Source organism: Paroedura picta, chromosome 18, assembly GCF_049243985.1.
Source record: "Paroedura picta isolate Pp20150507F chromosome 18, Ppicta_v3.0, whole genome shotgun sequence".
Lineage (NCBI taxonomy): Eukaryota > Metazoa > Chordata > Lepidosauria > Squamata > Gekkonidae > Paroedura > Paroedura picta.
Genome location: NC_135386.1, coordinates 4092104 through 4230077, shown reverse-complemented (window position 1 = coordinate 4230077; position 137974 = coordinate 4092104). Strand labels below are relative to the sequence as shown.

The 137974-nt window shown below is 52.4% G+C and overlaps 5 protein-coding genes and 4 long non-coding RNA genes across 15 annotated transcripts in view; 4 read left to right on the top strand and 5 right to left on the bottom strand.

The window, feature by feature from the left end:
* The window catches only part of LOC143827763 (uncharacterized), a 129867-nt gene extending 116842 nt beyond the window's left edge, over positions 1-13025 (top strand). Inside the window, exon 3 of the long non-coding RNA XR_013227405.1 lies at positions 12865-13025. This is a non-coding gene — a long non-coding RNA (uncharacterized LOC143827763). The remainder of the gene's footprint in view (positions 1-12864) is intronic.
* Positions 13026-14518: 1493 nt separating this feature from the next.
* Positions 14519-37714, top strand: TBC1D21 (TBC1 domain family member 21). Of its 2 annotated transcripts, XR_013227404.1 has the most exons (12): positions 14519-14788; positions 15943-16050; positions 22217-22320; positions 22860-22954; positions 24697-24807; positions 25245-25345; positions 26482-26578; positions 27328-27422; positions 28446-28562; positions 29051-29140; positions 35971-36180; positions 36828-37714. XR_013227404.1 is itself a non-coding variant. In XM_077317633.1 (11 exons), the coding sequence occupies exons 1-11, from the start codon at positions 14696-14698 to the stop codon at positions 29949-29951; spliced, it is 1056 nt and encodes a 351-aa protein (XP_077173748.1). In that variant the 5' UTR covers positions 14519-14695; the 3' UTR covers positions 29952-29978. The 2 variants fall into 2 exon arrangements, 1 of the variants encoding a protein (XP_077173748.1); XM_077317633.1 differs by lacking the exons at positions 35971-36180; positions 36828-37714 and adding an exon at positions 29907-29978.
* Positions 37715-46450: 8736 nt separating this feature from the next.
* On the bottom strand, positions 46451-56148 carry LOC143827796 (uncharacterized). The gene is made up of 4 exons (XR_013227409.1): positions 56032-56148; positions 49397-49696; positions 48948-49160; positions 46451-47265 (listed from the first exon to the last, which is right to left on the bottom strand). It is a non-coding gene; the product is annotated as an uncharacterized LOC143827796 (long non-coding RNA).
* A 5045-nt stretch (positions 56149-61193) lies between these two features.
* On the top strand, positions 61194-62508 carry LOC143827877 (uncharacterized). Its single transcript, XR_013227428.1, has 2 exons — positions 61194-61412; positions 62125-62508. It is a non-coding gene; the product is annotated as an uncharacterized LOC143827877 (long non-coding RNA).
* Positions 62509-68999: 6491 nt separating this feature from the next.
* LOC143827764 (uncharacterized) lies at positions 69000-88878 on the bottom strand. Its single transcript, XR_013227406.1, has 3 exons — positions 88696-88878; positions 88498-88586; positions 69000-69155 (listed from the first exon to the last, which is right to left on the bottom strand). It is a non-coding gene; the product is annotated as an uncharacterized LOC143827764 (long non-coding RNA).
* Positions 70704-85802, top strand: LOXL1 (lysyl oxidase like 1). The gene is made up of 7 exons (XM_077317632.1): positions 70704-72293; positions 79629-79737; positions 82053-82190; positions 82770-82926; positions 83430-83525; positions 84510-84625; positions 85595-85802. Exons 1-7 carry the CDS (start codon positions 71099-71101, stop codon positions 85599-85601), a joined length of 1818 nt encoding a protein of 605 aa, XP_077173747.1. The 5' UTR covers positions 70704-71098; the 3' UTR covers positions 85602-85802.
* Positions 88879-91743: 2865 nt separating the features above from the next.
* Positions 91744-95995, bottom strand: LOC143827892 (zona pellucida sperm-binding protein 3-like). Its single transcript, XM_077317888.1, has 9 exons — positions 95579-95995; positions 95191-95309; positions 94621-94724; positions 94078-94255; positions 93857-93977; positions 93271-93362; positions 93044-93189; positions 92382-92498; positions 91744-91944 (listed from the first exon to the last, which is right to left on the bottom strand). Exons 1-9 carry the CDS (start codon positions 95981-95983, stop codon positions 91820-91822), a joined length of 1407 nt encoding a protein of 468 aa, XP_077174003.1. The 5' UTR covers positions 95984-95995; the 3' UTR covers positions 91744-91819.
* Positions 95996-97720: 1725 nt separating this feature from the next.
* LOC143827788 (uncharacterized) lies at positions 97721-114216 on the bottom strand. Of its 4 annotated transcripts, XM_077317687.1 has the most exons (14): positions 113551-113671; positions 107407-111549; positions 105479-106230; positions 104673-104731; positions 103744-103901; positions 102884-103008; positions 102745-102803; positions 102037-102173; positions 101813-101937; positions 101518-101576; positions 101108-101262; positions 100258-100367; positions 99723-99833; positions 97721-99230 (listed from the first exon to the last, which is right to left on the bottom strand). In XM_077317687.1, exons 2-14 carry the CDS (start codon positions 111524-111526, stop codon positions 99186-99188), a joined length of 6015 nt encoding a protein of 2004 aa, XP_077173802.1. In that variant the 5' UTR covers positions 111527-111549; positions 113551-113671; the 3' UTR covers positions 97721-99185. The 4 variants fall into 4 exon arrangements, with proteins under 4 accessions (XP_077173802.1, XP_077173801.1, XP_077173798.1 ...); XM_077317686.1 differs by lacking the exon at positions 113551-113671 and adding an exon at positions 114084-114216 and having other exon boundaries at positions 105479-111549; XM_077317683.1 differs by having other exon boundaries at positions 105479-111549.
* A 257-nt stretch (positions 114217-114473) lies between these two features.
* On the bottom strand, positions 114474-133396 carry C18H15orf39 (chromosome 18 C15orf39 homolog). Of its 3 annotated transcripts, none has more exons than XM_077317645.1 (4): positions 132783-133396; positions 119738-123853; positions 119157-119209; positions 114474-117633 (listed from the first exon to the last, which is right to left on the bottom strand). In XM_077317645.1, the coding sequence occupies exons 2-3, from the start codon at positions 123801-123803 to the stop codon at positions 119172-119174; spliced, it is 4104 nt and encodes a 1367-aa protein (XP_077173760.1). In that variant the 5' UTR covers positions 123804-123853; positions 132783-133396; the 3' UTR covers positions 114474-117633; positions 119157-119171. The 3 variants fall into 3 exon arrangements, with proteins under 3 accessions (XP_077173760.1, XP_077173759.1, XP_077173758.1); XM_077317644.1 differs by having other exon boundaries at positions 119176-119209; XM_077317643.1 differs by lacking the exon at positions 119157-119209.
* Between the last annotated feature and the right edge of the window lie 4578 nt (positions 133397-137974).

Here is a 137974-nt window from a genome sequence, read left to right as displayed (position 1 = left end):
GGGCCAGTCCCTGTTCTTTTAGGGCTGTTCTCTCAGAGCTCTCTCTGTCCATTATGGGGAGAGGAAGGGAAAGGTGTCGGTAAGCTGCTCGGGGACTGCCAGGTCGTGAAAAACAAGGTATAAAAACCCAGTTCTTCTTCTTCTTCTTCTTCTTCTTCTTCTTCTTCTTCTTCTTCTTCTTCTTCTTCTTCTTCTTCTTCTTCTTCTTCTTCTTCTTCTCCTCCTTCTCCTTCTCCTTCTCCTTCTCCTCCTCCTCCTCCTCCTCCTTCTTCTCCTTCTCCTTCTCCTTCTCCTTCTCCTTCTCCTTCTCCTTCTCCTTCTCCTTCTCCTTCTCCTCCTCCTCCTCCTCCTCCTCCTCCTCCTTCTCCTTCTCCTTCTCCTTCTCCTTCTCCTTCTTCTTCTTCTTCTTCTTCCACCACCTCAACCAACAGTGGTCAATCCAAAACTCACAGGTGCTAAGAAACCTTGCTCCTTGAGGAGGGGGTTGGGAGCCGGCCCAGAGGGAAACGAACTTGATTTCGACAGGAAGGTGAAGGCTAAGCGCAGCGTCTTGGCGGCTCGGCCAAGGGAGATGTCCAGAGGGCGAAAGCGGGGAGGGGGGGGGGGAAAGACATTTCTTCGCTCGCTAACCGTTCCGACTCGCGGAAAGAGAGCAGGTCTCACTGCCAAGCTGCATCCGCTGCTCTCGTCCTTTTCCTGGAGGGGAGCAAAAGCCCCTTATTAAAGTGCTTAACTGCGCGTCCCTGGAACAGCGTCACGTGGTTGGAGATATTGGCCACATCTGCTGCCTCGACATGTTCCTGAACGATCGCCAGGATCTATTCACCTGCTAATGGGCTGTGAGACGGAAGAGCAGGCTCCGGCTGCAGCTATCCTGGGATCTTCTTAGAGCGGGCAGCTCCCCCTCCCAGCTGCTGGTGAAACTTGCTAGAGAGGACTGCAGGTCCGGCCGTGCAAGTAGCCCTTTTCCCGGCTGCCCCAGAATAAGACAAGGTTTTATTAAATCCGAAGGCCGGTCGGCTGCCTTAGACCAGCTGTTCACAACCTTTCTCTGGCCATGGCCTTTTGGGGAGCTCTTCTCAGTCCCCGGGGCCCCTGCAGTTGGACTGGCCCCTTTGTGCAATGAGCCGGGCTAAAAAAAGGCCTAAGCTAAGAGTGAGTTAATTGTACTCCTATCCATACCAGCGAGACAGATTTCTAAAACATTCGACCAAGAGATGCATTCATTTTTTTTTTTTTGAATGCATCAGTTCAAGAACACACAAAGGAAAGGACTGCAACGTTTCCTTTCCGTTCCCTTGGCGAAGCTTGGACTTCCTCGCAGTTGATGGAGGCCAGAGACGTTCAGAGGTGGTGGGTCCTTGCCTACCTCCGCCGCTCTCCCATCCAAGTACGAATCGGGGCCGATCATGTGCCGCTCCCCCATTCGGATGAGATCAGAGTAACCTGGGCCTGCCGTGAAACCAAGGGCCCAAATAATAGATCAGGAGTAGTCAAACTGCGGCCCTCCAGATGTCCATGGACTACAATTCCCAGAAGCCCCTGCCAGCATTTGCTGGCAGGGGCTTCTGGGAATTGTGGTCCATGGACATCTGGAGGGCCGCAGTTTGACTACCCCTGTAATAGATACTCATGCCCACTTTCCACCGGCCTGCCTGGTCTATTCTACGCATAATGGATTCGGTTTAAGCACCAGCGTCACAGGGGCAAATTTATTTTCAGCCATAATGCCTACTGGGTAATTTTTGGAGCAGGGGGAAAGCACTCTATCTATTACCCAATGCCCTCTTAGTAAAGCTGGGTTTTCTCAAAGACATTTCTAAAACAGCAAATAGCTTTCCCCAAGGGCCACCTCTGGGATTCAGGGCTCCAACGCCGAGCCATGAACGAGATCAAGTTTTATCAGCCGGTAGCCAGCAAATGAATTTTTACCCATGGAGGGGCGGGGAGGGAAATATCATGTTTCAGAGCCACCTCATTTCCTGCCTCCGCTGTTTCTGAACCACGGCCAAATGCAAATCGATTAACCATTCCCTTTTGCCCGGCCTCCGTGAATCATCTCGGTTTTTATAGAACTGTAACCTGCCCTTGAAAAAGCCATAAAGGGACCCCCCCCAAGAGCACACAATAGCATCCCCGTGTGGAGGAAGGGAAGCACAGGAAACTAAAAAAATAGGATTGGGAAAGGCAGAACGCACACGTAAGCCTGGATAGGGGAAGGTGGTGTTTCATAACCAGGCTTCCACCCTCCTAATATTCCTCCCTCTGCGCATTATAAAAACAAGAATCTTTGTGTGTGTGATATCGCCTGGAGCAGGGGTAGTCAACCTGTGGTCCTCCAGATGCCCATGGACTACAATTCCCATGAGCCCCTGCCAGCAAACACTGGCAGGGGCTCATGGGACGTAGTCCATGGACATCTGGAGGACCACAGGTTGACTACCCCTGGCCTGGAGCACTTTCCTAACTATGCCAGCATGCAGGTTTCATGAGAATCCCCCCCACCCCTTCCAAATTGAATTTAATCATTTACACTCCCTTGATCCGGTTCCGATCGGGTTGCCAACCTCCAGGGGGAGGCAGAAGACGTGGCCTGTCAGACGAGTGTATGCAGCATAGAAGATGTAAAACGCTGACCGACCGTCAGGCGACCTCAGTGTTGATCAAACCTCTATAACTTGGTGGTTATGCCCCTGAGGAAATCAACGTGAAAATGTGTTTTATAACCGGTCCTCGTTTTTCAGTGTTTTTCAACCTCCAGGTGGCAGCTGGAGATTTCTGCCCCCGTATCACTTGAAATCGAGCCGACAACGAATAACCAGTGTCATCTCCTTCGATGGGCCGGTCTCCCTCCCTGGAGGTTGGCAACCCCAGAGAAGGCCACAGAGGAACGCCCAGCCTTCCAAAAGCACGGACTACACTTTTGCTGCCCGTATTTCTGTGCTCTGGGGAGTTTTAGCCGGAAGGGAACTTTCCTGATGACGATATCGGCATTGTTCTAACATTAACCTCCGTGGCCAAGGAAGGAACAAGATGGAGGGAGGCGTCATGAGTATGTCCTGCTCAAAACCACCAGCAGCAGCAGCTGCATTCTGCCAGCCTGTTTAATAACCAGGCCCCATTTCCAGCTCCCTCCAGCTTGGGGGCCAGGGGAGAGAGAGATCTGCCAAGCTGTGTCTGCAGTAGCCACGGCTCAGGCTGGAGCGGTGCGGAAGAGGGGGGGGGACTCTCCGGGGCTCCCCCCTTGGCTGGCGAGCTCTACACGGTGCCAGCTTCTCCTCCGGCAGACTTAATTCATTTAACAACGTATTGATTGCCCGCCCGCCACCCAGCAGCTCTCCGGAATTAGCCGGAGCCTTCAACGAAGACATAGATGGAAGGAGGCACTTTTGAAATTAAAAAAACAAACAAAAAAATAAATAAAATAAAAAGCTCGGAGGGGAGACATCCGTCCGTCGCTCTGCCTTTGCGACGATCAAAGAAAGATGCTCTGGGGGGAATCGGGTTAAGGGGCCGGCCTCCAGGGGAGACCTGGAGATCTTGAAGGGTCACATCGGACAGTTCTCCTGGAGAAAGCAGTGACTTAGGCAGGTGGAGTCTAGGGCAGGGGTAGTCAACCTGTGGTCCTCCAGATGCCCATGGACTACAATTCCCATGAGCCCCTGCCAGCCGGCAGGGGCTCATGGGAATTGTAGTCCATGGACATCCTGATTTCATTGTTATTTAGACACACCGTGGGAGCGTATGTTCCGTAGAGTTAGATGTTAGAATGAGAATAGAAGAACATCAGGCCCCTGTGTGAGACGGGATGCTGGACTAGATGGAACACTGGTTGATCCAGCAGGGCTCTCCTGATGTTCTCATGAAGGCCTCTATGTCCTGTGGGTTGGCCCTCCAGAAGAACTGGTTGGCCACCGTGTAGACGGGATGCTGGACTAGATAGACCACTGCACTGATCCAGCAGGGCTCTCCTGATGTTCTCATGAAGGCCTCGGCCTCTCTGCCCTGTTGTTGGTCCTCCAGAAGAACTGGCTGGCCCCTGTGTGAGGCAGGAGGCTGGACTGGATGGACTTGACCAATCAGGCAGTGCTCTAATGATGTTCTTATGGGGACGGTGGCTTCTGCTGCTCCGTATTTCTTGTTGGAAGTAGGAACCAATTTATGTCATTCCTGTCAACACACCATGTGAATACTTCCGCGATGCTTCCATTTTCTCTGGTGCTCCCAGACTCCTAAAACCATAATATTTGGTTATAGGAATGTCCCATTTGCCAGTTCTACCCACTCAGCCTCCTTGGAGTCCCTGCGAGCAAGGCGAATGGGAAACAATATAAACAATATTTTCTTTAAAAGCCCTCCTCGATGTTAGAGGTAAGTAAAGGGAAAGTTCTGCAGGCAATCCCGGTTTGTGTGTTCTTTTAATGGCCGTCCCGTACTTCCATGCATTTCAATTGATTTCGGCGCTGTTCAATGAGGTCTAAAGCACTTGGAACAGAATCAGTGAAACTGTGCTCAGGAAGGGTTGAATGGCTCTGGAGGAGCCGGTCATGTTTACTAATGAGGCCGTAATGCACACATGCGTCAGATTCTTTCTGTGCGCCGGGAGTCTGCCACCCGCCTTAATCTCGCTCTGCCCAGGAATACAAGATATCACATTGTAATTGATTAAACGACGGTTTCCCTTCAAGTCAAGGCAAGGCGAGCTCTCCCCCGGACTCTGTTGAAACGTCACCGCTGAGTTTCCAGGGGCAGAGATGGGGAGGAGTAAACAAAGCGGGGGAATGAAGGGGGCGTCGAATCTCCAAGGCTGGATGGAGACGAACCCCGTTTCGGTTAGGCCAAAAAAAATTAGGATCTTGCCACGAGTGAGAATGCAAACTTAAGTGTGCTCACGAGCGAATAGATCCAGCTGGATTTGGTAGGGCTTATCCTTAAGTAAACAAGCTGATTTGAACGACCGAGAATGGAGTTGCATGCCCAGTCCTGTGGCTTTGAACATCTACATGTGGATGAAGTGCTCATAAGCCACAACCAACAGTGGCGATGGTCTTCCAAGGTCTAGGGAGAAGCCATGGCCTTCCCCTGCAGAGCCTTCCTTGGTGGTCTTCCATCCAACTACTTAGCTTCTGCTTAGCTTCTCCCAGCAAGGGGCTTTCAAGGACAAGGGAGAAGCAGAGGTGGTGGGCCATTTTCCTCTACAGAGCCTTCCTTGGTGGTCTCCCAGCCCAGTTCTAGCCCTATTTAGCTTCTCCCAGCAAGGGGCTTTCAAGGACAAGGGAGAAGCAGAGGTGGTTGGCCATGGCTTTCCTCTGCAGAGACTTCTTTGGGGGTCTTTCTTCCCAGTACTGACTATGTTTAGATTTTGAAATCTGAGGTCAGCTATACCCTGCTGCTTTCTCTCTTTCTTGAAATTAAGAAGCTGAAATTGGCTTTCCTGTCATGTCAGGGCTAAGGGGAAAGAGGGTTTCGGTTACAATTGCTTTGCAATCTGGATGATCATTGAAGGAGCTGCAAAAATGAGGGCAAAATCCTTCTCCCATGTGGAACAAGAACCAGAAATGTTGTTCTTATTTCCATGTTACCATACACCCAAATACATTCTGGTTCCCTAACGTGATCCCTGATTGCCTACAGCCTGTAACGAGCCCAAAAAACCCTCCCCTGCGGCATCAAAAGGAAAATAACGTGGGAAAGTTTGAAGTCTCAAGGTTGTTTTAAGAACGTTTTAGCCAGACCAAAACTTTTTCTCTTCACATTAAAAAAAAATACCGATGCCTGAGTCCTATTGGTGATTCATTCCAGCTTTGCTTAAATGTATTATTTATTGCATGGATTTCTGTATCTCCAAAAGGTTCTGAGGCAGTGAAGAAACATAAATAATTGCAAACAATGAGATACCATCAAATCAGGTGATAATAAGTTAGAGCATTGCAAAAAAAAAATGTTTTTTTTACTGTGGCAAGGATGAATACGTTTCAGGGCAGCATTCTGGGAATGGAAACAGAATAAAACAGTAAAAACAAAATGCAGGCTGCATACGCATCACAAATGAAATATGGGGAAAAAATCATAAACCTTGATCTGGGACCCTGGCTCAGGGGCAGAGCCTCTGCTTGGCAGGCAGAAGGTCCCAGGTTCAATCCCCGGCATCTCCAGTTAAAGGACCAGGCAGGAGGGGATGGGAAAAGCCTTGATCTGGGACCCTGGCTCAGGGGCAGAGCTTCTGCTTGGCAGGCAGAAGGTCCCAGGTTCAATCCCCGGCATCCCCAGTTAAAGGACCAGGCAGGAGGGGATGGGGAAGGCCTTGATCTGGGACCCTGGCTCAGGGGCAGAGCCTCTGCTTGGCAGGCAGGAGGTCCCAGGTTCAATCCCCGGCATCTCCAGTTAAAGGACCAGGCAGGAGGGGATGGGAAAAGCCTTGATCTGGGACCCTGGCTCAGGGGCAGAGCCTCTGCTTGGCAGGCAGAAGGTCCCAGGTTCAATCCCCGGCATCCCCAGTTAAAGGACCAGGCAGGAGGGGATGGGGAAGGCCTTGATCTGGGGCCCTGGCTCAGGGGCAGAGCCTCTGCTTGGCAGGTGGAAAGTCCCAGGTTCAATCCCCAGCATCCCCAGTTAAAGGACCAGGCAGGAGGGGATGGGGAAGGCCTTGATCTGGGGCCCTGGCTCAGGGGCAAAGCTTATACTAAGCAAGACCCTTTGTCTATCAAGGTTGGTATGGTGCATGCTGTTTCGAAGCTGAGGGTCAGAGTCTCAGGCTAGAATCAAAAGGTCTTTCCCATCATCTGCTACCAGACCCTTTTAGCTGGAGATGCTGGGGATTGAACCTGGGACCTTCTGCATGCCAAGCAAAGGCTCTACCACCAAGCCAGGATCTCGAGTTAAGATCTTGCCCATCAATTATTGCCAGATTCTTTTAGCTGGAGAGCCAGGTATGGAAACGGGGACATTCTGCATGCCAAGCCGAGGCTCTGTCACTGAACCAGAATCAAGATCTTTCCCATTCCTTCTGATCCTTTCAGCTGGAGTTGCTGGGGCTAGAACCTGGGACCTTCTGCCCTGCTAAGTAGATGCCTTCCCACTGAACCACAGCCTCCCCTAGAGCCGTCAAGGGCCCCACCAGGTAGACGGAGAGCATCGCTCAACCTAAAAAGGAATCCTATTTATAGTCAACGAACCATTTCCAGTACATCATTTTGCATCCCTTCCTGGCAGGGGAACATGACTTTGATCGCCACCTCGCCGACCCCGGCAATTACCCAGAAAGAGAGAGTGACTGAGAATTCCTGGCATGGGGAGACGGGAAAGGCACCTTTGGGGATCATTCTGTGCTCCTGATCGGCATCTGGTCGGACGATAATATTCAAGGCGTCAATAAAGGGACGCAGGATTGATCATCTGCCGCCCAGAAAGGGAAAGCAGGGCTGGTCTGCCTGTTCCGTCAAGATGCTCTCCACCTCCCGAAACGTGCCAGCCTCTTTAACCCCAAGAGGAATCAGAACCAGAAGGCCTTTATCAGGGTGCAAGAGGGCCTCCGGAAACCGAAAATCTGAAGGGGAGCTTGAAACGAGGCCTTTTCTGCCTGACCTCAGCAACCTACTTTCTGGACTGTGCGGCGCAGAGATGCTGGCTCTTGCACCAAGCTGGACATTCATAAGGCTGCAAATTCCGCCCCGGAGGCTAATCCGAGAATAACATTGCCGGCGTTCGCACTGTCAGTTCCGACAACTCCCCGGCTGGACAGGCAATTAGAGCAAGCGAGCTGTTCGTGATGGACACGATGGGGCATCCGGTCCTTTCCTGGATTTGACAGGGCCGTTAGGGCTGAAGGGAGCATCCTGATACTGCAGTTCTGGGTAGACCCTGCTTAGCTTCTGAACTTAGTTGAGTTCTAGTCATGGTAACCACAAGGAGCCTCCATCCTGAGATGCTGAAGACCAGAGCTAGGAGGGGAAGGTCTTGAGCTAGATATTCTGTTTCTTGTCTGTCTCTTGGATGCTGAACTAGTGGACCATCTTGTGTTCTTTGAGCTTCCCATAGAAGGGTGTGGGACTTCAGCACCATGGAGAGCTCTTTTCACCTACTCCCAGTTGCCAGCAGGGGTGACTTGCAGACGACATATGGCAAAACTGTATCTGTGGACTACAATTCCCATCAGCCCTGCCACCTTGGCAAGGGCTCATGGGAACCGTGGTCCACGGGCCATCGGTTTGGCCACCCCTGCTCCAAGTGGCCACCGATTCTCAGAGGAGCTGGATCAGAGAGACTGCCACGCCCCTGCCAGGGAAGCCCAACAGAATAACCTCTTTTCTGGACTCTTCCTCGAAGCTCCCTGGATTCCACGCTGCACATAAAAGCCACCTCTTCAAAGATTCAACGTGCCCAATCAGCACCGGGGAAGGTGGGAAAGTTAAAATCCTGGAACAGCCTCGTTTCCGTGTCTGTGGAGACCAAGGACCATTAATCTTTCCTGTTCTCTCTCAAACTCATTGATGCTATCTGGAAACACACTGAAAACGGTGGGCAGGAGACCAGGGGAGGGTGGAGAGCATGATTCAGTGGGACTCAAGCTGTCGAGGACTCTGGATTGTTTATCAGCAGACTCACCTTCCTTGTTAGCCTAAAATCAAGCAAAGTGACCTCTGGAGAAGCACCGGTATTTCTCCAAGCTTTGGTTTTGGTTGTGCAAGTGGCCTATTCTTCAGTGTTTGACAGAGAAACATTGGGGGACATCAGCTGCAAGGGAGCCAAGTGGCAGCCAGAAGGCCTGATCCAAACCCACAGCCAGTAACAGAGATGCTGCAGGAGAGACATGGATTCATAGCCAGGCACCAGTACAATGGCCCCTCAGCCCCCCAGTCCGGAGTGGGCAACAGAGAGCCAGCAGGTGGCCAGCTCACCTCCCCATCACCAGAGCTGCAGGAACAGCGTAGAAGGGAGACTAGGAGGCTGCAGTGCCAGACTGGGAGCACAGCACCAGTTCCATGTCAGCAATGAGGAGGAGTGTTTGCAGGAGCAGGACTGAGGTGGCTGTCAGGTGCTGAATGGGTTGCTAAAAGTAGCCAGCAAGGGAGGGGCTGCCTGGAAGCAATGAGTTAGTTGCTGACCTTGCAGCCTGGGTTTTGAACTGGGGCTATGGTCTTGGGCCTGTTTAAGATCTGTTCTTTGGAGTCTCCCCTTGGACTTGAAGCTGTGAGTTTGGGCTAACTAGTATTTGGACCAGCATTCTGATAAACTCCGATGATTCGTGACTCCCTTTGTCTACATGGAAATAGGACAACAGGGTTGCCAATGCTGGGACCTCATCAGGGTATAATCCCATAGGAAGCACCCTCCTGCAAAGTCTTTTTTCCCTCCAGGGTAATCTCTGTTGTCTGGAAAAGCAGTTGAAATTCCAGGTGATCTCCAGGCCATGCCTGTAGGCTGGTAACCTTAAAAGTGTGTCAGACTACGGTCCATGACTTAAGCTCTCTTGCTCCCTAAAATTATACCCTGCTGAAATTTCTTTGCAGTTCTGTGCCGTTTTGATTGACAATGCATCTTCTAGATTTAAATCCCAAAATGGCGTAGTGGTTTAAGGGCAGCAGACTCTAATCCAGAGAACCGGGCTTGAGTCCCCACTCCTTCACACGCAGCCAGCGGAGTGACCTTGAGCCAGTTCCCTTAAAGCAGTCCTTGCAGAACAGTTCTGATGGGGCTCTCTCCGCCCCACCGACCTCACAGGGTGTCTGTTGTGGGGAGAGGAAAGGAAAAGGGGTTTGCAAGCCACTTTAGGACTCCTTCGGGTAATGAAAAGCAAGCTATAAACCCCATTTCTTCCTCTTCTTCTTTACTAAGAGGGGAAACACCGTTAAAATTCCCTGGGGGGAAATGGCTGCTCTGAAGGGTGGCCCCCTGACCTTTTACCTTGCAAAAACTGCCCAATTGTTCACTCAAGCCAAGAGATCCGGAGAGCTGCTCACAAAAGATCACAGCTGTCGGCTGAGATGTGGTCACCAGCAAACAGGCTCGCCACGAACTCCGGCCACGTTGTGTGGGAGAGGCGTGTGCTGCTGGCTAGGGGTGCCAACCTCCAGGTGGGGCCTGGGGATCCCCCAGAATTACAGCTCACCTCCAGACTGCGGAGATCAGCTCACCGGAGGAAACGGATGCTTTGGAGGGGGGACTCTGTGGCTCCGTACCACTTTCAGGCCCTTGCCCTCCCCAGGCACCCTCCCAAAATCTCCCGGAATTGACCAGACAGTATCTGGCAACCTTCAACCCCCGCCGGTGGCCAGGGATGACATGGCAGCCCTAGCTGGTGGGTAAGGTGTCCAGGCAGCTCCAACATCTGCCTGGCAGACTCATGATGTTTAATATTGTCCCGTCGCCCCCCCCTCCCCGCGACACCCCCCCCCCCCCGATGTCAGTCTGAGGCTGCGTCTGAATAGCCAGTTCTCTGCACCGTTTAAAGTGGAAAGGAAAAGAAGAGTGATGAGGGGACATTATATTTTGTTAACGGGGGAGCATTAAACTTTGATGGGAACATGTTTGCACAGTGCCTTCCGTGCAAAGCCGGGAGGGGGGGGGGCGGTCCCTCCAGCAATTTCCCGTTAATACATCTTCCAGAGAGTAGCCGGGTGTGTAAACTTTAAATAGATGGTTTTTCGGCGGAGAGCTGAGGCTTTCATAGATCTCTTTGATGGAGCCATTTTTTAAAAAAAATGCGCTTGTGGGGGGGCGGGCGGGGGGGGGAGAAGAGGGGCAGAGAGGGACCGCTCCCAACTCTCCATCCATAAAAGATGAACGACGGTGTCAGAGAACCTAAAAGAGTTATTACAGAGATGTCAGCCACGAGGGAGGCCGTGTGGGGGTAGCGGTGAAGAACAGCAGGTTCTAATCTGGTGAGCTGGGCTCGGTGCTCTGCTCCCCCTCCACATGCAGCTAGTCACAGGCCTGATAGTGCTGTTCTCACAGAGCGGTCCCACTCGGAGTTCTCTCAGCCTCCCCTCCCTCACAGGATGCCGTGTTGTGAGGAGAGGGAGGGAAGGCGATTGTGAGCCGCTTTGAGACTCCTTCTGGCAGAGAAAAGCGGGGTATGAAAACCAACTCTTCTTCAATATAGATTCAAGTGGGTAGCCGTGTTGGTCTGAAGGAGCACAATAAAATCAGAGTCCAGTAGCCCCTTTAAGACCAACAAAGATTTATTCAAGGCGTGAGCTTTCTTCATAGTCTGACCAAGAAAGCCCACGCCCTGAATAAATCTTTGTTGGCCTTAAAGGGGCTACTGGACTCTGATTTTATTGGTCTTCTCCAATAGGTAAGGACTGATCTAAAAACTGGATTCTAGGGCTGAATATTATCTCCCCCTCCCTATTTATCTTCTTTTAGAAATGTATCTCTCCCCCTCACCCACCCACCCCCAAAAAAGTGTAATCTTAATTGCCAAAGCCACACGCTTGAGAGTTGTTGGCTTCTCTTGATTGTGGCAGGCGTTTAAATCAGAAACCTCGTCTTCTGTCAACCGCTGTCCGTTCCACTGAACGTCAGCCGTCAAACGCAGCCAGGACATGCAGACGCTGCCAAGTGTTAAATGCCGTTGCGTTTTCACTCCCGAACTACGTTGAGCATCCCCGGCCTGTTGCCAGTGGTTGAAACCAGAGGACCTGTGGTGTGAAGAACAGGCATGAAATGTTCCTGGGAATTCTCCCCTGAGGTTGGAGCATCTGGGGAATATCTGGACCTTGTTTTGGGAAGCCAAGAGAAGCAGGACACGTACTGTGGTATATGGCTATGAAGAAAGCATGATTTGTTAACAGTGGAAAGCTTAAGAAGGACCCAGATGAGTTAGAGCAGGGGTAGTCAAACTGCGGCCCTCCAGATGTCCATGGACTACAATTCCCAGGAGCCCCTGCCAGCGAATGCTGGCAGGGGCCCCTGGGAATTGTAGTCCATGGACATCTGGAGGGCCGCAGTTTGACTACCCCTGAATTAGAGGAAGGGTTCATGTAGCCAAGGGGTCCCTGGAGGTAAAGCCAATCAACTAATGGCCAACATGGGAGGTATAGCAAGCCACAAAATGGCTGCCATGGGATGAAATTCCAATCACAAAATGGCTGCCTTAGGAGGAAAGCCAGTCACAGAATGCCTGCCACATTTTGATTAGCTTTTCCTCCCTGGCAGCTATTTAATAATTAGCTTTACCTCCTGCTGCAGCCATTTTGTGGCTGGCCTTTCTTCCCATGGCCGCCATCTTTTGTGGCCAATCACAAAACGGCTGCTCCTGGGGGCCCATGCTGGCTATCCTGATGTAGGCGGGCAACTATTCTGCCACAGTGGTCAACCTGACACCCTGGATCTTAGAGGCCAACGCCTGTCCTTGCTGCTTGCTCCCGTGTAGCTGAGATGCAGATCCGCTACCTTTCAACCTGAATGTCTCACTTAGCAATCACAGCCCCCAGTGGATCTCTTTGCCATGAATTTCTCGGAACCCCGTTAAAGTCCGTCAAGGTGAGCAGCCATCTCTGCAGCCGACCGAAGTCAGCTGGTGGCAAACGCCGTGTCCCGTTCCCTTCCTCCAGTTAAACTAGCGCCTAGTTTGTCCTTCTTCTCTGCAGCCCAGCTGGCACGATGCCAACAAGCTCAGGCCTCTCCTGCCCTCTCCTGCGTTGCTATTTTTTAATGTACCTTTGCTAGGAAAGTGCATTATTTTGCCATTAAAAATTCATTTTGAAGCGGATCAGTTTCCAGCAGGTAATTAACCGACTTTTCCCTTCTCCATTAACTGTCCCCGGAGTTTGCCAGGCTCTTTGGCTCCTCGTCTCTCCATCTCTCCTCCTTTTCCTCTCCATTTCATTCCCTTTTCAACCCATTTGCAATTTGCTTCAGCTCTTCGGCGGAGGAAAAACCCCGTCTTCTGCAGCCCCTGGACATCTGCACAATCCCTCCGATGAAGCTAGAGGCAGCTTGTCCTCTTTCTGGTTTGGAACCTGCCTTTCCTCCAAAGAGCCAGTGGATGTGATTCTTCCCCTACTTCTTCCTCACAACCCTGCAAGGTAGGTCAGGCTGCCAGCAATTTTTCCTCACTGCCCAGCTGACCAGTGCTGGGTAGGATTGTCCAGTCCTCCCTGACCATCAGAGGAGGATGGAGGGGTAGGGTCGCCAGCTGCGGGCTAGGAAATTTGGAGAAGGAGCCTGGGCAAGACAGAGTCCACAGGGTCCACCCTCCAGGGGAGCTGATCTCTGTCGTCTGGAGAGGAGCTGTGATTCCGGGGGATCCCCAGGTCCCGCCTGGAGGCTGGCAACTCTAGTGCTGGGCAGAACCAGCTGAGGCAGGCAGTCTCCCTAGCCTGGACACCCACTGGAAGCTATTTGTTCCGTTTCTCAGACCTCACAGGGCTGTTGTGAAGATAAAATGGTGGGGGTCATACATGGACCTGCACTCCCTGTATGAAGAAAGATCTGAGTCTGCGTCCCTTCTCAGCTGTTTTTTGGGTGAATTCTTTGTGGAATATGCAAAATCTCCAGTGTGCAGAACTGAGCAGAATATAAAGGGTGTCCTGCAGGGGGCATCAGAGGATAGACCGGAACTTCCTGATGATTTTCAAATTATCTCCTCCAGCATTCTAGTTTGGTTGGAGTGCGCTTCCTCTCTGCTTGCCTCCAGAACAGTTGTTGAGCAGAAAAACAACTGCAGACTACAGTCAACAGTTAGTTAGTCGGTCTCTCTCTCTCTCTCTCTCTTTTTCTATACGTCATTGTTTCTCTTCTGGATAAGCGTTGTTTGCTTCTTTAAGCACCCTGGGGCTCTGCCCTCTCTACATTTTGAAACTCTGCCAGCAGTTCTTGGTTTGAGGGGACCGCGATTGTTCTTAGCAGGATGAAAATAAAAGGGAGGAAACAAGAAGGGGGAAAGCCATATCCCGAACTTCCAGAAGGCAGGCAGGAGACGATTCCAGCAGACGGGAAAGAGAAATCGATATCGTTGGCAACAGGAAGCCCCATCTTCAGAGCTTGTTAGGATTCCCCCCAGCCCTAACCTGCCACACAAGATGACGAACAACAGGTAGAAAGCATTTAACCTTTAATATACTGAATTATGCTACCCTCCCAAGGTGGCAATTTGTCATACCACGTATCCCTCAAAGTCCTTGTTCCTCAAAATGCTCCCTGCTCAGTGAATCTTGATCTTTAAGAGAACGGCATCTTCCTATTACTCAGAGACATTGGCTAATTTCTAGTCGCTGGTCAATCATGATTTTGTCCTGATTTTTGTGGAGGGAAATGACGTTTTTTTCAGACTCTGTTCCCCTTGTGACTTGTCTTTCTCATTGCCCGTTCTCCCAGGGACCTCCAGAACGTATATTTGGGAGCACGTGAACCTACTCTAAGGCAGACCAATGGCCCACCAAGGTCAGGATCATCTCGTCTCTCAGAGGGTAGCAGTCTAGGGTCCACGAAGAGGTCTTTCCCTACTCAAGTGGGCCACCGTTACTGGAATGTTGGCAAGCCGGCCGGCCGCATGTCTTTGTGACCTATTCGGCCCTACAGTTGACTGTCTGTTCTGAAGAGAACCATCCGTCCTGTCTCCATGGAGCTCCTTCCAGGAGAAGGGGAGAAGTGAAGAGAAGCTGAGAAGCGTTTCGGGAGGGTTGGCACCTCTCCGTTTGGATCGAGACTTATTCCAAAGTATACTCCCCCCCCCCCAAAAAAAGAAACAATGATCAGAGTTACCGACAGGGAAAGGCTCGGAAGCCCCACTTCCTCCCAAGAGGAGGTTTCAGGACTCAGAGCCTCCTTCTCCTCTCTCCTGGTAAGTTCCCCATTGTAGGCAGAAGGTCCCACGTTCAAGCCCCGGCATTGCCAGTTAAAATAAAACCAGGTTGGAGTTAATGGGAAAGATCTCGAAGATATCCAAGGCCTTGACTTTGGGTCCCCATTGGAGATGAAGGAGAACTAAATGAACTAAATGACAAAAATGAGATCGGGATGGGAAATTGTGTTGGTTGTCATGGCAAAAGAGCTCTTCTTTTGCCAACTTTCAAAACTGTGCAAAACTTTTTTTGGATTAGGCTCTTACAGGGCAAGCGGCATTTCCAGCTTGTCTCTCCAAGTTTGCTGCTATCATCTATCTATCTATCTATCTATCTATCTATCTATCTATCTATCTATCTATCTATCTATCTATCTATCTATCTATCTATCTATCTATCTATCTATCTATCTATCTATCAACTATCTATCTATCCATCTATCCATCCATCCATCTATCCATTCATCCATCCATCCATCCATCCATCCATCCATCTATCCATCCATCCATCCATCCATCCATCCATCCATCTATCCATCCATCTATCCATCCATCTATCCATCTATCCATCTATCCATCTATCCATCTATCCATCTATCCATCTATCCATCTACCCATCTACCCATCCATCCATCCATCCATCTACCCATCCATCCATCCATCTACCCATCCATCCATCCATCTACCCATCCATCCATCCATCCATCCATTTATTAGATTTTTATACTGCCCTCCCACAGGGCTCAGTGCAGTTTACATACAACATTGTGGGGTATTCCATGGAACAACCTTAGCATGGGACATAGTCAGAAATAACATCAACAATAATCCAACAGTGGTATAAATTAACATAATATCAATGGATTTGATCAACACTAATATAGCAGGAACAAAAACAACTTAGATAAACCCCCAGAGAGGTCAGGCTGGTGTAGGCCATGTAGGAGGTGTCTGAGGGGGGACCTGGAGATGTCATAGGGTTGGTCAATCTCAGGAGCATGCCTGGTGGAGGCGCTCCCTTTTCAGGCCCTGTGGAATTGTGGGAGTCTGGACAGGGCCCTGTTCTCTTCAGGGAGCTCGTTCCACCAGGCGGGGGCCAGGACCAAGAAGTCTCTGGCCCTTGTTTAATGTCAAAACCGTCGCTCCCTCTACAGAAGCTGAAGAAGATGCCCATCGACAAGGCTGAGTGGGAAAGTTATTTTGACGAAAGCGGACATATCCTGAAGTCCCCAGAGTTTGTCTCATCTCAAGTCCTGGAGAGGGTAAGCCGTAAGAACAAAGAAGAGACCCCGTTGGATCACCATGACTAGGTTGGAATGGGACATATACAGAGAGAGTTAGCAAGGAGTCAACATTTTCCAGGCACATGCAGGGGTGGTTTTCTTCAGGCGCTTTAAAAAAATGCTGGGTGTTTCCTAATTTGCAATCGATGCATTTTTAGGTGGAGGGTTTCCAGACAGATGTTTAGCTCCAAATTGTTTCAAGGAGAGCTCACGTGTGGTCTTCCTCTATTCATCTTGATTCCATGTTTTCGGCTCAGCTTAATACAGCCTAAAGTGTGAAGTCCCTTGAATTTGATCCGAGAATTTAGCTTGTCTCACCAAGTGCTATCCCCAAACAGCTTAAAAGAGCTTGGTCTTCTTTCCCCCCACTCTAAATGCGGAAGCCAGTGCTCACAGCATCTTGAATATTGCAACGGCAGATTCCCAGGAGCGAGAAAGCCCTGGGAAAAGGAGTTTTCCAGGGCATCTGAGACCATATTGCAAGTGGTAGATGTCCAGAATAGCATTCCCTATGGGAAGAAGCTGTCACTTATTAGAGGCTGCGAGTCTTCACACCGCAAAAAGGGAATTCTGGGCTTTCCTAAATCCTGCAAGGTTGTTGGCAAGGTCAGACCGACCTGGCTTCATTATGTCTTGCCTAACAACGGATGTCTCAGAGCACCTCACAGATGTGAGAGGGATGTGGCTTTTCTTCCTTCCGTTCGTTTAGCACATCTCCTGCACCAAGGTGAGGTTGCCATGGCAATGGGGAAGTTTTGCAACTTTTAGAAAGAGGCATCTCTCTGAGGCTGCTCTTTTTTGCGGGTGTGGAAATGGACAACAAATAACTTTCCAGCCGTACCTCTTTTGTATTATACTGGGATTTTTTTTTTTTTGAGAAATCGCCAAATTGGGAATCTCTGAACTGACATAGAAATGCCCTGTGATTCTCAGGACAGACATAGAAATTCACTGCGGGTTTTTGGGGTGGAATTGTGGGAATTGTGAGATCGACACTGAACTGTGCTGAGATTCTTGGAGTTGGCGTAGAAATACCCTGGGAGTCTGAAGTCTGACACAGAAATGCACTGGGATTCTTTGGGTTGACATAGTAGAATTCTTGGGGCTGGCACAGAAATAATGCCCTTTAATGCTCGGACAGCGCTTCCACATCCAGCCATCCACACACCCCACCCAAGTACTGTTGCTCAGTTATTTCCTGTTCATAAATTAATTCAAAACAGATTTGCAGGCTCACAACGTCAGCGTATAGGTGACCTTTCCGTCAGACCCCGTGGGACGCGAGATATAACCTTCCAGAAAAGCAGCAGTGGGGAAAGCCATGCTAAGACTGTCTTTTTCATCATCATCATCATCCATCATCATCTCAAAAGCTGAAGAGGCGTGACTCACTCAAACTGCCGTCCATGAATATGTCCCTTGGTGATTCTCCGTCAACTGACTAGCTAAGCCAGGGCTTCTCTGTCCTTTGGAGGATCTCCAGGTGAAAACTGGAGATTTCAAAGCTCTTACAGTCCAGTGCCTCACAGAATCCCGAGAAGGTTTACAAAACTAAAGCAGCTCTCCACAGGAATGCAGTGGAGACAGCAGAAGGCCCATAGTGGTAACTATACGCAGAACAAGGGTGAGTGGGTGGAAAGATACACGTTGGAAGCACAACAATTGGACGGAACCAAACTGGTTGTGACAATTAGTACTTCCGTGGGAGGACACCAAGAAAGACCAAGGGTGCTATGCCGAGGAAGACGATGGCAAGCCACTCTGTTTGCCCCTTCCCTTAGAAACCCTATAGGGCCACCATGAGCTGACGGCCCCGTGACGATACTTTTCCCCCTCCGGGCCTACAACCCACAGTCCTCTGTTCCTAAATGCTTAGGGCTAATCCTGCGTTGAGCAGGGGGTTGGACTAGATGGCCTGTATGGCCCCTTCCAACTCTATGATTCTATGATTCTATGATTCTATGATTCTATGATTCTATGATTCTATGATTCTATGATTCTATAAATGGGGAGAGGCACGTTATCGAAGACGACAGAAGCTCCGGTGTCCTTTCACCTCCATCAAATCCCCCCCCCCAAAAAAACCCACCCGCGTATAATTAAAGCTGAGCAGGCAATCACAGGCCATCAAAGCGTTTTCCCGGGAACAGGAGCAACAAGTTAAGAGGCTGGAAACGGCGCTCTCCAAGTCCCAAAGACAGATGCGGCGGCTCGGATAATCCTCGCAAAAGATGCAGATGCGGAGAACTTGACAGCTTCCCCGGGAAATTACACAGGGGATAAATAGGCTCTGCTGGGGTCGCCGGAACAGCTAAATTTATCGAGGGCAAGACTAACATTTATAACAGCCTGTAGAGCGGAGGGAGGAGGGGGTGGTGGATTTTTTTCACAGCTCACGGCAAAAGTGGCAGGTTTCCCTGGGCCGGGCTGGACTTGAGCAGCTGTTTCCAGCGAAAGTGGGAAAGCGTTTTTCACCGAGCCGAAGAAAATAAATTGAGAGCTCGGTGAAGGCCAGGGAGGGGAAAATCCCCCACTTACTCGGGGGTTAAAGTTAATCAATTTGGCAGTGGAGGCTAGAGAGATTGGGGGATGGCGGAGGAGAGGGCTGTGAACCCACGGCCCACTTAGGGTGAGGCTGTAGGGGGTTTGCGGCAAGAGAATCCGGTCTGTTCTCATTCTAGGACATAGTGACAGTCAGGTGGGGGAAACCCCGGTCCAATATATTTGTGCAACGAAGGGGTCTTTAGAGCAGAATCTTCTGCAGCCATGCTACATTTGGCATCTCTAACTCAAACCTACACCACCACCCCTCCCTGGAACCCAGAAAAGACAGAAAGGGAGAAATCCCCATAAACGTGAATGGCGCCAAATTGATTCAGCTGCATGAAAACTACCCTATGTGTAATTCAGACGAATCGATGATGGGAAAGACCTTTGCCTGAGACTCTGGAAACCTGTTGCCAACCTGAGTAGACCAAGAGTCTGATTTAGTATATCACAGCTTTCGGTGGTCTGTGAGCCCAGCCTAGAGTTGCTGGGCAACTGGTGGGAGGATTTGGGGGAGAAAAAGAAGAAAGCCTTGTCTACTTACAGGAAAGTCTTACCACAGAGTTCCTGGAGATTCCTAGAGCTACTCAGAAATGGGGAAAGGTAGCTCTAGGAAATGCCAAAAGTCTGTAGTCAAGCCAGAAGTTTTCTCCATCACGTTTCCAGAGATTCCCGGAGCTGCAGAGTTTACCTTCGTACCTTCTGTGTTTCCAGTGAAGGGTGGATTGCAAGTTGCTGTCCGATGGCACCAGCGTTCTTGGGGTCAACCTAAAAGTGCCCTGGGATTCTTGGGGCTGACACTGGACCTTGGTTGGATCTTGCTTCTTCTTTTTCTAACATTCTCCACCCTTTTTCTAACACTCTGTCGCTAATGCCCATTTCAGATGAAATTATCTGCCTTTTATCTTCTTCCCTCCCCCCCCCCCAGAACTTTGATTCTCATGCCAGCTCTGAAAGCTTCCCAAACAATGAACTGATTCACAGTTGAGCTGTTTCCTTTCCTTTTTTTCCCCTTTTTCGGAGAAATTAAATTATCATAGATTATCGCTTTTTCCTGCTGTTTGGATCCTTTTCAAGCAATCGGACGGTCTTTATCTCTCTGTTTTCCTGCTTGGAGCTGCTGTTGTTTTATCTTCCACATTTTGCTCCTTTTCTTTCTAAAGCTTTCTCTTTCTTTTTAATCTATAGCAGCAAAGTTCCTTCTCCACCCCCTCCTTTTGAAACTTTGGCTCGCCTGTTGTCCACTTTCTTTCTGTTCAATTTTACAATATTCTGTTATTTTACTTCTCTACCCATATATAGTAAGAGCCTCTTGTGGGGCAGAGTGGTAAGGCAGCAGACATGTAGTCTGAAAGCTCTGCCCATGAGGCTGGGAGTTCGATCCCAGCAGCCGGCTCAAGGGTGACTCAGCCTTCCATCCTTCCGAGGTCGGTAAAATGAGTACCCAGCTTGCTGGGGGGTAAACGGTCATGACTGGGGAAGGCACTGGCAAACCACCCCGTATTGAGTCTGCCATGAAAACGCTGGAGGGTGTCACCCCAAGGGTCAGACATGACCCGGTGCTTGCACAGGGGATACCTTTACCTTTACCTTTTACCCATATATAGTGTCTTATATGGACAAGAGGATGTAGTGATGTCCACAAAAATAAACAGCTTTCAATGGAGAAGCTTATCAGTGGTGGCTAAGGGGATCCTCCACAGTCAGAGAGAGTCAACCTCTGAATCACTGTGTCAGGAGGCAACATCAAGGGGAAATGTCACCCTCTATACCATATTGTCGGCTGTCCAGAGGAATTGGTTGGCCATTTTTATGAGATGGGATGCTGGACTGGATGGACCACTGGTCTGATCCATCAGGGCTGTTCTTATATTATTATCAGAGGAAGACCATGGCCTCTTTGCCCTGTTGTTGGCCCTCTGGAGGAACTGGCTGGCCACTAAATGGACCATTGACCTGATACAGCAGATGGATCATTGATCTAGATCCAGCGGGGCACTTCTGAAGTTCTTATGAAGCTTCTCTGCCATATTATGGGCCTTCCAGAAGACTGGGCCTGCCACTGTGTGAAGCACGAGGCTGGACTAGATGGCCTTCATAAACCAGCATGGTGTGGTGGAGTGGGCAGGGTGACAGACTAAGACCCTGGGCAACCAGCGTTCAAATCCCCACTTCTACCACGGAAGACCGCCGGGTTATCTTGGGCCTGTGACAAACTCTCACGGGTTTGTTGTCAGTAGGATGTGAGGGAAGGGAGAACAATATTCTAAAAGCTGGTCCAAGTCTCTCAACTGGGGAGAAATTCAGTCTATCGATACATAGGCGCAAAAGCATGCCCCTTAACAGCCTTTGGTGGAAAGAGAACGGAATAGAAATGATTTTTTAAAATCAAGTTTGATTTCAGTAACTCGTATGGAAATTCCTTCTAGAAGGGAACAGGCTCTTCTGTGGGCGAAGAAAGCCGAGCACATGGGTTGACTTCCTTTGTCCTTTGCCGGCTCTTTGTTTTCAGAGAGGATGAAATGTCTCAAACCAATGGGGCAGGACCAAAGAAAAGTTACTCCTTTCTAATCCCATTGATTTCAGGGGGTTTAGACAGCCATAACTCCTCTTAGGATGGCCCCGCCGGGTGCCTGTAATTCCTCAGACCGTAATCGCACCACCATTGGTGCGACGACAAAGAGACAGAGAGAACGATCAAACAGCCCGCATTAAATCAAAATCTCCTTAATAACAAGAAAGGTCCCTTCGGCAGTGACGTCGGCATAAAACCGAGGGTAATTCAGATTGCCCTGCCGTTCCCCCCCGATTGAGGAAGAACCGAGAGGAAGAAATCAAATGTCAAATCCTTTTTTCCCCCCTAATTAATTCCTCAGCCTTTTAAGTTCTCAGATCTTGATATGAATTTCTCCAAGTGGTCCTTTAGAAGCTTAATCCGGAAGGAGAACTTTGATCCTCCGCGGAAATTAGATAATGCTCCCCTTGCTTATAACCTTTCCAACTTGTTTGAAAATGCTTTGACAAAGGAGAGAGGAGATTTACCAGTGAACTTGCATTCAAAATCGTCCTTTTCCCTCTCGCTAGGGTCTTTTGCCCACCAATGGGAGTTCACCGGAGATCTAATGCTTTTAACATGTAACCAGCTGCCGGCCACCAGTCACAAACACACATTAGAGACTGTGCAGTGTACAATTAGGCTGTTCTACGCAGAGTGGTAAGACAGCGACATGCTGTCTGAAGCTGTCTGCCCATGAGGCTGGGAGTTCGATCCCAGCAGCCGGCTCAAGGTTGACTCAGCCTTCCATCCTTCCGAGGTCGGTAAAATGAGGACCCAGCTTGCTGCTGGGGGGTAAACGGTAATGATTGGGGAAGGCACTGGCAAACCACCCCGTATTGAGTCTGCCATGAAAACGCTGGAGGGCGTCACCCCAAGGGTCAGACATGACCCGGTGCTTGCACAGGGAATAACTTTACCTTTACGCTAATGTAAAATTTGCCTGTTTATGGCCTGGACTTGTAGCGTACCCAATGAGAAAAGCTCAGCAGGATCAGGAAAACTTCTTTTTGAACCTCACGCCTCTCCGTTGTTCCTTGGCAGGGTCTGGATCCCGCGGTGAGACCGGAAGCCTGGAAGTTCCTCACGGGATACTACGCCTGGCAAACATCTCATGATGAAAGGCTCACCGTTGAAAGCATGCGAAGGTAAAAACCAGCCCGGGCAGACTTGGGTAACTTCTCTCCACCTGCTTTCCCTTTTTCCCTGGCGTGACTCCTTCTGTCCATCTGTTTGTGATCAGGGCCTAGGCTCAGTTGTAGAGGAGCTGCCGTAAAGACAGAAAAATCACCAGTTCTGGTAGCCCCCAGATCTGGTAGCAGGAGATGGGAAAGGTATCTTTCTGAGATGCTGGAGAGCAGAGGTAGTCAACCTGTGGTCCTCCAGATACTTGTGGACTACAATTCCCATGAGCAAAGGCTGACAGGGGCTCATGGGAATTGTAGTCCATGAAAATCTGGAGGACCACAGGTTGACTACCCCTGCTGGAAAGCACCTTCCAGCTAGAGTAGACAAGAGCTCCCTTCATGGATCAATGGTCTATGACCCAGTAGAAGGCAGCTGCATTGGTTAGCAGCTAGGGCCCTGAAACTGGTGATTGTTGTTTTAGAGTTATCTGTCCTGGGGTGTGGGACAACACCACCAATTCTGTTCCATTGGACGCAGTGCTTTCCCTTTCCCCTTGAAGGAAAAGTTATGAGTCCTTGCTCAACATGTGCGACAAGATCCAGCCGTGGCTAGAGACGGAGCACCGGGATTTCATGGACGTCCGCAACTTCATCAGTAAGGAGTTACCTTGAGGAAGGCAAGAAACTCGGGCTGGTGGTGACCATTGTGGGGTGGAGAAAAGGTGCCATTTTTCACCTGTACCACTGGGAAAGACCTTGGCTGAAGATCATGGGTCAGTGGCAGAACCTCTGCTTGGCATACAGGAGGTCCCCAGGTTCAATCCCCGGCATCTCCAGTTGAAAGGACCAGGCAGGAGTGGATGGGGAAGGCCTTGATCTGGGACCCTGGCTCAGGGGCAGAGCCTCTGCTTGACATGCAAAAGGTCCCTGGTTCAATCCCCGGCATCTCCAGTTAAAAGGAGCAGGCAGGAGATGATGGGCAAGACCTCACCAGCAGCCAAAGGAGACAATATTGAGCTTGATAAGCCAAAGATCTGATGGAGAAGAAAGCCACTTCACGAGGATGGTAGATTTCTTCTTTGATACCCAGGAGCCAACCGACTTCAAAATCCAGGTCAAAAACTCCCCACGACTGAAAAAGTTCTAGAAGGAAAGATCAGCCCAGGGGGGAGGTGGAGCAAAGCAGGTAAAATATAGCTGTGAGAAAGTGGAATCCGGGAAACACCTGCGGGCCTCTTTCCTCACAGATGAAAAGAACCATGTCAAGTGATTATTCTGATTATATTCAGATTCTCCATCCCAGCTTCTCCCAGTTGTATAACAAAAGGAATATTAAATGATACAGCAAAATTAATGTTACAAATCAGCGTCAGCCACATAAATCAGCCCCAGCGAGCCGGGAGAAGATTTACGGCTGGAGGTGGGACTCCAACCGGTCCTTCAGAAGAAATACAGTCTCTCGCCAAGCTGCAGATTCCTTAAGCAGGTCACATACCCCGGGAAATGTTTCCCTCCCAGTGTCCTTCCCTCACCCGAGAACAGGTATAAAACGAAATCCATTTCCCGCTTTTATGGGGAAAGGCCCTCCAAGTGGTTCTCTTCAAGGGCAGGCCGGAGGGAGGGGGGGTCTTCCCTCCCCCCAACCGTGTGTCTCCTTGTCGGGTCAATTCTAAAACAGCCCGCTCAGTTTTAAATCACTTGACTGCTTTTTATTTTAGATTTTTTAAAATTTTTATTTTACAGTCTGCCTCGGGGTTTGACAATGGAAAATCTCATCTCCATACGCAGCAATAACTTGTCTCGTCCCCCCCAAAAAAATCCCCCTCCCTCAGCCCCCCCCCCAAAAGTTCTCCAGGTATTTCCTAACCCAGAGCTGGCAACCACCCTCTCAGCTAATATCGAGAGAATGAACACATGAGCATACAACACTGCCTTATACTAAATCAGATCCTTGGACTGTGACTGTCCATACTGCCTATGCAAATTGGCAGCGGCTCTCCAGAGGTCTTCCACGTCACCTCCTGGTTGATATTGGGGGTGTCGGGAATTGAACCCGGGACCTTCTGCATGCCAAACACTTGCTCCGTGGGCCCTCCCTGTGGAAGCAAGCCATTGCTGGTTCTTTTCCTCTCCCCGATGAGATGGCGGTTCTATTGCTGGCTCCTCAAGGAAGGCCTGTTTCTCGTTTTGGCTGCTCCATCCCAGCAAGAGACCTGGTGCATTGTGGGATAGAAGTGGTAGGCTTGGGATGCAAGGTTGGCCAGGATGGCATCTCAGTTCTGGTGTGGGCTGCCCTGGCTGCCCCACAGAGGACTTGGAGACTCCATCTCAGTGGTCTGGTTTCCGTGGTGTGACCTTCACGTGGCTGATCCTTCACCACCTCTCACGCCCTTGCAGAGTCCGATGTGCAAAGGCTGTACATCAAAGACGCACAGGGCAACGCCATAGTGGACAAGAGTCAACTGGAGAAGATCCTTCTGCTTAACTACGTCTGCAACGTGGAGGCTGGTAAGAAAAGGGATGAAGGGCCCTGGAATTCTCCTCGTACAAATAGCTCCATGGACTTCGGGGCTCCAAATTATTTGTCTCCACTTTCAGAAGTGGAATTGGTACCTTAGCGCGGTTTTTGAGCCTGTGGAAAACCTTGGAATTCTGACACGGTGTGGTAGGCGCAACTACAAAATGGCTGCCTCTGGAGGTGGAGTCAACCACAAAATGGCTTCCACTGGAGGTGGAGTCAACCACAAAATGGCTGCCACTGGAGGTGGAGTCAACCACAAAATGGCTGTTGCCAGCAGTGGAACCATACATAATTCAGAAGTTCAAATACAGGCAAGGAGGCATGAAATTAGGCTGGTCAAGTGCTCCTCCTTGCCTACAATTTTTTGAAAATGGCGGGCATCAGGCTCCCTGGCATCGATTCATCTGTTTGGTTCTTTCCCCAGAATATCAGCAGGGCTTCCACGAGATGCTTCTGATCTTCAGGCTGCTTGTGGAAAAGGAGCATGAGATCTATTGGCTGTTCCAGTTCTTCCTCCAGAAAACAGTAGGCTTCTTCCTTGGCCACTGCCAGTATGAGGGAGTTGGCACTTGGGGCTGGACTTGGGTCATCCAGTGGCAAACCCTCTTGTCTAGAACATAAGAGAAGCCATGTTAGATATGGCCAATAGCCCATCCAAGCCAACAGACGGTGTCACACAGTGGCCAAAACCCAGGGGCCATCAGCAGGGTCAGAACTCCCCACTCCAAGCACCAAGAAGATAGAGCATCCATAGCCCCGAGATAAGAACATGTTGAATCAGGGCAACCTGTGGGCACCTTTGTAATTCCGTTCCAGCCTGGTGAATGCAGCTGCAAAATGGCTCCCACGGAAGGCAGAGCCAGCTACAAAATGGCTCCCACGGAAGGCAGAGCCAGATACAAAATGGCTCCCACAAAATGGCAGCCACAGAAGTCAGAGCCAGACAAAGCAACCCAGTTCCTGCAATTTTCCGTTGGGCACACAATGGAGATCCTCGATCTGTATCAATAGCTGGTCCCACAGTAATGTTTTCTTTTTATCACCAAAGACCCACCTGAGACACTGTCCACTGACAGCCCTACCTGGCCCACCCCCCTTGGCAGGTACCAGAAAAATGTTCAGTGGACAACCTCATTGGAGGGCCCTGCCCTATAAGTTTGTAAGGACTTGCTTGGGGCAGTTTAGGAGGAGAGCCATAAAACAACACATGCCCATAATCCTCTTTGGCTCAGTTCCCTAGGAAATCGTAGATTTGACCCCCGCATCTCTAGCCAGAGGTGGGGATGAGCCATCTGCAGATGTCCAGACTTTCTCGCCCCCTATGCTGGCCCAGAACAGTCCCTTGGAGCTGTGAGGTCCAGGAGATTCTTGGCTACTTTCCGTCCTGGGCAAGCGAAGGTAGCCCATCTGGACTTAGCCAAACACTTGGCAGGGGAGATTGACACAGCCACTCTGGCAGAATCCAGGCCGCCTGCAAAACAGTCTCGGTTTGCAGATACCCGTGGCTATCTCAGAGAGGATCATTTCCAATGTTTTAAGAGGAGGACGCGGCCAAGCAAAGCCATCTGGCCTCTCGGTGTCCTGTCAAACGTCTTCCCAGTTTTGGATTCTTGTTTTATGGGATTGGGCGTTAATTAATTTTGGGGGGGGGGGGTTTGCAGGAGAAGAGCTGCATCATGAACATTGGGGTGGAGAAGAACCTGTCCATGCTGAGATCCCTGGTGGCTTTCATGGACCCCGCCTTTGCCAAAAACCTGGGTAAGCAGCTCTGGCTGGCCGGTCTTTGGAAGAATTCTATCATGTTTTGTTCCCCTCCCAAGCTTTTTTGCAGGGCTAGAAAAATGCGCCCTGACCTGGATGGGCCAGGCTGGCTTGATCTCAGCAGACCTCAAGAAGCTAAGTAGGGTTGGTCCTGGTTACTGCTTGGAGGGGAGACCCCCAGGGAAGTCCTGGGTGGCTACACAGAGGCAGGCCATGGCCAACCACTTCTAATGGTCCTTTGCTTCGACCTGGATGGCTCAGGTTGGTCCAATCTCATCCAACCTCAGGGACGGCCCTGGTTAGTATTTGGAAGAGGGACCTCCAAGGGAGTCCAGGACCTGATGGAGAGGCAGTTCATGGCCAACTACCTCTGAATGACTTCTTAATAGCACTGAGACCCTGGCTCAGGGGCACAGTCTCTGTTTTGCATGCAGAAGGTCCTAGGTTCAATCCCCAGCATCTCCACTTAAAAGGACCAGGCAGGAGGGGATGGAAGAGACCTTGATCTGGGACCCTGGCTCAAGGGCAGAGCCTCCGCTTGGCCTGCGGGAGGTCCCAGGTTCAATCCCCGGCATTTCCAGTGGAAAGGACCAAACAGTGGGTGATGAGGAAGCCTTTTGCCTGAGACCCTGGAGAACTGCTGCCAACCTGGGTAGACCATACCTCATCAGACCAGGGTTTGACCCAGCCTCCCATGTGCTGCAACAGGATCATGGAAGCTTCACCTGGGCTTTCCTTCCTTCTAGAAAAGGGCAGAGTGATCCAGGCCTTGTTCCCCTGGTTCTGTCTCTTCTTCCAGCGGGTTTTCAAGTCCTTCGACGATGTCTGGAGACTCTGGGAGGTGAGTCCTTCTTGCTGTTTGGTGGGTCCTTCATGACCCTCCAGGAGATAGATAGCTGACTAAGGGCCCCCTTCCTTTCATACTGGTAGTTCAGGGGCAATTCCTGTGAGCACCATGGCACCTGCCCAAGTGTCTCCTGGCATCCCCCTGCATCCTTGCCCTTCCCTGCCATCTGTGCCAATCAACAGGGGTGCAGTGCTAAGCAGTTACAGTCCTAGAATTTCGACCGGGGAGGAAGGAAAAAAGAAGGATGGATTGGAGAAAAGCTGAACCTCCTACCTCTCTGCCTAACCTACCTCACAAGGTTGTTGTGGAGGTCGAATGGAGGAGAGGAGACTGATGCAAGCCACTTCGGGGTACAAATGAATCAACTCACTCACTAAATATTCAAGAGAAAATGTTTCATAACGCAGTCACAGAAACTGGTCACCGAGTCACAGAATCATAGCATTGGAAGGGGCCATACAGGCCTGGACGCCAGACTGGACTAGTGGCCTCTTTGAGATGTGATTGACCCAAGTCACCGGATCGTGACCTCATGGCTTTTGCACAGGCCTTTTCAGTCCGATCTCAAACACCCAGCTTGGGTTGCAGCCGCTGCAGGAATTCTGACCCACCACAACTAAACGGTTTGCTTCATGCTCTCCTCTTCTGTCCTGGGCCCTGGCGGCTTTTATTATTTCAATTAATATTTGCCCGGCGTCTCCCAGCAGTCGCTCTTCCCGCTGATGTGGCGTCCGCACGCCAGCCGTTTGGCTTTAATTACGCAGCGGAGAGGGGAGAGGGCAAATCGCCATCTGGAAGTCCTCAGCTGCCTCCCAAGCCAGCCCTGCAAAGAATTCCGTCTAATTCCATACCGAGACTCACATGCCATCCCTAAACATGTTGTGGGATTGAAAGTGGCCACTTCTGAGCTGGGAAAGACCTGGAGATTTGGGGGTGGGGACATCTGGGGAGGGTGAGGTTTGGGGAGGGACCTCTGCAGGGCTCCCTTGATGACTACCTGTGTCTCCCTCCTCCCAGGTGTTTCTCACTGGCATGCCCTGCCGAAACTTCCAGGTGATCGTTGCCTACACCATGCTCCAGATGGTGAGAGACCAGACCCTCCGTGAAGACATGAGCAGAGAAGACATTTTAATGGTGAGCAGGGGGGCTCAGATATTCGAGCACCTGGAGATCTCCTCCTTTTGCAATGGATCTCTGGACAACCGAGATCAGTTCCCCGGGAGAAAAGGGCTGCCGTGGAGGGTAGACAGTGGAGTCTGTTGCATTATATTTGTTCATTTGTTTATTTATTATATTTCTATACTCCAAATTAAACTTCATTGTTCTTGATGGTCCCACTGGCCTAAAACCAACATGCTGACCCACCCTTCTACTTGTTAGGCAGATTTCAACGTGTCCTTTGGCAGGGAACCATTCCGTTCCCATTCCTGCCCTTGTTTGCTAGTTTTCTTGAGGAATCATCCTCAACCGAATCAGTCCCTGAATGCAAAGCGCACGACTTTTTGACCACGCCCATGGGCACCTGAGGATATTTTTGCTCCAGGCACGATTCTCTGATTTGCCAACCCACCGTGTCCCCAGCTCAGAGGGGACTGCTGAGATTCCCTTTCCTCCCTCTCCAGCTCTGCAATAACCTTGTCGACCTAGATGCCAACGAGCTGATCTCCAAGGCCTGCAACACCTACGAGCTCCTCATGCAACGTCAAGACAAGGTAAGCCTCATCCTTGTGGCCTTCTGAGCCGCTTGCTTCGGGCTGCAGGGGGAAGTGTGAATATTTGAGAAGGAAACATCCTTACAGCCCTTAGAAGCGGATCATTACCATGTTCAGTGCTCCAACAGTCCAACTCCATCCCCCTCCCTTTTACTCATCATCCCACAGCCCCAGGTTCTTCACCTCCTTTTGTAGCCTTTGAGCTGACTCCAGGTTGGAAGGGACATATTTCGTAACTTGTAATAAGAACATAGGAGAAGCCATGTTGGATCAGGCCAATGGCCCCTCCAGTCCTGCACTCCGTGTCACACAGTGGCCAAAACCCAGAAGCCATCAGGAGGTCCACCTGGGGGGCCAGAACGCCAGGAGCCCTCCCACTGTTGCCCCCCCCCAGCACCAAGAACAGATGGATGAATGGTGTTAAGAGAAGCGACGTCTAATCTGGAGAACCGGGTTTGATTTCCCACTCCTCCACATGCAGCCAGCTAGGGTAACTTTGGGCCAGTCACAGATCTCTCTGAGCTATTCTCTTGTAGCAGTTCTCTCAGAGCTCTCTCCACCCCACCTCCCTCCCAGGTGTTTGTAAGCTGCTTGGGGACTCCTTTGAGTAGTGAAAAGCAGGGTATAAATAAACAAACTCTTCTTCTTCACCCTACGGATGGTCCATATCCACCCCACCCTACAAAAGCCCCATATCAGCTCTGTCACAAAGAGGAGAGACAATGTTTTTTGCATAGTGGTATCCACCGTCCTCCTCTCTCTCCAGGTCCCACAAGAGCTGCAGGAGTTCTTCCACCGGACGGAACAATAAAGAGGCTACATTTTCGGGAAAACCTTTCCAGCCTCTCAGTGTGTGATGCCGAACAGAAAAGGGCTGGGAATGGCTTCTACCCCCACCGCCAGACCCCGTTTCTGTGGTTCCATGGGGAAGAGATAAATCAAAGGCATCCCTTCTCCTTTTTGCCAAGAGGGCTGAGCTAGGGGGAGATTTGGGGGAGGCACATTTCATTCTCTACCCCAAAAACCATAAACTGCTTCCCCTGGCCACCAGAAACCTGTACATTCAAAAGCATCAAAGATTCTCCAAAGCAACAGCGAATTTTGCACTGAGCACCGGGGTCTGAGAATTTCTCCGCCCCCTCCCGTGCCTTTGATCCGTTGGCTTCCTTTCTCCTTTTTCGCAGTGGCCAAACTATTATGGGTGCAGAACTCTAGAAGCCCTCCCACTGCAGCCCCCCAACCACCAAGAAAGCAGAGCTTTGCTGTCCTACATAGGAGAACATAAGAAAAAATCATGCTGGGTCAGCCCAAGGACTCAACCAGTTGGGTAAAAGACATGGAAAGAAAAGAAGCCAATGATTGTGCATTGACCCATGTGTACAATTACAGGTGTAAACTGCAACACCCGCAGAAATCCTGGTGCAACCTGTAGGAAAGGGAGCTTGGCTTTGCAGAGGGAAGCCCAGAAAGCTGGCCCAGATTGGGAAAGAAAGGGTTACAGGTGGTGGGTGTGGCCACCTGACAGCCGGAGGGGAGGAGCCAATCAAAGGCAGCATGATCCTCACCTGGCATCACCAATTAAAGGGCTCAGCAACAGATTAAAGGGCTCAGCAGCTGCCGGCCGAAACAGGCAACTTTGAGCAATTGGCCTGACTCAGTAGGAGGCAGCTCTGTGTGTTCCTACGCAATTAAAAGGAACAGGAGAAGAGAGGTTGCAGCTGAGAGCGAAAGGGAGCCAGCTGTGGTGAGGCCATGCCCTTGTTAACCAAGCTTGAGACAGCCGCTGTTTGGCAGATGTGGTTTTCTCCGCAAGAAGGTAAAGACTGGCGTATCTTTGAAGAGTTTCCTTCTCTTGAAAGGGGTGGAAGCCAGGTGTCTCGATAGAGACGGGGCCTATGGAGGCCATGGCCCTTTGGAAATGTGTCGCGCCCCCTCCAAATTCCTTGCTGCTTTTAATATATGTGTCTTGCCCTTTACACTGTGGAGATACAAGGAGAAATGTGCAAGCAGTGCTTGTTGGGGTTGCCTGTGAAAGGGTGCCACAAGGGGGGGCTCTGGAGCTTAGCCAGTTAACCCCTTCTTGATCAAACTCACTCCCTTGTGCTCTGCTTTGTCTAAGGGCTTTTTGCTTTTCTCGTGTTTGCCCCCCCCCCTTGATACATGCAAAGATTAATGAAGTGAAATTCCTTGCTGGTGGGGCAGTCTCCTCTGTTTGCACTAGGACATTTACTCAGGGTGGCAGAAGGGGAAAAAACAAATGCCCGATTTCACCCCTGCCCGGTCTGAACCATGAATTTCATCACCCACCCCCTGATTGAATTGGCCTGTGTTGTGCTGCTGAGCATGTGCAGAGTGCCTTCTGCTTACCAGTGAATACTCCGCACGGTGACCTTCTCTTCAGCCAGCCCCAGCATCTGGCATAAGGTGTTCTTTGTCCAATATGTGGCATTGAATGCCTCGGGGAATTGGGTAACTAGTTAATTCAATTCAAACACCTTTCATGGGCTAATATAATCGTAATAACCGTAATAAAAGCCAAAAATGTTCCCCACAGAGATGATAAATAGTCTGTATCAGGCTTTCTCAAACGGCGTTTTGTAAAACACGGGGGGTTTCTTTACTGCCCTGGAAGGGCTTTCCCGAATGGGAGGGAGTTATTTATTCATTTTCAGATTTATAGTCCAGATCCAGAGTTAATTAAATTTTTAGATTCAAAAAAATTGTCTCGGACATTTGTCAGGTGATCCGACCGTATGCCCGCCCAACCCCTCCCAAAATGGCCAATGATGGCCCAGGAGGGGGTGGGAAGGGGAGGGGCCCCAGGTGGGCGTGTCCACAGCTCTGCTTCCCAGCCATCTTCTGCATGATGGCGCCAGTTCTGGGGTTGCTCAAAGCCTGAGGAATGTTTCAGGGGTTTGTCAGTGATTTTAAAAAAACTTGAGAATCGCTGGTATACGTAGACCCGGGATGGTCAAACTCTAGTTCTCTAGATATCCATGGACTACAATCACCATGAGCCCCTGCCACCATGCTTGGTGTGCAGAAGGTCCCGGGTTCAGTCCCTGGCAGGGGCTCACGGTCCTTGTCATCCATCTGGAGAGCCACAGTGTGGCCATTCCTATAGACAACACGGGCTTTGAGGGATTGATGGAGTATATGGCTGCTTTGGAGGGGGACTCTGTGGCCTTGGACCTTGCTCATAGGGAGGCCAACCTCCAGGTGGGACCTGGAGATCCCCTGGAATTCCAGCTCCTCTCCAGACTACAAAGATCAGCTCCCCTGGAGAAAAGGGCTGATTTGGAAGGGGAAATGACATCGAAAAGTCAACACTCCTTGGCTTCCCTTCCCAGCGGGCAAATTGAACTCTTGTCAAGCGCTTGGGAATGTTTCAGGCCCCACCTGGAGGTTGGCACCCTCGCTTGTTCCCTACCATGCTTCTCTGTAAGACGAGCTGGACTTCCCAGCGTGAGACATCTCCGGCTTGTGCTCGGCCTCTTGTTTCACGGAAATCTCCAACCCAAGATTGTTTTGTGCAATGCACCCCCACGTTCGTTTAAGGGGGAAGGGGGGACCGGGAGAGGCTGGGAGGACCCCCTGCCCGACTCGTCCTTCTCTCCTGACCCCTCTTCCCTCCCTCGGCCAAGGTGCAGGCGGCCGATTCCACAGGCGGCTTGACTACTTAGGCCCCAAATAAGCAAATGCGGAGGGAAGAAAATTGCAAACGTAACCGAGCGAGGCGGCCCAGCGGAGTGGAACGTGTTGAAGGTGACCTTGACAGAGTCGGGAGAACTGGGGTTGGACACTCATCAGAGGAGACAGGTGGGTGGGAAGGGGGGGCATCGATTAAACTGTGCCCCCCCTCCCAGGAGCGGAAGTAGCTGGGCACTTGTTGGGGCCGGCCATCCGTGGCCGGCATTGATTGTAAGCCGCGTTGGAAGAACTGTGCATTTAGTTCTCAAGGCTGCCAACTCCTGGCCGGGAGGTAGAGCCTGAGCAGAACAGAATTTTTTTTTTTGAGCGGGGGGGAAGCCGGGCCAGAACTCCAGAAGCCCACTGCCCCACAGCCTGTGGCTCACGGCCACTGATATACGTTCGCTCCGTACATTTCTCCATTCTCTTCTTGAAGCTGTCTGCTCTAGTGGCTGCCATCGTTTCTTGCAGCAGGGAGTTCCGCAGATCTTTGCCAGGGACTCTTGTCTTCTCATAATGTCACCAAAATATGAGTCATTTTAGCTTCCGGGGAGAGTTCCGTCCCAATTTGCTCTTGAGGCCACCATTTTGCCCTTTGGCTGCTCCGTGGGATCCGTAGATCTCTCCTCCAACCCCGTATCCCAAATGTGTCTCTTTTGTGGGGGACATGCAAAAGATCCGAGGGACGGGCAAAGCCGAAAAAGCCAAATTCTATTTGAAACAAGCCACATTCCTCTCCTCCCTTCTTAATTTCCGTCCGCTCCCAGACCAATTGTTCCTGGAGGGATGTCCCAAGCTGGTTCCATCATTTTTCTGCAAGTCGTATTTTGCTGAGGCGCCGAACCCTCAGAAACGCCCTAAATCACCGCGAGGTTAAAGACAGGAGAGGCTCTGAGAGGGTTCAGGAATTCATTCCTTCCCTTTCAGGTTGGCAGGTGGAGCATAAAATCTGCCGATCTCGTATGCAGAGCCCTTAATAAGCAGGAGAAGCACCCGGTGGATATTAATGTGGAGCTACAGCTCTCTTTTCCCCGATGAACTGGAATTTATGATTTCAGACATTTTTGCTGATGCAGGACGATCCCCCTGCCGAGGCAGGGAGTGGGGCAGGGATGCCAGCCTCCAGGCGGCCCCTGGAGATCTCCTAGAGTGACAGCTCATCTCCAGGCTGTCTGGGGCAGGGGCGTTCTGTCGATGTTTGGGGTGGGGGAGAGACTGTTTCTGAGATGGGGAAAAACGAATGATGTTTTGATGTCATTTTGCAGGTCACGCCAAGCTGAGTCCCTTTGTATTAATTCCATTTCCTTCCCACGGAGCTTTTTAACAATATGAGGTTCCTCTCCCCCGCCCCCCTCCCCAGCTCTCAAAAGTTGCAAGAGAAATCAAACCCTGGACGTGAATCCTGAGAAGAAAATTGAAATACATACAGGGATGAGGCTGTGGGGGGAAACCGAGGAACACAATTATTTACCCTGACTGAAAATCCGATCTCTGGAAATTTATTTGGGGGGGGGCATAAAAGTGACAGGCGTTATCATCCCCCCCCTCCTGCCACTGCCAAAATGGATTTCTGTCTGTCTTTCTCGCCCCACACGGACATTGTCCCTCATTCTTGCACAGGAAAGACTTTGAGGTGACCTCAAAACATGCCGTAAATAAAGACAGCGTCATTTTCCAGCAGAAAGATGACACAGATAATTTCAATAACAACGCTGGATTGAGGTCGGTTTTGGATTAGAAGGAGACCTGTTTTTTTTACACCCCGCTTTTCACTAACCGAAGGAGTCCCAAAGCCGCTTACGAACCCCTTTCCCTTCCTCTCAACGACCCTGTGAGGTAGGCTCAGCTGACTGTGCGTAACTGGCTTAAAGTCAACCAGCGACGTTCACAGAAAGCCAGGTGGGTGTCAAGCCGGAGCTGGAGATTTGATCTCCCAGATATTACTCCCGGCAATCTAACTACAGCGCCACATGGGTTTTAATAAAAGACATGATTTATCCACCTTAAACATCAGGGGAAGCCTCCACAATGTGGTTGCATCTGCCCCTGACAGCCCCCGGATGCGTTAAAAAGCATCTCCTTTTGAAGTCAAAAAGATCTGGATTTGGAAATTTTGTGCAAAGAGGGAGCTGCGTTCTATATTATTATCATCATTTTAACCTTAGCAGCTGATGAATCAGGGGCAGGCAAATTACAGGGTGAGCCTTGGTTGAATGTGAAGCCAGACAACTGCTTAAGGAATAGACACCAGATCCATCCTCAAATAATTTCCTTAACGAAGCATAGCGATATTTCAGAGGAAGAGACCCTTTTGAGCTGAAGAAGGCGAGGGAGGTGAAGGATGGATGCCTTCCGGAGCAGTTTCTCGGCCTTTATTTAAAGCACCTGCGAGGATATGTATGTATTGTTGGCGGAGTTTAAACGTGCAAAGGAGCCTTCTGCCTGCCAAGCAGAGGCTCTGCCCCAGAGCCAGGGTCCCAGATCAAGGCCTCTCCCATCCCCTCCTGCCTGGTCCTTTAACTGGAGATGCCAGGGATTGAACCGGGGACCTTCTGCCTGCCAAGCAGAGGCTCTGCCCCTGAGCCAGGGTCCCAGATCAAGGCCTTCCCCATCCCCTCCTGCCTGGTCCTTTAACTAGAGATGCCGGGGATTGAACCTGGGACCTTCTGCCTGCCAAGCAGGTGCTCTACCACTAAGCCACCCTTGATGGCAATACAGACTGCACCTTCCTAAGGGCCAACATACTAACACCTGGATGGATGGAGCCTAGATAACCCTTGGAGAATAGCCGGAGGTTGATTTATCATAGCTGTTCACATTCTAAGGGACTTCTTCAGAGCTCCCAAAGAAGCCCACGTCACAAAAAGCTCCACCTCATCCACAAGTCCTTCTTCTTACACGTCTTTAAAGGAGGGGGGAAATAATAAGGCATGCTATTTCTCATAATGGTCTTCATTTCTTTGAAGCCCGCGTCGACTCTTTCGTGGATGGGAGTTTCGACCTGCCGACGGAGCTACCTGCCGTCGAGTATCTCTGACCGTTTCCCTTCAGAGAATAACAGGGAGGCGAGATTTCCACTTTGTTGCCTTGATCCCGGCTGGAGGTTATTTCTTTATTCTCTCTCTCTCTCCTTTTTGCAGAAGACTTGATGGAATCTTCACAGCCCCGTGTTCTAAAGTGCGGAAAGGGACGTAAAAAGGACAGAGGGTTTTCCACTTAAAAAACGCTCCTCTCCGGCTTTGTCTTGAAGGGCCGCTCTTCTCGAGGCGAGGCCCTTCCGCCCTCGTCCCTGCCGCAGCTTCGGAGTGCTTAATGGGACTGCAAGAAGCCAGGGCCGCTTTTTGGGGAAGGTAAAAATAATTTTCGGCACTTCTGTTGCACACGAGTGTGTTCCAAGCCCTCAAATCAGAAGATCGCAATGTGCTACCTTTCCACCGTGGTTGTCCCCTTCCTCCTAGGGAGGCGGGGAATTGTCCCCTGCTCCGCATTATCTATTAGCTTCACAACAACCCTGCAAGGTGGGTGAGGCTGAGAGCAGCTAGCCCAGGGTCCCCCGTGGTAGAGTACCGGTTTGAGTGTGAGACTCCCGGGTCTCTACCGAACCTGTTTGCCGTGCCCCAGCGTTGGCTCCACGTGGAGCGTCACTCGAAGAGGGTTCCGAAATTTCCGCTTATGCAAAAGAAGGGCGGCCGGACACATTGCGAGGGAGGGGCTTAGCTTGTTTTGAGTGAGCCGGCTTGACCCCCACCTGGCTTTCCACGAAAAAGCTGCAGGGTAGGTTGTGTTGGGCGAAGATAATCCCAAGATCTTCTGACCATCCTGTCCCTGGAGTTGTGACCAAGAGATGGAGGAAACTTCGCTCTGAGATCTTGTCTTCCTCCTCCATGTTTAGGAGATGGGGAGGGTCTCAGGTGTTGTGGCCAGCTTGTCTCTGGGCTGTGGCCACGAGAGAGGCAAGTGTCTTTGCTCCTGCAATGTCCTCCTCCTCCACTTCCAGGAAACCACCGTTCCCATATGTGATGAAAAAGGATTTTCGAAAGACCGTCTCCAAGTAATGTGCCAGACAGGGGCCCAGTTCTCCCCTGCGCGATCGATGCCTCTCTGTGTTTTTTTTTTTGCTATCTGCTTCCTTTCCCCATCTCAGGCCCGCTTGCTTCCTGCAGAGAGGCATTTCGGAGATATGCCGTTCCCCCGGGAGACTTGATAAATCCTTTACAAGTGTTAAAATTGCTTCCCTAAACAACCTGCTCCTGTGCCGGCGTGTAAGGGGCTGGCAGAGAGAACTGTGGGGAGGAAAAGAACACAGTTCTCTGTGAAGAAAACAAATGGGTCTGGGTACCCCACAGGGCCAGAGAAAACCCCAAAATACAATCTGCCAAGGAAGGAGGTGCAATGCACACAGCCCCGGATAGTTCTTTCGCAGAACTTGATTCTTTTAATTGGGGATGCCAGAGATTGGTCCTGAAATCTTCTGCTTGAGCTAGGCCCTCAAATCTTCCCACCCCCTCCTGCCTGGTCGTTTAACTGGAGACAGTGGGGATTGAACCGGGGACCTCCTGCGTCCCAGGCAGATGCTCTGCCGCTGAGCCAGGGCCCCACCTCCTCTCTCTGAGCAGATGGCTTTTCTCCCGAGAGGAAGATTCTTTTGCATTCTCAAACAGTGCCGAGAAGATTCTCTCCGGGTTCCTTTCTACCCGTTTCCCCGTTTCTCTGCCTTCTTTCCCTCTGGCCTTCTGTTCCTTCCTTGAAGAACTATTTGGTTGTTTGTGCCAGAAAATATGTATTTTGGAGCCCGTATTTAACTTTAGGCTTAGAGATGACATTTCCAAAATGTTTGCCTGAATGAATACTTCTGCCAGCCACTGTTCCCTGGGGTTCAGCAGATGTGTGGGTGGGTATATTTGTGCAGAAGGGAAACAGGGAAAGGGTTGCCATCTCTGGGTTGGGAAAGACCTGGAGATTTGGAGGGTGGAGACTGGAAACGGCAGGGTTTGGGGGATTGGATTAAATGTACAAAAAATAATGATATGGAAATGCAGATGTTTCACCACACTTCCCAGGTAAGGGGAAATGCTGTTCCAACAACATACAAAGGTGATCTGACTCCCATGGGAGCAAGAGAAAGAAATTTTATGTACAAAAGTAGAAGCACACCTTACATGACACATTCCATGTTGGTGCATTCAAATTTATCGTGCACAGATTAAATTCCGAAAGGTTAACTTACTGCAGATCCAAGCCCAGGTAAGAAAGCAAGGACCAAAGAAGCAAAGTATTTAATCAATGAGATTCCCTCAACTCTTTTCTTTCCAGAACCCCTGGCAGGCAGTTACAATATCCCACAAGCTACCTTGAGAGCCATCTGGGTGTAGTGTTTAAGAGCAGTGCCCTCTAATCTGGGGAACTGCGTTTGATTCCCCACTCCTCTGCCACACGCAGTCAGCTGGGTGACCTTGGGCCAGTCACAGTTCTCTCAGAGCTCTCTTCACCTCACCTACCTCACAGGGTGGCTGTTGCGGGGAGAGGAAAGGAAGGTGATGGTAAGCCCTCTTGGAGAGTCCTTCGGGTAGAGAAAAGCAGAGTACAAAACACTAGCTCTCCTTCTTTTGCTAATTCTTGCCTGGAAGGTCCTGCAGGGTCGTTGTAGATCTGCTGCCTCTCGATGGCACTTTCCGCGGTCACCAGAGGGCAAAAGGGGGCTGTGCTCTCTCCTTTCGGGTATCTCCTTGGCTTTTGCCCACCTGTTGTGAAGAAATCGCAAGAGATGACAAAGGAGAGAGAGAGAGAGAGAAAGAAGATTGAGTATTCAGGAAAGGAAGGAAGTGCCCGCGTGAAATAACAGGTTGGTATTAAAATATTCATCAGATGGAAATCCGAATTGGAAATGAAAGCGGGTGGGTTTTCTGGAGCTGCCAGAACGGGAGGAGAGGACAGGGGGAAGACCAAGACCGAGCCCTTCCTTCCGGGGGAGAAGTCTACATCCCTGCGGTGTAGCGTCCACCTCCTTGGCGTGTCAGCAGGGTAAATAAGCCAAAGAGAGGCACACGCTGTATTTTAGGAGAAAGGAGATAAAAGGATGTATTTATGGAACGACACTCTGTGATGGTCAGCGGACGCGTCTGCGCTACGTGGCTACCTAAGGAGAAGAGGCTGGGAGCTTCTGAGGAGGAGCAGAATATTGCAATCTAGGGACAGAGAAGAAAGGACACTTAACAGGAGAGAAAGGTCCTGAACTCTCTGGCCTGTCTAACAGTCTTCTTGCTGCCCCCTTCAGGGTCTTCTTCTCATCTTTGTACGCCAGACATGATCTATTCCCACAAGGAGTACATTCCCTTGTACGGAGGCAGCGACCCAGGGAATCGGTTGTGTTGGGGAAAGGCCAATTGAGCCATGAGTTTCATGCTGGCTGATCTGCCAGCCAGCCTTGACCTGGGTAGCCCAGGCTAGCCCGTCCGGTCAGATCTCAGAAGCTTTAGCAGGCTGGGCCCTTGCTAGTATTTGCATGGGACGCCTCAAAGGATGTCCAGGGTTGCTATGCAGAGGCAAGCAAGGGCAAACGGCCTCTGGATGTCTTGTGCCTTGAACAGCCTACAGGGTGACTTGACTTGGCCACAGGGGGGGCTCTGAATCTAAGGGTTCCAAACGTCGGGGTCGAACAAAGAGCTTCCCGTTTGCTCCTGGGAGGGAAGCTTGGCCTTGGCAGAATGGTTTCATCCACAACTGTGCTGATTATTTCCTCTCTTTCCGCATTAGCGAGACGGCAGATCCCCAGGGGGCGAGACAAGAGCAGACGTCGACGAGGGGTGCCTTCCGCCCTCCTTGCAAGAGTTGGCGGTGAGTCAGATTACTCAGCCAACCTCCTTCCACAACGTGGCCTTGAGGTGCTTGCACGTTTAGGGGGAGGCTAAAGCACCCTGTTTTTGAAATCCTCTCATTTAGCCAAAGTCATGGCCCGGAGCAATTGACAAGGGCAACTTCCGCCCCATTGGCGGAAGCGGGCGGAAGTGGTTGCTAATGCCGAGCGGAAGGAGGGCAGGAGGCGAATGGGTATTTGTGTTTGCTTTCCCCCATTTGTTATTGTTGCTCTTTGACTTCAAAATGGCCATCTGTTTGAACTGGAAACACTTCTGAAATTCTCTCCCTCGGATGTTCCCGTCTTTCCTGAGCGGAACTGATGCACGAAGAACCTTCCGCTGTCTTGTTTCTATACGGGGTTAGGCCAAAAAGCAGGCTCTTCTCTTCTCTTCTCTTCTCTTCTCTTCTCTTCTCTCCTCTCCTCTCCTCTCCTCTCCTCTCCTCTCCTCTCCTCTCCTCTCCTCTCCTCTCCTCTCCTCTCCTCTCCTCTCCTCTCCTCTCCTCTCCTCTCCTCTCTCCCTCCCTCTTCCAAAACATACTTAAAAACTAAATCCCCCTCCCCTTTTGTATAAGCGATCCAAGTAACAGGGGCACAGAAGGTTACTTGTGTCGTTCCAACTTTCTCAAGTTTCGGGACACTCTTCTTAGATGTGTGGAAAGAAATGGTTTGCTATCTTTGTAAGCGAAAAATATGAAAGGAGAGACTTTGAAAGCGATGCTCTTTAATCTGTTGGAGATCTTTCATGTTTTATTGATTCTAGATCACTGCTGTTTTTATGGGGGTCTTTTTTGGCTGATTCGTGATAGTATTAATGCGATTGTTTTAATGAGATCCGAGTAGACATTTCCCCCCCCCCTCTTTGAGTAAAGTTTTAGATCTCCCTTAGTCATCTGGTTGTTCTTGACTGGGAAAGATAGCTATACATTTTCTAAATTTACCATCCCCTCCTGCCTGGTCCTTTTAACTGGAGATGCCGGGGATTGAACCTGGGACCTTCTGCCTGCCAAGCAGAGGCTCTGCCCCTTAGCCAGGGTCCCAGATCAAGGCCTTCCCCATCCCCTCCTGCCTGGTCCTTTAACTGGAGATGCCGGGGATTGAACCTGGGACCTTCTGCAGGCCAAGCAGAGGCTCTGCCCCTGAGCCAGGGTCCCAGATCAAGGCCTTTCCCATCCCCTCGTGCCTGGTCCTTTAACTGGAGATGCCGGGGATTGAACCTGGGACCTTCTGCCTGCCAAGCAGACGCTCTACCCCTGAGCCATGCTGTGAACACACGCAGTTGCCTTATACCAAGTCAGTCCATCGGTTCCCCAAGGTCAGTATTGTCTGCTCAGACATGCAGCTGCCCTCTGGGGTTTCACGTGGGGCAACCATCCCCACCCCCGGCTGCCTGGTCCTTTTTAACCAGCCATGCCAGTGACTGGACTTGGGGGCCTTCTGCATGCCAAGCAGAGGCTCTGCCCCTGGTTTGGAGTAAGCAGTAGTCAATGCGCATTCTCCCATGGCCCCATGACTCTGCCCACTCCACTGAAATTCCCCTCCTTTGCAGGGCTGAGCTACCAGTTCATTCCCAAGCCCTACCGAAGCTGCTTCATTTTTCTCCACTCTGAGCATGAACCTTTCACCTGCGACTGCCAAATGTGCTTTCTGGCAAAGTTTTATCCGTTCCCCCATTAATAATTCTTGTCATACCCCTCCACGGCCAAGGCTACCTTCTTAAAGCAGAGTGAGAGGTCGGATTGGGTGCTCCTTCCCCGTGAAAAATTGCCACCCGGAGACCTGGCGCTTAATTATTCTCCCTCCGGTTTCCGTCAAGAGACGGTTACTCGGGAAGCCTGCTGGAGTTTTGAAAAAACTTGGTCCATTTTGGTTTCAGCATCTGCCCTCGGTTATGGCTGTTACGTCTCCGTCAGGACGCCAGTTCTGTTCCGGATATCCACAAAGAGACGTCCCCTTCTCTTCATCCGTTGCAGAGATGAACTTTTTGCAACACGAAAAGAAGGAAGGTTCACCATGGAGAATCAACAGAAAAACAAGGAACCTTTCCAAGGCAATAATGTATATATTGAATGCCAATTCAATTTCTTTTACATGCGCGAAGGAACAACCATTACGGTTTCTAGATAATTTCCGTTTTCAGTGACTTCTCCAGTGGTTGAGTCCTCCAAATTCGATTAGTTGTACAATAGTGGAATAATCCTACCATCTTTCCTTAGACAATCAATAGGCCATTGGCTCAAAGGTCCTGGAGAATGTTAGTCAAAGACCCTTCTTGGACTAACATTCCCCAATACCTTTGCGCCAGTGGCCTATGGATATTCCAACAGTTATAAAGCCATCACCTTTTTGGCAACCTTAGCGCTGCTGGGTGGGCCGCGCACAGCCGATTCGGGGACGCTACCCAGCGATAATCTGAGCGCTTCCTGTTTGCATGTTGATGCCTCCTTAGACAATGAAGGCCCAGCCTGGAAGGAGTTCTCCAAGCCCCGATTGTCAGAACCAGAAGGTTGCCGTTCGGCCCTGTGGCCTTGCCCCAAGCACTCCTTCCTGGGCCGCTCCGAATTTTTCACAAACCTTTTCGTCAGGCTGTGAATATTTCCCCCCGGAGTTTGGAGACAGGCGAAGAGGAAAGGGGCGGCAGGCGGACGGCAAGCAAGATGCTGTTAATTCGAGGCAGGCTCATGTTTTATGCAACGGCCCGGGTTTCTGTTTTCTCCCAGAGTGGGGAATGGGGGGGACGAAGTAAACAAGCAAATAGTTTGGAGGTGGGGGGGGGGGAGAGTTGAGAAGAGGGGCTCTTAATCCGACTGATTACCCGCCGGTGTTTTTCCCAAAGCGGTGGGGCCTACGCTGGCACCCCCCCTGCCATGCCCCCGTCTCTAACATGCCTGCTCATTCCTAATCAGGCAGATTACTGTCGAGTGCAAATTTAAAAGTCACTCCTCCCGAATCGGCGGTGGCGGCACCCGCTGAGGCAGGTGGCGGAGGCAGGCAGAGGTTTCGGAGCACCGGTTGCCGTAGCGACGAGGCGCCAGGCAAGGCGATTCTCTTGCCAACCAGGTAGTCGTTTTGCTAGCCGAGAGGAGGAGAGGGGGACAGGGGAAATCTGCAGACAAAGGTGATTGGTTGGAAAGGCGGCCTTGGAGGCAGATTTGCCGATTCTGGGTTGGGGAAGACCTGGAGATTTGGGGGTGGAGATGGGAGTTGGCGGGATGTGGGGAAGGGAGGGACCCCACCAAAGCAAGCACCAAGGCAGGGTGCCGAGGGATGGAAAACAGGGCGAGCCAGCCAGGATGAGGTGCGTGATGAATAACACGGCAGAGTTGGACGGCACAATGAGAGAGCAAGGAAATGGAAACAGTCCAGGACGTTGCATGAGCTGGATTTCACAGTTGGAGAGTGGAGAAAACACAAACTGTGGGATGAATGCAATAAACAATGCTGGATAAAAGCAGGGAGGGAAATAGATCAGGGGCAGAGCCTCTGCTTGGCCTGCAGAGGGTCCCAGGTTCAATCCCCGGCATCTCCAGTTAAAGGAACAGGCAGGGGGGGGATGGGAGAGACCTTGATCTGGGACCCTGACTCAATGGTAGAACACACTGAAGGTCCCAGTTTCAATCCCCGGCATCTCCAGTTGAAGGACCAGGCAGGAGGGGATGGGGAAGGCCTTGATCTGGGACCCTGGCTCAGGGGCAGAGCCTCTGCTTGGCAGGCAGAAGGTCCCAGGTTCAATCCCTGGCATCTCCAGCTAAAGGACCAGGCAGGAGGGGGTGGGGAAGGCCTTGATCTGGGACCCTGACTCAGGGGCAGAGCCTCTGCTTGGCAGGCAGAAGGTCCCAGGTTCAACCCTTGGCATCTCCAGTTAGAAGACCTGGGAAGGGATGGGAGAGACCAAGACCCAGGACAGCCACTGGCAATCTCCGTAGACAACACTGATCTCCATAGATTGAATCAGGATGGGGCAGTTTCATAAACGGTCTAATGCTGCATAGGCAATTAATATCAGAGCATCTACGTTGCATTGAAAGTACGCTACCTAGCAGAATTCCTTATTCCTCTTCCTCTATTTCTTTTATTTAAATAGCACCCTCCGTTTTCTACATTCTTCAAAAAGATACACGTGTGGGATCCTTCCTGGACCAGTGGCCATATTGATGTGAGTATCCCTAAACACACCTTGTGAATTTATGGCTGCAATTTATTTATTAGAGGGAGGTATATTATAGTGGCTGTTAGCTACAAGGTATAGAGCAGGGGTGGCCAAACTGGGTCTCCATGTGTTCATGGACTACAGCTCCCATGAGCCCCTACCAATTGGCCATGCTGGCAGGGGCTCATGGGAATTGTAGTCCATGGACACCTGGAGAGCCACAGTGTGACCATAGAGGGAACTTTCATCCTCCTTACCTGTACATTCCTTTCTCTTGATAAGGGTCTCTCTTATTTTTATTCATTCCATGTGTATTTTGCTCCCTCTAGTGGCTAGTTAAATATTACACTAGTTTATGTCCAGTATGTCTCTCTGTTGGTTTGAACTACATGTTTATATTCCGGGCATACACCAGTGTAATATCAAATCAGCCACAAGACACATGTGGAACAGGGGAACCCCTTCCCCTGAATAAACTGGAACTCACAAATGCTGAAAATGAGAATGCATAAAAGCTCAATGCCTCAGAATAAAAAAAGGGGGGTGCTTTTGGCTGCACTTGAAAAGTGGAATCTCCCCATTGTTTGTTGATTTGGATATAGTCAGTTCTTCACGCTCTGTCCACCATATTGTATCCCATTTGAATTTCTCTTCCTTCCAGCAGGGGGCAGCAGTGTAAAGCAGGAAGACCTAGGAGACATCAGTGGATTTCTCAGATTGAACTGGAGCCCAAGGATTTCTGCCTCTGCACTCGTTCCCATGTACAGGCGATCGATGAAAGAAATAATTTACTATGTTATGTCCAGTTTTATTGTGTCATATTTTTATAAGTACAGTTTATTGTTGTACACTGCCCAGCACCTACTTGCAGGGAGGTGCGGACTACACATTAAAAATATTTAACATGGTGATTCCTTTTTCTAAATTAAAGACTGATTACGGGGAGAGCACCTGGACTCCAAGGAGACCATGTCGGGTTTATGGAGGGGAAATAGAGGTTGTGCTACTTCTGGGAAAGGGAAGCCCACTGCAGGTGGAGCTGAATGGTGCAGTCCCCCTCGGAGGAAACTCTTTGCCACGTCCATCTTTGCACACATACAGTTCAGACACCATGGCCTGCCTGAAAGACTGGGGCCCGAAGGGATGGGGTGAAGAGGGGAGCATGCTTCCTCCCCAGTAGAGGATATGTTGCTCTTGGCTCCCTAGTGCTGGACTGGGCATGCAAAGCTTCTAATTAGCAAGGGTCATTGCAGTGATGAGAGTTTCTCTTCCCCCCTCCCCACCCCACCCCTCAAAACTTAACAATTACCAGAAAAATACCTTCCAGTCATTGAAGTTACTGTGTGAGCTTACAAAGTTTCTAAAACAAAGAATTTCTGGTCACTAATTAGCCAGGGGTTATTTGAGGTCATTGGGGTTACTATAGGTCATTTTTCGAAATTTTCAATTAACCTGGGGTTACTTGAGGTCATTGGGGTTACTATAGGTCATTTTTCGAAATTTTCAATTAGCCAGGGGTTACTTGAGGTCATTGGGGTTACTATAGGTCATTTTTCAAAATTTTCAATTAACCTGGGGTTACTTGAGGTCATTGGGGTTACTATAGGTCATTTTTCAAAATTTTCAATTAACCTGGGGTTACCTGAGGTCATTGGGGTTACTATAGGTCATTTTTCAAAATTTTCAAGTAGCCAGGGGTTACCTGAGGTCATTGGGGTTACTATAGGTCATTTTTCGAAATTTTCAATTAACCTGGGGTTACTTGAGGTCATTGGGGTTACTATAGCTCATTTTTCAAAATTTTCAATTAACCTGGGGTTACCTGAGGTCATTGGGGTTACTATAGGTCATTTTTCAAAATTTTCAAGTAGCCAGGGGTTACTTGAGGTCATTGGGGTTACTATAGGTCATTTTTCAAAAATTTCAATTAACCTGGGGTTACCTGAGGTCATTGGGGTTACTATAGGTCATTTTTCGAATTTTCAAATAGCCAGGGGTTACTTGAGGTCGTGGGGGTTACTATAGGTCATTTTTCAAAATTTTCAATTAACCTGGGGTTACTTGAGGTCGTTGGGGTTACTATAGGTCATTTTTCGAAATTTCCAATTAACCTGGGGTTACTTGAGGTCATTGGGGTTACTATAGGTCATTTTTCAAAATTTTCAATTAGCCAGGGGTTACTTGAGGTCATTGGGGTTACTATAGGTCATTTTTCAAAATTTTCAATTAACCAGGGGTTACTTGAGGTCGTTGGGGTTACTATAGGTCATTTTTCAAAATTTTCAATTAACCTGGGGTTACTTGAGGTCGTTGGGGTTACTATAGGTCATTTTTCAAAATTTTCAATTAACCTGGGGTTACTTGAGGTCGTTGGGGTTACTATAGGTCATTTTTCGAAATTTCCAATTAGCTAGGGGTTACTTGAGGTCGTTGGGGTTACTATAGGTCATTTTTCAAAATTTTCAATTAGCCAGGGGTTACTTGAGGTCGTTGGGGTTACTATAGGTCATTTCCCAAAATTTCCAATTAGGCAGGGGTTACCTGAGGTTACTGGGTTTAATAAACCTTCCAAATTCCTTGTTAGTGTCTGGAGGATCTGTTCTTTCTGTTACTATAATATAGATAATATATATTCCCATTTAGTAATGGGTTACCTCAGCACCTGTGGGCTTAATGCTACCTGAGAAGTTTCATATTTGTACAGTTGAAGCACTTTCTCTTGAGGTCCCTGGACAAATAGCATCTAAGTTCTCTAATGCATAGAGGGGTCACTTGGCTCTCTAGGAGAAATCAGTTCCCCTGGAAGAAAGTGCTAGTTACCTCTGGTCTCAGCCCCACCTGCCCCTCCTGCCCCCAAATGCCCAGAACTTTCCCAACCCAGAGCTCGCCAGGCACTCCTGCAATGCAAGTTTTTGAAGCTGCACTTAGCTGCACTTAGCTGACCATTGTGATGCAGCAGCAGAGGTCGGGCTGCCCCACCCTGGATGTCCTTTGTGGATTCTACCCATGCAAAGTTGTGGGAGATAATGGATGGTTTGCCTTTCCATCTCCAGCGTGAGGCCTTCCCCTGTAATCCAGAATGCCCCCCAGGTGCACAGCAGCATCCATCCATGCATAGAAACAGAGATATAAAAACTACAGTCCAGGAAAGACACTTTTATTCAGAGGGTCTCAGGGGGGCAGCTGTGCCTCTCTTCAGGAGAATAACAACACTGAAGTCCAGCAGACCCTTAAAGACCAAATGCTGGGGAATTGTGGTGTTCCATCAAGGTGCTCCGGAACTTGACTTGTAAACTTATGATGGATGCAAAACGCACCGATTTCCAGCAGGCGGGCCCAAGGGCCTGAGCACTACCAACCAACTTCTGCTCCTACGCTGGATTGCTGTTCGCTGAGTAAAATCCAGAATTTTAATCACTGGATATGGAGAACCTAAGAACAGAAGGGAAAACATGTTAGGTCAGCCTAATAGCCCATCCCCTCTGTGTCACACAGTGGCCAAAACCCAGGGGCCATCAGGAGGCCCACCAGCAGAGCCCACTCTCCAGAAGTCCTCCCACTGTTGCCCCCCAAGCATCAAAAATACAGAAGGTCACTTCCCCGGTCATAAGAGATTCTACATTGGATTGGGCCAATGGCCCTTCCAGTCGCACACTATGTCACAGAGTGGCCAAAAGCCAGGGCCAACAGGAGGTCCGCCAGTGGGGCCAGGACTCCAGAAGCCCTCCCACTGTTGCCCCCCAAGAACAAAAACATTTCTGCCCCACACAGACATTCCGTCTATACCTTGTGGCTAAGAGCCATGGATAAATAAATAAATAAATAAAAGTGTCTTTCCTGGACACTTCTACTCTGTATGTTCATCCAGTCCCCAATTCGGGGTAGGAGAGCCAGCGTGGTGCAGTGGTTCAGAGCGATGGCCTCTAATCTGGAGAAGCGGGTTTGATTCCCCACTCCTCCTCTGCCATGTGCAGTCAGCTGGGTGACCTTGGGCCAGGGCCAGTTCTCTCAGAGCTCTCTCAGCCACACATGCCTCACAGGGTGTCTGTTTTGGGGACAGGGAGGGAGGCCTTTGAGAGGGCTGAAGACAGCAAAAAGAGGGATACAGAGAGCCCAGCTCCTCTTCTTACTCACCCACCCTTAAAATCCCCAGGTCCTTCCAAATCCAGAGCTGGGCACCCTATTCTCCAGGTTCAAAGCAGAGAGCTTTTAGGCTGGCCAGAAAACTGAAACCGCCCTTGATTCTGTCTCACAAACAGAAACAAGGACAACCAGCCGACTCCCGCTTTCCCCCCATTCCCTGCCGATAAACAAACAGTCAAATTGGGTTTGTTTTGGACGGCAAAGGAACCCAGTTGACCGGGATGGCGTATTCTGTTTAATTAGCTTTTTTCGCAGTCAATCAGACGCAGTAGAGCGAAGCCAAAGTTTTGAAGAGACTGTCCAAAATAACACGCATCGTGTGTCAAGGAAACATGACGCTGGGGGGAAGGAAAGATGATGTCCAACTGACCAAAAAATCCCTCTCCCTTTTCAGCCTTCCCCGGCCTCCCAGGGTTCCTTGCAGAGGGCAACCCCCAAAAGAGAGGGGAGGGGGGTAATTTTCTGCCACTCTCTCCTGGGGACACAGACCAGTTCGCCCAGAGTAGGGGTGGCCACACTGGGGCTCTCGATATGTCCACAGACGACCGTGAGCTCAAGGGAATTCCAGTTGGTGGACCTCTGGAGAGCCACAGTGTGCCCCCTCCTGCCCTAGAGAAACAGGTTGCTTGGGAGGGTGAGCTCTAGGGTATTTTACTCTACGGAAGTCCTGCCCTTCTCCAGAACCTGCCCTCTCCAGGCTCCGCCCCCAAAATCTCCAGGGATTTCCCAATCTGGAGCTGGCAACCTTGTTCATCGGGCATTAAGGCACAGGGCATTACCCATGGCGAGGTGGTTAGAGAGCTGGTCCAACCACCAGATTAAAAATCTATAAACATTGAATTAACACCCGCCCATTCTGGAAACCCTTCAAAGGGCCTTCCAGAAACCCCAGAGTTTCTCAAAAAAAAAAAAAAAAGCCAGCTCTAGAGAGAGAGATGCCCAAGGCCTACGTGCTTTTCCAGCCAACTCACAGCAGCAGCTGTCTGCCTCTCCTTTCGTGGCCTTTTCTGGAATCCGTGGCCTTTTCTGGAATCGAGGCGGCTGTCTCTCCACGCAGAGATGCCCCTCAGCTGCAGGGATTGCTTCTCCCAAGTCCTGACGGGTTCTCAGCTGCAGCGGTTCTCCAGTCATTGAGGGGCCTTGGCATCCCTTTGGCCACAGGCTCCGATTTCTCCAAGTCACACCTGTGAGACACAAAGATTCCCCAGATGCATTTGTTTATTTTTATTAATTTATATGCTGCTTTGAGAGTCGGCAGTGGTGCAGTGGTTAAGGAGCGGCAGACGCTAATCTGGAGAGCCACGATGGACTCCCTGCTCCTCCACATGCAGCCAGCGGGGGTGGGCCTTTTGCTGGTTGCAGTTCTCTTAGGGCTCCTCCAGCAGAGCAGTTCTCTTAGGGCTCTCTCAGCCTCACCTACCTAACCGGGCAACTGTTGCGGGGAGACGAAGGGGAGGGTGTTTGCGCTTGAGTTCTGACTTCCCACGAAAGAGCCCAGCCACTTTTCCCACCACCTTGAGTGTTTCTGAGTCAGTCCGTTTGATTCTGGCTTCCCTGGCTCCGGCGTGCCCCCGCTGACCCCGGAGCGGTCCTGGGACTTGGCTGCAGTCTGTGATCTCCGGGTGTCACGGTCTGCAACGCATCAGCCGGGCCTGTAGTTCAGCAAAGGTGACGAGGCCGGCGCTGTTCGGCTTTAATCTGGACCAGCGCCTCGGGTCGCCTGAAAAGGAAGATTACACGGTTCGCCGTGGGATTAAGCGGCAGCCGCCGAATTGTGAAGGAAGGAAGCCGATAAGCGGGCGCTAATTCTGCCGGTAATAACAGGGGAAGGGGGGGGGGGGACGGACTGATGACAGGAGGATAAAAGGCTCTCTCGCCCGGGGAGTCCTGCCACGAAAGCCCCACCAGACAGACTTTGGCCTTTCCTCCAAACAAGCAATCAGGAGAGCGTCTCAGACTGGGTGCCTTCCAAAAACAGTTTTTTTTCTCCTTCTGTCTGGCTGACTAGTTCCCCTGGAGAAAATGGCTGCTGGGGGTGGGGGGGGGAGAGGGAGATCTAGGTCAGGGGTAGTCAACCTGTGGTCCTCCAGATGCCAATGGACTACAATTCCCATGAGCCCCTGCCTGTGTCTGTTGGCAGGGGCTCCTGGGAATTGTAGTCCATGAACATCTGGAGGACCAGTACCATGCAACCAATTCTCCACTCCGGGTACGAAGACAAAAGATTCCTTTTGTTCACTCTGTATTTATGTACACACACACACACACACACACACACACACACACACACACAATGTGTCAACGCCAGTCACTTTTTGCAGAATGATTCCGCACAGGCGATCACAGATGCAAAGGAAGGTTTGCCGTGGGGAGTTTTGCGAGACGCAGAACGGAAAACAAACGCCTGGCCCTGTCATTCCCTAAGAAAGACACACAAACACACACACACAAAACTACTTTGTCCTCCCTGCACTGTCGAGGAGTTGTCTCCTGCACTTCCCTTGCTTCCTGTGCATTTATCGCATCTTTCCAGCTCTCTTTAGTGGGGGAGCCGTCAACCGAGGGCCCCCAAAAATAAAAAGACAAGAGCACTCCGGAAGAAAAAAAGAGGGGGGGAAGAGGACAACATTTGCATATGCTAATTTCCAGCCAGAGATGCAAATCTGCATATAATTACTATAATTGAAAGAGAAACACAACTCCCCAGAGCCCTGCCTTTGTCTCGTCTCCAGGTGCTAACCGGTAACCGGAAGCTCCCAGTGGCTTCTCTCTCCCTTGGGACGGATCTCTCCAGATTAGAAGCTGCCGCTCTCAACCACGCCCCCTGGTGTTCCTTGGGGGAACTGCCACTGAAATCCTAAGAGGAGGTCTCCCACCCAAATACTAGCCAGGATCCTCCTTGCTTAGCTTTCCAGATCTGGATTGGGTTTGCCTGGGCAATCCAGGCCAAGGCAACCAGGACAAGCAGACCCCCCTTTGTCTCCCAGGGGAAATCATCTCAGTGGCCTGGATATTTTTTGTCCTTCTGGGGGACTGCCCAGGTCCCACCCATGGGTGGGCACCCTCCCTGCCTGCACGTCCAAGATTGATGCTCCGGCCTTATCTACAACCCGCCCCGGCCACCGAGCGCAAGAAACCGTGCCAATCCGGAGCAGCCCAGAACGGGGCTGGAGAGAGCGTCTCCCTGGAGAAGTATCTAGCCGTGCACAGCCTGTTTCCCTATAAATAAGCTACTTTGCAAAAAGGGGTGGGGGGGGATGCATTGCCGACCAATTTAAAAAACATATAATTATCCACTTTGCCTTGCTAATGCAGTGCGTCTCTTCCACTTTGGGTAAGCGAGGCCGACAGGAGACGGGGGGCGGGCAAGGGATGCCCAGGAACGGGGATGCGGCAGCAGAGCTGGCAGTTTTGACCTCCAGAGTGCCGTGGGGAGGGGGATCGAAGGTGGGGGGTGTTCCTGAAAAGGGGGAGCTGCAGGGAGCTCAGCAGCCCAGCTCCTTCTGGGGGATGTCGGACGCCTGTCTTTGATGCGGATTGACAGTGGCTGCGGAAGCCGCTCTCCCCCAAAAGCACCAATTGGCTCTGACGCCAGCAGGCCCTCGCCTCATTTTGTCCCAAGGCCGCCATCTAGTGGCCCACCTTGGAAGTGAAGCCCATCTCAGAAGTCAAGGCCAGGTTCTTCTGCAGGGAGAACCTGAATTAATTCAGCAGATCAGAACAGTGTGGTGGTGGGGGGTGTGTGTGTGAATGCACCAGGGCTAAATAGGGACATGGGATTCCTGTCTCACGACAGATGCTGGGTTTCTGCCTTCCGGCATTTCCACTCTAAGCAACCGGATGACAGCATGCCCAGTACTTGCGCTAGACGTCGTGGTTAAGAGCAGAGGCCTCTAATCTGGAGAGCCAGGTTTGATTCCCCGCTCCTCCTCCACATGCAGCCAGCCGGGTGACCTTGGGCCGGGCACAGCTCTTGTAGAGCTGTTCTCACAGAGCAGTTCTCTCAGAGCTCTCTCGACCCCACCTACCTCCCAAGGTGTCTGCTTGTGGGGAGAGGAAGGGGAGGCAATTGTAAGCTGCACTGAGACGCCTTCAGGTAGCAAACAGCAGGGCATAAAACCAACTCTGCTTCTTTTACTAACGTCCTTTGCTTCACCCCTCCCATCTTATGACTCTGAGATAAAAGGACTCTGTTTCTGCTCTACTCAGGTCTGATGAAAGGAGTTTCTCCGAGGTTTAAACCCCGTTGCTCTCTACGGTGCTAGGGCATGGAATAGATTTGAGAATGGATCTACCTACATGGAGCAGGATGTTGGACAGGATGGCCCTTGAGGTTCCTTCCAAATTTCGGGGCCTCTCGACCTGCAAGGGGGCTAACCCACTTCCAGGTGGGGCCTGGAGGCTTCCCAGAACAGGCAAGCACCAGGCTACAAAGATTGGCTCCCCTGGGGACAAAATGGCTGCTTTGAAGGGTAGACTCTTGCTGGCAGGGGCTCATGGGGATTGTAGTCCATGAACATCTGGAGTGCGACAGTTTGGCCGTCCCTGCTCTATGGCCTTATAACCCGCCAAGGTCCCAAATCTCCACCCTCCAAATCTCTTTCCCAAACCAGATCTAATCATTTAGTGCAACCCCTTTCCCCTGAAGGGGGAGCCGGATGCCCAAAATTTGGGTTGCTTCCCCCGTGCCATTGCCACCCTGGGTGCCCCATTGCCACCCGGACTGCATTGCTCTCCCGCTGAACGCGCTGGCATTCTGGTGCCTAATTAATCTCCATTCAGCCCTGGAGCTTATAAAAGATTCAGCGGCATTGCATGTTAACCATTCATCTATAAATAAGTTATTTCCTAGGCTCGGCGTGGAGCCCAAACAGGCCTGGAACCGTATGTTCCTGAAGCCCTGTTGTCTTTTCCCGCGAACGCTCGTGCCCCCCCCTTCTTCCTTTAATGCATATATTACCAGTAAACATCCTGATGACGACAGGAGTCAAACACTCTGGTCATGCGCTAATGTGTGCACCCATCATGCGCTGGTGCGCGCAGCGCTAATACGGACAGCCCTGCCCAAGCCTACATCCACAGCTGCCTTATGTCTAAGTAGACCCATTGGTCTATCTTGTCCAGTGTCGCCTACTCCGCAGGGGGATTGTTCTGTACAGTGCGCTCGTGATTGCTTTCATCCATGCGTGGAGTAATTTTCATGGGACAAGCAGCACATGCACAACTGAGCACTGGATGGCCCAGGTTACTTGATGCTGCTGGATTGCGGAAGCTAAGCAGGGTCAGCCCTGGTTGGAATTTGGATGGGAGACCTCTGAGGAAGTCCCGGAGGACTATGCAAAAAATTGGATGGACAGGATGGCCCAGGCGAGCCCATCTCAGTAAACAGTGGAAGCTGAGCAGGCACACGTTGGATAATGCACTTTCGCTGGATTCTGTTTCTAAAGGGCATTACCCAGCATGTGTGGAGAATCTGGGCTCGGATTGGCTCTGATTAGTACTTGGTTTAAATAGATAGGACTTGAGAAGGAAGGGAAATTATTAAGGGGAAGAGCAGCTGGAAGGAAGGAAGGGAAGGGAAGGGACGGGAAGGAAGGGGAAGGAAGGGAAGCAAGGAGAATAGGACTCAGGCCTAAGGGAAGGAAGGAAGGAAGGAGAAGGAAGGGAAAGAAGGAGAATAGGACTCAGGGCTAAGGGAAGGAAGGAAGGAAGGAAGGAAGGAAGGAAGGAAGGAAGATGGGTCAGTGGGCGGATGGATGAATAGATGGAAGAAAGGCCACCTTCCTGGGCTGAAATGGGTGCTCCGAGGCTGGTGCTCCTCATAAAACATAGATCACAGCCCCACTTTTTGTCCCCGACCCCATCCATAATGAATGTGGTCCTATCCTGAGCAACAGCCCGTCATCTCCACTTGCACAGCCCAGCAACAAACGTTCGGGTGGGGGGGGGGGAAGGCACTCCCAGCCGCCTCCCAGAGATCACGCAACGCCGTTTTTAAAAGCTTAACACGGGCCTCCGCGGTCCCTTAGTAACAAGCCATCCCTCCCGCCTGCCCTCGCTCTGTCTCTCCCTCTCTCTGGCCCGACGACGCTTCTCGGTTTTGGTTTGTTGTTCTTGCTCTGCTGCTGTGAAGCGTCCCAGACTCTTTAAAAATGGATCAGCCGCTCTACAGGCCTCTTGAAATATTAATGGCGATTCTTCCTGCTGAACGGGGAGGGGAGGGCAGGGGAAGAGGGGAGGGGAGGGGAGGGGAGGGGAAGAGGGGAGGGGAGGGGAGGGGAGCGCAGGGTCTGCCTGGAATGCTGGCCGCCGTTACGTTCCTGATTCGTCGCTTTTTCGAAAATGAATTATTCAGGCCCGTTTAGACCCGCGCACAATAGGTGCGTCCATCAAGGCCGACTCCACTCCCGGAGAAGGAAGATGACCCGTGCTCGTTTGCCCATGCAAATCCGTTTCAATTATGCAAGCAAAGGCTCTCCCCCCCCCTCCCCTTGCCTAAAAACAGAGGAGCAAAATTACACCTGATCTCCCGTTTTGTGATCCTCGTTCCCCAGTGGTTTGACGGGACTTAACCTCTGGGGTTGTCGTCAGAAGGAAAAGGGCCCGGCAGAGGGACACGAAACTTGTTAGACAATTTGCCTCTTCAACAGGGACTTTGTCTGGAGGGGGGGGGTATTCCCTCAATGCCCAAAACTGCCACCATTCTAGCTGCATTTACTCCCAGGAGGAGGAGATTCATAGACACTTGGATCTTTTTCGTCTTGCACCAGGAGGGGTACAAACATTTCGGTGGTAGCAATTTGCGGCACAATTTAAAAAAACACGTGGGGAAGATTAAAATAGCTCAGGAGTTCCCAATGGGGTGTGGCCAGGTTCACCTTCTGTCCAGCAAGGCCTCTTGATTAGTTGTTCAAATTATTTTTTAAAAACACTGCTTCGGAAGCAGCTGCCACCACAGCATAAGGATCTGCCTGTGTAACCAAAGTTAAGCGGTGGCAGCCATTTGGGGCTGACTCCGCCTCCTCCAGCAGCCATTTTGTGGCTGGCTCCACCTCCTCCAGCAGCCATTTTGTGGCTGGCTCCGCCACCTCTGGCAGTCCTCACCCATTTGTCTGGTCTTTACACCACACTGACTCTCACAAGGACAGAACCTATGCAGGCGCACACAGCAGTGGCTGTGTCCACACTGAGACAAATACACACAGGAGGGAAGCGGGACCAGTCCGTGAGGCCACAAGCATTGACCAATCGGTGCTGTTCCCCCTCCATTCCCACTGGTACATTTACCCAGGCGTCATCCAGCTTATACCTTTCCCATCTCCCACCCTGTGGTGGGCGTGGTGGAGGTCACCTTTGTGGTGGAGGTCATGGGTGATCCCACCATTTGAAGTCAAGAAGCAGGGCGGGGGATTGCTCCGCGTTAACCTCGTTGTCCACGGAAACACTGGTTCCCCTCCCGGCCCAGCGGAGAGCCCGAGGATCCGATTGCTGCCTTCGTTAGCAATTTGTCCAAGCTCAGGGAAGACAGAGACTCCAGGGACGGAGAACGCCAAACCGCTTTGGAGTCAAAGCTCACGGCTGGCACTCCCCGAGCAAATCGATCGGCCGCACTGCCCGTCAAAAGAAATCCTGAAGCACCCAGAGGAATCTGTACCGACAAGCCGGTGGATGATTGGGTCCAGGGAGAACTTCTACGAGCAAAGTTCCCTGTGGGAGCTCTCCCCCGAGGAAGCCCTCAGTAATCGATGTCAAATTTGACACCCTGCTCCAAAACGCACAAGACGAGCCAAAGAGGACTCAGGGGTGCAAACTCTCCCAAACGGGTTCAAGATAACAGCTGCCAGCTCAGGAGAGGGAAGTCTGCACTGGAGGATAATCAGGCAACGAGGGAGCTCAAATGGAGGAAAATCAATAGTAACGAGGCAAAGAAAAGTACGACGCTCAGAAATATATCCGAGTGAGCCCAGCACTGAGATAGATGCGGTTGGACCATGACCTGGACCATGACATTGTGGGACATCAGGAGGCTGGTCACTGATTCCCAGCTTGACCTACCTGTCAGGGTTGTTGCGAGGCTGACGTCTGCCACCTGAAACCCCTCAGAAGAAGGGCCGTCTGCGGACCAAGCAGGTAAACCGACGATCCGGGAAAAACGCCAGGTCTTCTAAACCTACAAGGATGGCGAAAATTGGAAATTACCATCACTGCCCATTTTGGGAGGTGGCTGGTCAGCCTGCACAAAGAAAGGTAGAGATTGTGGTTTGTTTTTTTTTAATTAGAAAATCTTTTTCTTTATTTATTTTAGGTAATCTCCCCCTGCATCCTGATTGGCTCCATGAGAGACTTCCTGCTCCTTTGAACGCAACTTCCTCCCTACCTGCCTATAGAAGAACAGTTAATCAGTCTGTTAGATCTCTCTCTCTCTCTCTCTCTCTCTCCTCTGTTTCTTTACGAAGTTGTTTCTCTTCTCAGTAAAGCTATTGATTCTCTCAGCAGCTTCATGCTTGGTACCTCCTTTACAGTATTTAAACAACAGGGAGGAGGGTATAAGGGAGGCGACCTGATGCTGGAAGAGGATGGAAAAGAAGCCCTGGTAAAGCTCTGGTCTCTTTCTCCCGCCTCCCCAAAAAAATCCGCTGGAGTCCTGCCTACTAGCTGGGGAGGAGTGCAGCTCAGTAGAGCTTCTGCTTGGCATGTAGAAGGCCCCAAGTTCAAGTCCTGGCCATTGGGAGGCGTTACAAGGATATGCTAAAAAAATGATTCCGTATATCTACTGATCTACTTCTGAAGCCGTCTCAGTTATAAGAAGAAGAAGAAGAAGGCTTTGAATCTGGTGAGCCGGGTTTGATTTCCCGCTCCTCCACATGCAGCCAGCTGGCCGACCTTGGCCTAGTCGCAGTCCTGCTAGAGCTGTTGTCGCAGAGCAGTTCTCTCAGAGCTCTCTCGGGTTCATCTCCCTCACGGGGCGTCTGTTGTGGGGAGAGGAAGGGAAGGCAATTGGAAGCCGCTTGGAGGCTCCTTCGGGCAGCGTAAAGCAGGGTATAAAACCAACTCTCCTTCTTCTGGATCTAAGAGAGAGGAGGGAACATTGGAAAACAGGAATTCCTTTCCGCACAATGACAAAACCGAGACGATTCTGAGACGGGAACGTTTGCGATGCCCATTTTAAAACAGAGTGTTATGTGTTATGACTAAGATCATCCTGCACGGAACTCCAAGGCATTCTGGCCATGACTTCCGCCAATCTTTCCGGGCCCTGGCTCAGACGGAAGGCAGTTTTGGCTTACGGCACTCGCCCGGTCCGGCTGCATCCCCCCCCCTTCATTATTGCTCTCCCAGTGCTTTCTCTGCTGCATTAACCTGATAAAGCGGAGGAGCAGAAGAGATAAAATGTGACAGCATCTAAATAGCTTTGTTCTGGCGCTTGGTGTGCTCATTAGACCAGGGTATGGATTTCTCCCCCGTCACGCGGGGTATGTCTCTTTCCACCGACAGCCGCTAACTCTTGATGAATCCAGAGCTTCCTTTTTTATTAGCCTGAAGTTTAGACAAACACGCCCGGCTGGGGACAGAGGGGGGCAGTCCGGCGGCTTCCCAAATGAGCTCAAAACGGTGGCCAAACTTGCAGATCTATTCTGTCATCAGGAGACAACTCAGCGGGTGACCCCCAAGGCCCTTCTGATGTTCTTAGGAAGGCCTCGGCTTCTCTGCCCTGTTGTTGGCCTTCCAGAGGAAGAACTGGTTGTCCCCTGTGTGAGGCAGGAGGCTGGACTCGATGGACCCCTGGTCTGACCCAGCAGGGCTCTCCTGATGTTCTTAGGAAGGCCTCTGCCTCTCTGCCCTGTTGCTGGCCCTCCAGAGGAAGAACTGGTTGTCCCCTGTGTGAGGCAGGAGGCTGGACTAGATGGACCCCTGGTCTGACCCAGTTGGGCTCTTCTGATGTTCTTAGGAAGGCCTCTGCCTCTCTGCCCTGTTGCTGGTCCTCCAGAGGAAGAATTGGTTGTCCCCTGTGTGAGGCAGGAGGCTGGACTAGATGGACCCCTGGTCTGACCCAGTTGGGCTCTTCTGATGTTCTTAGGAAGGCCTCTGCCTCTCTGCCCTGTTGCTGGTCCTCCAGAGGAAGAATTGGTTGTCCCCTGTGTGAGGCAGGAGGCTGGACTAGAGGGACCCCTGGTCTGACCCAGCAGGGCTCTTCTGAGGTTCTTAGGAAGGCCTCGGCCTCTCTGCCCTTTTCCTGGCCCTCCGTTGCCTCCATTTTGATGGGCTTCCCCGCAGCCAACCCCAGTTCCAAAAGGCGCCGTACGAAAGCTTCCCGGCGCAATTTCCCTCCGAGAGCCGGCGGCTTTTGCCGAGAAGTTTTGCACGCAAAGCGAGGGGGTAAATCAGGTACTATGTTAATTATAAGGCTCCCTGGAAGCAGTCGGGAGGGGGGGGGCATGAGAGGTGCACCAGGGGAGTGGGAAATCGATGCTAATCGCTAAATGGGATGGAAAGGCATTGACACGGACGGGGAGGACATATTACCTGAGCTGGAAAACATCAATAAGGGAGAGAGAGGGAACGGCTCAGCGGGGTCTCTCGGAGATTAGCCAGTGACAGGATTGAGTTCATTAGACGCCCCACTCTGCCTGCCCCCCCTCCCTCCTCCCCGCCGCACGGAAATGTCAGAGAATCTCTGCCACTCATTACTTGGAGTTGTGTTTGCGAGGAGGGCAGCTCAGTAGGGCTTCCCAAAAATAAATAAATTCACAACGGAGGCTCCCCTGCAGGGTTCTCGGTTTTACAACGCAGGATCCGGCGGGAAATAGAACTGGATGCTAATTTGTATGGCGATATTTGGATGATTTCCTTTCTAAATCGGTTTCCAGAGGTGTACGAGGACAGGCCTTCAAGATCACTCAGAGAGGCTCCTCTGCTTCAGTCGGGAAAGTCCACGTAACGAAAACAGAGAATAAAAATTGTTGACGTGGTGGTGAATTTGGGACCTTTCTGCCTATGTGGTGGTCCTGTCCAGACAGAGCCAAATTTTGGAGATCGGTATTTACAGGGCTTGTTAAAATCACCCGGGAACAAGTAAAACCTAGCGCCGAATTAGCCCTGCTCAACGTATCTAAACAAAAACTCCCAAAACAAACAAACAAAAACAAAGCTTGATTCATTCCTTTTTTAGTCGCTGCTAGATTGCTTATGAACCAACGCTGGAAGAACTATTGCCATCTCCTCAGACGGATGAGGTGCAAAAATAGGAAATATACAGACACTTGAGACCCTTGCAAATAAAATTCAGATTAATTCAGGGGTGGAAAAAGAAAGGTGACTCTGGAATAGTTTTGTAAAGCGCTGAAATTTCGGGGAACACGTTTCACTTAAGAATGTCCTTTTGTCAGACGAAGGTCTTGGGGTTTTTTGTTCTGTTTGGTATGGCATTAAGGCGATGTATCTAATATTGCTTAGAACTAGATTCAGTCATTTTGCAGACGGTCCCAGGTTCGAGTTGTGACATCTCCAGCTCAAAGGACCAAGCAAGAGGGGATGCAAAAGGCCTCCACCTTGGTCACTTGTAGAGTCACTGCTACTGTGCCCTTAATGGACCAAGGCCCTGATTCATGATGAGGAGCTTCATGTATGTTCATCTACCCCTCTGACACACCTTCCCTCAACCTATTTGTTTCCTTTTTTTGAAATAGCCACATTTCTTCACGTACGGAGACAGGGAGCTCCAGGGCATGTTTGGACTTCAGAGAGCCAGGTGTGCATACCTGAAGCCCTCCTTCCTTAGTTCTGCTGTACAAAGCCTAGCCAACCAGAGAAATCCATAACACTTCGCTGGTCTTAAAAGGTGCCCCTGGTCTCAAAATTTGTTCCACCAGGAACTTTGTGCTTCCAACAGAGGGCAGTCGTGCGCAGGCTAAAAGAAGAAATTGCAAATTAGGGCTGCAGTCCCTGGGTGGGAAATACCTGTAGATTTTTAGGGAGGGCAGGGCTTTGGTGGGTTATAGTACTACAGATTTAATAGAGCCTAAAAGCAAGAGAGCTAAGCTCAAATCCAGGGGCACCTTTAAGACCAACCGAATTTAATTCTGGGTGGAAGCGTCCGTGTGCATGCACGCTCCTCCAGAAGGAGTCTCCAAGCGTCTTCCCTTCCTCTCCCCGCAACAGACACCCTGTGAGGCAGGTGGGGCGGAGAGAGCCCTGACAGGACTGCTCGGACAGAACAGCACTATCAGGACTGTGACTAGCCCAAGGTCACCCACAGCTGGCTGCACGCGGCAGAGCGGGGAATCAAACCCGGCTCGCCAGATTGGAAGCCGCAGAACATGGAAGCATGATGTTGTACCCGAGGAAGTGTGCATGCCCACACAACCTCATCCCTCGAAGAAATCTTTGTTGGTCTTAAAGGTGCCTCTGGAGGCCGGGAACCCCATGAGCTGGAAAAAGCCTTCCAAGAGTGTTCCAAATATCGGGGCCCTTTCTTCCCTGTAAACCCCCGAGATTACAGAAAAATCATGCAGCGAGCAGCGGTATAATTCTCCGGGGCTCTCCAGTTTCTTGATGATCCCTGGAAGGACTGAAAAATTAAAGGGAAAAAAAAACCTGATTGAATCACAAAGTTGTATGCTAACTCATGCGCACAGGCAGGTGTACAGGCCCAAGAAATGATCCACCTGCGTTTCATAACGAGAGAAAAAAACCCTGGAGGTATTTTCCCCAAGTGCACCATGGGAGATTATGCCGGGATCAAATAGCCGATGCCGTTCACTGCCAATCGCTGATGAATTAAAAATAATTTGCCGGCATTTCTCTCCTTCCTCTCCATCAGAAGCCATCCCCTGCTGGAGTAACTTGGTTCGCCTTGCGTGTCTCGGGGTAATTTAAAAGAACAAACTGGGGTGAGCAATTAGAGAAGACGTTATCAAATTCCTAGCCGGTGGGGTTTCTGGGAGGGGGTTGCCAACCTCCAGACAAGAATTTGGCGTTCATCCAAAATTACAACTGATCTCAAGATTACAGAGGTCGGTTCCCCTGGAGAAACCAGTCGCAGTGGGGAGGAACTGAATCTCTGCTGAGTAGATTTGCCACCCCCAGCCGGCTGGGAGATCTCCAGGTCCCACCTGGAGGTTGGCAACTCTCCTCTGACAGAAACTTCCGGAACCATGTCTGAATTCCAACTGCCTCAGCTTTGCGAAGGGAGAGCAGAAAGCCCCGACGAGGTGGGGAGGAGAGAAAGGAGGGGGCGGTGAGGGACCATGACTTTGACCACGTGCCGGGGGAGCATGGTGCGGCGGCGCCACCTGTGGTGGGGTCTGGCGTGGCAGTTCAGACAACTGCTCCCTTTCCCGCTGTTCGGGAGGAAAGCACACCAAGGCCTCGGATTGGACGCCTCGAGGACAAAGGCGGACCTAGAGGGGCGCCAGGCACTGGGGCGCCACCTGTAGGTCAGTAGCAGGAAGACAGGTTGGGCAGGGAAGGGGTGAGGAACAAACCAGAGGGCTGGTTACAGCAATTCTTCATACGGGTTTCAAAGCAAGAGATGTTCAGAGATGGTTGTCCATGGCCTGCCTCTGTATAGGAACCCTTGGCTTCCTTGGAGGTCTCCCATCCAAAAAACAACCAGGACTGATCCTACTTAGCTTCCCATGACTGATGAGCTTGGACCACCTTGGTCAAGGCAAGAGTTGTTCAAAGGGAGTTGGCCATAGCCTGTTTCCTTGGAGGCCTCTTGTCCAAATCCAAAGCAGCATGATCCTGCTTAGCTTCAGAGATCTGGTGAGATCACCCATGGATGGGCCATATGGGTCAGGCCCAGAGATGAGTAGAGGTAGCTTATTGTCTAGCCCCAGCAAGCAACCCTGGACTTCCTTGGTGGCCTTCCAGATAAGACCACTGGATGGTGGTCCTTAATGCTGGGCAGTATCCTAGCGATTCCAGGCATGGGATGTGAACTTTTCGTATGTTCCTTTCTCTTCCAGCAGTCTAGGGCTACCAGTCCCTCCCAGAATTACATCCAGTCTTGAGTTGACCAGGGCAAAATGTCCCATGATGGGGAGAGAAGTTGAATGAATAAAAATGAGCAGAGTATTTAGGAGCTGGGAATTTATGAGGTTCTCTCGCCCTCACTCTTCCTTTTGCCCTCTGCCCTCCCTCCAGATTTTGCCATGCGGAATCCTTACAATGCTGGGGACGGAGAGATTGTAGAGACAAGCCAGCTTCTTCCACCACCACCACCACAAATGGTGAGCCCATTCCTCCAAGCAGCCCCGTCAACGCACACATGACCTTCTCAACCCAGTCCAGGCACCGAGAGACTACCAAGACAGATCACTCCGAATGGCCACTGGGCTTGTCTCCAAACTCACTCTGCAAAGCTATGAGGTAGTCCAGGATGTGCTAGACGATACCACCAAGGAAGGACCTCCTGTATTATCTACTGTGCCAAACTACGTCCGGGCATGCTGCCAGGAGAGAAAGAGTGCCTCGGTCCACTGCCTGTACACATCACCTGGCCACAGCTCAATAAATAGCATTGTTGTTTTTGTGTGTTGTTGTGTTGTTGTGCTGGCTTAGCTACAATCCAGAGGAAACCCTCCCAGGGATCTTACAAACATCTCAGACTGCACTCTCCAGAAGCGTCCTGCAGGTCCATTTCTTCTCTCTGCTCCCTTCTCCAACTCTATGGTTCTGTGATTCTAAATGTCCCTGAATTTTTCATAATTGGCTTTGGGTGGTACATAACCAGGGCCATTTCGCACGGGGATCTTTGTTGCAAATTGTTTGCGGAATGAAAAATCGCCATTTAAAATAGTGGAATTCGTCGTTTTGCACACCTGGCTTTGTAGTGGAATCAGTTGCGTTTTTTAGCGTTTCCCACAGGCTTCCGGTCTCGGCAGAAATCGCTAGAAAGGAAGCGCTATTGCCAAGCTCGTCCCGCCCCTGGCCGTCAAGCAGCCAATGGGCAGCCGTTAGCATGCTCCCAAACAGCCGCTTTCCCTTTAAGAAAGGTTTTTTAAAAAAAAAACAGACCCATAGCAACGAATCTGTGTAGATTCGTTGCTACGGAGAGACCCATCCAGCTGCCTAATGTGAGCTGTCGTTTGATTGTATGATCGTTTGCACACTGCCTCGAGTGATAAAAAAAAATTCCCCCCCCCCTTCTCACGGGCTCGATTTTGGGCTGAATTTATGTGTAAAAAATAAAGGGACTTTATTTCAGCAAACGGGCTTTTAAGTGGTTTGTGCTTAGTGACTAAAGGTGAAGGACTGAAGCCAGGGAAGCCTCTAAACAGAAAGAGGCTCGCCGGTGCGTTTATCCCCGCTCGCTCCGAGAAAAAAAAATGGCGATCGCTTAGCCGGAAGTTTGGAGGAGAGAGCCAGGGGGAGGGACTTTGAAGAACCAGCAACAATGGTAACTCACAGGTCTTTAGCGCTAGTGTTGCAGATTGGTTGCAGGAGTGTATCGCTATCCGGAGGGTGAATCCACTTTTCTGGATTCCCCTGAAAGCGCTAAAACGAAGCGCTTATTGCTGATCGGTTTCAGGAGTGTTGCAGATTGTCTACGACGTCGTGGGTAATGCCAAATTAGTAGCGTTTTCAATTAGCAACCATTGTGCTATTTTTAAGCCGTGGGAAATGGCCCCCAGATTTCACCCTGTGTTTTCTGTCATTCATGTTCCCTTAACAGTGCTGCATACTGTTTTAAGGGAGGATGGAAAGTCCTGTTTGAGCCACTTTATGGTGACCTCTTAGGGTTTTCAAGGAAAGAGACATTCAGAGGGGGTTGGCCATTGTCTCCGTGGTCTCCCATCCAAGTCCTAACCAGGGCTGAGCCCACTTAGTTGCTGACATCCGACAAGATCACGCTAGCCTGGACCACCCCACACAAAACACCCAAACAGTGAAAACTGAACCTGAAGTCCAAGGCACTCCTCTACCAATGCTGAGTGGTGAAATCAAATTTTGTCAGCCTTGAAGCTGCCACCGGAATCCTGCTCATTTTTCCTGGACTCGCACAGCTAGCCCTTTGTAACGATTTTGCGTTGGGGGGGGGGGTTTCCCAGGACTCAGGGCAACACGATCATTATTGCAACACAAATTGAGTCCAATGGCACCTTAGAGACCAAGCAAGATTTATTCAAATCAATCTTGGTGGGTCGTTAAGGTGCGATTGGACTCAATTTTTTTGTTGTGCTGCTTCAGAGTAACACAGCTGCCCACTTGGCCCTACAGTAATTATTAGGAATTGTTTTTTTTTTCTCATCATTATCTTGCTATCTTACACACACACACACACACACACACACCCTGCGCATGGGGGCAGAACCACTTTACGAGCGATCGCTCTCCACCTCGTCCCAATTTTTATTTGCAATAAAGCCCATGGCTCCGTGGCAGATTTATCCCTTCCCACCCTCAGATGAAGATTAATGAACATTTCCGAGGGAGGAACATCAAAATTTGGAGGGGGGGCGGGGGAGAGAAGAAATGGCCTTATGCAAAATCAAAACTCTGATTCCAGGAGTCAATTTTAAACTGCAGGGTGGATTATCTATTATTATCGATTTTTTTTTTAAAAGAAACGAAATGGAACGTTCATACACTTGCGTTTTTTTTTTTTCTTAAGCGAACGACGGAAAGCTTGATTTGCATGCAGCGGAAGAACAACAAGCATTTTCTTAAGCGGGGGAAAGTGTTCAACCATGACGCCCGCGTCTTTGGGGGCTGTGCTCGCCCCATCTGTAATCATTAGCAATCTCGTGTATTGCTAGTCAAGTCGAGAGACGGCGGGGGGGGGGGAGGGAAGAACAGGGGTCCCGACATCCTTGTTTCAATTCATTACCCGGTTTAATTGCATTTTATAAAAGGTTGCTGTAGAAAGGGAAAGCCATTAAGGGAAGCGTGCCAAGGGATGCCTCTCTGCCCCCATCTCTGCTTACGGTAACGTTCACCTCCCCTAGAATTCATTTGGTTTCTCGTCCCCCGGGGGAGACCTTGGTAAGACCCAGCAAGCAGGCAGACGGGGGATGCCAGAGACGGGTCAACATCGTAACGGAGACAGCGTGCTCCTCCTGCACCGTAACCCCAACCCCGGCGCTGAAGTCATCAAATATTGGTATAACTTATCATTGTAATAGCATCTCCAGAGTACACGGTGTTTCAGTATACATATTATCTCATTCAGAACCAGCCCCTCGGGCGAGGATCAAAAAACCCACACAAAAGGGCCAGAGAGAGACAGGAGGGATTTGTTCTACATAGCCAAGAGCGGACACAGGTTTGCAGGGAGGGGGAAAATCGGAAATCTAGGGAGGAAAATGTTGGCGTGAACAACTTTGTGGGCCTGGACATGGGGGAGGAGGGTGCTACAACACTCTTGTGTCCAGGTGTTATCTCCTTGAATAGGATGCATCTCTTGGTCTTAACCTGGGAACTGCCCTCTGATCCTTCCTCTCCCTTTGTCCTCTCCTTCTCTACACATGGCCTTTCAAGGGGACACATCTCTCTGCAGAGACAATGCAGTCATATTCCCTCTACTATATGAACCAAATATCCCAATAGGAGGGTGACTTCCACCCCCCATAGAAGCAACAGCCATAGCAGAGGTGGCCAAAATTGAGGCACTCCAAATGTGCTCGGACTACACTTCCCATGAGCCCCTGACAGCATGATTCATGGGATTTGTAGTCCATCGACATCTGGCTAACCACAGTTCGGCCACCCTTGAACGATAGGTTTGCAGTTCTTCATGGAAGAATAAGTCTTGAACCTAGATCTCTCCATTCTTAGTATTACACATTAACCACTTACGCTGCATTGCTATGGAATTTTGCTGCCCTCTTGGTTCAGCTCCAAAATCTCCAATTTTTTGTTCTTGTTCCTACTTCTCCTTTGTGCAAACCAAACCCATTTTCGGAACGTTTTTCCATTCCCTCGGGCCGAATTTTTACCTCCCCTTAGACGAACACCGTGATTCACATCGAATTTCGCCGAGGCTGCCTCTAAACGACCTCTCAAGGACACACCGCAGAGGGAAACAGAGGGCAAACTGCCCATCCCACAAAAAGGGACCACGACAACACACAGAACCAAAAAAGAAAAGAGAAGGCATAGTCACATCTCCCTGAGCGGGGGCATCCGATATCCTGGGTACAGAGACATTCGGCGACTCAGAACGCAATACAGATCCGGGCAAGCTTTAAGCCGAAATTACAAAACAGAGGAATGTTTATTTACGGAAGTCATTGCTGAATACTCTTCTTTTTTGTTTGTTTTGTTTTCTGTTGGGAACTGGGCCCAAACCCCTCGACTCCCCTAAAACGGGCCGGACTTGCCTCCCGAGTGACAGCCGAACGAGCCAGAGGTATCATTACGTCGGGTCAGATGCCTGACGATATATCGGCGGCAGTGCCCACTGGGTTCAAGCCAGCCACCCTGCACGGATCCAAAAAGACCTATTGTTTCCCCTCGAAGTAAACAACCGATAATAAATACCTTGCCAGGAGCCTGGTTGAAAGGTAATCATTTTATCATCCCCCTGACAGGCACAGAGATTGCTCGCTTCCGTGCTATTTCAACAAAAGGAACGATGGATATAATTAATCTATGTTTTGGGGTGTTTTTAGAGCCCTTAACCAAGTTATCCTTCCCCCTATCTGTGCGGAAAGCCAGCTATTGGAGACGGGAGAGACGCCGTAAGGGCTCATCTTCCTATGCCGTCAACTCAAATCTACCCTGCAAGGCAGGGTTCCCCACCAGGGGTCTGTGGACCCCCGAGAGTCCACAGGAAATCTGGAGGGGCCCATGATCTTTCCTCTCTAGATTGTGGCTTAAGCCGCCTCCTGTTTCTCTTCCCCAGGTACTGATGTCACTTCCTGAGACACGGCACACCTGGGGGAGGCGTGGCAGGGAAGTGTGACCTGCTGGCATCACATCTGGGGCTCCTCGAAGCCTGAAAAATTATTTCAGGCGCTCCTCTGTGCCCTTCTTGCTGAACTCAACAGGATCAGAAGAGGGTCCCTGTTCTGGAAGGCACCAAAGTGAGACCTTCAATCCACAAAGCAAACGGTCTTACTGCTAGAGCTGCAACCCACAGGGGTCTAGCTGGAGGGGGGCTTCCCAAAAGTGCCGAGGACCCTCCCCAAGAGAGCCAGCTCGGAGTCGTGGCGGAGAGTGGCAGCTTCTTGTCTGGAGTGCCGGGTTCGAGTCCCCACTCCTCCTCCACGTGCAGGCAGCTGGGCGACCACGGGTCTGGCCTCTGTGAGACATAAGAGTTTGGGCCTGTATGGGCTGCAGGACTGACCCAATTTGGCTTCTTTGGGGGCCTTCAGATAGCCTGAGAGATGGACCGCCCCAGCAATTGCTCAAGGTGAACTGTGCTAGCAGAGAGCTGGTTTAGAGAGGACGGGCGGATTGGAGAGGGGAGGTTTCCGCCTTCTCTCCGAAGGGACTGCCGGCCTCTCTCCGTCCCGTCCCTGGCGGAAACTCCAGTCCCCCCCAGAGGCAAGCTTGACTTCCCGGGGAACCGCCTCCTTTCCCCCCTCTCTGGAATGAATTCTTCTTGCCAGTGAAATTAGGTCAACAAACTGCCCGGTTTTTTTTTTCTTTTTTTTTTGGTTGTTGTTCCTTGGGAGCAATCCACTTCCCCACCCACACACCCCTCTCCCCCGCCTGCCCGCCCGCCCCCCAGCCGGCTTGCTTGGCAGACAAGCTTCCCGCCCCCACCCTAACCCAACCACAGCATCCTCCAGAGAGGCAACAGTAACCCTCCTTCCCGGGTCAAACAGAGCCCATCTCTTATATCCCTGATGGCTGGACCCTGGAGGAGTCAGGGGAGGGGTGCCAGCCTCCAGGTGGGACCTGGGGATCTCTCAGCCCCACCTCCCTCACAAGGGCGCCTGTTGTGGGGAGAGGAAGGGAAGGCGATTGTAAACCGCTTTGAGACTCCTTCAGGGAGTGAAAAGCAGGGTAGAAAAAGGAACTCTTCTTCTTTATTCTAGACCTGCAGAAGATGACGCAGACAGAAAAATATGGAGAAAGCACAGCGGGACTGTGCACGTGAGCTAACCCTCTAGCGTCAAATGGACAGCTTTTGAGGGATTCAAAGCCATGACGGAGAAGGATGCCAACCTCCAGGTGCAGCCTGGAGACCCTCCGGAATTCCAGCTCCTCTCCAGGCTGCAGAGATCAGTTCCCCGGGAGGAAAGGGGGACTCTGTGGCCTTGGCCCCCACTGAGGTTTCCGAGTCCCAGCAACCCTAAACCCAAATGTTTATTTGACTCCCCTGAGGAGGGGCCGGATCGGCTGCATCTCATCTCGGGCAGGGAGAAGAGGATCTGGGGGCAAAGTGAAAGACCGGGATAGAGCCAGGCTGAGCTGGGGCTTAAGGAGACCGGCTGGAGCCCATGAGTTTATGCAAGATTTTCTTTCTGGCAAGCGCGGCCTGGTTGTGACATCAGCTCTGGTATTTCCAGTCCCTGAGGGGAAGAAGGGGGGCGAAGAGAAAAAGAAACGGGGAAAGAGCCCACCGGCGGCCCCAGTTCTGCAGGGTCCTAGCTGTTGGCTTGCTAGGCGGAAAGATCCCAGCCCCACACCAAGCCCCCCGCCCTCCCCCCGGGTGCAGGGATATCGGCGGGCCGACCAGGCCTGCTTTGGCTCCGGACTCTGTCCTCCCTGCCAGACCTGGCCGGCTTCCCCAGCATGAGAACAGAAAGCGGGAAGCCAGTGGCAGAGGAGAAAGCAGCTAAAATGCAGTCAGGGTTCACAGACCGGGGGGGGGGGGCTACGACAGCCAGCGTGGTGTCCTGGCGACGAGGAAGACCTTGGAAGACTCTTCCTCTCCCCACAACAGGCACCCTGCGAGGAAGGTGGGGCTGGGGGAGCTCTGAGAGAACGGCTCCGTTAAGGCAGCTCTAAAAGGACTGGGACTGGCCCAAGGTCACCCAGCTGGCTGCCTGTGGAGGAGGCGGAGGGAATCAAACGCAGGTGCGCTCAACCCCGATACCACGCTTGAAAAACTGTACTTGCCTGCATCCCTGATCCCGCGGAACGTTCCTTCCTGACAGAAGCCCGAGGACCTGTACAACTTCGCAATGGGGATGTGCCTCCAAAAGGTCCCGCTTTACTCTAAACACAGGAAGCTGTGGGCACCTTCCTGTTTTTGTTCGTTTTTATCCCTGTTTTCTCCCCTGTCAGGACGAAAAGCAGTTTTTAGAACATTGTTCTCCTTCAAAAAAAAAACACACAACCCTGCGAGGTAGGCCAAGCTGAGCGTTTGTGCTCCCATGGTAGAAGAAGGGATTTCGAACCCGGGAAACTCTACCCACTCCGCCACAATGGCTGGATGTGACCGACTTTCCAGAGGTCTGGATTTAGGGTCCCCATTGATGAAGCCGAGGAACTTCTCCGATGCAAAGGCACACAGAGCTTTCCGGAAAGATTCCTCACATTCTCCCCGGGCCAGAACAGAATACTAATTGCTATTGAACTCGCACACAACCCCCTCCCCTCCTCTGCCCCGATGCCTGATTCCCCCACTTTTCACAGTCCCCCAAGGCACAAGCCCTGAATTCCATTCGACACGCAGCACACCTGGTTGCAATATCCTTCCCCCACGCGGAGCATCTCAAGTAGCGTCAAAGCAATGTGCATACCAAGCAGGCCTCGTTCGACACCGGCACGAAACCGAGAATCGGAGTCTCTCGTGTTGCAAAAGAGCACCTTCTGGACCCGGGGGCCGTCATTCTGGTCACGAAATCTTCGCCCAGTGGCGTCTTCCCAACACTCCAGAATATTTCGGCCAGTCCAGGAGATCTTGCCCTCTCTGCCACGTTGGCACCTTAAACCAAATCAGAACACCGGCCCCTGAACCCCAAGCCCCCTTTTCACACATTACAGAGTATACAGGTTGAGTCTGGGGGCCCTGTCCTGTGACAAATGTAAGATATAACTTGAGTGAGTCCTCTTCCATTCCTGCCCACGAGGTCCTGTATTAGGATCATGGCCATAGAGAGAGGACTTTAGCCTTTGTTTCCAAACCATTTCCCCCAACCTGAAACGGTTTCAGGCCCTGTACAGAGCAGATGACACTGCCCTGAAAGGAAGCTTAAACCCAGCCCTTGGGGCTATGCCTGGGGAAAGAGGGGGAGTCAAGACAGACGGTGGACTTGGCATGGCTCACAAGATTAAAAATGCAAAGGAGGGACGGAGCACCACCGGCGTAGAGTAGCATCTGGGAGTCAGAGTGGGCAGGTCGTTGTGAATTCCCTGCATTCTGCAGGGGGTTGGACTAGATGACCCTGGAGGGCCCTTCCCACTCTGTGCTTCTATGAATCCATAATATTTGAGGAATCTATAACATTTGAGGAAACCCAGGAAATGTGTCCATTTGCCCAACCAGCCCGATACACTTGAATAAACCTTAGCTAGTCATCAGACAAACTTCAGACAAACCCGGCAACTCACTTATATCTAAGCATCAGTGGAATTCAGCTGACCTTCCAACCAGAAGGTTTAACAATGCTCAGAATAGCAGAATGCTGAAGTAATTTTGTAAAAAATAAAAAAAAAGAATCACCCGTGTTTTATTATCCATGAGCGGGAACGGATTCCTCGGAAAGAATCCGCCCTGCGCTCTCTTCCTGGCTGGGAACCCTGACATGCTCCAAACGAGATGGTTTTTAGGACCCTGAGCAGCAGACGCGCACCAAACAGCCCCGAAACTTCCCAACTTTTTTTTTTTTTACAGCCTGTTGCTTATTCATTCAGATCAGGAGCAAAGCCCTGTCCAGCCAACAGGGAACGAGCAAGCGGGATCGACCGACATCCCTGTGCGGGAGAGGCAGCGATGTGAAGGAAAAAGCGAGGGCACCAGACTTTGGAGACCCCTTTGAGCACCGAAGAGACACTTTCCTTGCAATCTGCTCTCCCTCGCCCGCTCACCATGAAGCTTGTGGGACTCCCCTGCAGCGCAAAACGAGCCAGGAATGGACAGAGTTGAGATTCGTTCCCCAAAGGAAGAAGGGGAGAGAGAGGGACTGAGAACCACTCCTCTAGGACACCCAGGCTACCGGGCTGCCCTTTCTGCTCCCACGTCCGTCCGCCCAGCTCAACCACTTGGATCGTGGCCACAATGACATCTCCGGGCTTTTGGGACCTGTGGGCTTTGACGGGCTGCGGGCTCTTCCTGCTCGTCCACGGGCAGCAGCAACCCCAGGGAGACAGCGGGCGCTGGAGGCAAATGATCCAGTGGGAGAACAACGGCAGGGTGTACAGCCTCCTGAACACGGGCTCGGAGTACGTGCCCGCCAGCCACGTGCGGGCAGACAGCAATGCCCGCGTCCTGCTGGCAGACACCGCGCCCAGCCAAGGGAGACGGTCCCAAGGGAACACCAGGCGGCAGGCCCCCAGTCTGCCCGTCAGGGCCAGTTCGGAAACCATCCGGGGCCACACGCGGCATCCGTTCGGCTTTGGGCAAGTCCCGGACAACTGGAGGGACGGACCCACCGGGGACAGTAACGCCAACTCCCAGCGTCCCCGGTCCCCCACGGTTTGGCAGCAACACGTCGGGGCCGCTTCCTCCTCTTCGGCCTTTGCCTCCTACGGACAGGCCTATCCCCAGGCCTCGTACCCCCAGCCCCCTTACGTCAACCAGTACGAGAGCTACGAAGCCCAGGTGCCCCGGGGGTACGACGAGAGCTACACCTACTACCGGAGCGCGGGAGCCGGCGGGAGCGCGGTGGCTTCCGCCGCGGCCAGTGCGGGAGTCGTGTACCCGTTCCAGCCCCGGGTGAGGTACGAGGAGCATGCCGAAGACCAGAATCCTTACAGGGCCCAGGGCTACTACCCCGTCCAGGACAGATCCTACGGGCCGGTACCCCAACAGCTTCAGCCCTCCGACGGCCTGGACCGAAGATACTCCCACAGTCTCTATCACGACACTGGAACGAGCTATGACCAAAATGTCCCGCAGGACCCCTATTCCGCCGTCCAGAACCAACCGGCGGGGGGACAAGGGGTCCCTGCGGCGGACAACTTGCATATCAACTCGGCGTCCCCCGTGGGCACCGGCGCTCGATACGGGAACGAGCCGTGGACGGGGCAATACTCCCCTTTCGGAGAAGCACCAGCCGAACCGTACGTTCCTCCGCGCAACGTGGAGCCTCAGCCACCTTTCCGGCCCTTGGACCCCCATGGAGTCCCCCGGGCTGAGCCTTACCTCCCGATCAGGAATTCTGAACCGCCCCAGCTGATCCCGGACAGCCAAGGTGTTAACCAAGGACGGGTCAGTGTGGGCAGCATCTACAGGCCCAATCAGAATGGACGGGGTGAGTGACTGGCGGCTTGGTGGGCAGGTCGTTGGGGAGGGGCGCCGCAGTGCATGCTGGGACTGTTGCCTGGCTTCCGTCCCTACAGGAGGAGGGATCGGGGTCGGGAACCCCCCCGGAGAGCGCGGTGGCCGCTGAAACACGGAATATTCGTCGCCGCGCAAATGTTCAGGAGCGAAACCCGTTTCGTCAGCTCCCTGAAATCTTATTCTCTGTTCAGAGATTACACGTGACGTCCTAGAGCAAACTTTAGAGAGGAACAAGGTTTTGTTCAGGTTGTAAGCTTTCGTGCCCACAACACGCTTTGTCAGAGGCTGAAATGGAAATCACCAGTCTGTGCATATAATCAGGGAGTCAGTCGTGGATTGGCACGCAGCGTAATGAAGTTGTTGACCAGATCCATGGGGCTTTCAGGAATAACAAACTAGATTCATAAGGTCACCTTTTCTTTGGGTCCAGCGCAGGGGGACAGAAACGTAGTAAAGGGAATGAAAATGTCAAAACCCGTGTTATCTGGTAAACGTCTTCATAATCCGTGTGGTCTGGTGATTTTCATTTCATTGGCTTCCCCCTCCCCTCCTGCCTGGTCCTTTCAACTGGAGATGCCGGGGATTGAACCTGGGACCTTCTGCCTGCCAAGTGGAGGCTCTGCCCCTGAGCCAGGGTCCCAGATCAAGGCCTCTCCCATCCCCTCCTGCCTGGTCCTTTAACTGGAGATGCCGGGGATTGAACCTGGGACCTTCTGCCTGCCAAGTGGAGGCTCTGCCCCTGAGCCAGGGTCCCAGATCAAGGCCTCTCCCATCCCCTCCTGCCTGGTCCTTTAACTGGAGATGCCGGGGATTGAACCTGGGACCTTCTGCCTGCCAAGTGGAGGCTCTGCCCCTGAGCCAGGGTCCCAGATCAAGGCCTTCCCCATCCCCTCCTGCCTGGTCCTTTAACTGGAGATGCCGGGGATTGAACCTGGGACCTTCTGCCTGCCAAGCAGAGGCTCTGCCCCTGAGCCAGGGTCCCAGATCAAGGCCTTCCCCATCCCCTCCTGCCTGGTCCTTTAACTGGAGATGCCGGGGATTGAACCTGGGACCTCCTGCCTGCCAAGCAGAGGCTCTGCCCCTGAGCCAGGGTCCCAACTTTATTGATACGTTGACATCCGCATTCCTTGACATTCAACACACACAACTGCACACGAGACCGAAAGTCGACATTTCCCCCGGTCCCCAGTTCTGTTTTTCAAGCGTGCACATGTCGGCTAATTCTTACCCCCCCCCTCCCAAAATGCCAGAACCACATCTGGCCAGGATCCGGATTGCTCTCCCTCTTTCCTGTCTCTTTTGACAAGCAGCTGGTAGGAATTGTGGGAAATTCCACAGGTCCCGGGGAAATACCAAGGCCTCAGTTTGCCCTTGAGATCCGACCCCATCCGAGTTCCAAACAAGCAAGAGGGGAGATGGGGCGACAACATGAGTTTAACCTCCTTCTGGCATCTCCAGGGTCCCTGGAGGTCAAAGGGCGTGTGGATTTTCTGGTCCGCTTTAGCCGACATGGGCCAGCTTTCTAAAGACAAAACGACCCTCGACTTTGCGTTTTCCTCCCTGTTTTCCGCTTGTCTCCGTCGGGCAGGAAGGAAGCGTTTTCAAGTTGCAGAAGAAGGGAACCAGCTGCTGCTTGACGCCATGCAAATAAAACTGAAAAGCCTGCGTCAGGGCACAGAGCTTGGGGTCGGCCCCCCGGACAGCTGCTTAAGTATTTCGGAATTGGCAGAGAAAGACATTGGCGGAGAAAGGTCCCCTTCCCCAGCGGGGCAGAGAGAAACAAATCAGGATCGCTTAGAGTGTACCAGGCTGAAAATCTGACAAACCTGGCTCCTTTTCATACGACTTAACGCAGAGGAAGCAAATGAGGCAACTTTTCAAGGCAGGGAATTTCATTTGCTTGTATGTTGAGTCATGGAAGGAAGCTAAAAAGAGCCCTGCTGGGTCAGACCAGGGATGCCTCCAGTCCAGCATCCTGCCTCACAAACTGGCCAACCTGGAGGGCCAACAACAGGGTACAGAAGCTGAGGCCTTCCTAAGAACATCAGGAGAGCCCTGCTGGATCCATCCAGCCCAGCATCCTGCCTCACCCAGGGGCCAGCCAGCTCCTCAGGAGAGCCAACAATAGGGCAGAGGGGCTGTCTATCAGAGTCCAGCTGGAGAAAACAGATATTTTGTAGATTCTGTGACATTGCATTCAGTCCTTGTCCACCCCAGACTCTGTCCCCGAATCTCCAGAGGTTCCCCAGCCTGGAGGTGGCAACCCTACCTTCTCACCAGTTCCCCCGGGGGTATCTAACAACCCTAATTTATTCAGACCTTTCTTAACACAGAAGTTCAGAAACTGCCCATTTGCACTAAAATCCGAACCCTCTTTTCTCCTCCGTGGCTACAGCCAATCTAAAAAGGACCCTCAACCGACCCCAAAACCGGAGGGAAAGCAATCATTTCCGATCCTCCGCTAGGCCTCCCCACCAGCTTTTCTTTTCCTAAAATCCCAGTTCCCTTTACCCCGATCGACCTTCCCGTCAGTGCATTCTTCCAGCACGCCTTGGAAGGAAGGGTTAATCCCTCTTGGCATGCATGTGTTCTTCGTACATCGAATTACATCCAGGGCTGTGAATTTTCTGCCAGCTCGATCGTGCTTGACACAGCGCTGGGCTTAGGAGAGAACGTGGTCGGGGGGACGGTTTTTCATTGGCTAAAAAACGCAGTTCGGTTGACCGCAAAGCAAAAAAAAAAAAATCCAGAGGTTGAAAATGTACTGGCAGGGCTGTTTATGAGCTCAGGAACCAAAGGGAGACTTGGGCAGCTTTTTCGTTCCTTCCCCGGCCGGAGCGGTTCGGTTGTGGGAGAGGGGGGGGGAGAGAAAGAGAGAGGAAAGGCAGCCTCAAAACCCCCTCCCGCTATCCTGAAGCTCCGTGGCGGAGCCGTTTGCCCGCTGTGCTTATCCAACCTCGCAGGGTTGTTGTGGGGAGTTAAGCTGGGAACGAGGAGAATTAAGTACGCCGGCAGGAGATCCGTGGAGCAAATAGAATGCTAGAAAGGAATGGATTGTATATTTATGTCCTAAGAGAGTACGACAATTCATAGCGTTATGGTCCCGCCGATTACGAAATCACCTCTTCCTCTTGTTCTTCTCAGCTTGTGTAGGCTAGACTTGACTTGAACCTCTTAAGCAGTCTGCTGGACCCCTGAGCTCTGGCAAAAGCGTATCTAGCAGGTCATCTCTTGCAAAGTTTATCTGGGGGCTATGATTGGCAATGTCACCACCACCATCCGGATAACTGACGTCCTGGATGAAAACTGCACCCTTTACTTTGGATCTGATCCTTTTCATTCCAAGGCAGAATCGTCCAGTCAGACCTGCGAGGTTTGGCAAGAGGTGACCTGCTCGATCCGCCTTTGCAAGAACTGACCTGTGGGCAAAATCCTAGTTAGCAGAGAGACATATCTGAGCCCTTCAAGCATTTCAAAGGGAAAGAGTGCTCTTGAAAAGCTTTACAGGCCTCTTGCGTCTCAGAGTGGCTGACAAATGCCTTCCCTGCCTCTCCCTGTGAGGCAGGTGAGGCTGAGAGAGCTCTGAGAGAACTGTGACTGGCCCAAGGTCACCCGGCGGGCCTAATGTCCCTCAAAGCATCTGCCAATCCCCTTCCCGTCCTCTCCCCACAATAGACACCCTGTGGGGTAGGTGAGGCTGAGAGAGCTCTGAGAGAACTGTGACTGGCTCAAGGTCACCCAGCCTGGCTTCATGTGGCGATGTGTGGAATCGAAGCTGGCTCTCCAGATTAGAGACCGCCGTTCTTCCGCACAACGCCAAGCTGGCCCTCCACCCCGTTTCTCAGGCTCCTCCCACAAACCTCCAGATATTTCCAAACCCGGAGCTGGCAACCCAAAAGCAGCGTCCTGCTCCGAGCGAGCTCTCCCCAGTTCCCTCTGCCCCCACATGCGTCCGATTAAATTCATTTCCCTCGTATTTCCGTCTATGTACAATGGTCACTTAGCAACTGCTCAACTGAGTGTATTTATCTTGGATTCCCACCGAGAGGGTGATTCACAGTGTGGGCGTTGGGGTGACTCCCCACCCCCCAACCCCCCTCCTCCCATTTACAAAATACTTCACATCCTAAACACCGAACCTTCCGGCCTCCGGGATCCTCTCCCTCCTCCCCGCATCCGAGGAAGGTGCCGAATTGGAGTCCCGGGAGGGAGGTCCCCCCAAAATCTAGCCTGAGCGTACCCCGCCTCAAAAATTCCTGGACCGTTTTCACAGGAGGAGGAAGAGGCGGGGAGGGGGGGCAGGAAGTGGTCTGCTGGCCGGCTGCCCATCTGAGTAATCCACGGCTGGCTTATCGGAAATCCCCTGTGCTGCTTCAATTACCGAAAACCCTGTTCCGCCTATAAACAAAGTTTGCGGAGGCCAGAAAGCAGAATCTGTGGTCCAGCCTCGTCTGACTGTGCAGGCCCTCGAACGCTTTCAAACGGAGTAACCAGAAAAGAATAGCTGAGGGTTTCTTTATATCCTGCTTTTCACTACCCAAAGCAGCTTACAAACCCCTTTCCTCTCCCCACAAGAGACACCCCCTGGGAGGCAGGCGCGGTGAGAGGGCTCTGTGAGAACGGCTCTAACAGGACTATGACTGGCTCAAGGTCGCCCAGCAAGCCTCGTGTTGCTCCTCATAGTGGCTGGCATTCGCCGGCCGTTCCTCGTCCTGCAACAGGCGCCCTGTGAAGTCGGTCAGGCTGAGAGAGCTCTGAGAGAACTGGCACTGGCCCAAGGTCACCCAGCCAACTGCATGTGGAGGAGGAATGGGGAATCAAGCCTTGTTTTCCAGATCAGAGGCTCTGCCCCTGAGCCAGGGTCCCAGATCAAGGCCTTCCCCATCCCCTCCTGCCTGGTCCTTGAACTGGAGAGGCCGGGGATTGAACCTGGGACCTTCTGCCTGCCAAGCAGAGGCTCTGCCCCTGAGCCAGGGTCCCAGATCAAGACCTTTCCCATCCCCTCCTGCCTGGTCCTTTAACTGGAGATGCCGGGGATTGAACCTGGGACCTCCTGCCTGCCAAGCAGAGGCTCTGCCCCTGAGCCAGGGTCCCAGATCAAGGCCTCTCCCATCCCTTCCTGCCTGGTCCTTTAACTGGAGATGCCGGGGATTGAACCTGGGACCTTCTGCCTGCCAAGCAGAGGCTCTGCCCCTGAGCCAGGGTCCCAAATCAAGGCCTCTCCCATCCCCTCCTGCCTGGTCCTTTAACTGCAGATACCGGGGATTGAACCTGGGACCTTCTGCACACCAAGCAGAGGCTCTGCCCCTGATCCACAGCCTTTCCCATCCACCGCCTGTTGCTCATCCTGACCAACCTGCTGTGACAGAACAAGGTTCAAATCACGCCCGGAGGTGATCCACACCGGGGAACATTTGTTTTGTTTTAACAAATCATGACCAGCCCCCCCCCCCCTCTTTCTTATACTCCGCATGAAATCACGAAGACCCGTGTCCCATAAAACCCCCATGCCCCATTCGGGGAGCCCCTGGTGAGGGGGGGGCTCCCTTTTATTTCTTGAAGGGAAACGGCTCCCTTAAAGAAACGGCTGCCAGCCTTCCCTTTCCCCGAGAAATCCCCAGCGGATTACATCACCACAAATGACCCGGCGCGGGAGTCAGGAAACGGAGAGCCAGAGAGGTGACGTGATTTTCTCCAGGGAGAACTGCTCCAGATAGAAGAAGACATTGTTCTTTTCTGTCCTTGGAAGCAGAAACTGGGGGACTGGGGGGGGGGAGGGCCCTCCAGTGAAAGGTGCAAAAGGCCGGCTCAGTCAAGGGGGGGTACATATATTTTTTTTTGGGGGGGGGTGACACTGTGGCCTGTCTGCGTGGTTTGCATCTGCAGCCTGAAACTGCACGCCTGGGAATTCCTCAGAGCTGAGCCGCCCTCCCCGGCCTGCCTTTCAGGAGCGTAGGCCGGCGGATCGGGCCCAAGGGCCCCTTGAGCTCGGCTTTCCTTGCAAGGGGTCAAGAGCCGAACTGGGCCGTGGCTTGCCAACTTCCAGGCAGGGCCTGGGGGTCTCCCCGAAGGATGAGATTATTTCCCCCAGAGGACACAAATGGCCAGTGATGAGCCTGGAAGGGGTGGGAAGAAGTGGGCATAGACACAGAGGTTCTTCCCAATTCTATTCTGCATGATAGCACCGCTCCTGGGATTCCTCCAAGCCTGAAACTCATTTCAGAGGATTCTCAACGGTAAAAAAAAATTAAGAATGCCTGGCCTGGGGTCTTAGAAAAGAGTTTGTATATCCAGATCCCCCCCCCGCCCTTATTTCTGAAGCAACAGGGCAATCCTGGGCTGGCAGGTTAGTGTATTTTGAGTAAAAGATTTCATGGGATCGGAGGAAGCATGCATGCACCCGAAAGCACATACCTTGAATGAAAGTGGGTTGGTTTTGTTCTGTGCATGCACACGGGCGCTTATTAAACCCGGAATTAACCTCTGTTGGTCTTCAAGGTGCCCCTGGGATCACGAGCCATGTCTTGATGGAATTGGTTTCCTTTGCCCCCTCTGCTGGCGCATCTCTCCGTTGCGGGGGGCACGTAAAATACTGCCTTGTATTACGGTAGCCAGCACCCAATCGGGAAATTCCCGAAGGTTTGTGGGTAGGAGGACAAAGTTTGCAGGGGGTAGGGGTCCCGGCAGGCTTGTGATACCACAGCATTCCTTCTCCGAGGGAACCGATCGTCCGGAAATCAAGTGTTAATTCCAGAAGAACTTCAGGCCCCACTTGGAGGTTAAACCTAGAAAAAACTGGCGCAGGCGGAAAATATTTTTTCCTCCTTTTCTTTGGATTGAACCAGCCTGGAGTCCGGATTCACAGGCCGTTTTCATGCCAATGTTTTCATCAGTGGCTCACAAGCAAACGCTTAACACATAGTCCCAAATTTCTGTTTCCTAAAGGATTCTCCGATGTGCGTTTCTTAGCTCTGTTTGCTACGTTTCCAAACATCAAAGCAGCCCTGGCTCTCGCAGTCAACAACAGGAGGAAACGCTCTATGCCAATTTCTGGGGACAGAATAAGCAGAAATTTACCACTGATGAAAATCTTGGTTTGAAAAAGGCTGGAGAATCCAGACTCTGTTCTGGCTCCTTCTGAATAAAGAAAGAAAAAATATTTGGGACCTACGTCATTTATTTGTCTAGGTTTGGCTTCATGCAATAGGCAGGGCCCACCTGTTTCCAGCACTCACCTGGAGGTTGGCGACCCTTGATGCTGTCTCCCCTTAAAACACAGTCACCCTCCGCTCTTTTTTCTCTCCAGGTCTCCCAGACCTCGTGCCCGATCCAAACTACGTCCAGGCTTCAACTTATGTCCAGAGAGCTCACCTCTACTCCCTCCGCTGTGCAGCTGAGGAAAAATGCCTTGCAAGGTAGGACGGTCTCCCGTTTTGTGCATCCCAGCTCACGCACAAGAACCACACACACACACACAATATATGACAGTCCAAAGATGGCAAAACACCAGCCTCAAGAATGTTTGCAAGCCAGCTCAAGTCTCCGCTGTTTACTCTTCCCTTCCCAGCAAGTAGCTTTTGGCATCCCAGTAGGGTTTAAATACGCAAATAAGGTGCACAGCACCAGCCGCTTAAAGAATATGACAAATTTATTGAGAAAGGAAACTTCGTAAAGAAGAGAGGAGATCAGTCGTAATAATGGGTGAATGCTATTCTCCACCGGGAGGGTGGCAACCCTCCTCTCTACAAACCCCTCGTTCACTGACCCTATATTTTGTTCCCCTCTACCGACGTTTGGCAAAATGAGATGGATTAGCTGGCGGCTTATTATGGCCGTTTTAAGGCCAATGGCCTCCGGAAGGACCAGAGCCACTGTGTTATTAATGTATCTTGCTTCTTGGCATTCTGTGCCCCAGCCACAAGGCCAACCGCAAAAGACAGGGAACGGTATTTGGATGGGCGATGAGGCCCTAGACAGGTACTTCTTCCCATAAGATTAAACAAATGTATTTGGTATGTTTTGCGGGCTTGGGAGGGAGGGAGGGAGGGAGGAAGGAAGGAAGGAAGGAAGGAGGGAGGGAGGGAGGGAGGGAAGGAAGGAAGGAAGGAAGGAAGGAAGGAAGGAAGGAAGGAAGGAAGGAAGGAAGGAAGGAAGGAGAATAGGAGGGCTAAGGGAAGGAAGGAAGGAAGGAAGGAAGGAAGGAAGGAAGGAAGGAAGGAAGGAAGGAAGGGATACTTTCACCTGGAGATAAGAAGAGCCACTTGGGATGCGGACTCTGACACACTGTCCTTTGGTCCATCTAGTCCAGCATCCTGCCTCACCTGTGGACATCCCACAAACATAGAGGCCAAGGCCTTCCCCTGATGCCGTCTTTCCGGTTGTCCTCGGTGTGAGGCAGGGCCCAGGGCCAGATGGACCCCTGGTCTGATCCAGCAGGGCTCTCCTGATGTTTCTGTGTTCTTCAAGGGAGCCCTGGGATAGTAATAACACCGGAAACGGAGGGACCAGGCTGTGGGGAGGGGAGGGGGGGAAGGCAATTGGGCAATCCCAGCAAGGGACTGCTTTCTTTCTGCCTCGACGAGCAGGGAAAGCAAAATAAACACAACCCCGTCCACCAGAAAACATCTCAGGGCAAGCAGCCGGCAGTTTCACAACAGAAGTTCAGTTTCCCGCAAATTATTTTCTTTCGAAACTCCCGAGGACAGACCCGAAAGCTCAGGCCACAGGAAAAGAGAAGTGGGGGAGGGTGGAGGGCAGAATCCAGCCACAGCAAAGACGCAAACAGAGGGATAATTTGTAGGGATCAGCGGTCATCGTCATCCCCCCCCCCCCCAAGATGCCTTTTTAGCAGCGGACGAAGTAATGCGTCTCATGGCAACACTGTAACTTCCAAGACGCATCCCTTAAGCATATGTTCAGGGCAGTTCCAGCTCGGTTCTTTTGGGGTCCTGTCATCCTGAAAGCCTTGTGTGTCCCCCAGCTCCATCCCCCCCCCCCAATTGCCCTCTTTTGAAATGCACACAGCCATGCACAGAGATTTTACTTCAGTCCTCGAAAGGTTTACAGAAAGGAGTCCATCTGGTGATTGTGAATTCTGTTTGTCACAATATAGGCTCAGGGTGTTTCTTGGCTTCTCTGTGTAGTACAGGCTTTCAGGCAACCTTCTTGGCTGTAAAAAGGGTTTTGTTGTTTATGGTTTGGGGATATTTAGGGATGTGTGGATCTGGAATGGACCTCTGAAGAAGATCCATTGGGATCCAAACTAATCAGGCTGTTTTCTTAGAGGTCATTTGGTTTTCTGGGCATGTTTGGTGTCACTGGTAGCGTTCTCGTCGATTTTGCTACTGAGATTTGAATGCCTTGTTTCTGATCGACCTTTAGCACTGTGGAATCAAATGTGCATTTTGTGGGTTTTTTGTGATCAGTGTTTCTAGATTCTTCAACCTTTTTGGTTCCTTTCTTAACAGCGCTGCATATAGTAAACAGTCAATAATTATGCATGGGTGTCTTATGTAAAAAAAAAAGAAAACTTTACCGGAAGTTTATCTGTACATTTGCTCCCATTGTGGTTATATTTTGTTTGTTTTGTAAGAAAAATTCTTTCTGCTTGGAGTCATTAATTTTAAAAAATATATATTGTACCCCTTTTTACAAGATTTGTGAGCATTCGCACCCAGCACCAGTGCATTTCCGCAATTCTCGCTATGTCCGCTCTCGCTATGTCTTCCAGCACTGCCTACACCCCCGAAGCTACTGACTACGACGTCCGAGTGCTTCTCCGCTTTCCCCAGCGCGTGAAGAACCAGGGCACGGCGGACTTCCTGCCCAACCGGGCTCGGCATACGTGGGAGTGGCACAGCTGCCATCAGTGAGTGAGAAACCTCTCAATGGCAGGGGTAGCAACTGGAGAAAAGCCAACGATCAGCCAGGTTTTCCAAAAGTGGGTGGGACTTCTGCCTAGCCAGGGGTTCCGATTGGCTCTGCACATTTTTTAAAGCCAACTGAGAAATCGAGCCTTATGTATCATCAAACCACCGGTCCAAAAAACAATTCCACTTCTAGGCAGCCTTCTTAGCAATCCCACCCATCAGAAGAGAAGCCCTGCTGGACCAGGCCAATGGCCCATCCAGTCTAACATTCATTCTCACACAGTGGCCAGAACCCAGGGGTCCTCAGGAGGTCCACCAGTGGAGCCAGAAAAACAGAAGCCCTCCCATTGTTGCCCCCTGCCCCAGACAAATGCTCCTTCTACATCTTATGACTAACAGCCATTGATAGACCTCTGCTCCAGATGTTTCTCCAATCCCCTCTTGATGCTACCTAGATTTGTAGCCTGTGCAGTGAATCCCATGTGCTCAGGGCTCTTTGGCCTCACAGCACCTGCAAGTGCGGCCCGGCCATCCTCCTGCATCCCTCACGGTCCCTCCTCTCTCCCCCCCCCCTTCAGGCATTATCACAGCATGGATGAATTCAGCCACTACGACCTGCTGGATGCAGCCACGGGCAAGAAGGTGGCGGAAGGCCACAAGGCCAGCTTCTGCCTGGAGGACACCACCTGCGACTTCGGAAACCTCAAGCGCTACGCCTGCACGTCACACACACAGGTAGGAGCGGTCAGGGAAGCTGGGTGGGGGGGAGAACAGTCGACCTATCTCAAAGCCAACAGAAACCTCTTCCCTCGGCACCAGGTGAATTTCCCCAGGTAGGGATGCCAGCCGCCAGGTGGGAGAGACAAAATGCCTGGGCCACAATGGAGGTGAAAAATGGGGGAATCCGCAAGAGGCAAAATAGTGAAAAATATTTAATGTTCTCTTTTTCCAAAAAACTGAAGAGTCAGAAATAAAGATCAGGGTTTTCAGTTTCTTCTCTTTCTGGTTTGATAACCAAAGGCGGATCGTGGCTCTGAAGAAAATTCTTTTTTCATTATCCGAGGATACCTTGTCTGACTGCTTAGTGGCACCCCCTGTCAAGCGGTGCCCAGGGCCCTTCCCATGCCTGCTGCACCCGAGATACGCCACTGCATTCCTGCTACCCAACATCCCTTGAAACAGAGAGCCTGCAGCTCTCCCTGCCCATACCGATGACCGTGTGTTTCCTTTCTGTCTAGGGTCTGAGTCCCGGTTGCTACGACACATATAATGCGGACATAGACTGCCAGTGGATCGATATCACAGACGTGCAGCCGGGAAATTATATCTTGAAGGTCAGTCGCTCTTTTGACCCCATTTCTTGGTATTCCAGGAGTAAAGAATGTGAGGGATTTAAGCAGAATCAATGCCTGCTTAACCATCAAGCATAGATGTTATCTGCACGCTGATATCTCCACCTTTCCCTGTGGCTCACATGAGTTGTTATGGTTGCCAACTCTGGGTCTGGGAAATTCCTGGAGACTTGGGGGGTGGAGCCTGAGGAGGGTGGGGATTGGGGATGGAAGAGGCCTCAGCAGGATACAATGCCCTAGAGCAGGGGTAGTCAAACTGCGGCCCTCCAGATGTCCATGGACTACAATTCCCAGGAGCCCCCTGCCAGCATTTGCTGGCAGGGGGCTCCTGGGAATTGTAGTCCATGGACATCTGGAGGGCCGCAGTTTGACTACCCCTGCCCTAGAGTCTACCCTCCAGAGCAGCCCCCTCCTCCAGGGGAATGGATCCCGGCTGTAATTCCAGAAGTTTTCTTTATTTATTTATTTATTTCTTTTATCCCCACCTGTCTCCTCAGTGGAGACCCAAAGTGGCCTACATTGCTCTCCTCTGTTTTGTCCTTACAACAACCTTGTGAGGGAGGTCAGGCTGAGAGAGCGTGACTGGAACCCCAGCAAGGTACCATGGCAAAGTGGGGGTTCGAGCCTGGGTCTCCCAGAGCCGTCCAGCACTCAAATCACTACACCACCCCAGCTCCTCCCAAGACCCAGGGATTCTCCAGGGCCTGTCTGGAGGCTGGCAACCCATGGTAGAGCAGGATGAGGACCTGAGAGCCACCTGATCAAGGCTACTGGGTGACCTCCATGGCGAAGTAGAGTTTCGAGTGTTGGACTTCCCGGCCTAGTCTGACCCACAGCCTAGCGACAGGTGTTCACACCAAACCCAACAGGTTGCCTTCCACCCCCTACAAAAGACCATTGTTTGCTGCTAATCGTGGGCTTCCCATCTCCGGATCGAAGGCCGACTCATGGTGCTTGCTCCCCCAGGTCCAGGTGAACCCCAAATACATCGTGATGGAGTCGGACTTCACCAACAACGTGGTGAGGTGCAACGTACACTACACCGGGCGCTACGTGGCCACGACCAACTGCAAAATCGCCCAGTAAGTCTGTGCGCAAAGGTTGTTGTTCACACACAACTGAGCCTTCCCACTTCCTGCCCTGAGACACGTGCAGAGGGTAAAGCCTCCTAGTCGCAGGTGCTAGCTGGGATCCGAAGCCATCTGCTTTCATCTCCCGGAGCGTCCCTCCCTCCTTCCCACTCCAGCCTTGCATGTTTTCGCTTTCCGGCGCTGACCAGAGCCGGCCTGTTAGCACTTAACCACATCTACCGGGCGGCCAGCATAAACATAGCCCTTCCCAGAACTGCCCGGCTGCTAGGCTTGTTGATTTTGAGCAAGGAACTGAGAAGGGGGAAAGGAAGAGGAAAGGGAGGGCCGCTCGGCCCCCAAAATCAGAGGTGGATCACGGCTCCTTTTAAACATCCGTCGTTTGAAAAAATGTTGGGGGTGGGGGATGGAATGCAAAAGGCACAATTGCCCAAAGATCAGATTCGGGAATATTCTGATCCTTGGCCAGCTCTGAGTTAGGAAATACCTGGAAATTTGGGAGGGAAGCAGGGTTGGGGGTGGGGCGGGAACTCAAAGGAGTAAACTGCTGTGTTCTCCTGGGCTGTTGATTACTGTGGCCTGGAGAGGAGTTGAAATTTTGGGGGGAAGGGGGGTCTCCAGTCACCACCTGGAGGTTGGCAAGCTTATATTTTGGGGGAGCCGTGCTCCACGCAGATTTCCTAGGACCGATATGACCCTTCCAGGCAGAGATACCAGTTCTGATTCTGCCAAAGCTTTGGAAAAGACGGACAAGCGGGATTGATAGAAAACTGCATCCCCCTAAAAGCAAACCTTTCCAAAATCTTCGGCAGCCAAACCTGAATCTGGCTTAAGGAAGAAAACTCTTCCTGACCAGGCCTGCTTCTGATGCTCAGTTCACACTGGAATTTGAATTTGGTACCACCGTGCAAGAAGGTAACAATATATTATGGATAATAATATTATTCTTGATTTCTTTTGCAGGTCTTGATTTTGGCTAGGGCGATACGAGGACAACCAGCCCCGCCCACCCACCCGCATCCCCCAGATCCCAAATTCTTTCAAGCTGACCGGATACGAAGAGGAATAATTTCCCAACATCTCACCTCAACAGGAGATGAAAGCCTCACTGGAGAACACAAGCTGAATACGAGTTGTCACTTTAAATACTTTTATAAATACTTTGTCTTTAGTTTCCGTTTCCTTCTCAAGGGCAGGCTGGGTGGTGGAGGGACAAGACCAGAGTATAATAGTTACCTCTTGTATTAGCAGGGTCTACAAAGCTTCACCTCCACAAAGCCATCTGTGGCTCTAGTAGCCCCAGAGACCTCCACCACGCAGACCAAAAAATCCACACATTGGGACCACTCAGACCGAGAAACCTCCTCGGACTTGTGGGGAAATCTGAACACTTACAGCCGGACAACAATAAGAAGAAACGGCAAACTTTTTGCAAATGCAGATTTTGCAATTCTCACGACTCTCAAATACGTGGATGCTGAGATCTCAGGCACCCGTTTCTTGGTTGCCAAGGCAACCCCAACCAATGCCATTGTCTCATCCTCTCCTGGGAAAGGAGGATGCTCTCTTTTGAGTGGAGCTGGGGAGAAGAGAAAGAGCAAAGATCATGGAAGTGACAGGGCAGAGGAACGCCAGCGATATGGCTTTGGGGAGCAGTGTCAACTAAAGAAAAGGGAGAGGGAGAGACAGTCCAGCGGGAGAAAGGGGGGATTAGCTTCTTCACAAGTCCCTGATAGCCTCAGCGGAGAATCATGCTATGGAGTACATCCTCCAAAGCAGCAATTTTCTCCAGCTCTGGAGCCTGGAGACGAGTCGTAATTCCAGGAGAATCTCCAGGCCCAGACTGGAGATTCCCTGAGCCCTGCCATCAATTGCTTTCCCCGTTTCATCGCAGCAAGGAGTCCGTGGCTGCCGGGTGGCCTGCCAGGGTGCCCTTGATTAACCCGCCGTGGAGACTGCGTTTTACAGGCCCCTTCTTCTGCTCTGCAAACGCCCTGGCGGGAGAAAGCAGTCCCTCCCAGCCTGGCCAGGCCCGGCCCGGCTCCCAAGATCAGGCGGTAATCCGGCCGCCTTGAGCACAGCCAAGTTCCCAAGCTCTGGAGCCTGAAAAAAAAAAAACGGGTCAGAGACAGCCTGGAACGAGCAGAATGTGGGGGCCAAGTCAGCGGTTTCCCCTCGGAGTTAACTCTTCTGTCACCAGGAGCAAAGGGACTTCAGAAGAGAGAGGAAGAAGAGCTGGGGTGTTGGACTCCATTTTTCACTGCCCAAAGCAGTCCCAAAATGGCTCACAATCGTCTTCCCTTCCTCTCCCCACAGCGGACATCCTGCAAGATAGGTGAGGCTGGGTGAGCTCTGAGAGAACTGTGACTGGCCCGAGTTCACCCTGCAGGCCTGAGGTTTCCAAAAGCGGCTCACAATCGCCTTCCTTTCCTCTCCCCACAACAGACACCATTCGACATAGGTGATGCTGAGTGAGCTCTGAAAGAACCGTGACTGGCCCAAGTTCACCCCGCAGGCAGCTCAGAATCACCTTTCTTTCCTCTCCCCACAATAGACCCGCTGTGAGGCAGGTGGGGATGAGGGAGCTCTGAGAGAACTGGGACTTTATGGTATCATTCCCTATTGGTCCCTCTCCTCCTAAAACCGTGTCCGCAAATCTCCAGAAATTTCTCAACCTGGAGCGAGCAACCCTAAGCAACTGAAAATGCAGTGGTACACTGCCCCCAGACATGGAGGCTCTGCTTCCCTATTCCAGCTGATAAGAACATCTAACTTCCGCTTAAACATCTAACCCCCTTTTAAAACCATCTGAGACAATGACCAGTTGCAACCTCTTGTGGCCATGACTTCCACCAGCTTGCAGCAAAATTTGCAAATTTATCTGCTATTTATTTGCAAATTTATCTGCTATATCTACTGCCCATCACATTTGCTGGATGTCCACAAGTTCTAGTATTATGAACGTGGTGGGGGGGGGCGGCATTTGCTCCCTGCGATTAGAGCCGTTCTGTTTATTTTATGCACAAATATAATTCCACCGTAAGGGGGACGTGAAGAAGTGACACCCGGCGGGAGCTGAGCAGAAACAGGCCGTAACTCTGCTAACTGAACTGGACGCGTTTCTCTGAATCATTTTTACACCACTCTGCGGTGGAAATTCTCGAGGGGATGCGCCCATGAAAATACACACAATCGCTGCTGGGGAAAACCGCCGGAACCAATCAAAGGCCACGGGAATTAATAAACCGCCCGACAAGCAAAAGCAAAATCCATAAACCGAACACGGCCGATAAAATCAACCAGGCTAAATGGGTTAACAAATCTAGTTTCTTCCGACGTGAGGCCGGGAATTTCCAAAAACGTGGGTTTCGTTTCAGCGACATTTCAGTGGGCCTGACAGTCTGTAGCCTAGACTAGGATGGCCAAGCTGCAGCTCTCCAGCTGCCCATGGACTACAATTACCATGAGCCCCTGCCGGCATGGGCTCATGGTAATTGTAGTCCACGGGCAGCTGGAGAGCTACAGCTTGGCCACCCCTGGATACGATGATCCCATGCAGCCAATGACATAATGCTTGCCCTCGTCCCAATAATTAAGGAAGTGAAACTTTGAAGGGCGAAAGGATTAACCCGCCTCAGGAAAGGAATAGGGTACGGGGCAATGTATCCAAAACAGTCAATTGTTTATTTCATTTGGTATTCTCACAACAGCCCTTTGAGGTGGGCCAGGCTGAGAGAATGTGGCTAGCTCAAGGTCACCTGGCGAGCTTCCGCAGCACAAGTTAGGATTCAAACCCAGGTCTCCGGCGCTTTAACCACGGCGCCGTGCCGGCTCTATAAAGCTTTTTTAAAAGTGGACTGACTCACCCCAGTGCTGAAACCTTCTCTGAGTAACACCGTCTCAAATGGAGCAGGCCAAATACGAAAGGACCCCAGGTGGACTGCGTCAGAAGGACCTATAAGGAGCAGAGAAAGGGGAAATTCAGGGAGGAATGAGCAGTTTACTAATCTTCATTTTAAAACAAATAAATAAAGGAAACTACAATGCCCTTGATGCAGCAGTACCTTTAAAAATGGATTAAGGATACCTGGGATTCCATTGCCATAGAAGGGACAGAAAATCTGTGCTAAGCTGCCTACAATGTGCTGCCTGTTAACACCACTACCCGTCAAACTTTTTTTAGAAAGTAGGTGGGGCCAGTGGAGCTTTTACCCAGCAAGGCTTCTGATTGGCCGTTGGAAATATGATTGGCAGCAGAGATTTTTTGTTTATCCTGCTTTGGCGGCAGTGGCCACCACCGTACAAGGATCTTGACTGTGTGGCTGAAAGTAAGCAGCAGGGGCCATTTTGCAGCTGGCTCCACCTCCTAGGGCAGCCATTTTGTGACTCCACCTCTCACCCTGAGTCAGAATTCCAGCGGGGACCTCCGACCTTACTAGTTTTCCCTGGACTCGATTTTAACTGCTTAGTGTCTTCTACTTGGTTAGATATTTCAACCTCCATGTGTGTCCTTCCTCCAGTTTCTCCTCACCACAACAACCTTGCAAAGTAGGTCAGGCTGGAAAATCCCAAAGTCGCTCGAAGAACTTCCATGGCGGAGCCCAGTTTAAAACCTGGGTGTCCCAGATCATCGCCTGGTGCTGTAACCACTACACCACCGTAAACTTGCATTTTTCAGCCAGGTTTTTTAAAAATTATATAATGCTTCAAAAACTGCTTCTCTAAACCCTCCAGCCGTGCTTTTTCTGCTTCGCTGCAGATGAATCAGAATTCCGTCACTTCTATCCTTTGACTTCACTCAGTGACACTTCTTGACTTGGGTTGCCAGCTCTGGGTTGGCAAATCCCTGGAGACTTTTATTTTGGGGGGTGGAGTCATGAGTGGGTGGGATTTGGGACAGAGAGGGACCCCAATGGAGCCTAATGCTATGGAGTCCCCCCTCCAAAACAGCCATTTCTTTCAGGGGAACTGATCTCTGTCGTCTGGAGAGGAGCTGTTATTTTGGGGGAATCCCCAGGTCCCGACCGGAGGTTGGCACCCCTAATTCTTGACCCTGACTGGCTAGTTTCTGGGTAGGGCTCTGCCTCTAGATGCCCCCCCCCAAGCTGGCTTGTGATTTTAGAAGTTGGTAGCACTCTGACTCCCCTCAAAGTGTAGCCCCCAGTTCGGTTCAGCGCCTGGTTGGTCCCTCGGGTAGGGCAGGCCCCAATCCGTCAGCTGCCTCAGGACCCACCCGGCAAGACAGGCGGTGAAGTTCTGGCCTGCAAGCTGCAAAATTCAGGCTGCCTCCGAACCTGGCGCTTTGGCTGAAATTCCAGCCTTTGGAACATGAAAGGCCCTCGAAAGCCACAGGGGAAAGCAAAGGGGGGGGGGCAGCCTTGGCAGAAATAGTTGCTGGAAGAGCATCTGGGCAGATCAAAGGCAAAGCGAAGCACCTTTGGCAAGGGCAAAGAGGACCAATTTCCCCGTGGAGCCTCAAAGAAACAGGTGTGAGCAGCCCAGGCTGTGGGGAAAACTGAACCTCCCTTTCCACAATGCCCCAAAGAAACCACCACTTCCGTTCCGTCTTGGGGCGGCTGGCCGATCCACGTCCCTTGCGGTGCGATCAGTCCTCGAGTCCCGGTCCTCTCTCTGAGAGCCCCTGCCGGCCTGAGCAGACAATACCGAGTTGGACATACGAAGGATCTGATTCGGGACAAGGTGGCTTTGTTGAGGGGAAGGCTCAGTGGGAGAGCCTCTGCTTGGCCTGTAGAAGGTCCTTGGTTCGATCTCTGGCATCTCCCGTTGGAAGGACCAGGCAGGAGGTGGGTCTGCCGGAGATCCTAGAGAGCAGCTGCCAGCCTGAGCAGACAATACTGACTCCCAAGAATCCAGGGTCTGATTTAGTTTAAGGCAGCTTCACGTGTGTTCTTATGCATCTGAAAGGAATGTGGACATGGCCTTGACTCCTTCAGGAACTCCTCCCAACGGGAGATGCTTACAGTCTCTCTCTCTCCTGTGCTGTGAAAACTGCCAGGTGCCCAGGTCAATGACTTGCAAGCTAGCCTACCTCACAGGGTTGTTGTGAGGATTAAAACAGGAAGGGAAAAACCATATACACCGCCCTGGTTTTTTTGGAGGAAGGGCCAGATTCAAGGAGGAACTTGATCGGCTTGCTTCCACAACCCCAGGAACTCGAGATATACTGCTTCTGAATCTGGAGGCTCCACTAGCTCGTGCCTGATAGACCTATCATCCAAGAATGTTCCCAGCCTTCAAAAGCCTTCTACGATCGCAACCGTCAAGATACCTCTCATCGGACAAAGTGGTGCTTAGGCTCCCAAAAGTTTACACTCCCCAAATTCTTGTCAGTCTCTTAAGGTACTGCGAGATTCAAATTGAGCTATAATTCTTCAGCTATTTAATTTCCAGAGGTCCTTGGGTTTGGCATTTTTTTAAAAAAAATGCTTCAACTGGTGCACGAGTGGCTTTCCCCGCATTACACCTCTTTCAAAAGGTAAACCGGTGCCAGAAACCAAGACCACTGAGAAATGTGGAGCACGTTCTCGCCACAAGGTGGCGGTAGAGAACAAGCCATCACAAAGCATCCTGCTCATCCAGGTATCTTGGCCAGGTGAGACTCAAGTTTCCCAGGGAAGAGAGAGAGCCCTGCAAAATAGGATGCAGGTGAGCGGCAGTCTTCACACCTGGGCAAGGAAATGGGTTGCAGAGTGGGGGGGAGGGGGAGACCAAACACAGGGAGCATCTCGTAAATCTGCGCAGATCTGGCCTCCAAACCGGCGGCTCGTGGCCAAATAAAATGCCTGGGCAGGAATTGGGGTGAGAAGTATAATGCTCTCTCAGGTCCACCCAACCTGGAGAGCTGCTGGAATTCTTTAGGCCCCACCTGGAGGATGGCAACTCTCCAGGAACGCTCTGCTCCACCATGAAACTGCTGCCAGCAGGGACTCATGGGAATTGTAGTCCATGGACATCTGGAGAGCCTCAGTTAGCGCCCCCCCCTGCTCTAGGGATTTCCCAACCTGAGCTGGAGTCCAGGGGTCAAGGCAGCTCCCCCTACACTCACACACCACCCACCCAAACACACAATAACAGAAGACACACACAAACCCTTTCCAGATTCAAAAATTCAACCCACTCCTTTTTTATTTTATTTTTTTGTTTGTCCCACGTTCGCTCGCAGTGGCCTCAGCTGTTGGAGCGTCTGCCTTTCCTGCAGGCCACCAGGAGGGCCAGGCCCACAGCGGCCGAAGCCAAGAGCCCAGTGGCGACCGTCAGTCCCAGCAAGAGAAGGACCGATGTCTCGGGGGCAGCTGAAAAGAGACGCCAGGTGTTGGTGGAGGGGATGTGGCTCCGGCCCGAAACCAGGCTGGACACAAGACGGATGCCCTCGGAAGCAGAAGGACTTTGCAACGTCTCTCAGCCTCCAGTGGGGGCTACCAGAGAGCTGGACAGGCCAGGAAAGTCCTTCCTCATAGAATAATAGAGACGGAAGGGACCTCCTGGGTCATCTAGTCCAACCCCCTGCACTGTGCAGGACACTCACATCCCAATCGCTCACCCACCGTCACCTGCCACCCCCTTGAGCCTTCACAGAACCAGCCTCTCCGTCAGAGGGCTCTCCAGCCTCTGTTTAAAAATTTCCAAGATTTCCTGCCCCACTGACTCCCCCCAGCTCCATCCCCAAATCTCCAGGAATTTCACTGGGTTGGGGGGAGCCAAAGCGTTTCAAGACTCAGCCGGCAGCTACCTTGAGACCCCGTTCTCGACTCCTTCTCTTCTCTGAGGCGCATCGAAGTCTTGAGCTCCTCCAGTAGGAAGGGTCCAACCAGGACATCGGCTTCTGTTTCGCCCACGGAGAGCTCCCCTGTAGACGCAAGCCAGAGTCTTCCAGCTGATTCCATGCTTGCACGCGCACGAGAGAATTACATGCTTTGTGCATGCGGGCAGAGTGCCCCTCGAGTCACAAATTATGGTGACCCCACAGGGTTTCCAAGGCCCGAGACGTGCAGAGGTAGTTGTTGGCCACTGCGTGCCTCTATACACTGCAACCCTGGACTTTCTTAAGGGCCTGCCAACCAAGCCCTAACCAGGGCTGACCCCAGGGGCTCCCTCAGAATTACAGCTCATCTTCAGAATACGAGAAAAGGGTTGCTTCAGAGGGTGGGGGGGGGCACATTTTGGGACTTCCTGTTCTTTTGAGCACACTTCCTCCCTGCTGGCCTCCGGAACGTGCAGAATTAATCTAACGAACAACAGCTAGACGGTTAGTTAGGACTCACTCTCTCTCTCTCCCCCCTCTCTTTCTATACCATGTTTGTTTCTTTTCCTATTAAAACCTATTTTATTCTTTAAGCAATTTTGTGCCATACGCCTCTTTGCAAATTTAAGCTCTGCCGACACGGAACTCACCCCGGGGGAAAGGAAGTTCCCTCTGGGAGCGCCCACCAGACCTTCTCCACCAAGGGTTTGTTCTTGGGGCCTGACCAGGGCTTATCCCACAGTTTCTGGTCTCGCAGCAGCGACAGACGTCATCGGGGCCTTCGAGCGCAGACCAGCTGCAAAGACGAGGAGGGGGCAGTCAGGTCTGACACCGCTCCCCCAGCCTGCTCCCCGACGAGGTCACGGCTGTCACCCACCTGCTCCGTGCTTTGCTGAAGGAGCACGCCTTGTTCAGGGCATCTGGGGACTGGTCGCCGGAGACCACTTTCAAGTGGCAAGTAATGTAGACCTTGGAGAGGGGAGAACGTAGCAAGGTGCAAAGGGATGTTAGCCAGGAGTAGCCAAACTGTGGCTCTCCAGCTGCCCGTGGACTACAGTTCCCACAATCCCCTTATCAGCATGTCCATGGACTACAGTTCCCACGATCCCCTTGCCAGCATGTCCGTGGACTACAATTCCCATGAACTCCTTGCCAGCATGTCCGTGGACTACAATTCCCACGATCCCCTTTCAGCATATCAATGGACTACAATTCCCATGAACCTGTCAGCATGTCCATGAACTACAATTCCCACAATCCCCTTTCAGCATATCAATGGACTACAATTCCCATGAACACATGCTGGCAAGGGCTCATGGGAACTATAGTCCATAGGCATCTGGAGAGCCACATTTTGGCCACCCTTTTTACGGATATCAATGAAGGCAGGAAATGCATGCTGGGAAAAGAGACAGCCGATTCAGGCAGAGCGAAAGCCTGAAGCACCAGGGGCAGAGACTTACCACATCTCCCTGCTCCTGGGCAAACCGGAAGGTGTCGACCACGAACCGTAGAGAATCCGGTCTGCTCCTGGGAGTCACAAAGGCAGATCTGGAGTCTTCCGACCTCCCGTCGATCAGGCACCTGGAGTCAAAAATCAGGTCGGCAACTTCACACAGCACAATTTTAGCCATTTAAAGAGATGACCTTTAAACCATCTCAACAACCGCAAGGGCCTTCTTACCCGTGGAAGTCAATTATCGAGTACGTGGGAGAGGCGTTTCCATCGGGGCTCAGGGTGGCCACACAGCGGTCTGCCAAGAGCCGCAAAGCCACGTGGTCCACGGCGCTCACGTCCGCCTGAATGCGCAGGCTGTCACCCAACTGGTACCGCTTCGAGGCCCTCTCCGCCGTCCAGTCGTCTGGAAGGCACCAGAGGGGGAAACGATCAGTAAAGGGGCTGCAGTCCTGCTAGGGCAGGAGGTTCTCCAGGCACCCTAAGCAAGGGCGGCCAAATCTGGGGCTCTCCGGATGTCCGTGGACTACAATTCCCATGAGCCCCTGCCAGCAGGGGCTCATGGGAATTGTAGTCCATGGACATCCGGAGAGCCCCAGATTTGCCGCCAACTCGAGAACCAGCTTGGTGCCGTGGTTAAGAGCAGAGCATTCTCACAGAGCCCTGGCATCATCACCTGCTTAGGTCCCTCTCCCCCAAACTCCGCCCTCTCTAGGCTCCACCCTCAATCTGCCAGGTGTTTCCCAACCCACATCTGGCAACTCCCCCTACCGTTCATGAGGCGCAAGGAGAAGACCAGCCGCTCTTCCGCAGACAGGGTGGAGCTGAAGGGCACCCAGGTCGGCTTGAGGGCCTGGCTGCTGACGTTGTCCTTCCTGGAAGAAGAGAGACCTCCGTGGATGAGAAGAAGAACTGGGCTTTTCGTACCTCACTTTATGCAACTAGAAAGAGTCCCTAAAAGGGCTTCCAAATGCCTTTTCCTTCCTCTCCCCACTGCAGGTGCTCTGTGAGGCAGAGAGAGCTCTGAGAGAGCTGTGACCGGCCCCAGCTCACCCCACAGGCCCCGTGTGCCTCAAAGCAGTTCACAGCCATCTCCCATTCCCTCTCCCCACAAAAGACATCCTGGGAGGGAGGCGGGGCTGAGAGAGCTCTGAGAGAACTGAGCTCTGAGAGAACTGTGACTCATCCAAGTTCATCCCGTGGGCTGCATGAGGAGGAAGAAGGGGGAATCAACCCTGCGTCCCCAAGAGAGGCCTCCTCTCTGAGCCACAATGCCCCACTAGCGCCTGATCCCCTAAGAAGAGTCCCAGTCACAGAGGCAGAGATTTCAGAGGGTCCCACCTTGGATAATGACACTCAATTGGGACCTCAACGGGGCTGGTTCGAATTATGACCGGGTTGCTCCCAAGAGCCGGTTTGTAGTACAGGCGGAAGCTGTAGATCAGAGAATCCGGCGTCATCTGGAAGAAGAAGAAGAGTTGGCTTTATACCCCGCTTTTCCCCGCCCAGAGGCGTTTCAGAGTGTCTTACAAACACCTTCCCCTCCTTCTCCCCACAACAGACACCCTGTGAAGGTGGTGGGGCTGAGAGAGCCCCCCGACAGGACTGCGAGGACTGCGACTAGCCCCAGATCAGGACTGTGACTAGCCCCCAGCGTGTAGAATTCAGCCCTCAAACCCCCAAGCATTTCCCAATCCAGAGGCGGGAAGGGAGAGGGAAAGGGAATCACCTGGAAGGTGCTCCCACACTCGTGGAGACCGGTTTCGAAGACCACGGCGTCTCGGGCGGCATCGAGGGAGGTGGGCTTGCACCCGGAGGACCCCAGGCTCAGGTCTGCCGCTCGGACCAGCCGCCCGGTCCCAAAAAGGTCCCTCTTCACCACCACGACCACCCGGGCTTCCTCGCACTGCACCGAAACAGGGGCCAAGGGGGCCAGCGCCCTGGGCTGGGAGACGTCCACCACAGCCCAGGCATTCGACGGCAACCACAACGCAGGATCCACCTGTAGCCTTTCTGCCACTGCGACCACCAAGTACAGCATGCCTGCCCCAAGCAGACCTGAGCAGCCCATCTTACCTGCCGGCTCCCGTGGGAAGGGCAGCTGCCTTGGGGGGGGGGTGTTTGTAAGCTGCATGGAGACCTGTGTCAGCTGTTTGCATTTAGGACAGAGAGGGCTGGCTCTGCCTCTTCCAAGGGCTGATAGGAAATGAATCTCAGCTGTGAGCAGGGAGTCTTTTGAGACGCACTCTGAAAACACTTACAGGGCTGGTGCTTGTTTTTAGCTCCCTTCTTTTCCTCCAAAGGAGACCCATGCGTGATTTTATTACAAACCTCTTATCTGCCCCATGCATTCTTTTATTACCTTCTATGTACCCCGTACACCAAAGGCATGATTTTAAAACTCTCTACATACCCCATGCATGATTTTAGAAGAAGAGTTGGTTCTCCCTACCTGAAGGAGGCTCAAAGCGGCTTACAGTCGCCTTCCCTTTCCTCTCCCCACAACAGACACCCTGTGGGGTGGGTGAGGCTGAGAGAGCCCTGATATCACTGCCCGGTCAGAACAGTTTTATCAGCGCCATGGGGAGCCCGAGGTCGCCCAGCTGGTTGCATGTGGGGGAGTGCAGAATCCAACCTGGCATGCCAGATTAGAAGTCCGCACTCCTAACCACTACACCAAACTGGCTTTTATAACCCTCTGTATACCCCATGCAGGATTTTATAAACCTCTATACACCCCATATGTCCCATGGCTTTTATAACCCTCTCTAAATACCCCATACACCACATGCATGATTTTATAAACCTCTATTCACCCCCTATACTCCTTGCAGGATCCAAGAAAGCTCTATCAAAGCTGCCTTTCTCCTGTCCCTTCAACAACGACCCTGCGAGGCGGAAGAAACCAAGTTCGGGCCCAGGGGCTCCCTTCAAGACGAACCATGCATCTACGGAAGTGTGACTGCAGGAATAAAACCTTGAATTCATGTATCATTTAAGCGTTTACTCTGCCCTCGCCTGGCAGACCCGGGGCAGAGCAGGAAATGATTAAAATCGCTCCTTAAAGGAGTCAAAAAGGGCAGACTGACTTCAGGGACTGGTCGCAGCCCCAAGCAGACTCATTCCAGAGGGGACAGGAGACACATCTGGAGAAGGCATCTGTCAGGGGTTATGACCCACATGGGACACTCTGTCTAGGGATGCTCTGACATCTTGGTGCTTGGGGGTGGGAAGTAAGAGTGTGGGGGGAGATCCTGGAGTCCTGGCCCCACAAGCTGACCTCCTGAGTGTCCCTGGGTTTTGGCCACTGTGTGGCACAGAGTGTGGGGACTAGATGGGCCTCTGGTCTGGTCCAACATGGCTTCTCTTAAATTCAAGCTTTATTGACTGGGACAAAACAGGACAGTCCAAAATGGCAGTGTTATTCTGAACCTTGAAGATCGGCAAGACATGTGTTTGCCATTTTCCCTTTGCCTAAGGTCGCTCCTGCCAGGTAGGACGTGGTGTTTTTTCCACATTCTCTCTCTTACACCGTACATAATCCCACCTGCCTTTGCCCAATACCAGAAACCCAGGGGATGTTCATATTTGTCATACAACCAGGAAGCAGAAAACACTATCAAATTTCCAGCCAAGTAGGTACAACGGTTATGCAGACCGATTGGGCAACCCCCCCCTCAAAATTAATATCTTAAGTTTTCAATTGACTCAATCGCGGCTGAGGAGAGCACAACGCGCTCGGTCACATCTTCCTGGAAAGCACGAGGCTCACGTATTCCGACGAGAGATGGAAAGCAATTTCGCGCTTTGCCCCCATTTAAACAGCGCTTAAAGCCCAGGAAAGACTCCCAGAAAACAAGCACACGTCTGGTAAAGTATCTTTTTTTCGTTTTATTTCGAGCTAGATCCACAGGTACGTAACTTCCTCCGTCACCTCGGCAAACAAGCTTCAAAGAGGTATATCGCAGCGCACAGTCGGGTTCAACTTGTTTGCTATAAAAATAAATCAAATCCACCGTAGGGGGTGTGCTCAAGTGACGTGGGCGGGGACGTGCAGAAGGGGGCGGGGTTTGGCATAAAAGTCTTCAAAAGGGGGGGAGAAACACACTTTTTTTTGAAAAGGCAACCTAACTAGAATACGCAGCCGGCAGACAGGTATTTTTGATGCTCCAAGCGGGACCTCCCAATCACTACAGTGAACGGCGTCGAACAAACAACAAAACGAGGCCTGCGTTTTCACAGTTCCGTCTGGCAAGAGATACTCGGAAAAGACGTGACTTGGCCGTTCCCTAAGAATCCCGGCCGGTCTCTTCTTTCTGTATCTTGGGGAATGCGGCGAGATTCGGGGTTCCTGGAGGTGCTCCCCAACTGCTTCATCTGCTCTTGCTTCTGAAATGTCCAGTAACGTTCGGAACAGGGGGCAAATACAACCAGGAGGGACCCAGCTCAATGCAAAAAACACTTTGTCTAAAAGTGTAGGCTTGTGCCAGACTTGAAGGGTTCAGCAGCGGGGACCCAGGCTCAGTTCTCTAGACCCCCACCCACCCTTCAAATTAGTAATCAACAGCACTTTTCAAACTCTTTGGAGGAAAACGGGGGGGGGGGCTGCCCTCCAAAGGACCCAGGGGAGCCCAAAACATGCCAGCCCAGACGAGACTGAGATTTCTCACCAATCACAAACCTGCAGGCCGCTGAGCATCCGACCATCGGAAATATATACACACAAATCTTCTTAACCCCCACCCCCCACCCCACGCTTCGGGCTCGGTCCAGAATCCAACCCCGCAACAGAACCCGGATTCTCACTCTGGCCCCCCTGATCCCAGAAAAGCTCAGGTCGGGATTTTCTACACCCTAATCCTGCATAAGAAAGAAACAGGAATAGGGGGTGGGGGAATGCTTCCGGTACATTAAAAGACATTCAACTTTCTAAAAAGGCACCCGGGCCATTTTGAAAAGAAAGCCAGAGGAACAGAAGGGCTCACGCAGGACCAGGGAAAAGTCAGTCCCTTGATATCTCTTTGTGTTCACCTTTCCGAGCCATAAAACCCTTCTGTTTCTCGTTGAAAGTTTGGCCAGGTGCTAATGGCGGCAGATTCCAGGAAGCCTCAACACGCAAATGCATCTCTTTGGCATCCGGTAGGTACGGGTCCCTCCGAGTTTTATTTCAAGGGGGAAGACCGTCCTGGTAGAGCAACAAGGCTCGCCCGTCATCCTTGGCTTCCCGGTAAATTCTTTCTCGTGCCGCTGGGAAGTTGGAAGCTCAAAACGTCAGACCCCCTACTCCCGGCGGCCCTCGGATGGTCTGGCACAGCTTCACGGTCAACGGCGGCTCTCTAGCCGAGCGCATCTGGGGGCAAGGAAGACGGTGCGCTGTTCTCCTGCCAAAACGAAAGGCGTTAATGTGCGAGATCTGTACCGTGCACGACTCAACAGCATAAATAGAACGTCCTACGGGAGGGGGGGGTGATTGAAGGAGACGTGCCATTATCATATTTAGATTAGGGTGTTCTTCAAATCATCTCCCCCTGCGCCCTGATTGGCTCGAGGGGAGACCTCCTGTTCCTTGGAGCTCACTTCCTCCACAATAATTAGTCAGTTAGACTGTTAGGGCTATCTCCCTCCCCTTCTTCTTCACAAAGTCGTTTTGCTGTTCAGCTCTTCTTCTTCCACGCCTCCCAAAGAAAGCATTTCTAACCCACCCTGCAACCAGATCGCACTGTGTGAAACGGCAAAATCCACCGGCAAACAGGATCGAAACGGCACTATTTGGCGTGTGTGAAAGCGAGTTCAACGGGTAACGGGCCCAGCATCCTTCCCGGGCAGAGGCTAACACAGCCTCCCCTACCCCACCTCGCTCTATCTCCAAGTACCTCTGCAAGGGAGCGGAATGTGGGATTCTCCAGTTCAAAGGTTTCCACCGTCACTTCCGGGTCCCGGACGCGGTGTATGACCATCTTTTCTTTCCAGCCGAGGTGCTTGTACTTGGGAGAGAGAGAGAGACAAATGACTGAGGGGCGAAAAGAGGCAGCAAGAGGAAAGAACTGGGCCCTGTCACACTGCGGTTCAGGGACGCTGGCGGGCAGAAGCCCTCGATTCCAACCGCAAGCTGCCCCCGCAATCCGATCCATAATGCCCACCCGGTTTGCCTTAAGACCCTAGACCCTTAGGGCTACGGCCTAAGTACGGGACCCCTGAATTCTTTGTGCCTGGAAGGCTGTTTTGCATTTTCATCCCACCTTCAGGGTGGTGTCCCTGGATCATCTCCCCCGCCCATGTTGCCTTCACAACAGCCCTGTGCAGTAGGCCCGGCCGAGGGGGCAACTGGCCAAGGTCCCCCAGGGAGCTTGTTGAACTGAAGGGAGGGGAGGACTGGCACCCAAGGCCCCCATTCCTACACCATCTTACCAAAAGGACCAAGAACGGGATGACGATAAGGGCGAAGCTGCTCAGGACGATTAAGGCGATCCCATAGCTGGGAATTTTCGGACTGGCGAAGGGAGGCTCCAGCGTTTCTCCTAGTGATTGATCGGGGGGGTGGAGCGGGGGGGGGGGAGATGACATGCAAGAGACATGTGAGTTGAAGACAGGTGTCCTCGGCCTTTCACAGGATCTGCTGACGGGGGGCCCTAAAGCGATCACACGTAGGGGAAAGCCACGGCAGGTGGAGGTGTTGTTCTTCGTGGCTCAGCCAGGATGTCCGGCTGGATTCTCCACTGGCAGGAGAGGGTGGAAGACCACTAGGAGGGGGTTAGGGTCTGCTTGGGACAAAAGCCACATGGGGCAGTAGCTAGAGGGGTACTGGGAGAGGGAAATTTCACAGCAAGTTGGAACTCTTTAGCAACAAGATCTCTCGGGGCTGAATTATATCAAGGCAAGAAGAGCTGGGATTTCTGAATCCGTCTTTTCGCCACCCCCCAAGGAGTCTCAAAGCGGCTTTACTGTCGCCTTTCCCTTCCTCTCCCCACCACAGGCACCCTGCGAGGAAGGTAGGGTTGAGAACTGTGCAGCTGCTCTATTCGAATTCTTCTATTCAAGCAGTTCTCGCAGTGCTCTCTCAGCCTCGCCTCCCTCGCAGGGTGTCTGTTGCGGGGAGAGGAAGGGAAGGGTGCTTGGACGCCACTTGTGAGACTCTTTCAGGGAGTAAACAGTGGGGTCCAAAAAATTCTTTTTTAATTTGAAAAAACACCGTAGGGGTCTTACTGTAAGGGGGAGGGAACACCATGTCTCAACCTAATCACGTTATCCACCGGCTTACCTGCTACGGTGAAAGAGAACCGGTCCACCTGGATGCTCGAGGCGCCCAGGTAATTCTTTGGCCCTACTGCGAGTGCGAGCACCTGCACGAGATCTTTGCTGGTCGGAGCCGGAGGCTGGAATACTACGTCGGCGTAACATATTAAAGATCCACCTCTGCGTCAGAAACAGAATGGAGGTTAGACCGCCTTCCCCGAGGTCCCCGTCGAAGTCGCTTACGCTGGACCCTGCTTACACTTTAATCGCACAACAGCCCTGCTGGGTAGGCGATGCCAAACGAGCAACCAGGGAGGTTTGTGGCAGGAGTGGGATTTGAACCTGGAGACACCCCCTGTGCAGCCCGCTAACTGCTGTGTTCCGGGATCAGGTTCCGAGACCGGCTAACGGACTAGGAATTCCACACTGACTTACCTGACCTCACGAACAGTGACTTGCAGGAGATTTTTGTACTGCCCCATGGAATGCATCAGCTAGGAGAACAAAGGGTCAAGTGTCAAAGGAAGGGCTGTTTATTCCCCCGTGCCAAGGTTTTATTTTGATCTTTCCCTTTTGGGGTTGCTGACGTCCCTCGGTTTGATACCCCGCGAGCTACCCTTGGAGCTTGCTCCCGTGAGAAGCCACACGGGAAAATATCGAGAATCGCCAGCAGGGACAAGAAATGTTCGGGTCCTTCCAGCGATCTATCGCCTTGACAGTTTACACCTACCGCTTTTGAGAGGTCCCAGGAGAGCCTCCGGTGGGCGGTCGAAGAGCGATCCATCAGCTTGTCGCTGAAGATCCGATTTGTGACCAAGAAGGAAATGGGAAAGATCTGCAGGCTCAGCTTGGAGCCTAAGAAACGGAGCGTCGCATCAGAAGGGGCAAGGTGCCTCTCCCCTCCAACCCACCAAGGAGTCCGGCAGACGTCCATCTTGGCCAGCTGCTACAAACCATTGATGCAGATGGATCCGAGATCGACCGAGAATTTCACGAGGCCTTTCAACGCTTCCAGAGCCCAGCCGACGTCCACGCGAGCCGCCGTGTCCACGTAGATGTCGCCATTTATGTCCAGATCCCCTTGGACGTTTCTGAACCACAGGGAACACGTGAACCTGGTCAGAAAGCTCTCCAGATGTTGCCACCACCCTTCCCAACTCCCCGCTGGGGGTCTAACATTCTGGACAGCTTCCGTAGGGAAGTACGGCCACCTTCCTTTGGCCTGCAAGGCCAAACAACTTTGGCGATGAGAAATGGAACGGCCATGTTTGGACGCAGTCTACCTCGGAATATCACTTGGTGAGACTCAGATGGCAAGAAAGAGCTTTGACTTTGGGAGTTTTTGAAGCAAGAGACATTCAGAGGTGGCTTGCCGTTGACTCTAAATGTTTCTGGCCTTGAAAACCCTCCGGGTTTGCCAAAAACCAGCTGGGACTTGATGGCATTTTCCACCACCCCTGTCCTTTCATAATCTGCCTCGAGTCTCCATGAGAAAGGCAGATGTAAACAAAGGGAGTGAGAAGCAACATCTTTGCACGGTTGTGCGTTTGAAGCAGCGGAGCTAGGCCAATCGACGGCCGTCTGGGCCACTTATGGACTTGGATAGGATCGACCCCCAACTAGGAATCCGCCCGGCAAGAGGGGAAGCCGACTCCAAGATACCTGACTTGTCCAAGCGAGAAGTTCTGTACTCCGTACCGAGCACCGAGCGACCGGACCACCTACGGACAGAGAAAGACTTGAGTTGGCAGATGCATGGATTTTCAGAGGGGAGTTGAGCAGCGATCCGTCTGCGGGCTACCTCATTCCTCAGGTTTTCCAACGGCCCCCAGTCGGTCAAGCCCCCAAACGTGGCAATAGACCCCTCCCCGAGAAGGGTGAAGGAGATGGCCAGCACCTCGGGGTCCAGGTTCTCCAAGCCGAACCCTGGAAAAGAAAGATCATGCAAAGAAGATTGAGCACAGCAAGCCAGCTGAGGTTCCCTGGCCCTAAGGGAGTCTGCCTGGGCTCAAACAGAGCAGGGCCTTTTCATCCCTGGCCCCTGCCTGGTGGAAGGAGATCCCTAGAGAGACCAGGGCCTGCAAAGCAGAGCTTTTTACGCCAATGGCTGAGGCCAGCTGGACAATAAGCAACGCTTTATCCAAATCTCCGGCCCCTCTGCCCTCCTCTTTCCTTTGGTTCCTCCAATTTTTCACACCTAGTTGGCTACATATTATTACTAGCGCCGATGTGATCATGATAAATGCAGTTTTAAAAAGGTTTCGATTGTTTTAATATTAACTGGCTATATAGCATTAGTCCGTCGAATTTGTATGTGTATAAACCACCCAGAGGCAATTTACCAAGAGGGGCCGTCTGTAAATCCACAAATAAATAATAAAATAAATGTGTTTTTCTTTAGGGGGGGGGAATCGGAGCAGACAGACCAACCTCTAGCTAGGTTCGCTAGCATCCCTCCCTTGTAGAAAGGTGGCTAAAATAAAGAAGTAAAATAAAGAAGTAAAATAAAGAAGCTAAAATAAAGAAGTAAAATTATAGCCCAGTTCAACGCTTGCCCCTTTCTTGACATCCGGAGTTCCATCCCCCAAGCCTGCTGGAGCACGGCCGTCTTGGCAATGCGATCCAACCTTACTCGCCTCGATCCACCCCATGATTGCTCACCGTTGCAATGAAGGGACTTCAGATCCACCTGCCAGTCAAAGGCATCCGCCTCCCTTTGCTCCACCGCGGTGACGATCGTACGGATCGTGTCCGAGGGCGTGGGGAGGAGGCCTTCTCCTCGGAACAGCGCCTCGGCCTGGGCTATCACAGAGCCGTTCCTGCCGAAAAGGGGAAACCAGAGAGTTGGCCAGACCTGGTTTTCCGATCAAACCATGGCCTACAGCTCTTCAGGATGCAGGGAATTCTCGGAAGAGGTCTCTGGCGGTTCAGGGGGAAACTATTGTGGAAGAGAAGGTGTTCAACAGCATATGGAGAATACAGGGGGCATCGGAGGAGATGCGTCGTTAGCCTGTTTAGATTTGGAGATCCCTGGTGTCTTAAAAATAGTCTCCTGATCGACTCTGTTGGGAGACTTCCCGCTCCTTTGAGTGCATTTCCTGCCTGCTGTTGTACAGAACGTTAGACAGTTAGACAGTTAGGGCTCTCTCTCTCTCTCCCCCCTCTTCCTTTACAAAGTTATTTACTCTTTAAGCAGCTTGGTGCTCCGCCCCTTGACATATTTACACTCAACCAACGGCTTAACTCTGAACCCACCTGTGCTTGGTCAGCACGAGACCTCTGGATCAAGCTAATTTAGTGACTTTCTTTGTAGACCACCTTTCTCATGAGGACTCAAGGCGGATTACGCAGAGCAAGTCAATCAATTGACAGGATCAAATGTTCCATAAGCAACGCCCGAGGAATCAAGGCTGTAGATTATGAACTGAGGCAGATTGTGAGTGGATGGACAGGTAGTTGTGAGTGTCCTCCATTGTGCAGGGGGTTGGACTAGATGACCCTGGGGGTGCCTTCCAACTCTATGATTCTATCCAAACAGATCTCCTGGGCCACTGGAGAGGGTCGACCCGAGTTCTGGAGCCAGTACTTACAAGAAACGGAGCACATCTGCCCGGAGGAAGGTCTCGTAGAAAGACAGCATTTTGTTGAGCTGGAAGCAGAGAAGAGATCTCCTTCAACGGACTGGTCCACAGTGATGCTTAGTAGAGCGCGGAATTCCGCAGTAATATTTAGCAGAGCACAGAATTCTGCGATTCAGGGCCCAGCAAACCCTTGGGGCCTGACCTCAGTGTGGTTTTCCTTTCCCCCCACCTTTTCTAGGTGCAAAAAAGGGACTCTTATTAACCTACACCTGGCTCAGTGGAGGAGAAGACTCAAGTCCAAATTTTCCCATTCTCTAGTTGAACAGCAAGGAGCTTTTGTTCATGAGGAGGCCAGAGAGCCATCAGGCTGGTGGTGGCTTTCCTGGGCCTTTTGACTGGAGATGCTGGGGATTGAACCTGGGACCTTCTGCATGCCAAGGGGAAGCTCTTCCACTAAGCTGGGGTTTCAGGTCAAGGTCTTTCCCATCACCTTCTGCTTTAGCTGAAGACTCCAGGGATTGAACCTGGGACCTTCTGCATGCCAAGTGGAAACTCTGCCACTGAGGCAGGGTCTAAGGTCAAGGTCTTTCCCATCACCTACTGCCTTAACTGGAGTTGCTGGGGATTGAACCTGGGACCTTCTGCATGCGAGGCGGAAGCTCTACCCCTAAGCCACAGCTTCCTCTCTATGGTCTCCCCGAATCAGAGCTCAACAAATCTGGGTCTGAGTTTTCCACCTCAGTACTCAATAACCACATTCTTTCCTTGCTTTTGCAACAAACCACAAAATTAAGACCTCTCTAGGAAATACTTACGGTCAAAATCACCTCCCCTTCCAGCTTCTTGAATCTGGCCGAAGATCTATTGGCCAGACTTTCTGTGTACTCAATTTTGGTAAGGTGGAAGTCAAGGGACAGAATGGACACACCCAGCATTCTTCTACTCAAAGTGATGTTATCTCTCTCAGCAGTGTGGCCGACCGTTGAAGCTCTCGGTGATGACACACGGTGTTTGGAACTAGGACCGTCTCTGGTCATGCTCCCCGGCTTCGTGCCAGTGAGTGCTGTTAGGTCTTTTTGGGTGTCCACCTTGGAGGAACCACCCATGGTCCCTATTGTCCCAACTGTTGACCCCAGAGTGGTAACCAAGGTCTTTGGGGGAAGTGTTGGGGAAGTCATAGGCAACTGAGAAGATGTCCTTGGAAGGAGAGCAAAGGATGCTGGTTGGGTGTTGTTCTGACAACGGACATCACTGCAATCAGTCCTCATAGTCAACACAGATACCGTGGGAAAGATTCTGGAACTGGCCTGAGGATCTGTGGCAGAAGATGATGGAGACACAGCTTGGGTGGTGGGAAGGATGCTGGAACTGGCTGGTGGACCTTTGGCAGAAGATGGAGACACAGCTTGAGTGGTGGGAAGGATTGTAGATCTGACTAGTGGATCTGAGGCGGAGGATGTTGAAGACACAGCTTGGGTGGTAGGATGGATTCTAGAGCTGGCCGGCAGATCCGTGGTGGAAGATGATGGAGAAATGGCTTGGGTGGTGGGAAGGATGCTGGAACTGGCTGGCAGATCTTTGGAAGAAGATGGAGACGTGGCTTGGGTGGTGGGATGGATACTGGAACTGGCTGGCAGATCTTTGGCAGATGATGATGGAGACATGGCTTGGCTGGTGGGAAGGATGGTGGGACTGGTAGGCAGATCTGTGGTGAAAGAAACAGATTGGGTGGTAGGGAAGATACTGAAACTGGCTGGCAGACCTGTAGTAGAAGATGCTGGAGACACAGGTTTGGTAGTAGGAAGGATCCAGGTGCTGGCCGGCAGATCTGTGGTGGAAGATGTTGAAGACACAGCTTGGGTGGTGGGAAGGATGCTGGAACTGGCCAGCAGATCCTTGGCAGAGGATGATGGAGACACAGCTTGGGTGGTGGGAAGGATGCTGGAACTGCCTGGCAGAACTTTGGCAGAAGACGATGGAGACATGGCTTGGGTGGTGGGAAGGATGCTGGAACTGGCCAGCAGATCTTTGGCAGAAGATGATGGAGACACGGCTTGGGTGGTGGGAAGGATCCTGGAGCTGGCCGGCAGACCTGTAGTAGAAGATGCTGAAGACACAGCTTGGGTGGTGGGAAGAATGCTGGAACTGGCCAGCAGATCCTTGGCAGAGGATGATGGAGACACAGCTTGGGTGGTGGGAAGGATGCTGGAACTGCCTGGCAGAACTTTGGCAGAAGACGATGGAGACATGGCTTGGGTGGTGGGAAGGATGCTGGAACTGGCCAGCAGATCTTTGGCAGAAGATGATGGAGACACGGCTTGGGTGGTGGGAAGGATCCTGGAGCTGGCCGGCAGACCTGTAGTAGAAGATGCTGAAGACACAGCTTGGGTGGTGGGAAGGATGCTGGAACTGGCCAGCAGATCCTTGGCAGAGGATGATGGAGTCACAGCTTGGGTGGTGGGAAGGATGCTGGAACTGCCTGGCAGAACTTTGGCAGAAGACGATGGAGACATGGCTTGGGTGGTGGGAAGGATGCTGGAACTGCCTGGCAGATCTTTGGCAGAAGATGATGGAGACACGGCTTGGGTGGTGGGAAGGATCCTGGAGCTGGCCGGCAGACCTGTAGTAGAAGATGCTGAAGACACAGCTTGGGTGGTGGGAAGAATGCTGGAACTGGCCAGCAGATCCTTGGCAGAGGATGATGGAGACACAGCTTGGGTGGTGGGAAGAATGCTGGAACTGCCTGGCAGATCTTTGGCAGAAGATGATGGAGACATGGCTTGGGTGGTGGGAAGGATGCTGGAACTGGCCAGCAGATCCTTGGCAGAAGATGATGGAGTCACAGCTTGGGTGGTGGGAAGGATGCTGGAACTGGCCAGCAGATCCTTGGCAGAGGATGATGGAGTCACAGCTTGGGTGGTGGGAAGGATGCTGGAACTGCCTGGCAGATCTTTGGCAGAAGATGATGGAGACACGGCTTGGGTGGTGGGAAGGATCCTGGAGGTGGCCGGCAGACCTGTAGTAGAAGATGCTGAAGACACAGCTTGGGTGGTGGGAAGAATGCTGGAACTGGCCAGCAGATCCTTGGCAGAAGATGATGGAGACATGGCTTGGGTTGTGGGAAGGATGCTGGAACTGGCTGGCAGATCTTTGGTAGAAGATGATGGAGACATGACTTGGGTGGTGGGAAGGATGCTCGAACTGGCTGGCAGATCTTTGGCAGAAGATGATGGAGATACTGCTTGCATAGTGGGAAGGATTCTGGAAGTGGCCAGCAGATCCTTGGTGGAAGATGATGGAGACACAGCTTGGGTGGTGGGAAGGATGCTGGAACTGGCCAGCAGACCTGTAGTAGAAGATGCTGAAGACACAGCTTGGGTGGTGAGAAGGATGCTGGAACTGGCCAGCAGATCTTTGGCAGAAGATGATAGGGACACGGCTTGGGTGGTGGGAGGGATGCTGGAACTGGCTGGCAGATCATTGGTGAAAGATGACGGTGACATGGCTTGGGTCATGGGAAGGATTCTGGAACTAGCCAGCAGATCTTCCGTGGAAGATGGATGAGACACAGCTTGGGTGGTGGGAGGGATGCTGGAGCTGGCCTGCAGATCTTTGGTGGAAGACAATGGAGACACAGCTGTTGCAGTCGGTGAGAGAGACACAGTTTGGGTAATATTAGGTTGAGGCATCACAGCTGACTCAGTCTCTACATATGAGCGACTGGCAGATGCTTGAGAGGAACGTCCGTAACTTGTGCTACGAACAGAGAAACCCATCGAAGCATCGATTGCTCTCGAGGTCTCCATCCCATCTGTTCTCTCTGCTCCAGCCTGTGAAAGCGTTGGAAGATGAAGTCTCCACTCAACTGGTGTCCCGTTGGAAAGCTCTCCTTTGGGACTGCTAGAGAGGCTCCCAATGACCTCCTCAACATGGTGGGTTCCACCTGCAGTTGTCTGGAATGGCTGTGCAGCTCCTGCTACGTCTAAGAGTTGGGAAGGCAGAGAAGCACGGCTCACTGTTGTAGACACATTGCTCAATGGTGTAGTTAGAAGTATGGAACCTGGTGGTGGGGATGACGTCGATGAGGTCCTCTCTGTAGAAAGGGCAGGATGCTTCCATGCAGTTGGAACACCAAGCAAGGCTGGAGTTATGTTGGACAAAGAGCCCAGAGATGACACTGAAAGTGGCAACTCTGAGATCTTCTCGGGTCCTTCCCTGGTTGCTGCAGTGATCGGTCCTGTTCCGTCATGAAGTTCAAGCTGTGTTGCTTCCCTGTGGCTCCCCCAATCGGTCACGTCTGCAGACGGGAGAGCATTAAAGGTGCTCGAAGATGTGCTAGGAGGCAGAGAAGGAATGGCGTACACAATTTCTACACCTCTGGAACTCGAATCTGTAGGATGGAAGCGACTGCTGATGTCATGGGGGGTGGACTGGCCATCCAAGATGGAGGTATGTTCAGGAACATCTGGAGATGGTTCTGCAGTGGGGGAAACCCTGAAGGTTGGGAGACTCGAAGCATCTGTAGGATGGACGTGACTGCTAACATCAAGGCTGGTGGACTCATTTTGGACATCCAAGACAGAGGTATGTCCAGGAACATCTGGAGATGGTTCTGCAGTGGGGGAAACCATGAAGGTTGGGAGACTTGAAGCATCTGTAGAATGGAACTTACTGCTGACATCAACCCTGGTGGGCTCCCTGTGGCCATCCAAGATGGAGGTATGTCCGGGAACATCAGTAGTAAGTTCTGCAGTAGGAGCAGCCCTGAGGGTCAGGAGACTTGAAGTTTCTGTAGGACGGAAGCGACTCCTGACCTCAAGGCTGGTTGACAAACTTGGCCCATCCAAGATGGAGGTGTGTCTAGAAACATCTGGAGATGGTTCTGCAGTAGAAGAAACCCTTTCCTTCTGCTCACGGCCAGTCCCTTCACCTGGAGAAGGGCCCCTGGTTGTTGGGAAGCCTTCTTGCTGTTCTGTGGTACCAAGAGATGCAGGTAAACGGGCCCAGGAGGTTGAACCCAAATGTGGGCTGCCTTCCCCCAGTGTAGCCCTCCGGTACGTGGACAGAACTGCTCCTGTTGAGTTGTCAGCAGCTACCCTCTCAAGTCCAAGTGGTCCAGCGGACCGCAGAAAGGAGACTGTCGGTGAAACAGGTGGAGACAAATGAGGGGATTGGGTGGTGAGACCCCTTTCCATCTGTCGAGCTGCCCAACTGGAAGACAGAGGGTCAGTTCTTGGAGCAGGAGTTGCAGGGAAGCTAGCACTGCTCCCAGGAAAAAATCCAGATGACACTTCCAACCCAGGAAAGTCCTGCGGGGTGGACAAGCGACCTACAGTTTCCTTGCTGGCTAGAGGAGATATCATCGCTGAGCCACTGGCCAAAGGAACCGTGTCTTCACCAACTCCAGAGTGAGCCTCTGAGATCTCCATCTGAGAAGTTCTGCTTGGAGAAGCCTCCATGTCCACCTCTGCAGTGGCAGGAGCACCATGAGCTGACATGGATAAGGCGGTACCATCACCCAACTCAGGAGACCCTACACTTGTGGGAACCAATTGTTGCCTAGACAGTCTATGAGTGATGAGTCCTTCGGACTCCATGGGGGCCGCCTGGGTGACGACGTCAGGAAGGGTAGTGTGGGAGGAGCTTGAGAAGGGCCAATCAGAAGAGCGGGCTGTAGCGGCAGGGACAGCAGGGCTCCCTAGGGCGCTTCCCGTAGCTGGTTCCGTAACCCCAGGTCCCTGGCCGTTCAACACAGCCTCCTGAATCGAAGTCACGCTCCTTGAACTCACCCCAGGAGACCGTGTCGGAAGAGAAGCAGGAGACGTTCCAGTAGAAACCCGCAACACAGACTCTGAGAAGCTCTGGGCTGTCACTCCACGGCTGGAATGGAAGACATCTGTCACAACACGGGTGGCTTCTGGTGGGACTGTCCCCAAGAGGAGGTTGGGAGGAGAGAGACTTGTTCTGATCATCTCAGGGCTCACAGATGCGTCTTCCACAACCTGGTATGCGGGGAAGTCCGTCTGTGCATAAGGAAGGACATCACCCCTGTGGCTTGTAGATTTCTGGCCTAGATGGGTGGTGGGGGCCATATAAGCCAGAGGCTGTGACGTTCCAGGTAGATCCTCCTCACCTGCAAGGCCACCTTCAGAAGCAGGTGGCTGTATCGAAGTGAAGTCAGCGGCAGCTTTCGGGTGGTCAAAACCGACCGCTGTGTCTGAGGAGGTGACCGTCGAGCGTGAAGACCCACCAACATCTGGAAGGCCTGGAGATGTTGGGGAAGGGGTGGGAAACAGCCCCTCTTCTCCGCTCCCCCCAGGTTGCAAGATATCCGTGGATTCTCCGAGTCCCTTCGAAGGCGTGCCGAGGGAAGGATCCGTTTCCGCCAACGCGACGCCCCAGGAGGAAGTGGCAGGATCGAGAACTTCCGAACGGTTCTTGCCCTCAGGAGAACTGGAGATCAGGAGTCCAGAGGCCTTGATCGGATCCCCAGAGGGACCAGAAGTACGAACTGCAGGATCTACGGTATGCAGTTGGGTGTCTGTAGGGGGGGTCTGCAAACCTGGCTCAACCATCCACGGTGCTTCTGTGGAGCGCGGAGAGACCGAGGAGCTTGACGGTACTTCTCTTGCACCTTGCGGAGTCTGGAAAGGCGCAACCGGAGATCCTTCGCGCTGCGCAACGGCGCCAGTAAGCAAGCAAGCCACGATGGCCAATACGACCAGCCCTCTCCGCCTCTTGGCAACCGATACGGAGCTAATAGCTGAACATGGAGCCCCTCTCCCGGCTCCGGTGACCCTTCTAGAAGGAGCCCAAGTCCTGTCTGATGACGACACCTTTCGGTTCACCACCGAGAAGCCCATCTTGGACGCTCAACTGGGAGAGGCTGGAAGGAGGACGAGAGAGAAGACTTGGTTTTTTTAGGGAAAGGAACAGAACAGATGGCTGCGGCAGGAGAAGCCACCGAATGGCCACCCCAGCTAAGCTTCCGTTGGCAGGGGCTCATGGGAATTGCAGTCCATGAACATCTGGAGGACCACAGGTTGACTACCCCTGCCTCTGAGTACAGATCACAGGTGACCCCAACGTAGAGAAGAGCCACCCCACACCCACCAAGGGTTCTAGCCCCCTGCTGTACCACCCCCCAAAACAACACAACTGTCACCTGCAAACAAGTCACATTGCCTCGGCTGGCTGTTTGAAACCCCCCCCCCGAATTTTGACCCCCTTCTTATTGGCCAGGGGTCTTCAACTCCCCAGCTGACTCAAACCGGTTCAGAATTTACACAAACTCTGCCCCTTGCAGAGAGCCATTCCCGTCTCAAGCCCCACTCCCCCCCAAAGTAAGATCTTGGCCCACCCCAGTTTCACACCTGGCCAGCTGTTTTGGCTGTTATGCCAGGGACTACCGCGGAGGAAATGGCACCGTGCAAGAATTAGAAGCAGAGGTTCCTGAAGATCAACTAAGTTTCATTTTGGGGGATAAGTTTCCTTGTGCAAGCCCTTCGGCTACAATGAAACAAAATTTCCTCAAGCGTTGCGTGTTTGTGTGTGTGTCTGTGTTTGTGTGTGTGTATCGCCAGGGGGTTAATTCCCTCTTGATTCATAACAACACCAGGAGAGCCCTGCTGGATGAGACCAATAGTCCAGCCTCCTGTCTCACACCATGTCCAACCAGCTCCTCTGGAGAGCCACCAACACAGCATAAAGGCCAAGGCCATCTCCTGGCTCTGGGACTGACAGGTTTAGTGCCTTTGTACATGGAGGTTCCCCTCAGCCACCACGTCTAGCAACCACTGATGGACATATCCTCCATGAATCTCTCGGACCCCCTTCGGAAGCTGTTTATTCCTACGATCAGAAGACTGCTCTTGACACTGGAGGCTCTGCCACAAGCTATTAGGGAACCCTTTGAGGACGAGAGTAAACTACCCGTTGCGACACACATTCTTGGGAGTTAAGGGTGCCATCCTCCAGGGGGGGACCTGGGCATCCCCCAGAATTGCAGCTCAGGTCCTGACTACAAAGATCAGTTCCTCTGGAGGGAAAGGCTGCTTGGGAGGGGGGAGAGGGGGCCTTCCCCCTTTGAGGTCTATGGCCTCCCCACGCTCCGTCCCCAAATCTCCAGGGGATTCCAACCTGCATCTGGCCACCCTACTCCCCCCCACCTCAAACACCTGGGGAAGGTGGCATCCCGACCCAGCCCCTCCCCCCCTTCCAGGAGCTTTGTATGGGATGGCATGCAAACTTTCAAGCTCAATGAATAGGGGGGGGGGGGCTGCACTGTTTGGGGCTCCCTCTCCCCCTCCAGAACACACACGCGGGGGGAAGAGAGCTGAACAATTCGGGGACGGTTGCCATCCTCCCGGCGGGGCCTGGAGGTCTCCCAGGATCCCCGCGGATTTCCGCTCCGCAGGTATCCGCTTTCCTGGGGGGAAAGGCTTCTCCCCCCACCCCCCACCCCCCACCCCCCGGTCCTCCAAATCTCCAGAAATGTCTCTACCTGGAGTGGGCCGGCCCCGATCCAGGTCTGGCCGGCGTTTGGGAGAGCGGGACCTCGGGAAGCCCCGTCGGAAAAGCCCCCAAACAAAGGAACTCCATCCGTTTGCGCCCCAGCTGCGCTCGGCGCGGGTTCCCTCCCCTCCTCCCGCTCCGGAGTAACCCGTTTACACCCCTGCAATGCAGCCCCCGACGGGGGGGGGCAAAAAACCCAACAAGCCCCCACCTCCTCCTTCCCCTCCCCCCCCCCGGTTGCTTTTCAGGCCAAACGCAACTGGGGCCCTCCCAAGAGCGCGCAAGGGGGAGCCCCACCGAATCGCCCTTGGCCAGCCCGGGAACGCGCCTTACTCCGGTTTGCAAGCGAAGCCGGGCAAACCGGAGTTCTTACCTCGGAGCAGCTGCGCAGGCACGACCAGCGGCGAGGAAGGACAACGGGGCGGCCCCTCCGAGGCTCGCTTTAATGCATTCCCACCCCCCACCGGTGGGGCGGGGACAGGCTGGCGTCGCGGATCCTCCACCCGGGTGGGAAGAGCGCTTGACCCCGGGGCGGGGGCGCCAACCCCGGGGTAGGGTTGGACCACCGCAGCTCTTCCCGGCGAGATGTGGCCTTTGTGGGTCTGGGTGTGTGGGGTATAGCCCCGGTGGAGCGCTTTGTGGCTCTCCTGCGCTGGGTTGCCAGCCTCCAGGCGGGGCCTGGAGATCTCCCGCGGACCGGGATCCGCTGCCCCCTGGAGAAAATGGCCGCTGGGTCAAGGGGATTATAACCCCGCGGAGGTCCCTCCCCAAACCTCGCCGCCCCCAAAAATATCCAGGAATTTTTCCAATCCCAGAGCGGGCGACCCTATAATCCGCTTCTCTAAGCAACGGGGCTTAGAGGATTTTCAGAACAACCCAAACCTCCACAGTAAACCCTTTTCTTACCTTCGCTTCTAAGCACAGCGGCAGGCGAGACGGAGGTGTTTGGGGTCAGTTGGCAACCCGCCGCGGGCCAGAACTCTCATTTCCCCGCCCACCCCTCAATTTGGCAAACAGACACCTCCCGGGGTCCGTCTATCAGCTGTCCCCCGAAACCGGCCTTCTCCGACTCAGTGGATTCGCCCAGCAGGTGAACTCCTAGCACAAGATTGCCAACTTCCTGACCCAGCTCCAGTTGCTGTGCTTTTTACAGCTGTGCGGGTCCCTTAGCCAGCAAGATGAAATTGTGGACCGAGAAAAGTATCACCAGGGGGAGGGGAAATGTATGTGTTGGGGGAGTATTTTTATTTTTTTAATATTGCTTCAAAAGACATAGGCACAAGGGCACGTCTGGTAAGTTGGCAACTGTCCTTAACGGCCTCTAAGCAAAACCTGCCCCCCAACGGTCTTATCTTAATATTGCATTAATTTTTTTTTAATCCCAAGAACTGAAGACATTTTTTAAAAAAGGGAGGGGTGGGAGAAGAAAAGCTGGGTTTGTAATCTCCCCACTTTTCACTGCCCGGAGGAGTCTCAAAGGGGCTTACAATTGCCTTCCGTTCCTCTCCCGTGAGGTAGGTGGGGCTGAGAGAGCCCCGAGAGAACTGCTCTGAGAACGGCTCTAACCAGACTGTGACTAGCCTAAGGCCACCCAGCTGGCTGCAAGTGGAGGAGCGGGGAATCAAACCCAGCTTGTCACTCTTAACCTCAACACCGAGCAGCAAAAAGACCGAAAACCGCCAGTCCGAACGTGAAAGAAATCCTGGAGGCATTTTAATCTCAGTGAGAGGCACCTTGTAGAAACTCATTTTTACAAAAAAAAAACGTTTTAAATAAGTCAATGGGCTTTCCAGGGGAAACTTTGTACAACATTTACAGTATTCAAGACACGGTCGTGCAGTCCCGTTGGCAGAACAGTCGGGGTGAGAGACCCGATGTGGGACTCCCTGGCCCCTCCCCAATGGATCCACAGCTTCAGTACAAAATATTATTATTATATTCATAAGGGGACAAAACGCAGCAGGAGCCTCTTTGAGGGTTATGGTTCTTCATGAGGCGTCAGTCATTTAATATTTGCTTAGGATAATTGATTCCCGGGAGTCCTAGTGTGCTTCTCCGCTTTCTGAACTCCCTCCCGTTCAGAGCGGCTGCCGAAATGTGGAGCAGATTTCTGTCTCCCCCAACTGGTCCCACATGGCATAGCTCTTTCGTAAGACTGGTCCCCATTTCAAAGCAACATTGCCCTGCGCTCGGCGTAAACGTTTTCCGGCAAGTGTCTTTTCGGATCTCCGAATAACAGCACAGGTTGCGAGTTCGGGTTCTCTTTCCAAGTGAGGTAACCAGGACGGTCTAATGCAAGGGGACGGTCAATTTTTTGTGAGGAGGCGAGTAAACTTTGCACACAATACCACTCAGAAGCCCCCGGTATCGGGAGACGGCCTCAGTTCCTTTGGAATGTAGAAATGTTCTCTTTTTTGTAACTAAAATGTGGTCATTTATAGTTTAGACCACAAATGCACTTATATAAGGTCACATCATTGGGGAAACCAAGCCATTCAGTTGTTCCCCTTCCCCTGAGGTAAACACATACAAGAAAGTTCACAGTTTTAAAAAAAGGAGGGGGGAAAAACATACCAGCGTTTAAAACATGAAGGCACCCTCAGTGGTAATTAAACAAATTATTTTTCACAAAGAACGGGTGAAAAGGTGATTTTTCCTTCAAAATCACAACGCCTGAATGTTCTTCCTGAATGAAGATTTCTCTGCACCAGAAACTTAGCATGTCAGGGTGAGAAGCCGGGATCAATTTCCCTGACACTCTAGCTTTTCACATGCGGAGAACTTTGAGGGTTTTAAGAACGGCACATCAGTTATACAAGTCCTGCTCGATGCCAGTCTGTAGAGAGACCACTAGAAAGAAATGTACCATTTCATCAGCTCTTTTGAGAGGGGTGAAAAAGGGAGGCAAAGAATGTGGTAAGGAAAGAATGCCACACAGACACCCGTGCAAAAGAAACAGAATGGAAAGGATCAAAACCACAAGGTGTCCCGTTATCAAAAAATAAAGGAGACCTATGAAACCCAGCCCTTTCTGTAACTGCCAAGTGTAAATTTAGCAGCCGACTACCCCTCTGGAGGGGTCACCTCCTCGTGGCCATCTTGGAGGGATTCCTTGGTTCATTTATCCCCTCCTGCCCTGATGTAGCAAACAAGGGAACTGTGATGACCCTGAGCATCAACCAAGGGTACCGCTGATACAAGCAACCTCAATGGAGAACAGAGATTCTTGTAACCTGTTGAACAGGTTAACCAGTGGGACACTCTGGCAGCATCAGAGATATCTGAGCAGGAATGGGCGCGAACCGTAAAATTCCGGTTCGGGATGTCCCTGAACCGAACCCCTGAAACGAAAAACCCCAAACGAACCAGCTGGTTAAGACTGGTCTGTTTCACTTCTCCCTGCTTAGAAGTTTGGGGAGTAGAGTTTCCTCTCTGAACCGGGCCAAATTCATGACGGATTTTGGGTTTCATGAACAGGTTTGTGCCCATCCCTGTTCCTGAGCTCACAATTGTCTACACAGCAGGAATGATGGATTCGGGACTGGGAGAGGAAGGGAGAAGCATTCAAAGAGCACATGTTCATGGGCATCTTTCCGCCCTGCGTGGGCCTTGCTGTCCCTTACACGCTTTCCTGCGGGGCTAATTGCACGATTCACAGAGGACTCACGGGGGTATCCCGTCGCTCTCCCCGAGGCTGTTCAGATGCACAACCGTAAGCCATCTTTTCAACCCTGGCCTCTCTCCGACACGGACCATCCCAGCAGGGAGGTGGTTGCAGAAACCAGGGGACGCTTAAGGAACGCAAATGTTTTGAAAAGCATGAAGTAAAGAGGGATCTTTGGGTGGAAAGAGCTGCTGATTGTCAACGGCTTTGTGCCAGAGCTGTGGCAATCCCCACCATGTGGAAAAAGGTGTGCCCGTCTAATGCACATCAGCAGTGTCCCAAAATGCCCCAGGGCCAGAACAGGCTCTTCGAATCAACATCTCCTGGCTTTAGCAAAGAAACGCTTTCCAAAAACAGGGTGTTTTGTAAAGGTGCAGGGCCTGATTGTCCATTTCCAGAGGCAAAGGGCCTTTGAGGTATTCCAGGTGACCCGATCGGGCCAGTTCAAGCTGACGAGTCCCGGAGAATCGACAAGCGCTGCGGAAAAGCTGCCATGCAGCACCGTTCGGTTCCCGCAACCACACAGGCAGCGTCTTCCTGAGGCAGCTCCCGACGGAAGAGGAAGAAAAGGGTCCCTGAGATTTTGGGGCATCAATCCGGCGACGGGTCTCAGGAGGGGAGCTGGGAGCCTCACACCAGGGTGTCTTGCTCATGTTTTCCTGTCTTGCTCATGTTTTCCTCGGGCTCCCGGGCTGAGCGCATGGGACGCGCTCTGTAAACAGCTGGATGCCTCCGAAACTTCCACTCATGCGGCTTCGAGGTCCCCGCTCTGGTTCTCCTCTGCGGCTTCACCTGGGGAACGGAAGAACAAAATCCACGGATGAGTTAACCCCTTTCCCACATGACCCGACTGTTTCAAACACAGCCAAGTTTACTTTTTCTCTTCAGGAGGTAGCCCAGAGCGCTAGATCCGCACGAAAACTGGGCAACAGCATGGTTTGCACACACGGGGGATGTTTGCGTGCTTGCTCTCCTCCCTGTCGCATTTTGGCTGTTCTTATGCACCTGTAATAGTCTTGTCACAGCTTGGAAGGTAGAAATAACACTGCGGATTTCACGTGAACCGCCGGGTGTCAAAAATCCAAATCGGAATGGCACAAACGTATTAAAATCCTTTTTTTTGTTGTTCTTATTTAACGAATATATTTCCAATTTGCAACTTACCCGTATCGGTAAATTTCCAAATAACTTGGAAATTAACGGATGCGGATAAGTTGCAAATTAGAGTTGGAAGCTAAGCAGGGTCAACTCAGGTTAAAATTTGGATGGAAGACCGAGGAAGTGCAGGAGTGCTGCGGACAGGAAAGCAATCGCTAATAAGAAAACGGCTAATCAAATTCCCAAATTCCCCCTCACTGGAAGTCTTCAAGCAAAGGTTGGATACACACTTTTCTTGGATGCTTTAGGATGGTTAGGGCTAATCCTGCGTTGAGCAGGGGGCTGGACTAGATGGCCTGCATGGCCCCTTCCAACTCTATGATTCTATGATTCTAAGTTCCGGTTGGGGCCCACTGGGTCAGTTTCCCACTTTGTCTAAACGTGGCTTCCATCACCCCCTCCCCTCGTCCCAACTTCAGGTGAGCAAAACGCTAGATCTCAGCTCTTCCTGGGAAACGAAAGTTAACTCCAAGCTCTGCCATCCCGCCAGCTCTCCAATGGCCGGGAGATAACTTATCAAAACACCCCGCAGATTTATTCCTGGCCTTTCCCGAGACCCCCACCCCACCCCAGCCCCTGGACCCTCCGTGAACTCTAAGCCCAAGCTGCCTAAATAAAATGGAGTTACATTGCGTCCAGCGAAAACGCACACGTCAGAAATACGTAACGCGGAAAAACGCTTTGTGAAGGCATGATTTTGACAATAGAGTTGGGAAGGGACAGACAAGCCATTAAAGTCCAACCCTCTGCTCAGTCAAGCCTAAAGCATCCATGAGAATTATCGGCCCAGCCGCTGCTTCAAGACCTCAGCTGAATGGGTATAACTGTTTTTTAAGATTTGTTCTCCTTCTGGATGTTTTTAATCTGCCTCAGTAGTCCTTGGGAGAACCGGAAGGCGGGTAGCTAGTCTCACCGTAAGGTGGAAGAGGAGAATCCAGAACATCAGTTCCCTACGAGAGAACTTCCCTGCCTGGGAATTTTAGAGGGGGGTATTTTTGTACGGTAATAGTTTCGAGTTTTAAATCGTATGATGATTTTACTGGCGTTACCCACCCTGAGCATTCAGGAGGGCAAGCTAAAAATAAATAAAAAATAATTATTATTATTGTTATTATTATTGTTTTACGTTTAAAGCAGATGTGCAGAAATGCACCCACACAAAGAGCAGATACCTACTTGGAGGCCTGGAGCCCAGCCTGCGAGCTTGAACCTGGAAAAAAATAAAAGTTAGGGATAATCATCTGAAATGAAAGCAGAAGTCAGGGTCACAGAATTAATCTTTTTTTGGGGGGGGCTTAGGGGGCTGAGATGGGGAGGGTTCGCTGATTCCAGGAGCTGTCTCCTCTTCTGCGAAGAGAGCTAAGCGTGTGATTGAAAAGGGAGCACAAAATGGCTGCCATTAGAGGTGGAGTCAGTCACAAATATGGCTGCTGCAGGAGGTGGAGCCAATAACAAAACGTCAGGGAGAACAGTCACAGATAACTAATAGCACTTCACTTCTTCAGCATTTCAGGTAGAGGCTCCATTTAACAAGATGCCTTCTAATCTGTACAACCAATCAGACGCTCTGCTGAGCAAAAGCCCTGATAAGCCCCGCCTACTTTCTAAAGGTGTGGTTTATTGGATTTTAGACCGCCCTCCCAGTAAGCTGGCTCCGGGTGGTGCAGAAAAAAGAACTTGGAAGGCACCTGGAAAGAGGGCATTGGGGAGAAGACAGCCCCCACCCAGAGGCACTTACCGAGCTGCTGCTCGACACAATGGTGCCAGTGGCGATCCAGGAGGTCGGGGTAGATGTCGGGCAACTGCTTCCACGCCAGCAGCTTCAGCAGGCGGGAAGGGCAGGTCTTCAGGCCCAGCTCCCGCAGGAGCTTCTCCTCAGACAGGGTGGTGGGACGCAGCTCCACCTTGTGGGCCTGCAGGATGTGGTCCACGGCGGGGCCCGGCAGATGGTCGAAGAGCTGCTCCTTCACCACGTGGATGGGGACGAAGATGGTGCCCGCCCTCACCACGTGGGGGAAGGGGCATTTCCGGGTGAAAGAGACATCCTCCAGCCGCGACTGCAGCTGGTTGAGGAGCCTGGCGGTATCCTTGAAGGCCAGCCAGACCTGCCTGCCTTCGGAGGGCCTCGGCGTCTCGGGGGTCTTTGGCCTGCCCTTGGCCTCGGATGAGCTGGCTACCTTTGGCTTCGAGTCCCTTTCAGGCTCCGTCTTCTCCCGCCATTCCCTGAGCTGCTCTGGAGAGGAGGTAGACACCGAATCGGAAATGGCGGCACAGAGGGAGGCGTGCACAGCAGTGAAATGCCGCTTGGCGGATGCTTGGTCCGTGGGAGAGCTGAAGCCGGGAAGGAGAGAGGCGCTGCCCTCTCCCAGTGCGGGCAACCCAGCAGGGGGCAGGAGTTTTGAACCACTGGGTTGTTTATAGTACTTGCGGGATGAGCGTTGAGAATCGGGCTTGGTGGGCTTTTCGTGGGCGATGTGCAGGGCAGGAAGGCTGTTTCGCCGAGTCATGAGTTGTTGGCAGCTTTGCTGAACAGGCAAGCTATTTTGTCGTGTCGTCACCTGCTTGCCGCTTTGCTGAACATGCAGGCTGTTTTGCTGTGTCGCCACCTGCTGGCCGCTTTGCTGAACATGCAGGCTGTTTTGCTGTGTCGCCACCTGCTGGCCGCTTTGCTGAACATGCAGGCTGTTTTGGTGTGTCGCCACCTGCTGGCCGCTTTGCTGAACATGCAGGCTGTTTTGGTGTGTCGCCACCTGCTGGCCGCTTTGCTGAACATGCAGGCTGTTTTGGTGTGTCGCCACCTGCTGGCCGCTTTGCTGAACATGCAGGCTGTTTTGGTGTGTTGCCACCTGCTGGCCGCTTTGCTGAACATGCAGGCTGTTTTGGTGTGTCGCCACCTGCTGGCCGCTTTGCTGAACATGCAGGCTGTTTTGCTGTGTCGCCACCTGCTGGCTGCTTTGCTGAACAGGCAAGTTGCTTTGCTGAGTCACTGGCAACTGGCAGCTCTGTTGAACAGGCAGGTGGTGTTGCTGGATCACCACCCATTGGGAGCTCTGCTGGACAGACAGGCAGTTTTGCTGAGTTGCTGCCTGCTTGCAGCTTGGCTGAACAGGCCAGTGGTTTTGCTGAGTCACTGCCCATTGGGAGTCCTGATGAACAGGCCGTTGGCTTTGCTGAGTCGCCACCTGCTGGCAGCTTGGCTGAACAGGCAGGTGGCTTGGCTGACACGCCACCTGTTGGGAACTCTGAACAGCCATGCGGTTTTGCTGAGTCGCCGCCTGCTTGGCATCGCGTTGCAGAGAGAAGTGACCCGCCAGAGGACCTGTCTGGGAACTCGATTCGATCAAGGACAAATTCCGGGGCAGTGCGGGGCCTAGCCCGGCAGCATGAGATTTCAGGATCTTGAATTTTTTGTACAAGAACGCCGCAGAGCTCTGAAAATTACTCTTCTCCTCGGGGCTGCTTTTTTGTAGGGTGTCCCGGATTGCCTGCTGCACCTTGGCTGGACCCTCCGGCACATTTTCCCCATGACTCTCGCTGGTTTCAAGAGCCTCAGGCTTTCCAGCTGGCCTCTGAGGAAGCAGCATATCCAGGAACCCTTCTGTTTTCAAGCTGAGGTCTAACGCACGGTCATCTTTGGTGAATTCACTCGCAGGGCCCGTTGGGCCCTGCCAGCTGGTCTCAGGCGCATTCTGATGAGCCTGGTAAGCATCACAGAATCCCGCAGAATCTCCGCTTTCTTTCTGCATCCCAGTACAACTGCTGCTTGGATGTTTTCTGCCACCTTCTGCAACAGCATTACAGGCCGTGCCTTCCCCCCAGTCCTGCAACGTCCCAGGTGTTTTGGATGATCCAGTCGAGGAAGGCCGAGGGGAGGTAGTTCCTTCCACCTTTGGCCACGACTTTTCAGAGGAGGGCTTCTCAGCTGGACATGCTTTCGAAGGAGGGAGGTGCAGGGAAACAGCAGCTCCTTCGAGGTACTCTTGGTAAGGGGCGAGGCTAAAGACGTTATGGATCACTGGCATGGGAGGGGAGGAAGGGGGCGGGGGGGCCTCGGCTTGTTTTAAGTCCCTCGGTTCTTTGCCTGGGGACTGCCGCACACAATGGACGGGGGAATCTGAATGCTCAGAAATTCGAGTCCTGCGCAAATCTCCTTTGAGGCAGGCATCATGGGATGCGACCGGGCTGTCTGGAATCACGATGCACGCTCCCGACTGAAGGGTTTTGCTGGCATCCCTCATCTTGTCTCCGGATTGCTTCTCTGCATATGACGGTCCCTCCCTCCTTGAGCATCCCTTTCCCAGCAGACCAGAGTCTGTCCCACAGGCCTCCTGCATTTGTTTGTAGCCATCGATGCAGCTGGGCAAGCCTTCGACAGAGTGAAGCGATTGAAAGGCACGGGGTTCGGGAGTCGCCCGGGGCCCCCAAAAACTCTCACTTTCCCGTTTCACCGGGACTTCGGCCCCAGCCCAACCTCGCACGCCCTCTCGGCTGGGTGCGGAGCTGCTACGTGAAGCCTTTTCAGACATGGAACAGGCTGAGACAGGGTCCTTCTGCTCAAAGGAGACCTTGGATTGGGAATTCTGTCGGGTCTCGTGTCCCCTGGAAGCTTTGAGGCTGGGAGAGGCCACCAGAGGTGCATGGTAGAAGTAGCTCTCCGGATGACCGGGATAGTAATTCTGGGGTGCTGGCGGGAGACAAGTCCTTGGCAGAAGGGGAGGGTCCTCACCAGCTGGGAAATTAAAGCTCCTGCAAGCCGGCAAAGCGAAGACCGCGTTCTGCTTCTCCGCCTGAGCGACACTTTGTTGATAAAGCACTAGCTGCTGGTGGGGGGTTAGCGGGTATGCAGGCAATGAGTAGCACGCCGAAGCCCTTTCTTGATAGATAAGGCCCTGCGGTGCTGCCAGCGGGCTGCCAGGAGGGGGTGGCTTTGGGCTCCTGGCACACGCTTCCGGGAAGTTTTTCCGATTCGTACACTCGGTGGGGTAGCTCGTGTCCACCAACGAGCCACTCGACGCCACTTGGAGGTGCTCGAAGTTTTGGTGGTATGGCGGAAAGCCGGCCGGGGCAGGGGCGGCTTCTTTCCAACTCTGGTGGAAAGGCAGGAAGCCCAATCCCGCCACCGGGGCCTTGCTGGTCCCGGTGCTTCCGCAGCTTGCGTTGGCCAGCTGCCCCGAAGACGGGAGTGTCCATTCGGCCTTCGTCAGCTGTTTCGACGGGCTCCTCGACGGCATCCCCGAGGCCGGGGAACCTTTCGGGCTGCAGCTGGTATCTGTACAGTAAATGTGATTTTGGTAAACTGGTTTTGGCGCCACCAAGGGAGGGCACCCCATCGGCACACGAGAGGGAGGCAGCATCGGGAGGCCCTGGATCCAGCCCTGCTGAATAAAGTCCACCTGGCCTCTATAATTTGCCCATTTCTCCGGAGCAGCCGGCTTCTCTCCCACCAGGCAGTCCTTCCTTGTCTCGTAGCTCTGTGCCCACGTCCCCAAGCCCCTGGACTCCTGCCTGGACAACAAGCAGCGTGTCTTCTCCGTCCTCGGGTGCTGGCTTAAGGCCCCATCCGTACAAGACGCGTACGGCTCGGCGGGACTCCAATGGGCCGAGAGCTCGGGCGATTCGTGGCACTGCCACGGGTAGCTGAAATAAGTCCCTTGGTAGCTGTAGTGGCCGTCGGAGACGTGGCCGGGCAGCACGCCGGCTCTGCACAAGCCGGCCGCGTGGACGTGGCTCGGATCGGCCTCCAGCCGAGGTAGCTTGCTGCAGACCACGGGGCCCACGGCGTCCAAGCGGCGCTTCTCTGCCATCACGGCCCTCTCTCTGCCGCTCGTCTCCAAAACGCGGCAGGAGAAAAACTCTGGGGAAAAAGAGAAAGAGGGGAAAGGAAGATCAGCCATCTGAATTGAGGCGGTGGGAAACAGAACAGCAAACCAGCCTTCTTGCCCCATTCTTAACTAACTCATCTCTCCTTGATAGCGCGGGTCAAACTGACATGCCATTCATTTCTCAGGGCGGCCCTCGATTTTGGCCATATGGGGCAGGAAGGGGAGGATTCTTCTCCACCCCCCCCCCCGCATGATTTTATACACCTGCCCGCCTCCTCCGAATCACCTCCCCCCTCTCCAGAACGAAAAAGACACCCCATGTTTTTTTGACGAGCTTGAAACCAGACACTGGTTCCAGCAGATGGCGCTCAAAGACTGTCGCAGATGTGTTACTTGGTTAGCAAACAGGCGAGAACAAAGTTTGCATCCTTTTGGGGTAGGTTCAAATGGGCTGGTCTGGAGTAACACAAACAAAATCAGAGTCCAGTGGCACCTTTAAGACCCACAACGATTTATTCGAGGCGTGAGCTTTCGAGTGCAAGCACTTTGTCAGACTAGTCTTGCTTGCACTCGAAAGCTCACACCTCAAATAAATCATTGCGGGTCTTAAAGGTGCCACGGGACTCTGATTTTTTTTGGTAGGCTGAGCCGCATCCGAATTGACACGGCAGGGCGAGCCATCCAAGGCTGGGCTAAGGTTTGGGGGACCGCATTTGGCAGCCTAGACGAACTAGAGTATAAGACTCTGAACGTGGGGGGAGAAAACACCCTGCTTTTATTCAGCACTGTCTAAAGTAATCCAATTTAAGCGATTGTAAGGAAGCATCGGCAGACTTCAGACTTTGCACCAGGCCTAAAAAGGAATTGTTTTCTTCCTCCCTCCCACCCCCTCCCATTTATCCTTGATCTGGGACCCTGGCTCAGGGGCAGAGCCTCTGCTTGGTGTGCAGAAGGTCCCAGGTTCAATCCCCGGCATCTCCAGTTAAAGGACCAGGCAGGAGGGGATGGGAGAGGCCTTGATCTGGGACCCTGGCTCAGGGGCAGAGCCTCTGCTTGGCAGGCAGGAGGTCCCAGGTTCAATCCCCGGCATCTCCAGTTAAAGGACCAGGCAGTAGGGGATGGGGAAGGCCTTGATCTGGGACCCTGGCTCAGGGGCAGAGCCTCCGCTTGGCCTGCAGGAGGTCCCAGGTTCAATCCCCGGCATCTCCACTTAAAGGACCAGGCAGGAGGGGATGGGAAAGGCCTTGATCTGGGACCCTGGCAAGTGGGTGCTGAGCAGAGAAAGATCTTTCCCTAGCAACTGGAGGATGGAATGTGCTCTGGCTGGGAAAAACAAAATAAAGGAAACCGTTCCCATAACATAAGGATTGTTTCCCATCCCATATCAATTGCACAGTCGCCTGAACTGGAAGCATGGTGTGAAATCAGCTTTGGCACACAATTGGCTAATGGCTTTGCCCAAACAGGCAGAGATTACACACACACACACAACCCCACGAGAGTGATATAAATATAGAACGTTAGGCCAGCAGGACTTTGCCTTTGCAACCCGCAAAGAGTAAAATATTACTAGAATGGAAGCCTGGAGAAAAGGAGGTTGAGAGGGGACATGATAGCCCTCTTTAAGTATTTGAAAGCTTGTCACTTGGAGGAGAGCAGGATGCTGTTTCTGCTGGCTGCAGAGGAGAGGACACGCAGTAATGGGTTTAAACTTCAAGTACAACGATATAGGCTAGATATCAGGAAAAAGTTTTTCTCAGTCAGAGTCGTTCAGCAGTGGAATAGGCTGCCTAAGGAGGTGGTGAGTGCCCCCTCACTGGAAGTCTTCAAGCAAAGGTTGGATACACACTTTTCTTGGATGCTTTAGGATGCTTTGGGCTAATCCTGCGTTGAGCAGGGGGTTGGACTAGATGGCCTGTATGGCCCCTTCCAACTCTATGATTCTATGATTCTATGATTCTATGACTTCGGCACCATATTGCTAACTGAGAGAGGGGGGCGGTGTCTGCTCAAACCTTCAAATCTGTTGAATGCAGTTTGAGCCCAGCGGCCCCTTTAAAGACCGGCCCAGTTCGAATCAAGGTGTGAGCTTCGTGTGCAAGCACCCTTCCTCGGGCGAACAGAACAGGAACCCCCATCAGAGTGCGGACGGAAGGAGTAAATTAGCAGTCCATTCATAAACAGCATCATGAAAATACCCAGCAGGTATCATTGAAGGTGGTTGGCCGATTCAACAATCCCGCTAGAATAACAAGCTCAGGTTCTGCAGCTATCAACCGATCGGTCCTTTGGGTTCGACTCCAGCTGGAAAACACAGGCGAGGGAATAAGAATGCCAAGATCGGTGACTGACAGCCAAGGCATTCCCGGTTGCACAAATTTGGCACAAGATTCGAGCGCCTAGGGCTACTCACTCAAGCAATCTATTTTACAATGATTAATACCCTTAACGAACAGGCCTTCCCGAAACAGCTACAGCAGCAAATGGAAACCGAAGCATACAAAATGACCCCCCCACACACACACAAAAAAAGCATTTGTATTTGATTAAAAGCCCTAGCAAACCGTACCACCCCACAGCATTTCCTTAAAAACAAGAAGTTGGCAGCAAGTGCTTCTGTTAGGGTTATGAACTTCCTGGAAATTGGGAGAGAGGAATTTGGGGAGGAGAAGGACTTCAAGGGTGAGTATATCACCCTCCAGAGCAACCGTCTTCCCAGCATCTCTGCATTGGGAGGTGGGCTGTAATTCTGGGAGATCTCCAGGACCCTCCTGGAGGTTGGAACCTTCCCCAGGAGCCACCACTGAAAAGCCCGGGTTTTAGCAGAAGAATAAGGCGGAAGCGACATACGGAGAACTCGAAGGGTCCACACCTCCGTTCCGGAACCGCTCCGATCCTAAAATGTGTTTTTGCAAGCCCGTCTTTGAAAGCGTATTTGAAGGAAGGAAAAGAGAAGGGGCCATCCGCTCCAGCTGAAAACGTGTCCCGAGAACAAACAGGGAATCGTTTCAGCCCGACACAATGAAGATTTTGTTCTAACCGTGTATCTGTCCCCCGTCTGTCAACAAGGAACCAGGAAGCTATGACAAAACGGTACAGTTTTTAAAAGGTGTTTTCTTTGTTAAAAATCCGGTGCCTTCGAGGTGTTTTCATTGGCTGAGAAAAGAAACCTGCCTCTGCATTGCTGAAGGAAGGTGCGTGGAGCAAGCACAGATATGCTCAGATTCTCAAATCTTAATGCAAGGGTCCCCAATGCGGTGCCCACCAACCATCAGAGGGGCAAAGCCCTCAAGGGCTTCTGATTGGTTGTGCAGGTTAAAAGGCTAAACTTCTTTTAAACAGGTTAAACTTCTGCCTGAAATGTCGGAACAGTTCCTATTACGGTCAGATCTCACCTCACGCTCTGCCATTTTGTGACTGACTCCGCCTCCTCTGGCTGCCATTTTGTGACTGGCTCCTCTTCCTTAGGTGACATTTGGAGGCTCGCTCCAAGGGAACAGAGCCATCGATCCAGGAGATCTCCAGGCCTCGCCTGGAGGCTGGCAACTCTCTAAAACACCCGCCCCAAATTCCCAGACGTTTCTTATGCTGACAGTCCCGACTAGATGGCGGGATTCAACGTGACGCTCGGCACAAACGACGAATTTTATTTGCCCCCCAATAAAGATCTTTGCATCCCAGCATTACACACACACACACACACACAAGTTTGGTGCAGAGTAAAGAGACGCCAATTTGGAAACGAAGCATAGCCAAGGAGAAAGGAAATCAAAATCGAGGGCGCCCAAATCAAAGCGGACGAATTGTGAAACCAGAGCGGCTTCCTCCTTCCCTCTTGAACATCCTGCCTGGCATGTTGCAAAGCACAGAGGTGATCTGGGAGTTGTGACAACTTGTGGGGCAGGCAGGGTGGTGAGGATCCTTCCCCCCACACACACCCTTAGCAAACAAGATCACCATTTGTGGACAAACCCTGATCGGAAGCCCAGAACCTGCTCAGAGATTTTCTGTATCGTTTCCACTCGAACCTGCCTCTTCCCACCCCTTCTTGGTCGGTTCCGCCCATGAATCGCCCTTCCTTCAAAAATCAGGCATGCCAACTCTGCCCTGGAGTATTTCTGGAGCTCCGTGGGGCGGCCTTCCGGAAGGGGGGAGTGTAGGGCCAGGAAGGAGCTCAGCAGGGGTGGGGCGTCACTCTAGGACTCCCTTTGCGCCTAGACTCTATGGTACATCCTACAGTCCACTCTATCCCACCGTCCTTATCTCCGGTTCGGGAATCCGGAGAGCGCTTGTAATTCCAGGAGAGCTGCTAGAGAGAGTGGAAGCCGTGCTTCAAATTCACGGCTGGGTGATTTTCTGCTTCCTCCCCTCCCTTCCTTTGGGCAGGAGTCCCAGATGACCTGAAACGTCAACTCTCCGTCAAAATGACATCACGGCGTTGTTCTGACCTTTTGGCCCTCCGTTTCCCAGAATACCTCCCGTTATCGGAACATAAGTGACCCCCACGGGCAGGTTGGGCCAAGGATCGGAGGGACTGCCGATTGCTCAAAACGTACACAGTGAAGAGATGCAGAAAATATTTTCTCCCTGGGACCTACCGGACAGTGCCAGAAAGAGATTCTCACTGCCACAATGGGGTTCTAAATCCACAAAAAGCATGCCACGGCCTTTCCGGTCCTGGGCCCTTCCTGGCGGAACGACCTCCCGGAAGAGTTTAGAGCAGTTCCGCAGGACCGGCAAGACGGAGCTCTTCCGCCAAGTTTTTACTTGAGGCTGGGATAAGCAAGATTGACCGGGTGTCTCCCCAGAACACCCTCCCTGAGGTTGAAGTGTTTACCGATTGTAAGGGCGTGGGACTCTGGGTTTATGGGGGTTTTATGGGAATGTCAGGATCGGGTGGCATTTTATTATGGCAATTGATTTTATTGGCTGTTTTCATTTACTGTCGTGAACGACCCCCAGCCCATATGAGGAGGGGGGGCATACAAATTAAATATGATGATGATGATGATGATTATAATATATTTACGCGGTCGAAGGGAGGGCATGCGTTAACACTCAGCGTTGGCGGTAAGTTTCAAAAATTGGTTTGTCGGGTTTCCAGAAAAACAAACACCTCCTCAAGCAGGTTTATACACAAATACTGTGTATCCCAGGGCTGCAAAATAAATAGTCTTGAATGCTTCTCACAGTTCGTCGTTGTTATTGAAGCAGCAAAACAAAACAGCAGCAAACGCACAAGGGAAGTCGAGGCTAGCCTCAGAGCGGGCCCAGACCCCGTTGCGAGCATTTGTAAGCTGCTTTGCAACCCCTTCGGGTAGTGAAAAGTGGGGTATAAATACGTTCTTTTCTCCTTCTCTCCCTGCTTTATTCTTCTCTTCCCCCTGCTGTTTTTCTTCTTCTCCTTCTCCATTTTTTCCTTCTCCTTCTTCGTCTCCTCCTCTTGTTTTCCTTCTTCTCCTTCTCCTCCTCTTCCTTATTCTTCTCCTCCTCTTCTTCTTTTCCTCCTCCTCTCCATCTCCTCTTCCTTCTTCTCTCACCTGCCCAGGTTCCAGCTTTCTTTGCATGAAGATCCCTGTCCCAGGAGAAGTCGGGACACGATCCGAGTTCGGGGGACGCACGCCAGGCCAAAGGAGACGGTTCAGGGGGCTAGGAAGAGGTTCAGAGCTTCCCTTGCCCCAACGTTGCCTCCAACCTGACCAGCCAAGGCCACCCTCATCACACACCCCACCACACGAGAAAGCAAAATACACTTCAGCAGCAGGGGAAACACCACCCTCAATTTCGACATGCACAAAGTCCTCGCGTGAGCCGTCTCCGAACCTCTCAGGCAGGGATAAGCCGTGGCCCGTTTCGGTAAATAGGCTCATTCCTGAGGGGAGAATTCTGACCCCAGGGATTTCCCCAGAAGCCTCCAGTGCTGCTGCCGTCAGAACCAGCATGCACATCGTCGCAGGCGATAAATATTTTGTCCCTGTGTTATCGAGGGCATCGAAAGGGCCGGGGGGAGGAGGTTTCCTCCGCCCCCTGGCTTCCTCAGCCGCCCCACCGCAGCTGGCAGAGGTCGGGGCATCAAAAGACGACACACATGTGGTGGGGGGGGGACTCTCCATAAAGCATCCCCTGTGCCAGGAGCCATGAATGAAGGGGCCCTTTGTTCACTTATTGTCTCTCTTGCAGAGGCCGGTCCGAAAGAACGGGCTGTCGATAGCTTATCGCTCCACCTCTCAGGGCCCGGCGCATCACAAGGCCGCGCATAGGCCTTATCTTCACTTCCTCCAGACGCCGGGGAGATAGCAGATACCCTCTGCAGCGCCTCCCGGCCCACGCTTGAAGCTGTTGACAGGGGGAGGGGGGAGCCCATGGAGAACTGCCGGCAAGTCCCCAGTCTGCACGCCGCCCGGTCCCATATTCCTCGCTGCCTCCCAAGGCCACAGGTTCAAATCTCTCGTGCGGCCACACGTTCACAAGCAGAGGTGATTCCAGCCTGGGCGCATGGAAGCTGGCTGGCCCTTGACCGAAGGGCAGAAGAGGATCTCTCCGACCCACCCATCTGTGAATTATTCCATGGACTAGGGTTGCCAACTCTGGACTGGAGTGTTTGGGGGTGGAGCCAGGAGTGGGTGGATCTTGAGGCAGGGAGAGACCTCCCTGGAGCATAAGGCCCTACATTCTGGCCACTGTCTCCCCGGGGAGCTGATCTCTTTTAGTATGGAGATGAGGAATAATCCCAGGAGACTCCATCACAGCTTGCCCATCCCTTAGGGGGCTTCTTTTGCCCTACCAAGACTGGCATTTGCTGTGACCGCCCACACCAAGAATCTATAGCCAATTATTAGAAGAAGAAAAAAACGCCAAGCTCTGTTATTCAACCACAGTCGAACTGGAGAGCTTTCATTGGAAGGGCGGAAAACAAGATCCCTACCCAAGTTTCTCGAGGAACGGCTAAAAATCCCAAAACCTCTCTCTAGGAACAGAGGGCAGAGCAGTTCCGATGAACCCATAAAGGCAACAAACTCCGTTTCGGATATTCCGGGAGTCTGGCCCGTTTCCCACCTCCTTCCCCTGGGGGTCAGCCGGAGAACAGGGCTCCCCCTAGGCTCTGACTTCGGCCTTTGTAATTGAAGGGTGGAAGGGGGGGGGAAACACACCTTGCCCCCTGGGGAACTACCTGCAGCGCAGGTGACAACAGAAGGCCATCATAACAACGCTTGTCTGTCCTGGCCGTCTGAGAGCCAGCTTCTGCCCAACCCACAACGGAAACCGAGTTGCCCGCGGTTGGTTCTCTTCGCTAGGCATCTAGCAGCGCGTGATAAACAATCTTGCCTATCAGCGATCCCAGACCACTGCCAATCAGGAATCCCATTAAAATACCAGTGCGGCCGAGGGGCTACGCCACAGCTCACCCATCAGGGCTTCTGCGGCCCAGCCCATCCGCCCCCTTATCAGACAATAGCAGCCATCCCTTGTGGTTGGGCACTGTTATCCCATCCTCCTACCAAGGGGCTGCAAGGGGGCACACAGAGTTCTCCGGCACCCGCACAACAACCCTGCGAGGTGGGAAAGCCCAGTGGCCAGGCGAGGAATGAAGACAAGGAAAGGGGAACTTCAATTATTTGGTAGATGGAGTTCACATGGGCGTTCGTTTGGGGAGGGGGGGGGATAGGGAATAGACCCGGGCCAGCATGGACTCATGTATCCGTTGCAGAGCGCAGACATGTGGAGAAGTTGCCTCCCACCCCCCAGGGAACTCTGCGTTTTTCAGAGCTCTGTGGATACTCTCAACAGGAGAGTTTTAAACAGCCCTGGCAAAACTCACATTTGAACATAGAGTTTACAGGTGGGGCCACAGACATCCCACAGAAGGAGCCAAGGACATCCCTGGTTGTCTCCTCCCCCCCCCCCCCCCAGTGTGCACGATTCTGGATTCTGGCCTCGTGCACCAAAAGGCAGCCAAGCCTCCCCCCCACGCCACCCCCTCCGCACCACTTCCTCAATGCTCACAGACTCACACCAATGGCATTTCCTAACTCTGCCCACCAGGCCGGATTGTGTACATGAGTGCTATAGTTACAGAGCAAAAAAATAAATAAGAGAGCTCAGTAGGCCGGGCGCTGGCCACAGATGAGCCGGCGAAGCACACGGGCCTGTGGCTGAAAATGCCCACGTGTCTCCCGGCAAAGCGTTCTCAGCCCTTGCGCATGTCCCCACGCACATGGCCCCCCGGGCATGCCCCTGCGACAAACCCATCTCTGGGAGAATCATAAACGGCTAGGGAAGGCGAAAGCCAAGCCCCAGAAGGCGCTGTCTTTGTGAGACCCATCCCACCCAGCTGATCTCGTGGGAACCACGAAGAACCCTCTAGAAGAGGAAAGGATGTCCCAGAATTAGAAAACCGCACCACAGAGGAAAAACAATCTGTCTCTAGAGGCTATTTAGACCCAAGAGCCGGTCCAACGGGGTTCAGCCCAAGAACGTGGGCATGCCACTGAGCGCGCACAGAGTGCGTTCAAGGAAGTTGGAGCCGGGCCCTTTCTCTCCTTCCACACCCCCCCCCTTTCTTTTCGGAAACTGCATTTTGGGTCCAACTGGACAGCGCTCTCTCAGAACGGCTCCTGCCATTTCAGGTCCATCCGCCTCCCCCCCCCCCTCCAAGCCAGCCCCTGCTTCGTTTCAACAGGTCTGTTTGCGAGTTCGAGTCCCGGGAAGGGCCGTTTCCAAGGCCCCCTTCCTTCCCGAGCCATCGCAAGCAGACTAAACAAAAATACGTCTCCCCAGAATGCGGCGCCTGGGTCTTCTCCACGGCTGGATCCACTCAGAAGGAAATCCAGCTGTTTGGGGGGGTTGGGGGCGCCCTGCTGCCTCCGCCCGGGCGTGGATCTGATGCAACGGGGAAGTTTGTTACTCTGTGTAGACCTGAGAGGGGGTGGGTGGGGAGAGGAGCGGAAAGGCTGAGCTTACCTGCGGCTGCCTGGGTCCCGATCCCTCGCTCCCCTCGGACAAGCGCATCTTACTCCCCGGGGCCGGGGGAGACGCCGCGCGTCGCGGGGCCGGATTCGAACCCGGGTCCCTCCCAGGCAAGGTCGCCACGCGCGAACATAACTCCTCCCGCAGGCGTAGCCCAACCGGAGCCGGCGAGGCCGAAAGAGAAAGTGGCGCGGGGCCAGGAGGAATTCCGAGCGACGCTTCCCGCTTTCCCGCAATCCGGAGTGACGCCCAATTCGGATCCAATTCTCCTTTTCTCCTCCGCTCCCGTGTAGACGCGCCGAGACGGGAAAGGGACCGCCGGGCTTGATCCAGAGTGGCCGGCTCGGCTCCGCTTCGCTTCGCTTGCGACTCCTCGCGGCGCCCTCCGCATCTCCAGAAAGGGAATCGGGGGAGCCGGCAGCGGCCAGGGGGGGAGGAGCCGATTCGCTCTCGCAGGCCCTCGGAATCCGGATTCGCGACGCTCGGAGCCAATCGGATCCGCCGCCGAAGGGTTTTGCCTCCGGGAGTTGGCAAGAAGCCCGGGGGCGGGAGGGGGAAAGAAAGTGAACTGGAGGCAAATTTTCCCTGCCGCCTGCCACGTGCTTCCACCCCACGTTGAAACACGTCTACTCGGAAGTAAGCCCCGGTGCTTTGCATGACAGCCTCCTGCCCCTCTCCTCCCCGGAGTCGGAGCCAGGTTCAAGAAACGGGAGTACCGCTGCAGGCGGAGAGTCCCACAGGTGAAGCGCAGACGAATCTTTTAAAGGGCGAGATTCAAGGGGCCAACATTGCAAGTTTTGGGATTGTGCGGTTGCCAACTCCAGGCTGAAGCCCGGGACAATGCCGTGTAGGGAAGACAGGAAGTTCAACAGATGCCACGCAGATCCCCCCCCCACCCCCCGAAGCATCCGTTTCCAAAACGCTGGCGGAATTGTAGCACCAAACAACAACAAAAAACGTTATTCCCATGGACTTGTGCCATAACCCGGACGGGATAACATGTCACATCAATTTCCTCAGTCTAAGGAAATTGACACACTGAAGAAAGTGACACGCAAAGGGCTTGTCTAAACGGTCCACGGGATGCTACAAACTCTATGGGAATCAAAGCTCTGGTTTGGCTCTGCAGTTTCTTCACCTGGCTAGTGCAGTCAACCTGTGGTCCTCCAGATGTCCATGGACTACAATTCCCATGAGCCCCTGCCAGCGAACGCTGGCAGGGGCTCATGGGAATTGTAGTCCATGGGCGTCTGGAGGACCACAGGTTGACTACCCCTGCCCTGGAGGATGCAAAGGCTCCAGATGTGGACTCAATGGCACCACATCCCTCCCTTGGGCTCCAGCCCCAAAACTCCAGGAATTTGCCACCGTGGAATTGGCGACCCTACCGAAAATCCTGTGCCCGCTTTCCCAAGAAGCTGCTCTGAACAACGGAAATGCCGGCTTGGGGGCAGAGGCAAGCACAGGGTTGTACTGTTTATCACGTGCCCAGCGAGCCGAAGACTCCCTCAGATTCCTTTCTGGAGAACTCCCCCTTCCTGAAGCCTGTGGGATGACCGAGCCAGAAAGAATTGCCTGCATCGGCCTCCTCCATCCGTTGAAGAAATCCCTCAGAAGGGGGCCCTGTGGGATCTGAGTGTCTTTCTGCCCCCAAAAAGGCCAGCCGGATGTCTGCAGGACACGAGGGCAACGCCTGTGCCAGGGTAGACTGCCTCTGAGGGTGGAGGTTCTGTTTGGTTAGCAGGACGGATTGCCCTTGGTGGACGTTTCTTCCACAGGTTGTTCTCTAGCCATGATTACAACTCATCCCTGGATGACAAAAAACATTTCCCCTAGATGTCCCACCCCTCCTCAAGGCACCGGACAATCGCCTACTCTTCCTCTCCCCACAACACAACAGGTGGAACTGTGAGGCAAGTGGGGCTGAGAGCTCTGAGAGAACTGTGCCAGGCCTCAGTTGTCTCAAGGCAGCGGGCAATCGGCCACCCTTCCTCTCCCCACTACAGACACCCTGTGAGGAAGGTCGGGCCGAGAGAGCTCTGAGAGAACTTAGCCTGGACCCAGTTCTCCAGCTGGCTAAATCTGGAGGAGTGGGGCATCGAACCCGGCTCTCTGGACTGCTGGCTTTGTGGATATTTTGGGCTCCCGCCAGATTCCGAAACCAGCCAGACAGCTGGCGCTCACCACTCGGCGAGATGCAGAAATATTTTCACTTGTCGGCCTCCCCTTCCGGCCTCGCCAACCTCCTCGCAGCCGGGAAAGGAGAAAAAAAATATCATTAATTATTATTATATATATATTATAATATGATGCAAGAGCCTTCGAGCTCTTCTGAGAAGCTGCCAGCCCGCCTGGTTGGAAAGCTTCTTCTAATAAGACCCAGGGGCAGAGAGAGAGAGAGAGAGAGAGAGAGAGAGAGAAAGACTCACAAGGCCTGCTCCAAGGGGGCGGGCGAGATCTCCAAGCAAGCAAAACACCTCTGTGAGGAGAACACCAATTGGGGGGGGGTGATACCCCGCTTTTCACTATCCGAAGGAGTCCCAAAGGGGCCCCTAAACAGCTTTCCCTTCCTCCCCCCAGCTCTGTGGGGGAGGTTGGGCTGAGAGAGCTCTGAAAGAACTGCAAGAACAGCTCTGCCGGAACGGTGACCGGCCCTAGGCCGCCGAGCTGGCTGCATGCGGAGGGGCGGGGAATCGGAGCCGGTTTGCCACTCTTAACCGCTACACCACGCTGGCTCTCTGATACGCACCCATTAGGAGGCGAGCGTCTTCCAGCGAGAATCGGAAACACTTTGGTTAGGGGCTCCAACTCTGAATTAGGGGCCGAGCCTGGGGAGGGATGGGAAAGGCCCTAGACTCCGGGGTGGCTGGAGATCAGGGGTGGGCAACCCTAATGGGACTTCGGCAGCCCGGAATTCTTCGCCAGGGCGGGTGAGGGCCGGGAGCGCTTGGGTTTTCCCACTTCGGTTTCCGCGGTGTGCCAGGAGTCGTCTGACTTCCTTTTCGCCTGACGGCTGAGGCCATGCCGCCGGAGACAGGTGGGTTGGATGATTTACCTGGCCTTTGTGCCTCTTCCTTATTTGCACACACTCACCCCGGCCTTCCACAGAACACTCTGCCATTGTTGACCGAGGACGGCTTCCGCCCTTCTCCTTCCCAATCGACTTGGGAACGGGCCCAGAGCCGGCGGGCGTTCGACCCAAATGAAGTCCCTCTCTGAGCTCCACCCCCAAATCTTTGGGGCATTTCGCGGCTCAGAGCCGACAACCCCAGCTGCAAACGTCTTTATAGGAGAAGGATCCCTTTCCCAGTTTATATATTGGCGTATATATTTCCCCGAGACAGAGCTATCAGGACTGTGACTAGCCCGGGCTGACCTTGATATCCATCCAAGAGCATGGTGGATGGGCCGATCACCTGCTCAGGCCGAAGACGCTGGCAGCATGGTTAATAAGCCCCCCCTTCCGAGCCGTGGTTCCCAGTACCACCTGGGGGGCAATTACTTTTTGTGCTGGCGGATTCGGGGGGCGAATGCGAGTTTCTAATGAATTCCCCTTTGGCATCATTACCAAGCAGGGCAGGGGTGACAGAGAGGTCACCTTGAGAGTGAACGCGGAGAAGACGAAGAAGCGCTGGCTTTTCTTTTTTATAGATCCCACTTCTTGCTACCTGAAGGAGCCCCAAAGCAGCTTACAATCGCCCACCCTTACGGCTCCCCACAACAGACACCTCGGGAGGGAGCTGAGACTGAGAGAGCTCTGACAGAACTGCGCTCTGAGAACAGGGACGCCTAGTAGGCCTCATGTGCCTCAAAGCGGCTGGCGGTCGCCTAGTCTTCCTCAACAGACCCACCAAAGAGTTTATTTAATATAATCAACGTCCTTTAATCTTAATCTTTAATAAATGTTCAGTTTAAAACCCACAGTGTTTCGTTTGGGGCGAGATTATAATCGGGAGTTTTAGACTTGCGGTTGAAAGGCTTTGCAACCAGTTGGTTATTTTTCGCTGGAGCTTTGCTTGTAATCGGCATGCTGCTATGACAGTCCACACGAGAGTAGGGGCCTGGAGGTTCAGAATCGCCACAATTGGGAGCATCGTTACAATAAGACCTCCAAGCAAAGCTTGGACCAAACCCCAAGAAAAGGCTGGACCCCCAATTAAGCCCCTATTACCAAAACCACTTCCCAGAAATTTTGGTCGTTGTGCTGAACGCCGAATGCTACTTTCCCTCCGGTGTGCTTCACTCCTTCCGACCGCCACTGCAACTCTGGATGAGTAATGAATTTCCGAATTTCCAAGCCCACCCCTGGAGGGACCAGTGTGAGATCCTCAACCGATTCCGGCCTCCCTTGTACGAGATCCCCCAGTGTGGATCCACCGTCCGCTCGGGGACGTGACCCTCGAAATGGCATCCTTCTGATCTTTGTACCTGCACAGAAACCTCTGTTCACCCGTGTGGGTGTGTCCTACGTCTTTCATTCGTCCCCGTGAACCAAAGAACATTGTGTCCTCATTCAAATGCAATCCTTCCTCTCCCCGACACAACTTCAAAAGAACCCCTCCGAGCGTTTGCTGGCAGGGGCTCATGGGAATTGTAGTCCAGGCACATCTGGAGGACCACAGGTTGACCACCCCTGCCTTAGAGCACAACCGTGACGGCAACTGCAAACCCAAGAAAACAATAAGATGCATACAGAAGTTGACCGCTTGAGACACAGTCAATACAACTGAACTTGGGACCTTCTACATGCCAAGCAGGGCCTCTTGGGAGATTCCTCCCAAGCAGGAGGTTAATGTGAGCAGTCAAAACTGGAGCATGGCGACATCCCTTCGAGGCGGGACCCCTGCAGAAGGCAGAGGGCGGCCCGTTTGCACGCCGCTTTCTGCCACACTCCCGAAAGCTCGGTTTGGCTGCCGGGGTGAGGCCTTTAGGACGGTGGGCCGGGACTCGGGGGAAACCGCAAGCACCCACGGGTGCCACGCTGCGGCCGAAACAGGGAAAGGAGAGCGGGGGCGAGCCCAGGATTTGGGGATCCCCCGCTGGAGGCGGGCGAGATCGATAAGTGACAATGGAAGGAAGTGACTCAAAGCCAGAATCAGATGGTGAGTCATTCTAGATAAGCGATTCTCAGTCACGGCTGGAAGGCCTCCAAGCGAGCCAGAGCCGAAAGAAAAATCATCTGCAGA

Bases quoted from the DNA above. Each gene is read 5' to 3' on its own strand.
- TBC1D21 (XM_077317633.1), top strand. From the start codon at position 14,696: ATGATCAGAGTTACCGACAGGGAAAGGCTCGGAAGCCCCACTTCCTCC. The intron at 22,955-24,696 runs GTAAGGAGTTAC...ACGCCCTTGCAG, and splicing joins GGACGTCCGCAACTTCATCA to AGTCCGATGTGCAAAGGCTG. The intron at 26,579-27,327 runs GTAAGCAGCTCT...CCTTCCTTCTAG, and splicing joins CGCCTTTGCCAAAAACCTGG to AAAAGGGCAGAGTGATCCAG.
- LOXL1 (XM_077317632.1), top strand. From the start codon at position 71,099: ATGACATCTCCGGGCTTTTGGGACCTGTGGGCTTTGACGGGCTGCGGG. The intron at 72,294-79,628 runs GTGAGTGACTGG...TTTTCTCTCCAG, and splicing joins GCCCAATCAGAATGGACGGG to GTCTCCCAGACCTCGTGCCC. The intron at 79,738-82,052 runs GTAGGACGGTCT...TATGTCTTCCAG, and splicing joins GAGGAAAAATGCCTTGCAAG to CACTGCCTACACCCCCGAAG.
- LOC143827892 (XM_077317888.1), bottom strand. From the start codon at position 95,983: ATGCAGCTTACAAACACCCCCCCCCCAAGGCAGCTGCCCTTCCCACGG. The intron at 94,725-95,190 runs GTGGGACCCTCT...CTCTTCTTCCAG, and splicing joins ATTGAGTGTCATTATCCAAG to GAAGGACAACGTCAGCAGCC. The intron at 93,363-93,856 runs GTAAGTCTCTGC...CCCCTCTCCAAG, and splicing joins CCCAGGAGCAGGGAGATGTG to GTCTACATTACTTGCCACTT.
- LOC143827788 (XM_077317686.1), bottom strand. From the start codon at position 111,526: ATGGGCTTCTCGGTGGTGAACCGAAAGGTGTCGTCATCAGACAGGACT. The intron at 101,577-101,812 runs GTAGGTGTAAAC...TTGTTCTCCTAG, and splicing joins CCTGGGACCTCTCAAAAGCG to CTGATGCATTCCATGGGGCA. The intron at 99,231-99,722 runs GTACTTGGAGAT...TCGTTTTGGCAG, and splicing joins CATTCCGCTCCCTTGCAGAG to GAGAACAGCGCACCGTCTTC.
- C18H15orf39 (XM_077317643.1), bottom strand. From the start codon at position 123,803: ATGGCAGAGAAGCGCCGCTTGGACGCCGTGGGCCCCGTGGTCTGCAGC. The intron at 117,634-119,737 runs GTAAGTGCCTCT...TCCGTTCCCCAG, and splicing joins TTGTGTCGAGCAGCAGCTCG to GTGAAGCCGCAGAGGAGAAC.